At 46.7% G+C, this 135,879-nt stretch overlaps 2 protein-coding genes across 3 annotated transcripts; both read left to right on the forward strand.

Moving 5' to 3' along the window:
* Positions 1-6,213: 6,213 nt before the first annotated feature.
* LOC119951658 (lysosome-associated membrane glycoprotein 2-like) lies at positions 6,214-22,004 on the forward strand. Of its 2 annotated transcripts, none has more exons than XM_038774842.1 (9): positions 6,214-6,406; positions 9,270-9,385; positions 11,082-11,295; positions 13,109-13,270; positions 14,119-14,318; positions 14,392-14,505; positions 14,969-15,032; positions 15,730-15,900; positions 21,479-22,004. In XM_038774842.1, the coding sequence occupies exons 1-9, from the start codon at positions 6,361-6,363 to the stop codon at positions 21,619-21,621; spliced, it is 1,230 nt and encodes a 409-aa protein (XP_038630770.1). In that variant the 5' UTR covers positions 6,214-6,360; the 3' UTR covers positions 21,622-22,004. The 2 variants fall into 2 exon arrangements, with proteins under 2 accessions (XP_038630770.1, XP_038630773.1); XM_038774845.1 differs by lacking the exon at positions 21,479-22,004 and adding an exon at positions 16,393-17,274.
* Positions 22,005-49,605: 27,601 nt separating this feature from the next.
* On the forward strand, positions 49,606-106,681 carry LOC119952018 (heat shock factor protein 1-like). Its single transcript, XM_038775484.1, has 13 exons — positions 49,606-49,876; positions 61,445-61,553; positions 65,500-65,624; positions 73,116-73,240; positions 81,754-81,829; positions 83,448-83,509; positions 92,788-92,877; positions 94,483-94,620; positions 95,694-95,843; positions 99,095-99,200; positions 101,187-101,252; positions 103,163-103,232; positions 104,274-106,681. Exons 1-13 carry the CDS (start codon positions 49,784-49,786, stop codon positions 104,462-104,464), a joined length of 1,401 nt encoding a protein of 466 aa, XP_038631412.1. The 5' UTR covers positions 49,606-49,783; the 3' UTR covers positions 104,465-106,681.
* The last annotated feature ends 29,198 nt before the right edge of the window (positions 106,682-135,879 follow it).

A 135,879-nucleotide genomic window follows, 5' to 3' on the forward strand; every position in this document is an offset into this window, starting at 1 on the left:
GTGCCTGAAACGCACGCCCAGAGGATGTGGTGGAAGCAGGCACATTTGTAATATTTAAGGGACATCTGGATGGATACATGGCACAGGCTTGGAGGGCCAAAGGGTCTGTTCCTGTGCTGTGCTTTTCTTTGTTCTTAAATGCAAAAATGTTAAAATTTGAATAAGAATACCATATAAAATAGAAGCAGGAGGAGGCCATTTGGTCCTTCAAGCCAACTCCGCCATTTTTTATGATCATGTCTGATCATCACCCTCACTGGTGTTTGTCATGATATGCAGGCACACACACACACACATAATGACATACAGACAAGCAGCTAATGGACACAGAGAACAGGACATGACCAATAAGTAGGCAGGATACTCAGGGGTGGGATCTAACTATAAAAGACACGAGGCACTCACACTCCGCCTCTTTCCACTGATGAACATCTAGAGAGTCAGTCAAGGGTGTTGTTACAATCTCACACCTCCACCATGTGGCTAAGAGCTTGTCTGGTTCAGTCAGACAGAGTAACCACACTTAAGTTAGCAGAGAGTCGAACTAACAGAGAACTGTGCTAACTTTGCTATTAGTTCAAAAAACCTGATTGAACTAACTTCACGGTCTGGAGTATCTTTCTGATCTAAGCTGCATCCAGTTGCAGCCAGTGTTAGACCAGTGTACCTAACACAACATGATACTGTACCAGAGGACTACTAATTTAAGGTGGCTTACCTCAGTCCGTTCTGTGACGACCAGCAAATGTATCCCGGCACCATGGAGAAGATTCAGGCTCCTCACCAGCTCAGGACCTCCGGTAATCTCAGTGCCAACTGGCAGATATTCATGCAAAAGTTTCTGCTGTACATCGAAGCCTCAGACCTTGAGGGTGCGCCTGATGCTAGAAAGATCATGCTTCTCCTATCAACAGCGGATGATCAAGTCATCGAACTCTTCAACTCGTTTAACTTCACCGAAGGCCAGGACAAGACAAAGTTTCAGACCATCCTGGACAAGTTCGATAGTCACTGTGAAGTGAACCCCAATGAAATCTTCAAACGCTACATATTCAAACAACGTCTTCAAGGTAAAGATGAATCTTTCAATGCCTTCTTAACTAGCCTCCACCTGCTAGCGCTGTCCTGCAATTTTGGTGATATTGCTGACTCCATGTTCAGAGACCAAATTGTGTTTGGAGTTTACTCTGATCCCCTGAGAGAGCAGCTCTTAAAAATCAAGCATATGACCCTGCCAGTTACGATTGAAACATGTACGGGTGCATGAGCACGCAAAAAATCGGTGTGCCCAATACAAATCGACTGAAAATGAGAAACCTGCCTCCCACGAGGCAGAGAGTGTGCAGGCCATCTCACGGATGCAGTGCCTCAGCATTGAAGACAATGGCCATCTTGCGTGCTTTTCCCAGAGCCCCACACATGCTCGATGCGAACGGGATAACAAAGCGGCCGACACCCACACTGTACAGGTGCAGACGTCCGCCGACCGCACTGCGCATGTGCGACAACGTATACCGCTTCACGACGCCGACGTCATGACATGCTCGAACTATGGCAATGCCCACTTAAAGGGGCACTGCCCTGCAAGAGGCAGGCGATGTTTAAACTGCGGGAAGCCTGGACACTATGTAGCCTTGTGCAGGTCTGCACCACCAGTCAGAGGCCAGCGCTCCCAATTCCGACGACGTCCAGAATGTGCAACGACGATTACAGGATTCTGATCCTGGCAGTACAACGGATCCAGAGGACGAGTGCCTGGAGTCTGCCTACCGAGTGGGCATCATTACCACACGTGAACATGCCACACCTAACCCATCTCGCATTCAGTCCATCCTCGCTGTGGATTCGGAGGACGAATGGCATGAGGTGATGCAGGTCAACCACTGCTCCATCCCGTTCAAGCTGGACACAGGTGCTTCTGCTAACCTCCTCACACAGGCAGACTTCAAACGCATCAAGAAGCCCCTCCAAGGTCCTTCCAGCAGCCTGCCAGCTCCTGGACTATAACAGTAATGCCATCACGGCACTGGGGTCCTGCCATCTACCCGTCTCCAACTGGAGTACCCATGCACGGCTAAGGTTTGAAATTGTCAAGCCAGACACGGCATCCCTACTGGGTGCGCATACCTGCAAAAAGCTAAACCTGGTGCAGCGGATTTATTCAACGACATCCTCCAACTTGGATCTTCAAGCTGACATTGTCGACATCCTCGCTCAGTATCCAGATGTGTTTGACGGGATGGGCACTTTGCCATATCGGTACAAGATCCTACTGTGACCTGATGCCAAGCCAGTGGTCCATGCACCACGCCGGGTCCCGGCACTGCTGAAGGAGCGCCAGAAGGAATAGCTCAAGGAGCTGCAGCAGCAGGGGATCATTTCCAGGGTAACCAAACCAACTGATTGGGTCAGCTCGATGGTGGTGGTTACAAAACCCTCTGGAGACCTGCGCATCTGCATTGATCCCAAGGATCTCAACCAGAATATAATGCGTGAACACTACCCCATCCCGAAGCGGGAGGAGCTCACCAGTGAGATGGCACACACCCGGTTTTTCATGAAGTTAGATGCGTCACATGGATTCTGGCAAATCCAGCTGGATGAGTCCAGCAGAAGGCTCTGCACCTTCAACGCACCGTTTGGCAGGTACTGCTATAACCGTATGCTGTTCGACATCATTTCGGCATCGGAGATATTTCATCGCATCATGGAGCAGATGATGGAGGGCATTGAAGGGGTTCATGTGTACATGGACAACGTCATCATATGGTCCACGACCCCTGAGGAGCATGTTGTCCATCTCCAGCAGGTATTCCACCATGTCCACGCCAATGGCCTGAAGCTGAACAGGGCCAAATGTTGCTTTGGCATGTCAACACTCAAGTTCCTAGGTGACCAGATTTCTCAGCAGGGCCTGTGCCCCGACACAGACAAGGTCAAGGCCATCGCAGCCATGTAGGTCCCGGAAGACAAGAAGGCGGTATTGCGCTTCCTGGGCATGGTCAATTTTCTGTGCAAGTTCATCCCAAACATGGCCTCACACACCAAGGCCCTATGAAACCTTGTGAAGAAGTCCACTGACTTCGAATGGAAGGCGGCCCATCAGGCTGAGTGGTTGGAGCTGAAAGCCAAGCTCACCACTGCACCCGTATTGGTATTTTTCAACCTAGTCAGGGAAATGAAAATCTTGACTGATGCGAGCCAGGGTGGCATCGGTGCGGTCCTGCTGCAACGCGATGACACTTCATCCTGGGCACCGGTTGCCTACGAATGAAGGGCAATGACACCCACTGAACAAATGTATGCACAAATCGAGAAGGAATGCCTGGGCCTTCTCACTGGCATTCTCAAGTTTCACGACTATGTCCACGGCCTGCCGACATTCACAGTCAAGACAGATCGCTGGCCCCTGGTCCACATTATCCACAAGGATCTTAATGACATGACGCCTCGGTTGCAGCGCATCCTCCTCAAACTCAGCAGGTACGACTTTGACCTGGTCTACACGCCTAGCAAGGAGCTCATCATTGCCGGTACACTGTCGCACTCCATCACCGTGCCTTGTGAACCACCGAATGTCATCCGGCAAATTGAGTCACAGGTTGAGGCACAGGTGCAGCTGTGTGCTTGCACCCTCCCGGCAACTGATGAGAAGGTGATTCGTATCCGTGAGGAGACAGCCAAAGATCCCCTCTTGCAGCGTGTTATGCAACACCTAGCCAATGGCTGGCAAAAAGGGCAGTGCCCTCAATTTTTCAATGTAAAGGACGACCTGACCGTGGTTGATGGTATCCTCCTCAAATTGGACCAGCTTGTAATTCCACACAGTCTCCAGAGTTTGGTGCTCCGTCAAATCCATGAGGGCTACCTGGGTGTGGAAAGGTGCAGAGGCAGAGCCAGGCAGGCTGTCTACTGACCCGGGATCAACCAGGACATCACGAACATGGTCCTCAACTGTGCGACCTGTCAACGCTTCCAGCCAGCGCAAAGGAGACACTTCACCAGCATTAAATCGAAACCTCTCCATTGTGTAAGGTTGGCATCGACCTCTTTCATGCAAATGGTCGTGATTGTGTGTTAATCATTGATTACTTTTCCAATTACCCTGAAGTCATGAAGCTCTCAGACCTCAAATCTCGGACCGTCATCAAGGCCTGTAAGGAGACTTTCTCCAGGTATGGTAAGCCACTCACTGTCATGAGTGACAATGGCCCGTGCTTCAGTAGCCATGAATGGTCTCTGTTGCTCAGTCATATCAGTTCAAACACGTCACTTCCAGCCCACGCTATCTGCAGTCAAATGGAAAAGTTGAGAAAGGGGTGCACTTAGTAAAGCAGCTCATGTGCAAGGCCGCGGATTCTGTGTCTGACATTCACCTTGCGCTGCTTGCGTAAAGGGCGACCCCACTGTCCACTGGCATGTCGCCGGCTCAACTCCTGATGAACATGGACCTGCAAACAACACTTTGAGCCATACACTTGCCCAACCCAGGTCACATCCCGGTGCTGCAGAAGGTGCAGCAAATCCGAGGCCGGCAAAAACAGGGCTATGATGCTCATGCCACCGAGTTGCCCGTGTTATCCCCGTCAGACACTGTTCGGGTCAAGGTCCCTGATGGAGGTTGGTCAGCTCCAGCTGTCCTTGTTCAACAGTCTGCCCCCGCTCGTATGTTGTGCATCTGGCTGATGGTTCTGTTGTGCAATGAAACAGATGGGCACAGCGCAAATTTTCCTGCCCACAACCACATTCCTCTCCATTTCCTTCTGTTGTTTTGCCACCTCCTGATACCTCGACTCATGAGGCCACCAGTCAGGCTTCAATCCCGCCCATCAAGGCGCTGTTGTCCCCACCACCACCTCTCCGACGGTCGACCAGGATCAGACGCAAGCCACAGAGACTGGACTTATGAACATTTGTTCTGTTTGCTACGTTCTGTATTCTTGTATTAGACAGCTGTTTTCACATGTACATATGTTCACATCCACTGCATGTATATATGTTAATATTGGCCTATTCTTGTACATGCGCTCATATATGTCATCCAAACATAAAAAGGAGATGTCATGATATACAGGCACACACACACACACATAATGCTATACAGACAAGCAGCTAATGGACACCAAGAACAGGACATGGCCAATAAGCAGGCAGGAGACTCAGGGGTGAGATCTGACTATAAAAGACACGAGGCACTCACAGTCCGCCTCTTTCCACTGATGAACATCTAGAGAGTCAGTCAAGGGTGTTGTTACAATCTCACACCTCCACCACGTGGCTAAGAACTAGTCTGGTTCAGTCAGAGTAACCACACTTATGTTAGCAGAGAGTTGAACTCACAGAGAACTGTGCTAACTTTGCTTTTAGTTCAATAAACCTGATTGACCTAACTTCAAGGTCTGGAGTATCTTTTTGATCTAAACTGCATCTAGTTGCAGCCAGTTAGACCAATGTACCTAACACGACACTATTGAACACTGAAAATTGGTTTGAGGGTTTGGAGGATTCCTGCAATTTGTTTTTAATAAGATGAATCAATATCTCAAATGTCAGCTGCTGTTTAACATTTTATGTTTCGATAGATCCACTGTGAGCAGATCTGCACTTTTATTCAAAATTTAAAAGTAAAATAATTAAATGGACCTAACATCAAACTTATCTTCTCACAAGTGTTACATTTTTTTCGCCCAGGGTAGGAAGCTGCAGTCAACTATTTTAACAACGACATCACATGGCATCCCCCAAATGATTCAATGGCCTAACTCGTGATCAGGCTGGCATCACCATCACAGCAGGTGACAGACTGCCTGAGTCCAACGTGTCAATGTCACAAGGGAAACAACCCCATTACATTTCTCCCTGTTTGTTAAAGGTTAAAAACAACTGCCATTGTTCTGCAGTGATAAGGAGTGCCAGTAACTGTGGTTTGTCTGCAGAGTTGGCAGCAGGAGCTGGGGTGTTGCATGGGAAGGAATCCCTGCTCACCATCAGCTTGTTGGAAATACCTGTCTCCCATTAGTTTAATAGGCAATGGCCTGATTGGCTAATGGGGCGGAACACCCGTGTGCAATTGGCTAGATGCCACTCCAATGGGAACGTCTTTCCTTTCCCATTGGTCAGTCGGACCCCGCTCGCAGGGCGTATCCACAGACGGTTGGTCGTTCCGCCGTGCAGCCAGTTGATTGGTCGGCGGGGTGCGGCGAGGCGGCAGCTGATTGGCGGAGGGCTGTAGATGAGGGCACGGATCACGTGCGGCTTTGTCGAGCTTTAACCGAGGGTCGAGTCGGGGAGTGTTTGTTGTGAGGGAGCTGACATCGTCCACCTTTCATACTCCGCCGTACTCTTCTCATCTCCGCGGCCATGCAGCATCCCGGCGGTGTCCGCCTCGCCCTTCTGCTCCTCGCAGGTATGCGTGCGGTCTTTGAACAGGGCAGCTGTGCGGGTGCCCGCTGGCCTAGTGAAGGCCTGCTTGGGTGGGGAGAGTGCTGACTGTCTGCCCGCCCGCTGGGCCTGACCTGGCAGGCTTCCTGACAGCTTGTTCCCCCCCCCCCCCCCCCCCCCCAGTGTTTTCCAGTTGCCTAAGAAGGGCTCGGAGCCGCTGTAAATGCGAAAGCAGCGACTGAGAAAGGCCGTGGGTTTGCACTTTGCCCCCTTTCCAGTGAAATGCTTGCAATTGATGTTTCGGCTCACTTAACCCGAGTTAACCCGTTATATACATGGACACGAACGTGGAGCCTGAAATAAACAACAAATCTGACCTCCGGGGAGGACCCAGCTCTTGAGTGTTCCGACTGCAGGCACCTTTTTTCCACTTTCGCTTCTTACTATTGCTCAGCCTTTGCTTTCATTTTGGGGGTTTATGTATTTTTTTTTCCTTTAGTCCTTTTATTTCCAATTTTCTTACACGGCTTTGGGGCAGCAGGGTAGCATGGTGGTTAGCATAAATGCTTCACAGCTCCAGGGTCCCAGGTTCGATTCCCGGCTGGGTCACTGTCTGTGTGGAGTCTGCACGTCCTCCCCCTGTGTGTGTGGGTTTCCTCCGGGTGCTCCGGTTTCCTCCCACAGTCCAAAGATGTGCAGGTTAGGTGGATTGGCCATGTTAAATTGCCCGTAGTGTCCTTAAAAAAAAAAGTAAGGTTAATTGGGGGGGGGGGGTTTGTTGTTGGGTTACGGGTATAGGGTGGATACGTGGGTTTGAGTAGGGTGATCATGGCTCGGCACAACATCGAGGGCCGAAGGGCCTGTTCTGTGCTGTACTGTTCTATGTTCTATGGAGCTAATTTTGGTAATATACTCCTTGTGGGGCAAACTAGATATAGGTTAAGAGGTGGTAGATTTATAACTGAGATGTGGAGGTGCTATTTCTCGCAGAGGAACTTGCTGCCCTGGAGTCTGAATCATTTAAATGGTTTCAAGGAGATATTTTTCTGACTTTTTAATGGGCTAGAGTGATAGGCGCATAGGTAGGGAGGTGGATTTGAGATCTGCCATGATCTGATTGAATGGAGCAGGCTTGTAGGGCTGTATTGCTGCCTTCTCCTAATTTCTATGTTTTAATTTTCAACAAAGGCAAGTTGATTAAACTTCCCAATTCCAAACCTGTTGGAGAATATTCCAAGCTTTGCATAGGCTTCACCCACCTATACTATAAACTTCAGCTGAGGGTTGGCTTGTTAACTGCTACAAGAGTCATTTCTGCTCCTTGACCATTAGCTAATGGCCTATTCTGGTGACTGGTTTGGCAGCATAGTGTCTGCTGTTTTCTCCAATGTGATTGAATATAACCCTTTGAGACACCAGTTGTATGTAGCCTTGAGTGTTATTTGAGTTGCATGAATATTGATTTTTCCAATTTCTTGATGTGTTTACCCACTTCTGTAATTATCGGCCAAGGTTGTCTCCTTTTATAACCATATGATGGCTGAGTTCTTGTGAAAATTCTTCTGTGCTGCTTTATGTTTAAGCTGCCACTTTAACTAAACCATTTGGTGCAGAAAGTGTACTTTAAACCCTAGGAATCATTGCATAGTGCTTCACTATCTGCTGTACAGTGTTTTGTGAAATTTCCTTGGTATTTTAATGAATGTTGATGGTGTCACAAAATTAAGCCACTTCCCCACCCAATCCCAAAAACTCCTTAACCTAACTACACAGCCCTGGACACTTTAAGGGGCAAGTGATCATGGCCAATCCACCGTTAAAAAAAATTTAGAGTACCCAATTTTTTGTCAAAGGGCAATTTGGTGTGGCCAATCCACCTAACCTGCACATATTTGGGTTATGGTGGTGAGGCCCACAAAGATGCTGGGAGAATGTGCAAACTCCACACAGTGGGCTGAGATTGAACCTGGGTCCTCAGTACCATAGGCAGCAGTGCTAACCACTGTGCTGCCCTGGCCAATTCATCTAACCTGAACAGCTTTAGACTGGGATGAAACTGGAGCAGCCAGATGAAACCCCCAGACATGGGGAGAATGTGTTCAGTCACCTGAGGTTAGATTTGAACCTAGATCCTGGTGCTGAGACAGCAGTGCTAACTACTGTCACTGTGCTGCCCTTGCATCTGAAGGGAAGTTGTGATCTTGATTTGTGCTGCTATGGCAGTTCAGACATTTCATCTGTTCCTTTTTACAAGGGTAATGTATTGTGTACTTGGCAAGTGAGTAAGACTAGATTAAATATCAAGCATTTTGTAGCACAAAAGCAAAACTCTGTGGATGATGAGTCCTGGGAGAAAACCCCTGGAGTTGGCAACATCTGTGGAGTGATGAGAAACTGAATGAAATATGACTCCGAAGCATTTCATATAGATGGACTCTATCTGGTTTGGGCACCATCTTGCTTGATATCACTACCAAGGAAAAGTCAAAGAAATTAAATTCTGAAAATGCCTTTAATTCTATTGTCTGTCACCCCACACATTGTATGAATTCTGAAGAAGGAGCGTTCATACCTGGCTTTAGTATATTCACTATTGGCTATGCTTTAGAATGCTGGTCCATTTTGTCAAATGACTTGATTCTGTTTCTGACCCCCTCTTGTTGTGAGCGTTCTTTGTATTGTAATTATAACTGTACAAACCTGACTGCCCTCGGTAAGTGATGCTTTTGTGGATGTGGTTTAACCCAAGTGTAGTCCCATCCAGCAATTACTTCTGTTGAGCAGGATTCCAAACGTAATCTCTACCAGTCATGATCTCCTAGCTGAATTTATGCAAATTGGCTGAAGTGTCTATGGCTGTTCTTGAGCACTTTTCAAATATTTTTCAGGACTTTCACTCACTGAAGCAGTAGAGGTTGAAGTCCGTGGCAAGGATAACAAAACCTGTATATATGCTGTACTGTCGGTCAACTTCACCATCCTTTATGAAGGAAATGTGACAATGGTAGGTATGCAGTTGATTTACTGTGCACATCATACAGACGAGGAAGTTCACCGGTTTATTCTCACCTGTGCAAGTTCAGCTGCTGCCATGTGGTCTTGACATCCTGGCTTAGTGTAAATTTTAACCAGGTTTTGGGTCCTGGTTACACTCCAGAGATGCATTGTGAATGTTTGATTTTTATCAGCTGTACTGGTCTGTTAGTCAACTGCTTTAGACTGGCAATCATTGGTCACTTGACTATTGAGCCCTGAAACCTTATCCCTCTTTTGGGGGGAAAGACAAAGGGAAGGATATCGTCACTTGGTACTGTGTACAATATGACCATTAATAAAATAATTGTGGTCCCTGTGGTCAGTATTGAGGAAAACAAGGTGCAAGTAGCTTTGTTAGCCTGAGTAACTACCTGCAAGGTGTCATATGGAAAGATGCAGTCATGTCTTTGTTAATGCAAGTAGTAAGGTGATGTGCAGATTGTGTTCTGCCTGCCAGGAAAGATAAAGCTCCTGAATTGCTGGCAAAAATGTTAAATCCTTTTTTTTTGATAGGGTTCAAACAATTTTGATAAATAGTCCTATTTCAGATGTGATTGACATGAGTACAGTAAATAGGAATGATTGAACTGGGGAGTATATAAACTAAAATAATATTGTGCATACTGTCTTCAATTTAGATATCCAAGATGGTTTTCTTAAATTTGAAACTTCAAAGTTAGGAGAAATAACAGATATACTATGTTATGCTAGAATTGAGCACATCGTTGCTTGCTGAGTCAGCACTACCAATTGGAACTTTCAGTCATAGGTTGTAAACAACATAGATTTCTTCAATCCTGGCAGAAGCTTTGTCTTTAATGCAGCATCTCCTTTCAACATGTAATAAAATACCATCTTTCCCCCATGATGTGTTAACAGTGCCCCTTTCACAAACTACTTTAGAGCATGAGAGAGTAGCAGAAGTGTAGATTAGAGTTTCAGTGATGGGCTGGAGAGGCTATGATCCTCAACATTTGAATGGTTAATATTTAAACGACCCTTAAGCTATACTGATCCCTCATGTTTTACGTGTCTAAGCCCAGATTCTGATTCAATGTTGAGCAGTACTTTTGCTAGTTATGAAAGATCTGTTTGTAAACCATGCCCATGTTTTTCATCTGTGACTAAGCTGCATCCAAGTGGAAGGCAGGTGCTAATGGGAAAAACAGCAAGTGCCTGTTAATATGACTGGTTTTTCGTTCCGTGATCCATTTGTGACTGACAAACTAGCAACTTTAGCTGAGCGGAAGCTCTACTCTGATGCTGACTTTGCTATAGACTGGCCTGAACTGTGCCTGGGATATTACACAACAGCTGCAGGCCATTTAGGCAACTATGTTCTGGCTTCAAACAAGAATATGGCTATTTCAGCATTATCTACATATACCAATATTCAGAATGAATAGTGGCTATGCTTTGTTTAGTTCTGACTGAATTGAAGTTGAAAATCATGTATTGATCAAAACCTCAACCTCAAGTTAACCACTTGGTGTATTCTAGTTATTTTTAATGAGAATTTGCAGCTTTTATGCTATCGCGAACCAATGGTGTTAATACATCCTTTGGAAGGGGATGCAGTCTAGCTAGAGTTTTATTTTTTGCATTTGTCACTGGATATCTAAATTAAATTTAACCCATTTCATTTTCCTCATTTCTTTATCCAGGAAAATGCAACTTTTCCATTACCAAATTCAGTATCATCTAATGGAAGCATATGTGGTGGCAACAATTCAACTCCTTTGTTGAAAATGGGCTTTGGAACTGGTCACTCCTTGAGCTTAAACTTCTCTCATTCTACTGGAAAATTTAGAGGAGATGTACTGATTTTCACTTACAACACCAGTGATGCAAAACGTTTTCCTGGAGCAAAAAACAAGAGTATGGATTTATTATCTTGTTTGTATAGATTAAGGCGATCATGGCAGTAACACGTGGCTATGTTTTAAGATAACCAGGGGAAATGGTTCAGCTGTATATTGCTGAGCTATGTAGTTCAAAATAATCCGAGTCAGCTAGTCTGAACTACATGTCTAAAACGGAGTTTATGTGTTCGTCTGTCAATTGGGGCTCCTTTCCTGTTCAGTCATCTTTGCACTTGAGGCAGGTGTGGGGCACTAAAGCATTAATGTGCTTCACAATCTATTAATCAACATAGGCAAAGGTGCAGTTATGTCTTGTTAATGCAGGTACTAAGCTTATCATTGTTTAGCAATGTCAGCCAAATTAGATTTGGTAGCTCAGCTCGCCAGAATAGAGTTGTAGGTTGAAGCCTGACTTGAGATTTGAATATGTTCTAGCATGCACCCAAGTTAAATGCAGAATTTTAGGTGACATGAGAATTGTCATCCCAAACAAAGATCATCTGCCAGTTTGTCACCTCAATTGCATGGCATTATTGGAACAATGAATTGCCGGCTATCCAATGCTGCAAACAAAGCTCTGCCATGTTTTTTTGTTTCCCCCCACCCCTTATAATTTTGCACACAGGTGACATTTGAAATGCTTGTCCAGAATTTATCTAATTAGGCTTTCTGCTTCCATTATCCTTTTTCAGGCAGTGTTCAGACTTCTTTCATGCTCTGGTTGAAAACATTTCCCCTTGAATCACTCTCTAGACATAGAACATACAGTGCAGAAGGAGGCCATTTGGCCTATCGAGTGTGCACCAACCCACTTAAACCCTCACTTCCACCCTATCCCCGTAACCCAATAACCCCTCCTAACTTTTTGGTCACCAATGGCAATTTATCATGGCCAATCCACCTGGAGCACCCGGTGGAAACCCATGCAGACATGGGGAGAACACATATCTTGCCTGACATAGAACATGGAACAGTACAGCACAGAACAGGCCCTTCGGCCCTCGATGTTGTGCCGAGCCATGATCACCTATGCCTCTTTAAGGGCATTTGGGCTCCCTTGCCTTCTCTATCTAGACTACACTCTACACTTCAATGGAGTATCCTCTGCCTGCCTGCATGTGCATTGAGAAACACAATTTTTGGTTTGGGCAGCATACGTTTTCGATTGATGTACCTTTTTTCAAATTGAGCAACCACTTACTTAACCATATTCTCATTGGGTTATATATGCTTTCAGATTTATGCCATTTTATACTGCACAAGACTAATGTTATGGAATAGCCAGGCTCTCTACATTCTTTCAATTGCCACTTAATTGGACTTGTAATAAAATTGCGATTACATGTTTCATGAATTCAATGTGGTGGCATTGTTCTTGGGGCCTATCTCTCTCTGGATTGGCTTCCTGGCACATTCCAACAAAATTGGGAGAGCTGGGAACAGCTTTGGTGAATGTAAGATGCACTTGATAAACATTTGGCAAGTTTCTTTTTTTCCTTGATATAAGAGAATTTGAGTGGCACTGGCTTTACAGCACCAGGGTCCCAAGTTCGATTCATGGCTTGGGTCACTGCGGAGTCTGCACGTTCTCCGTGTCTGCGTGGGTTCCCTCCCATAAATCCCGAAAGACGTGCGTGTTAGGTGAATTGGACATTCTGAATTCTCAGTGTACCTGAACAGGTGCCAGAATGTGGCGATTAGGAGCTTTTCACAGTAACTTCATTGCAGTGTTAATGTAAGCCTACTTGTGACAATAAAAGATTATTACTATTTGACATTTCAATGTACTTACTAGTGACTGATATTATCTGTTCTACCTTTTCTTGTAGGTGTAAAACATGTGGCTGTGAATTCTCTAATGGATTCCACACCACTGAACACTATTTACACATGTAGAAGTGTTGAAGCTATAGCAAGTGAAGCAGTTGTCATGACTTTTTGGAATGTTAGCATTCAGGCCTTTGTGGAAAATGGAACAATTGGCAAAAATGGTAGGAAAATATTCCATTGTTTTTAATTATCTTTGCTATTCAGCTGGACCCAAACTAGGTCATGCTAATATGTTAGATTCCTGTGTTTATAAACCAGGGGCTGGTTTAGCTCACTCAGCTAAATCGCTGGCTTTTAAAGCAGACCAAGCAGCCAGCAGCACGGTTCGATTCCCGTACCAGCCTACCTGGACAGGTGCTGAAATGTGGCAACTAGGGGCTTTTCACAGTTTACTTCATTGAAGCCTACTCGTGACAAAGCGATTTTCATTTTCATTATTATAATGGTCCTGACACCACTCTTGAGCTTTACAAAAATTGTAATTGATTAATTAAATGGAGTTTTGTCTTGTACATAAAACAATTTGTGCTGCAAACTTAAGCCATACATTAATTATATAGCTGGCTGATTATGGATTGGATTCCCACTTTGTTCACCCCTGCCCCATAGCCACAACACTGGGGTCCCTGGACAGTCTCAAAACTATACTGCAAAAAGCTGTGTCCCCAAACTTTTTGTTCTCTCCCTCTACATTGCTCCTAGTTCCAAATCCATTTATTGTCTGGTATGGCTACTCTCTCGCCAGTGATTTTCTCATGATTGTATTGGGTACTTCCTCTCCTATTGCTTGTTGCCGATGGCACACTGGTGTTCAGTTCTTAAAGTCTCATTGTGTTTAAACCGTATAAACTTAACAGAAGCATTCATTGAAATGAAAGCTACCCTTTGCAGGCAAGCTTGCATAACTGGATGTTTGAAGATGCTCAGCCAGTACTAACTGACTAGTAACTAATCTTGGTGTTTGAACTGGTAAACAATGAACAAACTGACCTATTAATTTTTTTTCAAGAATCCGTCTGTAGGGCAGATTTGCCCACCACAGTAGCACCTATAACAACACGGACAACCCCAATTGTGCCAACCCCTGTCCCAACTAAACCTCCACCAGAACTACCAGCAGTGGGCAACTATACCATTAAGAATGGCAGTGATCCTTGTCTCCTTGCCAGTATGGGACTGCAGCTAAATATTACCTATACCGAGAACAAGGTATTTATTTTTCCCTACATTCTATCCCAGTTTGCATTACCAATCAATTGCTAACAACTTTTTTCTCCCTCAGACACATTTGGTTAATATTGATTCCAATTCTACTGCAAGTGGATACTGTGGGGATAAAGATGCAACCCTGGTTCTAGAAGATATGGACACAACTATTCAGTTTAATTTCATTGTGGTAAGTGTTGGATAGTACTTTCAATGCAACATGTAATTTTATTTTCTAAAGCAACATTTTGGGCTATTAACTTTGAAAATTTGAGCTGGATATCGATTTTAAAAGTAGGATGAGGTAATAAATGGAATGATTGCCAATCTGAGGGGTTAATTTGGAGGGCTGAAAGTCAATTTTAACTTTGGAGTGTGTTTCTGATCTGGGTTTAGTATTTGTGGGTCTAGAACCACATGTCAACGGTGTCTTTGTACAGATTTTGGGTACGCTAATGATCTAGGACAGTGTTTATTGACCAGCTTTCTCCTAGCTTGGGGGCATGATCTATTAATGTCCACAGCTGTTATTTGATATTTGGGGACAGACTCCAATTGAAATTGACCACCTTGGTCTGTACGTCTTTATCTCGTGAATTTTCTGGGTTATTCCTTTTTATATTGTGCCAGAATAATGCTTATCTTTGTTTTAGGACCAATCAAAATTCTTCTTGAAGGAGGTGAAGGCTAACGTAAGCTTGGTTATAAATGGTTCCAGTAAGTATTGGCTGTTGGTAACTAGAAGATTTTTGCTGCCTTCAATCTATTGATCTTTCCATCTAAAGTGTATTTTCTCATGGACTGAGTTGAATTGAACCTTTACTCTAGGGTAGTGACTATACTTTTTTAAAGCTATTTGCTCATTTCTGATCCTCCTGTGTAAATCCTGTACATCTCTTCTTGGAATAGAACTCTGTTTTAATAATTGCACCCATTTCAGTGTGTTTTCCAAGTTGCCAAATACACGTGGATAAAATCCATTTTTCTAGCTAAATGGCTTTGCTAGTGTTAGTTTTTTTTTTAAGAACTAAAAAACTGGCTCCTTTGATAATGAATGCAGTAACTAGCTTTCATACACTTGATCCATGTGAAGTAGTGGATCATCTGTCTTCCACAACCATTCTAAAACACTTAACTGTAATTGTGATCCTAAAGAGTTTTGCATGTGGTCTGGCTTGGGTCCAAGTTGAGATATTTGGTCTAATAGAGCCAATTTGAATCCCTCATTTCATAATTTCTGAGCTCTAGTTGGTATATAGCGGTTACCAGAAATTGTGCAGATAGGGTGTGGCTTTTACTTTTTGTATAATCACACTAAAATTGAATGTCCCAGTTAACGATGGATGAAGATTTTTGACTTTCATTTTTTCCTTTGAATTGGCTGTCAAGTGACATTACTTTTTTTTTGTTGCAGGAACTGCACTTAACAGCAACAATAGCAATCTGAGGTTTTGGCAGGCATTTGTTGGAAGCTCATACATGTGTCACAAGGAGCAGAGCATAGTGGTCACTGACCAATTGGTTATTAATGCCTTTAATGTATGGGTCCAACCATTTCAGGTGAAGAATGGAACTTTCTCCAGAGGTAAATAACTTTGTTAAATAATTCTAGCTCCATATCTCGATGGTACCATCCTTTTTTGTTCAGTAACTACTGCTCTAAAACTGGTCATAACATCTTGCAACATTTTCAATTCCAGTTGGATCAGGAAAAGTAAACTTTATGACCGGAAACCAAGAAATCTGCTTTTTGCTCTGTTCAATCTATAACTGTTTGCTACCCCTTAGTAACCCTGACATTTGTTTTTGTCATCTATCATTGGGTGTGTCTGTAGAAATAGTTTTTATTGGAAAATCTGGCAAGGGCAACTAAGCCATTTACTACTCCTTGCTTAATGTTGAAACTAACATGATTATTCTGTAATGGGATTAGTCACATAATTAACAAAGGGCTACTTGGCCAGAGGCATCCAGTGATATAACTTTCAGGAAAAATTAACTACACAACTTTTATTGTAGTGTGTATGCTTTTCTATTTGAGCCATGATTGGTGATTTATCTGTTTTTTTATTCACAGCTGAAGAGTGTTCTCTGGATGATGACAGCATTCTTATCCCTGTTGTAGTTGGTGCAGCTCTGGCTGGCTTAATTGTGATTGTTGTGATTGCTTATATGATTGGTAGAAGAAAAAGCTACGCTGGATACCAAACACTATAAATTGTTTTTTTTGATTCTCCCAGTGCATAGTGATATGATTAAATTGCTGTTCATTGTTGCGGGTGCAAGTGCTTGCCTCTGCATTTCTCCTCTTCAATTGCACTAGGCTCTTGCCAAGTCTCTTGGAGGCAGTGGACTTGCACCCACACTTGATACAGATGAAATGTTGGTATGTATTGCTGGCATTGAGAATTTGTCGGAAATGTCATTGCTGCCAGTGTCCCTTCAGAGGTAACTTTTTAAATTGGCAAGTTGGTTGTTAACTACTCCTTGAAACTAATACTAAATCACTAATTTGCCAGCACTACCAACATTTCTACCAATAACTTAATGAATATGAAATCTAAAATGGAACGTGTATTTGCAAAGATCTCATGTAGCTTGTTTGGCTGTATTGTGGAAACTGTGTATAAATGTTAATAGTTTGTGTACATAAGAGTTAGCAAATACTATGCTGCATAGAGAACTTTTCAGTTGGGTGCCTTGGATTGTGGAAAGAATTCTCAAATTGTGTGTTCTAATTGGCATGTGCAAAAGTATCTAATGTTGACCACTAATTTTCTAATTTGGGGGATCTGGAGTTTTTCACACTGCACTCTGACACTGTGAAATTTTGAAAGTTGACTTTTATCTTTGAAATTAAAGCGTGGGGAGGTTTCTCCTAAGTTTCTTTTATTCTTGTGCCTCATTTGTATGTAAAGTTTAACTCCACTTGGCTTTATAATAAAAAAACTTCCTGTAAGCTCATGTAGCATTTATTTGGGGCTGAGGAATGTAAAAGGTTGCATTTTGTAACCGTAAATTTCCCATTAATCTCCACATGGTTGAACATTTTTGAACATATAGATAATGCATTTATTGCCCATTCTCAGTACAGTAGTGGTGTAGTACAAGTCAACCACACTGAGCCTCATACTAGCTTTATTTCCAGGTATAATAGATTTCATGCTGGTGATCTCGATTGCTAGTCCTGTGACATCTCTACTTTTTTTCACTTCGTGGTGACACCTGCTTGTGACTTCACAAATCTCTTGTTCCTGCAATTGTTCCAATTAGTTTTTAAAGTGACCAGGGCCCTTTGTGCCTTTGCTTATTGAAAAGCAGGAAACACTAAACTACACATCCCTCACTACTTTCACTTTTCATTCAGCTAAGTTGCTACAATTAATTAACTTGGAAACTGCATGTTATGAGGCTGAGACAGCTAAAACCAGCAAGGCAGGAAGGTATTTGTGGAAATCTTCAGGCAACTTTTAATTCTTTGAAAATGTAATTTTAGTTTGGACACCTTGAGCTTATCCAACTTCCAGACCACAAGTCTGCAAAACTATATTTTGGAATGTAAATGCTAGAATCTTGCTTGGTTTGCCAATCCATGATGTATGAAATTTTGCTTCTTGGTCACTATGCAGCTGTAACTCAGTGATGTGGTATTGATGGTTTGGTATAGGTTTTTATTTATTTGTTCAAGAATATGGGTGTTGCTGGCTGGCATTGATCACCTGTCCCTAATTGCCCATCAACTTTACCAAGAAATTGATCACTTGCCATTGAGCTTCATGTAGCTTGTACTAGCTTGTCACAGAACAGTACAAAGAACATTACAGCACAGAACAGGCCCTTTGGCCCTTGATGTTGTGCCGAGCATTGTCCGAAACCAAGATCAAACTATCCCACTTCCTTTCATTCTGGTGTGCTCCATGTGCCTATCCAATAACCGCTTGAAAGTTCCTAAAGTGTCCGACACCACTATCACAGCAGGCAGTCCATTCCACACCCTAACCACTGAGATAAGAACCTACCTCGGATCTCCCACCCTGAACCTTATAGTTATGCCCCCTTGTAACAGCTACATCCACCTGAGGAAATAGTCTCTGAACATCCACTCGATCTATCCCCGTCATCATCTTTTAAACCTCTATTAAGTCGCCTCTCATCCTCCTCCGCTCCAAAGAGGAAAGCCCTAGCTCCCTCAACCTTTCCTCATAAGACCTATCCTGCAAACCAGGCAGCATCCTGGTAAATCTCCTTTGCACCCTTTCCACTGCTTCCACATTCTTCCTATAATGAGGTGACCAGAACTGCACACAATACTCCAAATGTGGTCTCACCAGGGTCATGTATAGTTGCAGCATAACCCCCGCAGCTCTTAAACTCGAGCCCCCTGTTAAACGCTAACACACAAGCCTTCTTCACGCTCTATCCACTTGAGTGGCAACCTTCAGAGATCTGTGGACATGAACCCCAAGATCTCTCTCTTCCTCCACATTCCTCGTATTTTGATAGTTTTGAAACGCGCATCTGAAAAGTGCATAAATTTGAACAAATCCTGACACCCATTGAAATAGAAACTGATTATTCTGTAATTACAGGCTTTTGCATGCACCAGATGAATTGTGATCAGTTGCATTCAAATCTTCTAACTGCATTGTTGCTTAAAGTTCAATTTTGGCATTTGCTTGCTAACCTACCAATTCCAAAGCACTAAGATGAACTGCACAAATGGGGACAACTATGACTTTTGCATTAAGTGCAGTCAAATTTAGTAATGAGTTTGACTTTTTAAAAATCTAAAACACCTAGTGTGAAGTAGATTTTTTTGCTTGATTTAGTTTTAGATTTTTTTTTGCAAAAGGTGTATTAAACCATGCCTTTTTTTTTTTAAGTATACCAATAAGCTGGCATACTGCATTCCTAACTTACTGCACTTAATGCACTTCAAAGCTCAAGCATTGGGACTAGTTGCCTTTCTGAAAATATTACTTTGAAAATGAGAATTTCTTAGAATCTTGGGTACAGCAAGTTAACGGAACAATTTAAATGGGCTTTCTGGGGCTATGCCTTGTGATTTAAAGGATCTTTGGGGTTTTCCCTTTGCTTTGGTTACTGACATCACCAACTTTTATCTAATTTCTTCAAATTCAGCTGAAGACTGCAAAACAAATGAGAACTACATCGTACCCATTGTAGTCGGAGCAGTATTGGGAGCAATAATTTTGATTGTGCTGGTGATCTACATCATTGGTCGTAGGCAGAATCGCAGTGGTGTATACGAGTAGTTCTAAATTCAGTTCCAGGAATGTTCAACTAAACAAGCTTGCAAATGTAAAGTAAGCTGTAAACAATTCTAAAAATTAAGAGGTATGATGAATGGTATTGTAAAGCCTTGCCATATAAAATTCCGAGCACTTGTAAATTTTGCTACATTTCTGTGATCAATTTTATAGGATGTTAAACAAACCATGGTGCAGCCCTTTTCTCAATCCTTGGAATGATCCATGTTTTGTGATGGCTGGACAAATTTGAGAAACCTATTTTTTTTGGGTTAAGTGAATTTGGGAAAAATTGGGTACAATAGGAATACTGATTGTGTTGATTGCAATTTTCTGTATCCATAAAATAACACTTCCTTTGAGAACTAACACAAAGCATTTCATAATATGGTATAAATTACAGGCATTTATCTTACCATTGGTACTTTGCCTACCTATACAATTGCTAATCAAGTAAGTATTCTGGATCCCATTCTATTAAATTAGACTAATGCCATTGATTCTTGATCAAAAGTTCAACTTGTGAAAGTTACCTAGCTATAATATTTCTTTGCATCTTCAGAGTCTCACTTGTCATGCTTCTGTAAGGTAACCCAAGTACATTGACGGTTTCATCAGATCACAAATGCACAAAGACATCTGTGACTTCTTGCCTACCGTCGGGTTTCTAGTGTCACAATTTTAATTATGGTTCTAGCACCCACTTTATTTCTGAGACATGGGGGTAGCATGGTGGTTAGCATAAATGCTTCACAGCTCTAGGGTCCCAGGTTCGGTTCCCGGCTGGGTCACTGTCTGTGCGGAGTCTGCACGTCCTCCCCGTGTGTGCGTGGGTTTCCTCCGGGTGCTCCGGTTTCCTCCCACAGTCCAAAGATGTGCGGGTTAGGTGGATTGGCCATGCTAAATTGCCCGTAGTGTCCTAAAAAAGTAAGGTTAGGGAGGGGGTTGTTGGGTTATGGGTACAGGGTGGATACGTGGGTTTGAGTAGGGTGATCATTGCTTGGCACAACATCGAGGGCTGAAGGGCCTGTTCTGTGCTGTACTGGTCTGTCTATGTTCTATGTCTTGTTTTGAATGCTTTGTCACCTAACAAAACAGCTTTGCTTCTTAGTAATGACCATATTGTGTACGAATTGGACTTGTGTTGAAATTCTCAATTGCCTACATAACGCCCAAAACAGTATAAAATGAATGAGTGAAATTTCTGTAGTATCACCTTTGGATTTGATGGTAGATGGATTAATGCCTCAGACTTTCAAAGCTGCACTGACACCAACAGAACTGGGGTATGGTCACTGAGAACAGTTAGCTTCTTGGCATTTTGGAATGAGTAGGAGTCAATTTTATGCATTTGGATTGGCACCCTTCTGCTGGCTGGTTTGTAAAATTTTTGAAGGTGAATAAACTTGTATCAAGTGACTTTGTACTGCCTACTCCAGGTTTTTGGCAAACTTGTGTAGATCGATGAAACTTGAGCAGATCTTTCATGAGGTAGGGCTTGTAAAGGGTAAGCTTCAGTAAACACAGTGGTGTAACAATTTATGTTGGGCTAAAGTCAGTGTACATCTGTGTGCAGATTTGCTTGACTGCAGTGCTGCACCTCTGGACCATTAACTCTCTCCACATGCAAGATATTTGAATCTGTTTCTAACTTTCATTATTTGAGCCCTAATGCAGCCAGTTTCTGATTATTCGTGATCTAGACCGCAACAAAACGTAAAGGGATACCGAGTGGCCTGATGGACATTGTCTTTGGTTCTTCCTAATTTTAAAGTGCTTTTCCTAATCTGTGTTGCATTAGGCAATATTTGAAATTGTGTTTTTTTTTTGTATAGGCTTCTGCATGTTTCTCAGCTGTCCTCTACTAATGATCTTTTAACTTCTTTGTCGCAGCTGAAGAATGTCTTGCTGATTCTGACCTGGGTTTTCTGGTGCCAATCGCTGTTGGAGCTGCACTTGGCCTATTAATAATTCTTGTCATTGTATCTTATATAATTGGACGAAGAAAGAGCCAGACTGGCTACCAATCTGTCTAATTGTTCTTTTTCTGAATGTTGGTATTTGTCACTCTTGCTGTTTACTGTCTGTGCCATCTCCAGATTTTTTTTGGATGGAATTAAATCCTGACTAACGTTGCACTAAATTTGTTATGCATGATCCTACACTTTAATACCTTCACCATTAATGAAGGTGAGTTGATTTTCTTTCTCCGTTACTTTTTCAAGTAGCATAGAACTTTTCACTCTTGATCCAGGTTCAGGGATGGGCCAAATATATCTGCTAAACTCCATTGTATAGTTAACTCCTCCAGGATGTAAGCTTTTGGCTTTACTTGACTTGAGCTACAAACTCCAATGCAGAAAACTGCTTTTATGTGCAGTAAATTGATAAATGAGCAATAAATGGAAACTTCAGTTGTCACAAGCCCAATGTTTGAATTATTTATGTATCTAGAACATTTGCTTATTAAAATAGCTCCCCTTCAATTTCAAACATCTTTCAGCATCCACAATTTTTATGACCTATAACAAACTAGCAATTTTTGCTTAAGAATACTGACTAGCATAGACATAGACTAGCCTTTCACTTCCTTTCTCCTCTTCTGCCCCCCCCCCCCCCCCCCCCCCCAAAGTCATGAGCCATGATTGTTGTCCAGTTGGCAATACCTGGAAAAAGTGGATATTTGAGGACAAGATAAGTTATTGGGCATTTTGGAGAACTGAGGTGTATAGCTAAACCTTCAACATTTTTGCCAGCAGAGGAAGCAATATAAATTGTAGAATGTCACAATGAAACAAATCTATGCAGATCAAATCCACTGGAGCTTGTTGCATTGTCATTTCTTTTCTGTTTGCCTCCTTTTTGCTCTTCAGTGACATTTTTTAGGTTTATCTTTCCAGCAGGGATATATTGGTCTTTATGCTATGGTATTTATGCTAAGGCTTGGGGAAAATTTTCTAAAACCAGGCATCAGGCAATTCATGGAAATGGTGCAGGCCCTTGCCATTTTCTAAAAGCCAGATTATTGGGTTTACAACACTGGACAATATTTGCTGCTTTTAGGGCTCAGTTAACTAGGAGGGGGTAATAAGAATATGTATACTACTTGGTCTAAATTTAGATTTTATGGGCAATTTGTCATAAATAGTTTAGTGAGGGCTAAACTTGGTTCATGGAACTTTTAGCTAATTTTTGTATAGCTGTTGCACTCATCTCCTTGCTGACTTGATTGGACTTGGAGCATCCCTGACTCCTATCAATCACTAAGACTGCTTACTCCCAGTTTTGAAGGCCTTTATTTCCTCTTTACATAGGCATCTCCAGACTTGATTTCCAGCCTGCTTAAAAACTCTCCTCACTCATATTTTCTGTTTCCTAAAATTTTTATTACATTCATCTTTGAATAACTTCATGACCTTGTGGTACTATTTCTCCAGATGCCTTTGTTTCCTCCTTCAGCATCCTGGTGTTAATGTATCAGGTTCTTCCCTTTTTCAATGTTTATAAGAAATGTTCTTTCAATTGACTGTGCTAAAACATCTTGATGCTGTGTGAAACATTAGACCATAAGACATAGAAGCAGATTTAGGCCACTCTCCCAATGTGTCTGCTCTGCTATTCAATCATGGCTGATTATTTTTCTCATCCCCATTCTCCTGCCTCTCTCTCTTTCTCCTCCCCCCCCCCCCCCCCCCCCCCCCAAACAATAACCCCTGGTCCCCTTATCTACCTCTGTCTTAAAGAGTGATTTGGTCTCCACAGCTTTCTGTGGCAGATTCCACCTCATCTCTATATTTTAAAGGATTGTCCCTTTAGTCTGAGATTGTTACCTCTGGCTTTGGAAGCAGCCTCTCCACATCCACTCTATCCAGGCCTCGCAGTGTCCTGGTAAGTTTCAATAAGGTTCTCCCTCATCCTTCAGACCCAGAGTCTTCAACTGTTCTTCATACGACAAGCTGCTTCATTCCAGGATAATTCTTGTGGACCCTTTCCATACCCAGCACATCTTTCCTTGGATACAGGGCCCAAAACTGCTCGCAATACTCCAATGGGGTCTTGCCAGAGCCTTGTACAGCCTCCGAAGTACATCTCTGGTCTTGTATTCTAGCCCTCCATACCCTTATTTAATTGCAATACCATTACATCTGATTCCAGTTTCTCCCCCTCAAACTGCAGGGTAAATATTGGTCACTGTTCCGTCAGGGTTCCTTCACCTTAAGATCCCTAATCATGTCTGCCTCATTACACATCACCAAACCCAGAAATGCCTGGACCCTTGTGGGCTCTACCACAAGCTGCTCCAAAAAAAAATCTCTTTATTCCACAAATTCCTTTTTTTTTTTCTTGGGACCAACTACCAACCTGATTTTCCCAGTCCACCTGCATATTGAAGTCTCCCCATAATTATTGTGATATTGCCTTTTTTACATGATTTCTTATCTTATTTTCTGCCCAACATCCTGACTACTGCGCGGGGGCCTGTACATAACTCCCATCAGTGTCTTTTTACCCTTGCGATTCATCAACTCTACCCACAGAGATTCTATGCCTTCTGATCTTGAATCACGCATTTGCTATGGATTTCACTTACTACTTAAAATTTTTTTTTAAGAATACCCAATTCATATTTTTTCAATTAAGGGGCAATTTAGCGTGGCCAATCCACCTACCCTCCAAATCTTTGGGTTGTGGAGGTGGAACCCCTGCAAACATGTGGAGAATGTGCAAACTCCACACGGACAGTGGCTCAGAACTGGGATCGCACCTGGGGCCTCGGTGCTGTGCGGCAGCAGTGCTAACCACTGCCACCGTGCTGCCCAACTTCATTCCTTATTAACAATGCAACCCAGACCCCTTTGCCCATCTGCCTGTCCTTTTGATAGGACACATCCTTGTATATTTCAATCCCAACCCTGATCCCCTTGCAGCCACATCTCTGTGATGCCCACTACATTGTACCAGCCAATTTTAATGTGCGCAACCAAGCTCATTTAACTTCTTCCGTGTACTGGATGCATTTAGGTACAACACCCTCAAACCTGCATTGACCATAATCCCTTCTTGCACTTGTCACCTTTTTTTGCTCTGCCTGATGATGATGTTCTCTTTCTTTATTTCCCCTTCCGTTATGACTCCTAAGCTAATACTCTTTCCCACCCCCATCATACTTGTAATTTTCATTGCCAAACAACAATTGAGACTGAGCCACATGTGGGCAGGTGCCCAAAAGCTTGGTCAGTTTTTAAAAAAAAAAAAAAAAAAAAAAATTTTTTTAAATAAAAAATTTAATTCTAGGTTATGGCTTGTGCAGAAGGAATTTCTATTTATTCCACATGTTGAATTAAACTCATGCATGCTCAAGATGTGAGAATTGGAGAAGCACAGATTCCTCATGTGGAGGCTGGAGCAGGTTTGAGATGGGAAGAAGCGGCAGGGGTTTGAAAATCAAATTTAAAATTCTCTTCTGATTAACCAAGAATTCAATTGGTCTGCACATTGAAGCCAGGTTGTAACAGGAGTGAGTTCATAGATTAGCTGAATGAAGAACAGCATTTTGAGTAGGCTGCTGCTCTGTACATAACTAGCACTGCTTGCCCTGCCTTGGTCTCCAGACCAGTGCTCTCCAGCAGATTCTGTTGTGAGATCCTGTCCAATAAGTAAACCGCCTATTTACCTTGCCTTGCATTACCTTTCTGCCCTTTTGATCACTGGGATTAAGACCAGAAATATGGCAGGTTTAGCCAATTTGTCTGAGGTGCTGCAGTCTAATTGAAGAGGAAGATATTTATCCACAGTCTAGACTGGTGTTTTTAAGTGTAGGTCCTGACCAGCTGGTGGATCACAGGCCGGTAGCTTAGCGATTGGTCGTGATGTTCTGGAAGTGGTCCCAATCACAGGAGAACTGCCCCTTGCAAATGGCTGCAGTTCCCTTTTTAAATGGAAATAAATGAGTCTGTATGGAGTCTCCTTTTGCCCCCTCCCCACCCTAGTTGCGGCAGCAGAGAGCAAGTCACAGGCGGAGCATGCGCACTTGACATCCAGATGTGTTTTTGGTGCCAATTCAGAGGTTTCCTAGTTTGTTAAAATCCAGCTTCTATATCTGATGGCTCAGCGTGCTATTTGTGTCTAGAGATTTAGTTCTTACTACCTACCTCCAGGATGGCACTGCTGCCTCACAGCACCTGAGGCCCAGGTTCAATTCCAGCCTTCGGTGATTGCCTGTGTGAAGTTTCCACATTCTCCAGTGGCTGCATGGGTTTCCTCCAGGTGCTCTGGTTCTTCCCACAGTCCAAATATGTGCAGGTTAGCTGGGGTTACAGGGCTAAGGTGGGAGACTGGGCAGAGGTAGGGTGCTCTGTTGGCAAAGGCTAGTGGGTTTGAATGGGTTCTTTCTATGTTCAAATGTGTATATAATCTGATTTTATTATAACAATGGCTATTTGGATTCAAATGTACCAATTATGACAGTGTTGCATAATATGACTTGCAGTAATAATAGCTGGAAAACATTTTTAATCTGAGGCTGAGATCTGATTGAGGTGGCCTCACCACGAGGGCATTTTGAAGAAATCTGAATAACAAAATAATAAAATATTGTTCTAAGGATGTTTCTTGTATGCATTGCTGAATGTGATTTCTAAGCTAAACCAGCTCATCATTTCGATTTCCTAACCATCATCCTGTGACCTTGCTGAGTTAGCTTGAAAAATGCTAACTTGCACAAAATTGTCAATAGTTTTGTGTCGTGGAACAGGCTAATGTGGGATTGATTGACAAGTCTGTTTCACAGAAGACCATTGCAGTTAGTGAAGAAAGGAAAAATGGAGAAAGGACATTTTTTTTTTCTAAGAATTACTGGATACCAAACAAAGTTCTTGAGATGAAAATACATTGTATTGATCAACTGCACCATTCCCTCCTTGTGTATTCACAAGAATAATTTATAGGGCTAATTTCTGTTATCTTTAGTCCTTACCAACATTCTCTTGAGCACAACATGAACACATATATATTTAAAAATTGTGATTCCAGTAATTAAATTTGCTTAAGCAGTAACTGCTTGATGCTATGCAACTCCCTTCTGCTAAATACATATTGTCCCAAACCTCAGCATGTTCATCATGAGCTAAGATGGAATCTGCCTTCCCCATATGTTTAAAATCCATGCGCACAATCTGCAACATTCTGGCTACGTTGATGATCCAGAAGTCCCCTAGAAATCCAAATCAAATGAGGCATTCTGGTCGTGTTCATGATGTGCTGCATAATCTAGTTTTTTTTATTTGTAACATTTCAGCAAACTGGTGTTCATTGTGAAGCAGACTATTCTCAAATCAAATTATATTTTCAGTACCTTGGTATAACCCAGTTTAACAATTAACCCAAAATGGCAATAAATTGCTTACTGCGGAATCTGCAGGCTGCACACCAAACTCTCTCTTGCTTGCAGAAGGTGGAAAAATACCAGACTGGCAGAACTTCCCATTCAGGGTAAATTTATTCCGAACATGTATTTATGGGTAAGGTAATTCACAATCAAAATTGCTCAAAAGATAATAAATGTACAAGATAACAGGCAACAAAAATAATCCAAATTCCTTAAGTTCTTTTCAATAAGTAACATAGACATGGCTGGTGATTTACATTAAATAAACACATGAAATTTTTAATCACACTATTCATAAAGAGTAGGCAAGCAAGAAGCTTGACACCATTTCGGAAAAAGTAGTTTATTTCTTTGTCACTTTATTCACTCGTCTAAATAGCCACCACTGGCAACTGAATGTTGTGTGTACTGTCTCCAGTATTTTCCAATATGAACCCGCTTTAACATTTGAAAATTAAGGCAACCCCAGACACCAACAAAATCAATACAGTAATAAAGCAGCATATTTTTTGTTGTTTCTTTGTGCCCTGCCTACTGGGCATTTTGTCAATTTATATTAGGGTGTTTTATGTTACGCTTCTATCAAAGCATACCTTAATTCCTTTAAAGGGGTAAGAAATGTTGGGATGATAAATTCCTTCTGGTCCCCACCAGCTGCATTTTGGATTTGCATCCAGTTGCAAGCTGTACACTCTGACCCTGGTTGTTTCACAGGGTTAGGGAACATTACCATTTACAGAGCTAATGATGTGCCAGGTTCAATTTGAGGGGTTCTGTGAGAGCCTGCAAGCCACCCTAAGTGATACCAGCGCAGCAAAAAATAAAACCGTTTAAATTCCCCACAAAGTTCCAATTTGTGAAATGTACCTTTTAATTTAAATTCCTTTCTGCCCTCTCTTCTTCCCCTATGGACAGTTAGCTTGGACTTCACAGATTTTCACTAATGTCTCCATTTTGCTCTCCACTTCTTGTGGAATGTTTCTACTTGATACTACTGCTAGACAATGCGCATAGGTCTGGGAGCTCACACTGCTGTGAATCATGGAAGAGAACAGCATTTCTGCACTTGCTTGAAATCTCCCTGTGGTACTTGAGACTACATATCTATTAAAGCGTTCAATGGAGACCGAGAAATATCTCTGCAATCATGTTGCAATCCTGGGGAAACCAAAAATTTGGTTAAGTTCTTATCAACCCACCAAGTTTTTTGGCGTTACTAACAATTATTTCTACATTTTCTAGGGGAGGGGCTCCATTTGCTGTTTGTATGACTCCCAATAGTGTAGCTGAAAATCCCCTTTGCACACAATAACGCCACAAGTTATTGTCAATTTATATTGGGGTGTTTGATATTATGCTTCTATCAAAGCATGCCTTGATTCCTTTAAAGGGGTAAGAAATGTTGGGATGATAAATTCCTTCTGGTCCCCACCAGCTGGCATAGCTGACATAGTCAGTTTATTGATGAAGCTGCTGCTTCTGTACTTCCTGTTAATTGTAGGGCTAGTAGTACTGATTGTTCTTGTGCTTCGGGTTTTACACTTCAGTCAGCAATCTGGAATGTTCCTTTTGATTGAGATAGGTGGCTCGTTAATGAAATACATATCGTCCATTTGCTTCAAAATACCACCCAATCCCTCTTCCAATGATGTTCTTGCAGTTTCACTACCCACAGTTCTCGATCGTTTTGTGTCTCTTCTAATCTGTGTTGGTGTCTGCAAGTCTCACAAGCCAGGCATAGCACTTCTGCTTGGCAGCACCAAGTGTTTTACTTGCTTCCACAGAATATACACTGTGCAGATCGCCTCTGACATCAAGTATCTTTGCGAGGGCTGCTGGGTCTTTTTAGTCAAATATTGCCCAGTTTTGATTGCTCAGGTAACATGTGCAAAGCTTGGCCAACCAAATTTGATTGCGGCTACATCTCTATACACTATCATCTGTAAATTCTTCTCTGGGTCATGCATCATCCTGATTTGGATATTGCTGTTCATTGTCAATAGGTCAAAATTCTGGAATTCCCTAGTTTACAGCATTATGGGATGACAATGATTCAACAATAAGAAGTCTTACAACACCAGGTTAAAGTCCAACAGGTTTGTTTCAAACACGAGCTTTCGGAGCACGGCTCCTTCTTCAGGTTCATTCACCTGAAGAAGGAGCCGTGCTCCGAAAGCTCGTGTTTGAAACAAACCTGTTGGACTTTAACCTGGTGTTGTAAGACTTCTTACTGTGCTCACCCCAGTCCAACGCCGGCATCTCCACATAATGATTCAACAAGGTTGTCGACCACAGTCTTCCAAGATAATTAGGGATGTGCAATAAATGCCAGCCTTGTCATTTCTGAAACTGAAAACAAAGAAGACTGAAGAGGGTCTTGGATTCTGAGTTTTTTTTCCTTTGATGTAAAAGCCATCTGTTTGAAGATTCCTTTAACAGATAGTACCTAATGTGATGGCGTCAGAGGTTCAAACAAATGAAAAGCTTTATTAAGAAGATGTGAACATTACAGCCTGTGATGTTACACTGCCTGTTTCTCTATGCAAACGGCCAAGATGCCGTCATGTGATTGGTCTCTTAAAAGTGCCGCGGTTCCATTGCAAGGCTGCTCATGAGGAAACACGAGAAATGCCATGGATTTGTTTTTAGAAATATTTTTATTAGGGTATTTGCAAGTTTTTATAATAATAATAACAGCGACATAAACATGGTACAATAAACATTTCCAGCCCCACCACAATCTTCACACACCCCAACCATAAAACAACAATCCGGCCCTCTTTCTCCCCCCCCCCCCCCCCCCCACCTTGGAATTCTGCTTCTGCTGACATTTTAGTTTTCCCCAAGGAAAGTCGACGAACGTCTGCCACCTCCGGGTGAACCCAACCATTGACCCTCTTAAGGCAAACCTTATTTTCTCGAGACTGAGAAACCCAGACATGTCACTAACCCAGGTTCTACACTCGGGGGCTTTGAGTCCCTCCACATTAATAAGATCCATCTCCGGGCTACCAGGGAGGCAAAGGCCAAGACGTCCGCCTCTTTCGCTCCCTGAACTCCTGGCTCCTGACACGCCAAAGATCGCCACCTCTGGATTCGGCACCACTCGTGTTTTGAGTACCGTGGACATTGCCTTCGCGAAACCCTGCCAAAACCCTCTAAGCTTCGGGCATGCCCAAAATATGTGGACATGATTTGCTGGGCTTCCCGTGCACCTCGCACACCTGTCCTCTATCCCAAAAAACTTGCTCATCCAGGCCACTGTCATGTATGCCCGGTGGAAAACCTTGAATTATATCAGGCTAAACCTGGCACATGATGAGGATGTATTAACCCTGCTTAGGGCATCCGCCCACAGACTCGCCTCTATCTCTCCTCCTAGCTCATCTTCCCACTTACCCTTAAGCTCCTCCACTGGAGTTTCCTCTGATTCCAAAAGTTCCTGGTAAATATCCAATACCTTCCCCTCTCCCACCCAGGTGCTGGAAACTAACTCTATCCTGTATCCCCCGTGGCAGCAGCAGCGGGAAGGCCGGAACCTGCCTTCTCAAGACGTCTCGCACCTGCAGATACCTAAACCCATTCCCTGCTGGCAATTTAAATTTATCCTCCAAGGATTTCAAACTGGGAAAGCTCCGTCCATAAATAAATCCCCCATCCTCCTAATTCCTGCTTTTTGCCATCTCCGGAACTCACCATCCAACCTACCCGGTACAAACCAATGATTATTATAAATCGGGGTCCAAACCAATGCTCCCTCCACTCTCTTATACCTTCTCCACTGCCCCCAGATTCTCAGAACCGCCACCACCACCGGACTTGTGGGGTATCGGGCCAGCGAGAATTGTTATCGGCGCTCCCAAACTTGTGTCTTTACATGACACCGCCTCCACCACTCCCACACCGACCCATCCCCGACTACCCACTTCCTAATCATGGCTATATTAGCCGCCCAGTAGTAATTGCAGAAGTTCGGCAGCGCCAACCCACCCTCCCCCTGACTACGCTCTAGCAACACTTTCTTCACTCGCGGGGTTTTACCCGCCCACACAAAGCCTGAAATAACCTTATTCACCCGCTTGAAAAAAAACCCTCGGGATGAAGATGGGGAGGCACTGAAAGACAAACAGAAATCTGGGGAGGACCATCATTTTCACAGTCTGTACCCTCCCCGCCAGTGATAGCGGGAGCATGTCCCATCTCTTAAAGTCCTCTTTCATTCGTTCTACGAGCCGGGATAGGTTTAACTTGTGCAGTGCCTCCCATTCCCGGGCCACCTGGATTCCCAGATATCGAAAGCTCCTTCCTACCATTCTAAACGGCAGCTCTCCCAGTCGCTTCTCCTGTCCTCTTGCCTGGATCGCAAACATCTCGCTTTTCGCCATGTTCAATTTATACCCCGAAAAATTACCAAATTCCCCGAGGATCCGCGTAACTTCTCCCATCACCTCCAACGGGTCTGAAATATACAAGACCAGGTAATCTGACCTCTACTCTTTACTCTCCCTATCTCCCTGGCCGCCTCCCTTTTTCTGAGCTGGTGTGCTAACATTCTGCTTGCCTTTTCCCCAAACACATAAATCGTCCCTCTTGCCTTCCTCAGCTGTTCCACTGCTTTCCCTGTAGTCAACAGCCCAAACTCTGCCTGTAACCTCCGCCGCTCCCTCAGTAGCCCCGCAACCAGGGCCTCCGAGTATCTCTTGTCCACCTGGAGTATCTCCTCACCTCACATATCCCTCTCAGCCCGTTTCACCTTTTCTCTGTGGGCCCGTATCGAGATTAATTCCCCTCTGACCACTGCTTTCAAAGCTTCCCAGACCGTTGCTGCAGAGAACTCCCCTGTATCATTTGTTTCCAGGTAGTTTTGGATGGACTTGTTCACCTGCCCACAGATTGCTTCCTCCGCTGACAACCCCACATCCAGCCTCCGTGGCGGGCGTTGGCCTCTCTCCAAACTAACCCGTAGATCCACCCAATGTGGGGCATGATCCGACACTGCGATTGCCGAGTACTCAGTATCCACCACCCCCGGTATTAGAGCCCTGCTCAGAACAAAAAAGGTCGATGCGAGAGTATACCTTGTGGACATGGGAGAAAAAAGCAAACTCCTTTGCCCATGGCCGTGCAAACCTCCATGGGTCTACTCCACCCCCCCCCCCCCCCCCCACCCCCCACCCCCCACCCAACCCCCCCCCATCTGTTCCATAAACCCCTTCAATTCCTTTTGCCGCATCTGGCACCCTCCCTGTCCTGGATTTTGACCAGTCCAATTCCGGATCAAAGACTGTATTAAAATCTCCCCCCATGATCAAGTTATGTGACTCTAAGTCTGGGATCTTACCCGCCTCATAAATTCCACATTGTCCCAATTCAGAGAATATACATTCACGAGTACCACCCGCACTCCATCCAGCTTCCCACTCACCATTATGTACCTACCCCCATGTCTGACATGATTCTCCCTGCCTCGAATGCCACTTGTTTATTTATTTTTTTTAAATATAATTTTTATTGGAATTTTTTACAGAAAATATAAAACATAACGACAAACAATGAAATGCAACAAAATAACCCATAATAACCGTACCACCCCCAGACCGTATCGACGCATGTATCACATCCCCCCACCCCCCCAACCCCAATGAACAACAAAAGAACTTCAAAATAAATTTAAATTAAATAAACAAACATAGTCATCGTCTGCCCCCCCCACCTTTCCCCCCCCCCCCTTCCCCCCCCCCCCCCCCCCCCTGGTTGCTGCTGCTACTGTCCCCATACCCTATCGTTGAGCCAGAAAGTCGAGAAAAGGTTGCCACCGCCTAAAGAACGCTTGTACCGACCTTCTCAGGGCGAATTTGACCTTCTCTAGCTTAATGAAACCCGCCATGTCATTGATCCAGGTCTCCACGCTTGGGGGCCTCGCATCCTTCCATTGCAGCAAGATCCTTCGCCGGGCTACTAGGGATGCAAAGGCCAGCACACCGGCCTCTTTCGCCTCCTGCACTCCCGGCTCCACCCCAACCCCAAAAATCGCGAGTCCCCATCCTGGCTTGACCCTGGATCCCACCACCCTCGACACTCTCCTCGCCACCCCCTTCCAGAACTCCTCCAGCGCCGGGCATGCCCAGAACATATGGGCATGGTTCGCTGGACTCCCCGAGCACCTGACACACCTGTCTTCACCCCCAAAGAACCTACTCATCCTTGTACCAGTCATGTGGGCCCGGTGCAGCACCTTGAATTGGATGAGGCTAAGCCGCGCACACGAGGAGGAAGAATTAACCCTCTCCAGGGCATCAGCCCATGTCCCGTCTTCGATCTGTTCCCCCAGTTCCCCCTCCCACTTAGCTTTCAGCTCCTCTACTGTCGCCTCCTCCGCCTCCTGCATAACCTTGTAGATATCAGATATCTTCCCCTCTCCGACCCAGACCCCCGAAAGCACCCTATCGCTCACCCCCCTCGCGGGAAGCGAAGGGAATCCCTCCACCTGCCGCCTAGCAAATGCCTTTACCTGCAGATACCTGAACATGTTCCCCGGGGGAGCACAAATTTCTCCTCCAACTCCCCCAGGCTCGCAAACCTCCCATCAATAAACAGGTCCCTCAGCTGTCTGATGCCCGCTCTGTACCAACCCTGAAATCCCCCATCAATGTTCCCGGGGACAAACCTATGGTTCCCCCTTAACGGAGCCTCCATCGAGCCCCCCACTTCTCCCCTATGTCGCCTCCACTGCCCCCAAATCTTGAGGGTAGCCGCCACCACCGGACACGTGGTATACCTCGTAGGAGGGAGCGGCGACGGCACCGTTACCAGGGCCCCCAGGCTTGTATCTCCACAGGACGCCCTCTCCATCCGTTTCCATGCTGCCCCCTCCCCCTCCATTACCCACTTGCGCACCATCGACAAAAAGGGGCGCCCAATAATACCCCGAGAGATTAGGTAACACCAGCCCCCCCCATCTCTACCCCGCTCCAAGAAGACCCTCTTCACCCTCGGGGTCCCATGCGCCCAAACAAAGCTCATGATGCTGCTCGTAACCCTTCTGAAAAAGGCCCTAGGGATAAAGATGGGCAAACACTGAAAAAGGAACAAGAACCTCTGGAGAACCGTCATTTTGACGGACTGCACTCTACCCGCCAACGATAGCGGCACCATGTCCCACCTTTTAAATTCCTCTTCCATCTGCTCCACCAGCCTGGTAAAATTAAGCTTATGGACAGTCCCCCAACTCCTGGCCACCTGCACCCCCAGGTATCTGAAACTCTTCACTGCCCTCTTAAATGGGAGTCTCCCAATTCCCCCCTCCTGATCAGCCGGGTGTACTACAAATACCTCACTCTTGCCTAAATTTAACTTATAGCCCGAGAAGCCCCCAAATTCCGCTAACAGCTCCATCACCCCCGGCATTCCCCCTTCTGGATCCGCCACATACAACAGCAGGTCGTCCGCATACAGCGATACATGATGTTCCTCCCCACCCCGCACCAGACCCCTCCATCTCCCTGACTCCCTCAACGCCATAGCCAAAGGTTCAATCGCCAGTGCAAAGAGCAAGGGGGACAGGGGGCACCCCTGCCTGGTCCCACGGTAGAGCCTAAAGTACTCCGATCTCCTTCCATTTGTAACTATACTCGCCATCGGAGCCGCGTAGAGCAGCCTCACCCATTTGATGAATCCCTCCCCGAATCCGAACCGCTCCAGCACCTCCCACAGGTACCCCCACTCAACTCTATCAAACGCTTTCTCCGCATCCAGCGCCACCACTATCTCCGCCTCCCCCTCCACTGCCGGCATCATAATAACATTTAGTAGTCTCCGCACATTCGTGTTGAGCTGCCGTCCCTTGACAAATCCTGTCTGATCCTCATGTATCACCCCTGGCACACAGTCCTCTATCCTGGTGGCCAGGATCTTCGCCAGCAACTTAGCGTCAACATTGAGGAGCGAGATAGGCCTGTATGATCCACACTGCAAGGGGTCCTTATCCCGCTTTAGGATCAGAGAGATCAGTGTCCGCGACATCGTCGGGGGCAAAGCCCCCCCCCTCCCATGCCTCATTGAAAGCTCGCACCAACAGGGGGCCCACCAGATCCGCATACTTTTTATAAAATTCCACCGGGAACCCGTCCGGCCCCGGCGACTTACCTGACTGCATTTGTCCAATCCCCCTGACTAGCTCCTCCAACTCTATCGGCGCCCCCAGCCCCTCTACCAGCTCCTCTTGAACCCTTGGGAACCGTAGCCTGTTCATGAAGCTCTCCATCCCCCCTCTCCCCATCGGAGGTTCTGACCGGTACAGTTCCTCGTAGAAGTCCCTAAAGACCCCATTTACTTCTGTCCCCTTCTGCACTACATTCCCACCCCTATCCGTCACTCCACCAATTTCCCTAGCTGCATCTCGCCTGCGGAGCTGATGCGCCAACATCCTGCTCGCCTTCTCCCCATACTCATATACCGTGCCCTGCGACCTCCTCCACTGTGTCTCCGCCTTTCTGGTGGTCAACAAGTCAAATTTGGCCTACAAACTGCGCCGTTCCCCCAGCAACCCCTCCTCCGGTGCCTCCGCGTATCTCCTGTCCACATCTAGGAGCTCTCCCACCAGTCTCTCCCTCTCCTTCCTCTACCTCCTTTCCCTATGGGCCCGGATGGAGATCAGCTCCCCCCGGATCACTGCTTTCAGAGCCTCCCAGACCATCCCCATCCGGACCTCCCCCGTATCATTGGTGTCAAGATACCCCTCAATACTTCCCCGGACCCTCCTACACACCTCCTCATCAGCCAGCAGCCCCACATCCAGGCGCCAGAGCGGGCGCTGGTCCCGCGCCTCCCCCATCTCCAGATCAACCCAGTGCGGAGCATGGTCTGAGATCACTATGGCCGAATACTCTGCATCCTGCACCTTCGGGATCAATCCCCTGCTCAGGATGAAAAAATCTATTCGGGAATAGACCCTATGGACATGGGAGAAAAAGGAATACTCCCGCGCTTTCGGCCTCCCAAACCTCCAGGGATCCACCCCTCCCATCTGGTCCATGTATCCCCTCAGCACTCTGGCCGCCGCCGGTCTCCTACCCGTCCTTGAACTGGACCGGTCCAGTGGGGGATCCAGCACTGTGTTAAAGTCTCCCCCCATGATCAGGCCCCCTGCCTCCAGGTCCGGAATGCGGCCCAACAAGCGCCTCATGAAGCCGGCATCATCCCAATTCGGGGCATATACATTAACCAGCACCACCTTCTCTCCCTGCAGCCTACCCTTCACCATAATATATCTGCCCTCCTTGTCCGACACCACCTCAGCCGCCTCGAACGCCACCCTCTTCCCCACCAGGATCGCCACTACCCGGTTCTCCGCGTCCAATCCTGAGTGAAAAACCTGCCCCACTCACCCCTTCCTCAGACGAACCTGGTCCGCCACCTTCAAGTGGGTCTCCTGGAGCATAGCCACGTCCGCCTTCAGCCCCTTCAGATGAGAAAATACCCTGGTTCTCTTAACCGGCCCATTCAGCCCCCTCATGTTCCAGGTAATCAGCCGAATCAGAGAGCAACCTTCCCCTCTCCCCCACCGGCTAGCCATAGCTTATCGACTGCTCGCCCCAGGCCAGCTCGCCCCGCCTGACCCGTTCCCCATGGCGAAAACGCCTCTCCTCTACCCCCCCGGCCCACGCCAGCTCCTTCCTGGCCATTCCAGCAGCAACCCGGTATCCCCCCCCACCCCCCCAGGCTAGGACCCCACCTAGCCGCGACGCACCCTCCATAGTACTTCCGTGAGTCAGCTGACTTCTGCTGACCCGGCAGCTCCTGCCAAAACCCATCTCCTCCCGGCATGGGGTCATCCCCCTCTTGCCACACCTCCTTGGCACCGCTTCAGCGCGGGAAAGAAAACCAGTAGAGGCCACGCCCCCACCTCCAGCTCCGCCCCCCCCGCCCCGCAGGGAAAGCCAGAGGAAAGCCCGCGCTTTCACACTGCCACACCCCACCCTTCCGACGCAGCTCCTTGCCACTCGTTTATTGATCAAGATCGCTACCCCCCTGGTCTTTGAGTCCAGCCCTGAGAGGAATACTTGGCCAACCCACCCCTTTCTCAATCTAGTCTGGTCTATAGCCTTTAGGTGTGTCTCTTGTAACGTTGCCACGTCCTCCTTCAGCACCTTCAAATGCGCAAACACGCGAGCCCTCTTGACCTTCCCATTCAACCCTCTACCGTTTCAAGTAATCAGCCTGGTCGGGGGGCTCTCCCCCCCCCCCCCCCCCCCCGTCAACTGGCCATCACCCTTTTTAGGCCAGCCTCCAGCTCGCGCACGCGGCTCCTCGAGCCCCCCCCTCGGGCATTCGCCGTCCCCGACCTCCCATTAGTCCACTAGTAACAGTTCCTCCCCTGTCAGCAAAGTAGCTCCCCCCCCTGCTCCCTCCCCCCTTGGTAACAGCACCAGAAACCCAACCCCCCCCATAACAAGCTCCAGCTTAACACCTGCTCGCCCCCCCACTGTGCTTCCATGAGTCTGCTGACCAAGCTGACTTGATAGCTCCCACCAAACCATCTGTCTCCCCATTGTTCTCTCCCCTCTCCCCCCACCTGGACAAACATATTCAAAGCATCACGTTCCCCAGTGAACAAACATCAGAAAAAAACGATGAAAAAAACACAGAAAAAACAACCACAGAAATCACCCCCCTCCAACCAGCTCCCAGTAAGACAAAGTTAACTTTAGCCATCGAAACAGCCCCTTATTGCACATAACACTACTTATTCAAACCAGCACAAAAGTGATTTTCAACAAATCGCCACTACAATCATCTCCAAGGATTCAGTGTCTTCAGTTCACATCCAGTATTTTTTCCTTGATGAAAGTCAATACATTGTTTGGTGTTTCGAAGTAAAAATTCCGTTCCTCATGTGTGACCCACAGACAGGCTGGGTACAACATCCCAAATTTCACCCCCTTCTTAAAGAGGGCCGTTTTTGCCCGATTCAATGCAGCTCGTCTCTTGGCCAAAACTACGCCCAGGTCTTGATAAATGTGCAGCTCACAATTCTCCCACCTGCTGCTCCATTCTCTCTTGGCCCACTGCAGAACATGTTCCTTGTCCAGGAATCGGTGCCCTCGGCGGGTCGTTTGCTCGGGGCTTCTTCGTGAGGGCTCTGTGCGCCCTATCCACTTCCAGGGGCTGAGGGAATGCCTCAGCCCCCATCAACTTCTCCAGCATGTTCGTCACATAAGCCTTCACATCCCATCCCTCACTGCCTTCAGGGAGGCTGCCGATTCTCAGGTTCTGCCTCCTGGACCTGTTCTCCAGATCCTCCTGCTTCTCCTGCATTCTTTTCTGGCGGTCATTCAGCATCTCCACCTTGGTCTCCAGCATGGTTAGGTAATCCTCATGCTCGGACCCCTGTTTCTCCACCTCCTGAATCGCACATCCGTAGGTTTCTTGATTCTGCACCACCTGATCAATCGAAGCCTTGATTTGGTCCAGTGTGTCCTCTTAAGCTTGACCAAGCAATCTTCAAAAAACTTCACCAGCTGCTCCGTCGACCACTGTGCCACCTCCCCGCTGCCCTGCTTCTCTGCCATGCTTTCCCACGTTGCCAGCTCTGCTCGCGTCTTCCTTGTAGAACTTTGTCTTCTCACACGTCCACTTCTGGTCCTATTCTCCATACACTGGAGGGGGATTTCTCCTCGCTGTCTCACTCTTCACCGATTTATCCAATAAAATATGGAAAAAAACAGGAGCAAAAGGTCCAAAAGTCCGTCACAGGCGGGAGCTATCAAATGTGCAACCTACTCGTCGGCATGGGTGCGCATAGAGGCGGCTTCATGTAAGGGCAGCAGTTTGGGGGCGTTGGTAACTGTGCCTCTGCCGTTCCCGCCGGCATGGTACTCCACCAGTCCAGTGGTGGTGGCGTCCCCGAGAGTTAGGGGCTAGTGGAGACGGCATGTGGGAGCAGCAGGAGCATCGATCTGGGCCCCAATCTTTGATAATCACTGGTTTGCCCCGGGGAGTATGGACGGGGGGAGGTTCCGGTTATGACGGAGAGCGGGGATTGAGAGGATGGGGGATATGTTTATAGAGGGGAGCTTTCCGAGTATGAGAGCATTGGAGGAAAAGTTTGGGTTGGCGAGGGGGAAACAAATTCAGATATCTGCAGGCGCGGGACTTCCTTCGTAAACAGGTGTCAACCTTCCCGCTCCTGCCGTGAAGGGGGATTCAGGACAGGGTAGTTTCCAGAGGGTGGGTTGGAGAAGGGAGCGTATCGGACATTTATATGGAGCTTATGGGGTCGGAGGAGACGCAGACCAAGGAGCTGGGAGGACAGATAGAGGATGGTCTATGGGCGGACGTGTTGAGTAGAGTCAACACGTCCGCAACATGTGCCAGGCTCAGCCTGATACAATTTAAGGTTGTTCACCAGGCTCACATGACAGTGGCCAGGACAAGCAGATTTTTTGAGGTGGAGGACAGGTTCGCAAAATGTGCGGGAGGATCGGCGAACCATGTCCACATGTTTTGGACATGTCCAGAGCTCAGGGGATTTTGGAAGGGGTTTGCGGATGTCATGTCCACGGTGTTAAAAACAAGGGTGGCTCTGAGTCCAGAGGTGGTGATTTTCGGGGTGTCGGAAGACCCAGGAATCCAGGAGGAGAAAGAGGCTGACATTCTGGCCTTTGCTTCCCTGGTAGCTCGGAGATGGATACTATTAGCTTGGAGGGACTTAAAGCCCCCAAAGTCGGAGACCTGGCTATCGGACATGGCTAGCTTTTTCTGTTTGGAGAAAATCAAGTTCGCCTTGAGAAGATCACTGTTAGGGTTCGCCCGGAGGTGGCAACCGTTCGTCGACTTCTTTGCGGGAAATTAATTGTCAGCAGACGGGTGGGAGGGGGGGGGGGGGGAGTAGTTTAGATTAGAGTACGGGGTCAATAAGGGTGAGACCTGTACGAGAGGTAAATGGCTTTTGCATTATGTTTATGGTTTCATGTATATTGTTTATTTTGTTGTTGTTACTAAACCGAAAATACCTCAATAAGATGTTTACTAAAAAAAAATGTGCGACCTACTCCTCCATGGCCGCCACCGGGAGTCGAGAAATGCCATGGATACATAACATTTTCCTCCCCCTTTAAATCAGAGGTCCCAGACACAATAAACAGTACAACATTAACAATTAAATCGCAACATGAACAATCAATCAACAACAAGTCAATACTGCCACAGAATCTCCACACAGCTAAATCCGGCCGGTTCTTACACCGCAACGCTGGCAATATTGGACAAAATGTACGTTAGGCCCATTAACGAGGTTTATGCACGCCACGTGTTTACGACTCGCCGTCAGCGGCCTACAGAAACACTAACCGAGTTTGTAAGGGAATTGAACAAGGGAATATGCCCGCCCACTCTTTAAGGCCACACGATTTCCCCTGTCAGCTGAGGCACGCCAGGCCTTCAGCTGCATCAAGGAGGACATCGCCAAAGCAGCCATGCGGGCGGTGGATGAATCCACTCCCTTTCAAGTTGAGAGCGACGCCTCAGAGGTAGCTCTAGCAGCCACTTTAAATCAGGCAGGGAGGCCCGTTGCATTTTTCTCCCGTACCCTATCCGCTTCAGAACTCCGACACTCCTCAGTCGAGAAGGAATCACAAGCCATCGTGGAGGCTGTTCGTCACTGGAGGCACTACCTCGCAGGTAGGAGGTTCACCCTCATCACCGACCATCGATCGGTTGCCTTTATGTTTGACAACTCGAGGGGCAGCATGGTGGCACAGTGGTTAGCATTGCTGCCTACGGCGCTGAGGACCCGGGTTCAAATCCTGACCCTGGATCATTGTCCGTGTGGAGTTTGCACATTCTCCCCGTGTCTGCGTGGGTTTCACCCCCACAACCCAAAGATGTGCAGGATAGGTAGATTGGCCATGCTAAATTGCCCCTTAATTGGAAAAAATAATTGGGTACTCTAAATTTATAAAAAAAAAAAAAAAAATGTTTGACAACTCGCAAAGGGGCAAAATTAAAAATGATAAAATCCTTCGGTGGAGGATCGAACTTTCCACCTATAGTTACGATATTAAATATCGACTGGGGAAGATCAACGAGCCCTCGGATGCCCTATCCCGCGGGACATGCGCCAGCGCGCAGATCAGCCGTCTGAAAGCCACCCACGTTGATCTCTGCCATCCAGGGGTCACCCGGCTCGCCCACTACATCAGAGCCCGAAACCTGCCTTTCTCCAACGAAGAGGTAAAAGCGGTCACCAGGGACTGCCCTATCTGTGCAGAGTGCAAACCGCACTTCTATAGACCAGACAGGGCCCACCTGGTCAAGGCTTCTAGGCCCTTTGAACGCCTTGCGATCGATTTCAAAGGGCCACTCCCCTCCACTAACAAGAACATTTATTTCCTCAACATCATTGACGAGTTCTCCCGATTCCCTTTTGCCATTCCATGCCCTGATATGACCTCCCACACAGTCATTAGGGCCCTGCATAGTGTCTTCACCCTGTTCGGTTTCCCCAGCTACGTGCACAGCGACCGGGGTTTGTCCTTTATGAGTGACGAGCTGCGTCAGTACCTGCTCGACAAGGGCATCGCCTCGAGCAGGACTACCAGTTACAACCCCAGGGGGAACGGACAGGTGGAGAGGGAGAACGCGACTGTCTGGAAGACCGTCCTACTGACACTCCGGTCTAGAAAACTCCAAGTCTCCCAATGGCAAGACGTCCTCCCAGACGCGCTCCACGCAATCAGATCCCTCCTCTGTACAGTTACAAATCAAACCGCTCACGAGCGACTCTTCATTTTTTCTAGGGGCACTACCACGGGAGTCTCACTTCCGGCGTGGCTGAGGACACCAGGCCCGGTCCTCCTGAGGAAGCACGTCAGGGGGCACAAAACTGACCCCCTTGTTGAAAGGGTGCACCTCCTCCATTCTAACCCCCAGTATGCATTCGTGGAGTTCCCGGACGGTCGCCAGGACACAGTATCCCTTCGGGACCTGGCACCCGCTGGATCCAGCCCCCCCCTACCCCCGCTGAGGAACCCCTTACCCCGTTCCCTATGCTGCCGCCCCCTCGCGCCCCCGATTCCGCAAGCTCACCTCACCGGTTCCACGAGCCAGAACCAGCCCGCCCCCAGTCTCCGGTCGAGCCAGAGGTGTATAAAGTTCGGACGGGACCCGCCCCGGAGTCTGCCATCGTACCCCAGCTCTCAACACCCACCCAGCCACCGCAAGAGGCTGCAACCCCAGTGCTCCGCAGATCGAAAAGAACAATTCATCCACCGGACAGACTAACTCTGTGAGCCACCACCCCCGCTGGACTCGATTTTTTCACAGGGGGTGAATGTGGTGAATGTGATTCACACCGGATTATAATCTGTATATACATGTGTCTGTATTGTAAGTGCAGTTGCACTACCTGTCCTCCAGGGGGAGTAGCTCTGGGAATGCTCGAGTTGTATGGGGCTTCTCCCTTGGTTCTGCCCAGGACTCCTCCCCCGGATGCTCTTGTATAAAAGCTCAGTGCCACATGGTCAGCCGGCCAGTTCACCGAAAGTTCAATGGCTAACCGGCTGCCTCTGTTGTGAGTATATTAAAACTGCTATTCTATTCCTACAAGCACGTGTCCGTAGAATTGTTGGTTCCAACAAATACGTCAGATGCTTCAGAGGCCGTTATTCTTGTGTGGTTGTCGGCAAACCTGGGGCGTCAGCCTTTTAGTGCTTGCTGCAACCTCTGATGTCTTTGGCTTGATTTGGACATTGTCCGTGATGGTCTTAACCGGAGTCAGCGTAGTGTTCTAAAGTTGACCCGTTGTCTGGTTCTCAACTGAGGTACTACCTTCCCCAATTAGGTCCATTAATATCAGGTTCTCGGGAAGGTCCGTGGCACAGCTTGATTTGGACTCTGTTGGTTCTGTCTCCGGCAGATTGGTTCTTGTTGCCAAAGGCTGATCTGTTTGTCTCCTCCATACTATATATCGTCTCGGGTTTGTCTACATTCATTTTTGGGATGTGGGCTTCGCTGGTTAGGCCAGCATTTATTGCCCATCAATAGTTGCCTTTCAGAGGGTGATGGTAAGTTGCCTCCTTGAACCGCTGAGGTTCTTGAGGTGTAGGTAAACCAACTGTGCTGTTCCAGGATTTTGACCCAACGACAGTGAAGGAACGGCGATATATTTCCAAGTCAGGATGGTAGGTGCTGGTTTAGCTCAGTAAGCTAAATCACTGGCTTTTAAAGCAGACCACGGCAGGCCAGCAGCACGGTTCGATTCCTGTACCAGCCTCCCCGGACAGGAGCCGGAATGTGGCGACTAGGGGCTTTTCACAGTAACTTCATTGAAGCCTACTCGTGACAATAAGCGATTTTCAATTTTTTTTTTCAAGTGACTTGGAGGGGAACCTCCAGATGGTGGGCCTCCCAGGTATCTGCTGCTCTTGTCCTTAAAGATGGCAGTGGTTGTGGGTTTGGAAAGTGCTGTCTAAGGAACCTTGGTGAGTTACTGCAGTGCATCTTGGAGATGGTACACACGACTGCCACTGTTTGTCGGTGGCAGAGGGTTTGAATGTTTATGGAAGGGGTAGCAATTAAGTGGGCTGCTTTGTCCTGGATGGTGTTGAGCTTCTTGATCTTGAGTGTTGTTGGAACTGCACTCATCCAGACAAGTGGAGAGTCTTCCATTAAACTCCTGACTTGTGCCTTGTAGATGGTGGACAGGGGTCAGGAGGTGAGTTACTCACTGTAGGATTCCTAGCCTTTGACCTGCCCTGGTAGCCACAGTATTAATATGGCTAGTCCAGTTCAATTTCTGATCAGTGGTAACCCCCAGGATGTTGACTGTGGGGGATTCAGCGATGGTAATGCCATTGAATATAAAGGGGTAGTGGTTAGATCCTCTCTTTTAAGGGATGGTCATTGCCTGGCACTTGTGTGATGCAAATGTAACTTGCCAGTTGTCAGCCCAAGCCTGGATATTGTCCAGGACTTGCTGCATTTGGACATGGACTGCTTCATTATATGAGGAGTCGCAAAATGTGTTGAACGTTGTGCAGTCATTTGCAACATCCCCACTTCTGACCTTATGATGGAAGGGAGGTAATTGGTGAAGCAGCTGAAGATGGTTGGGCTTAAGACACTACCCTGAGGAAAGGTGTAGAAGACTGGTCCTGTCTGTGCTAGAATGGTGGCTGGTGTCCGCTTTTCCCTTTCCAGAACTTCTTGACCCTGTGAAAAATACAATGTTCTGCTTTGTTCTCTCACTGTATTACCCAATCCTGCTGCTTTTTCTCGACAATTTCTTTTGTCGCGGGTGGTTTTAGCAAATCGACTGCTATGCATAGTAGACATTTAACCATAAGCAACGCCAGAGAAGCCTGGATTGTTGAGTTCATGTGAGCAGAAATTGCTTTTAAAAAGTATTTTTACTGGAATTTTAAAGCTTAAAATCAAAATTTACATAACACATAAATTAATAAAACACAAAAAAGAACAACCACATCAATAACACATATGTCACAGGTTGTCACCGTGTCTGTGACCATAGTCTTCATAATCATGTTTCCTTATTTGCAATGGTGTACATAGTTACAAATAGAGCATTTTATTTACGTTTATGGTGACGGGAAGAATCATGTCAAACCGTTGATTTTAGAGGATGAGTAGGATGTTCTGCATCCCCGGTTCTTGACGTGTAGGAGGGGCCTGTCCCCTCCCCCCCCCCCCCCCCCCCCCCAGATATGTAGGGCCGACCTCTCAGTCTCTCCATTGTGTTGTGTGTGTATTTCCCTTCTCCCCAGTGGTTCTCCCCTCCCCTCCCCACCCCCATGCTCTCCCCGCCCTCCCTGCCTGTTGCCACACACCCTGCAATTGCTGGTTATGAACTGGGTCCTCGAAAAGGTTGGTGAAACGTCTCTACGTGTCGTGAAATCTCTCTTCGGATATCCTGATTGAGAATTTTATGTTTTCTAGCTTCAGGAATTGAGCCAGATCTGAGAGCCATTCCGAGGCTCTGCCAACTTCCAACCTAGCAGAAGTCTCCACCGGGCAATCAGGGAGGCAAAGGTCAGGGCATCTAGCCCTTTCCCTGTGAAGAGCTCCGTTTGCTCTGACACCCTGAAGACCACCACAAGTGTGCATGGCTCCATCTTAAGTCCCACACCCCTGGACATAGACTTGAAGAAAGCTATCCAGAACCCATTGAGCCTGGGGCACGACCAGAACATGTGGGTGCGGTTGGCTGGACCCCGCTGACACCGCTCGCACTTCTCCTCCACCTCTGGGAAAAATCTGCTCATCCAAGAATCTGCTCACATTGGTTAGGTGCGCTTGTGCACCACCTTGAGCTGCACCAGGCTTAGCCCTGCGCATGAGGAGGTGGAGTTGATACTGTGCTGCACCTCGATCCAGAATCTACCCCCTATCTTCATGTCCAGTTCCTCCCCCCATTTCTGTCACGTTTTGCGAGTGGGGTTTTTATATGTGTTGTCTGTAAATGTCCCACATTTGTCTCCCCCTTGCCTGTCCAGCCCACTGTGAGCAGAAATTGACTCAAAGGTTTAGAAAATGAAACCATAGGATCCCTACAGTGCAGAAGGAGGCCATTTGGTGCATCGACTGCTGTGCACTGACCCTCTGAAAGAGCACTCTACGTGGTCCCGTTTGCCCGTCCTATCCCCAAAACCCCACGCATTGATCATGGTCGATCCATGTAATGTGAACGTCTTTGGACTGTGGGAGAAAAGCGGAACACCCGGAGGACATCTATGCAGACAGGGTGAGAATGTGCAAACTCAACACAGTCACCCAAGGTTGGATGCCAACCAGGATCCTTGCTGCCCTGAGGCAGCGGTGCTAAACATTGTGCCACAGTTCTGCCCGTTGTTCTTGTTCTCTGTTTACCTTCAATGAATACTTCATTGTCTGTACAAAACGTTCTGCCAGCCCTTTTGTGATTAGGTGATGAGGCGCGGAATTTTCTTCTCCTTCAGGTAGTGTACAAATTCTTGTAAAATGAACTGCGGTCCATTATCGATCACAAGTTGTTCAGGGTAGTTGTTCAGTACCTTATCTGCTGAAGATTTCATCCAATCTCTCAACTGTTTTCTCTGTTATTAAAAAATATTTTATTCCGGCATTTTCATAAAAACAAACCAAAGCAGAATAAAAATCATACCACATTATAAATAACCAGCACCCACTTCACCCCCCCCCCCCCCCACTCCCCATCATTTTAACCTCCTTAACCCCCCTATTTGTCCCTCCCTTTGCTGACCCTCAATCCTCCTTAAAGAAGTCAATGAACGGCTACCACCTCCGAGTGAACCCATCAACTGACCCCCTCAGGACGAACTTGACCTTTTCCAGCCACAGGAATTCTGCCAGGTCACTTACCCACCCCCACATTGGGTGGCTCCGAGATCCTCCATCCAAGCAAGATCCGTCTCTGGGCTAACAGGGAGGCAAAGGCCAAGACATCAGCCTCTCTCGCCTCCTGGACTCCCAGGTCTACCGACAGCCCGAATATCATTACCTCTGAACTCAGGGACACCATCACCCCACAGCACCTGGGACATTACCAATCCACAAACCACTGCCAGGTCCCCTTTAGTTTGGGATGTGCCCAAAACATGTGGATGTGATTCACAGCCTCCGCGCGCACCGCCTATACCTATCCTATACCCCCTCAAACAACCTACTCTTCAGTGCTATCGACATATATGTTCTATGAATTTAGCACTGCTGGCTCACAGCGCTGAGGACCCGGGTTCGATCCCGGTCCCAGGTCACTCTCCGTGTGGAGTTTGCACATTCTTCCTGTGTTTGCCTGGGTTCCACCCCCACAACCCAAAGATGTGCAGGCTCGGTGGATTGGCCATGCTAAATTGCCCCTTAGTTGGATAAAAAAATAATTGGGTACTCTAAATTTAAAAAAAATATATTCTCTATGAATTACCTTAAATTGAATAAGGCTTAGGCTCGCACATGACGAGGACACATTCAACCTCGGCAGGGCCTGAGCCCACACCCTGGCCTCCACTTCTCCTCCCAGCTCCTCTCTCACTTATGCTTTATGTCCCCCACCAGGACCCCTTCCCAATCCATCAGCTTCTTGTAGACCTTGGACACCTTCCCCTCCACTATCTCCTCCTTTGACAGTACCTTATCCTGCAACCCCAGGGGCGGTAGCCCAGAAAAGGACGGCACTCTGCCCTCACAAAATCCTGAACCTGCAGGTACCTAAAACTATTCCCCTTGGGCAACACATACTCTTGCTCTAGGTCCTCCAACTTCATGAATCTGCCCCCTATAAACAGGTCACCGAATCGCTCAATATCTGCCGCCACCCCCAAAACCTTGTATCCAAGCACCCCCCCCCCCCCCCCCCCAACACCCCCACCAGTGCAAACTTATGGTTGTCAAAAGTCGGTGCCCTCACCAAGGCACCCTCCAGTCTCAAATGCTGCCTCCACTGTCCCCACACCCTCAAGGCCGACGCCACCACTGGGCTCATGGAGTCTGGCCGGCGAGAATGGCAGAGGCGCTGCTAACAACGCCCTTAAGCTTGTTCCCTTACAAGAGGCCACCACACTGACCCTTCCCCCACTACCCATTTCCTAACCATAGCGTTGTTTGTCGCCCAGTAGTACTTTTTAAAAAATAAATTAAAAGTACCCAATTCAATTTTTTGCCAATTGAGGGGCAATTTAGTGTGGCCAATTCACCTACCCTGCACATCTTTGGGCTGTGGGGGTAAAACCAAGCAGACACGGAGAGAATGTGCAAAATTCATAAGGACAGTGATCCGGGGCCAGGATCGAACCCGGATCCTCGGTGCCATGAGGTAGCAGTGCTAACCACTGCGCCAATGTGCCGCCTCTCCCCATTTCGCCCCTGCTCCAAAAAAGCCCTCCTGACCCGTGGGTCTTCGCCGCGCACACAAACCCAGAAATCAACGCATTGACCTTTTTGAAGAACGCCTTTGGGATAAAGATTGGGAGGTTCTGAAACATGAACAGAAATCTTGGCAGCACCGTCATTTGTATTGTCTGCAACCGTCCCGTCAGCGACATTGGCAGCACGTCCCACCTCTTAAAGTCCGCCTTCATCTGCTCCATCAACTGCGTCAAGTTCAACTTGTGCAACTGCTCCCAACCCCGCGTCACCTGAATGCCCAAATATCTAAAACTCGCCCATACTACCGTAAACGGCATCTCCCCATATCTCCTCTCCTGCCCTCTTGCCTCAATCGGGAACACCCTTGGCAGCTCTCCCCCCTTGCGGCCTCCTCATCAGTGCCCTGTGCACTCCGTCGACCTCCAGGAGCCGGTCAAAGGCCCCCTCCCCCATCAACTGTTCCAATATTTTGGCCACGTACATGCCAGCCTCCGCTCCTTTGGGCATCCCCATAATCCTCAGCTTCTGTCTTCTGGAGCGGTTCTCCAAATCCTCCGCCTTCTCCTTCAGCCTCTTCTGGGTCTCCCGCATCGCCACCACCTCGACCATCAACGAGGCCAATTGTCTCTCGTGCTCCCCCACCGCCTCCTCTTTCTGGATCGCCCGTCCCTGGGACTCCAGCATCTGCTCCACTCTCTCTATCCCTGCTTTAATCATCTCCACCACTTTGGCCAGGTCTTCCAGAGCAGCTCCCTTGCCCTCCTACATTTTAACAAATGGCACACCACGAAGACTCTCCTGCTCCAACAGCTCTTTTCTTCTCACGTCACTCATAGTTTGTGGATCCATCCACCAATCACACCAGAGGAGTAACACTTTCTACAGCTACTCCTGCCATCAAAAACGTTGCTGTTTAGTCGAGGAAAAGACCAAAAAATATTGCCTTGAGTGGGAGCCACCAAATGTGCGACCGCTCACCCCATGGCCGCCACTGAAGTCAACATTTTTCTCGGTTGACATTGTCTTCATGATGGCATCTTCAGGCAATTTTGAGTGAGCATCAACTAGAGTGATAAACATTGACCTTTAAACGTTCTGGCATAATCAACATTTATCCCTTGCCAGGCCTCTTCTGATCACTCCCATGGGGGTAATGATGGCAGTTTCCACACTTTAGTACAAGACAAACCCATTCCCGCTTTCTTCTCGATTTCAGCATCTAGCCCTGGCCACCAAAAATAGTTCCTGATTATCTCCTTACCACAGTGGCCTTTGTGTAATTGATTTAATACACATTTTCTTACACTAGTTGAATGTTGACACACAAAAGATTGGAAGACACTGAAGCACAAACAGTAATCTCGGGAGGACTGTAATTTTCACTGTCTGTGCCCTCCCCGCCAATGACAGCCGCAGCATGTCCCACCTGCGGAAGTCCCCTTTCCTTTGCTCCATCACCCTGCCCAAATTTAGTTTGTGAAGCTGACCCCAGTCCCTTTACATGTGTCCAACTTAAAACCACTCATCCCCCACATGCGGGACAGCCCATAATCAGCCGACTTGCGCATGCGCAGCTCCATCCCTGCCAAGTGACAGCTCACGGATCAGCGCTAGCCCCACCCCTCTCCTTTTCGATTGGCCAAGATAGCTGTCTCTCAAAGCCAAGGTCCCTTTCTGATTGGTCGGAGAGCCTGGTATGTGCCGGCCCTCTGTGGGACTGACAGCGGCAGCAAGTGGTCCCGCCCACAGGTTGAGTCGAGCATGGACTTCAGCAACAAACGCTATTCAACAACCGGGAATTCAGCGAGTGGGAAGTAAACAACCGCAGTCATCAGAGCAGATTTCCCTCAGTGGGAAAAGGAGCGTACTGGGGGAGGGTGGGAGAAGTGCACTGGGAACTTTGTTTTTGCAAAAATTAAAATTTTTGAGAGATGAAGCAAAATTGCAACGTGCCTGCGTTTTTGACCAAGTTATGGACCTTGGTGGAAGATCCAGGGACAGATGACCTAATCTCCTGGAGTCGAGTGAGTAATACTGAAACATGTTAATATTGTCTTTAGTACGGATCAGGTTACGTTTTATCAGCTCCCCATAATATCTGGATGAATTCGCACATTCATTGTTGCTTTCGAAATCGATGCAGAATATATATATATATATATATGTATAATATGTATTATATATTGGGGGCGGGGGGAAAGCAAAATATTTAATTTTTCATCAAAGTTACCCTGTGCTGGAATGCAATTAAATGCCAGCTGAATTAGACATTGAAGGAGGGACGGGCTCCAGACTGAGTGCGTATGTTGCTTCTGCTTATTTAATGTCTGCATTCATAACATTAACCTTTTTGGTACAGATCAATATTTAACTTGCATTCTTAATGACCACCAACAGTATGTCCGGGGGGGGGGGGAAGGAGGAGGAAAGAGAGTAGAAAGTGTTTTTTAAAATTGGGAAGTGGAGATGAGAACGTTTCTTCTCGATGGTAGCAGAATGTGATAATAAATCGGAATTATTTTTTCCAGGTTTTGAAAACGAAAACCTACTTTCTCTCTTTATTTGGGATGTCTATTTTCCCCAGATGTTCTTTTAAACGCAGCAGCTTTATTTAAAAAAATCTATATCCACCAAACCCCATGGGAATAATCATTGCAAACAGAAGGAACGATCTTTGGCGTTCAGTATTCACGAATATTTATTTAGTTTCTGATTAATATTGTATGTGGGGCGGGGGAGGGGGGCACTCGTTCCACTCCAGGCCTTGAGTGGCTCCCAAACCTGTGTCGCACTTGTTAAAGAAGAGAAAGCTCATTGCAGTGCAAGTTGTACAGAGGCAGTAGAAAATGCAGCAGGCAGGGCAGCATTTTGGAGCAGTCGGATATTCCGAGCTCCAGTATTGCCTTCTTATTTACTCATTGATTGTTCGTCTGCATTAGGGAGGGGGTGCTACCTGGACCGGGAGAAAGCGGACGGGATAGAGTGAAGGTCGCCTCCCCCCACCCACGTGGGCCCTCGGCCAGCGCCGCGCCCCTCTTGTCTGATTGGCCCGCGCCGTGGATGCTGCCCCGCGCCGATTGGGCGGCTGGTTATTTTAGAACGCGCTCCCCGGGCGTCGCCGCTGATTGGCTGGAGCCCAAGTATTTGTTGATACAAAAGTGATGCACGTGCGTAGCGCGCGCGCATCTGAAGGAAGCCGGCAAGGGAGACAAGAGAGGGGAGCAGCTCCAGCGTAGGAAGGGGGAAAAATATATCCACCCAGGAAAAATGCAACCCAGTCAGTGCAAGACCGGTTCAACCCAGGAATGGGAACGGAGTGCAATTAAATAGAAGGAATCATGTCGGTACGGATGGAAAGGAGACATGACAAATATGCAAGATCCAGCGATTGTATGACTAGGCCACGAGCATTACTTTAAAAAAAATGCATGTAAACATTCTCCCTGTGAATCGTGCGTTTTGCCCCCACAACCGAAAGATATGCAGGTTAGGTGGATTGGCCATGCTCAATTGCCCCCTAATTGGAAAACAATTGGGTACTCTAAATTAAAAACAAAACCAAAAAAGAAGAATGTTAAAGCAGAAAATTCTGGAATTACTCAGTAGGCTGTATCTGTGGAGAGAGAGAGAGATAGAGCGAATATGCTAGATTTTCAAAAGCCCCTAAGGGAAGGGCAGGCACACTTTGAAATTTGTGATCTTGAATGGTGTCACTAGATCCTTATCTCCATAAGCAATGTTGGTGGGGTTGGAGAGAGCTGACAACCTGCATGCCTCCAATTTAGAGATTATTGAGCTTGCTGCCGCCTGGCCACACTTTGACCACAAGGCTGTGCTCCTGCTCCCGGTTTATAAGCAAAAACTGAAGCGGAAGAATCCATCAAAGAAAGTCGTGCATTGTTGGTCTGAGGAATCTGATGATCTCCTACGAGACTGCTTCGAGTCAGCGGACTGGTCAGTAATTAAAAACTCTGCGACCAGCCTTAATGAGGAAGCCACTACAGTAACTGACTTCATTAGTAAGTGTGTAGAAGACTGTGACAAAGAAGCAAATCTGCATGTTTCCCAACTGGAAACCCTGGATGAACAGGAGTATCCATTGCTTGCTGAAGTCTAGGTCTGAAGTCTACCTCTACAAGAAAGCCAGATATGATCCAAATAAATCCATCAAAGATACCAAAAGACAGTACCGGACCAAGCTCGAGTCCCAGGCTAGCTGCACGGATCCCCGCCATCTATGGCAAGGTCTACAAGACATAACGGGCTACAAGATGAAGGCATGTAAAAGCGTCGGTTCCCTGATCTCAATGCATTCTATGCCCGCTTTGAGCAAGAGGTTAGCGAGAGCGAGCCCTCCACCCCAGAAGCCGTGGATGAACTTGTATCTGAGATCACCACTGCAGACGTCAGAGCAGCCTTCTCGAAGGTCAACCCACGGAAAGCCATTGGCCCGGATAGGGTACCCTGACGAGCACTCGGGTCTTGCGTGGATCAGCTGGTGGGGGTATTCGCAGACATCTTCAATCTCTCTTTACAACAATCTGAGGTCCCTATCTGCTTCAAGAAGACGACCATCATCCCTGTGCCAAAAAAAGTCAAGCAGCGTGCCTTAATGACCATCGTCCAGTGGCTCTACCATCTATCATCATGAAGTGCTTCGAAAGGTTAGTCATGGCACGAATCAACTCCAGCCTCCCAGATTGCCTTGATCCACTACAGTTCGCCTACCACAGGTCCATAGCAGATGCTATCTCCATGGCCCTGCACTCTACCCTGGAACACCTAGATAAAAAGACACCTATGTCAAACTCCTATTTATCAACTACAGCTCAGCCTTCAACACCATAATTCCTACAAAACGCATCTCCAAACTCCGTGGCCTCGGCTCCTCCCTCTGCGTCTGGATCCTGAACTTTCTAACCCACAGACCACAATCAGTAAAGATAGGCAACAACACCTCATCCACGATCATCATCCTCAACACCGGTGCCCCACAAGGCTGTGTCCTCAGCCCCCTACTATACTCTTTATACACCTATGACTGTGTGGCCAAATTCCCCTCCAACTCGATTTTCAAATTTGCTGATGACACCACCATAGTGGGTCGTATTTCAAACAATGACGAGACAGAGTATAGGAATGAGACAGAGAATCTGGTGAACTGGTGCGATGACAATAATCTCTCCTTCAATGTCAACAAAACGAAGGAGATTGTCATTGACTTCAGGAAGCGTAGTGGAGAACATGCCCCTGTCTACATCAATGGGAACGAAGGAGAAAGGGTCGAGAGCTTCAAGTTTTTAGATGTGCAGATCACCAACAGCCTGTCCTGGTCCCCCCTTGTTGACACTATAGTTAAGAAAGCCCACCAACGACTCTACTTTCTCAGAAGACTAAGGACATTAGGGGGCAGCAGGGTAGCATGGTGGTTAGCATAAATGCTTCACAGCTCCAGGGTCCCAGGTTCGATTCCCGGCTGGGTCACTGTCTGTGTGGAGTCTGCACGTCCTCCCCCTGTGTGCGTGGGTTTCCTCCGGGTGCTCCGGTTTCCTCCCACAGTCCAAAGATGTGCGGGTTAGGTGGATTGGCCATGCTAAATTGCCCGTAGTGTCCTAATAAAAGTAAGGTTAAGGGGGGGGTTGTTGGGTTACGGGTATAGGGTGGATACGTGGGTTTGAGTAGGGTGATCATGGCTCGGCACAACATTGAGGGCCGAAGGGCCTGTTCTGTGCTGTACTGTTATATGTTCTATTTGGCATGTCAGCTACGACCCTCACCAACCTCTACAGATGCCTCGTAGAAAGCATTTTCTCTGGTTGGATCACAGCTTGGTATGGAGCCTGCTCTGCCCAAGACCGCAGGAAACTACAAAAGGTTGTGAATGTAGCCCATTCCATCACGCAAACCAGCCTCCCATCCATTGACTCTATCTATAATTCCTGATGCCTCAGAAAGGCAGCCAGCATAATTAAGGACCCCACGCACCCCGGACATACTCTCTTCCATCTCCTTCCATCAGGAAAAAGATACCAAAGTTTAAGGTCACGTACCAACCGACTCGAGAACAGCTTCTTCTCTACTGCCTTCAGACTTTTGAATGGACCTACCTTGTATTAATTGATCTTTTCTCTACACCTTACTATAACTGTAACATTATATATCTGCAGTCTCTCCTTCCCTATGCACGGTATGCATTGTTTGTGCAGCATGCAAGAAACAATACTTTTCACTGTATACTAATGCATGTGACAATAATAAATCAAATCAAATCATGGCACTTGCAGCCATCAGAGCAACACAGATTTCAGAGGCATGGAAAATGGAAGGTCAGTGACACATTGAGATGTCACTGTTTGGAACACCGGGAGGAACCATGAGGGCTAGGTGGTTATGCGACATGAATGATAAACTCAGCTGCTTAACCAATTAAACAGAGTCGTTTGTCATTGGTAGTGCTGAAGATTGTGTTTTTGAACAATGAGCAGTTGGACTCTTTGAGAGGGATGTGACACTGCTGGCATCGTTGGGCATTGGAGTTGGAAAAAGCTCTGGTGACCAATGAGCAGCAGATGAAAGTTTGCGTTGGAACAGGCTATTTTGATATTGAATAAAGTAGTAAGGAGAGGCTTCAGCTGATGCATCTTCCTGGTCAGAGGGAGACGAGAGGAGCACAGTGGGAGGCTACAAGAGGAACAAGTTGCTACCTGAGACATTGGGTGTACCGGTCAAAAGTTACCTACCTGCAAGTGATGGAGCGCCTGTGCCACAGATGATTTGCACTCATGTCTGCAATGATCTGATGTCTCGTGGCTTCATAGCAGCCGTACATGCAACTGCCAAGATCACTGGAGCTGATACTGCAAATATGAAGTTTGTAAGATTGTTATGTGTTGGGACTGTCTCTTTAATTTAGGGTTAAATTGTGAAATCACGGGGTCATGTGATCTGTTCTGAATTCTACCTGACAGCAAGCTTGGAAGGCTTGGTTGTTAAATATTAAAGGAGGGTCTGAGTTGTTTTACCAGGAAGAAGGTGCAAAATATTCATATCTTTTGCTGAATGGCAAGGGTTGCTAATCCCTTAAGTGATGCAACTGCCTACTTGATCCGACAGCGTTAAGGAGAACTCCGTCTGCTTAGCTTGTGTGTATGCTGATTTAGATAGAGTGACAGGCTTGTCACAGCTGTCATTTTCCATTCTCCTTTCCAGACCGTATCAAATCATTGAAGTGTATTTTGCACTGCAGCCACATCCTCTTGTGACTCCTGGACTGCTGACCTCCGTAGCCACTTGCATCCATGCCATCTTGGGGGATTTCTTCAGAACAGAGAAAACAACACATTCTCCTCTTGGAGATTCCATCTGTCAAAACCTCAAGGGTGGCTACAGAAAAGTATGGGGCCCCCTAGGATGCCTGTCCAGGCCACCACTGAACCACAGCTCCGTACCTTCAAGCAATGGAAAGCCAAGTAATGGCTTCTGTTTGCTCTTTAAAATCATCATCCATTTTGTGGTTTTGCCTCCAGGCCACTCCTTATTCCTAATTGGATGCTGAGCTTGTCTCCAGGCCAATCAGGGGCTTTGCATGTGGGGTTGGGGCCGAGCAATGATCTGGGTGTCAGGTTCCTGACCCCGGATTGAAACTCCAGCCCAACGTTTTAGGTTGGTGACCTTTCAGCAATGCCTATGTGATCTGGCCAGTCTCTCTCATTCTGTAAACTTGAGGGTATCCAAAATCCAGCCGCACGGTCTTCACTTGCACCAAGTACTGTTCACCTATCGTTCCTGTGCTCGCTGACCTACATTTGGCTCCCAGTTAAGCAATACCTCGATCGTAAAGTTCAGGTCCATGCTTTCAAGTTCCTCCACAGCCTTGCCTCTCCTTATCTCTGTAATCCCCTTTCGCCCCACAACCCTCAGATATTTGTGTTTTGCTAATTGTGGCCTCTTCAAAATCCCTGATTCAAAATCCAAAATTCCTTCATTGCTGGATGTATCTTCAGCTGCCAAGGCCATAGAATCTGGATGCCCTCCTTACCCCCCTCCCACTATCTACCTATCTTCCTTTAAACCCCATTTTGGCCAAGCTTTTGGTCAGCTACCCTGTTCCTCTTTTTGTAGCTCTTGGTCAAATTGTGTTTGCCACTCCCACTGAGCACCTTGGGATGCTTTGTCAGATGAAAGGCAAATTGTTGATCAAAGTAAGTACCCAGACACATGAAAAGATTATGTATGGTAACAGTCAACTTGATTATTATTGCAATAAATACATGATATAGCAGGTAAAAAACAATGCCACAAATTGTTGGAAATATTGAATAAAAACAAAGTGTTGGAAACAGTCTGCAGGTCAGGCATTTGTGGAGCGAAGAAAGTAGGCTTAATGTTTCCGGTCTTAACCCAACATTATCTTCTCCACAGAGGCTGACTGACCTGATTGCTTCCAGAATTTGAATCTGAAGTGTTTTACAGTGGCAATATTGCTAGTATATGTATTCATTTGTCCCATGTAGAACCTGTCCCACATAAGAATTGTGATGGGTTTTTTTTCTCCCTGCATGCCATACAATTTACATTGGATTGTTTTACATAGGTCTGTGTCTCAGAAGCAGTGAACAACAATGGCGCCGAGAATATCATTCTTATTCGTGATCTTTAAATTGTCGATACACTTCATAAAACATTATAGTGTGAAGATCAACAATGGAGAATAACAATGATCACAAAGAAGTGGGCAGTGTCTAAATAACCCCAAATGACCAGTTTAAAAAAAAATAAATCTAATATTGCAGTATAATCTTCTGCAGCATTGGAAAGAAGGCCTTGTGGTTCCATGATAGCGTTCCTGCCACCGCAAGTACCATCTTGGGTCTTGAGGGTCACGCTGGTTGATTATCATCCTGTAAATCCTTCCAATACATCTGAGGCAGGCCGGAAGAGTGGGACAGTTTCCTGGTCAGTCATACCACAGAAGACAATGGCAAACCACTGCAGTACTTCGCAAAATCATGGAAATCCATGGTCACCAATGCCTCCTTGAGGCTTGGTACCTGAAGGTGAAGGAGGAGGTTGCTTGTTAATGAGGGGTCCAGACCAAATGTTGTAATTAGTTCAAGTGAAGTTAGAGGGCATAGGGACAACTGGGGCCCAGTCTGTGGAAGGAGATACTTCAGCAGACAGGAAGGTCAGAAAAAGTCAAATTAGTCTATTCTGGCTTGAGGATTGGGGGGAGGGAGGGTGTAGGGTAGGACAGTTAGGGTGTAGGGTAGGAGAGTAAAGGGCAAACTTCTATGTGAGAGCAAAGAGAGGGGGAAGGTAATGACAACATTTTTTAAAGTGTGGGAAGGGTAAACGTAGATGAGGGGGTGGTGCAGATTGTACCTGAATGTTCACTCTAGAGAAGAGATATAACCCATTGGGGAAGGGCCATCTGAGAGGTTAGTGAGTAAGGAAAGGTATGTTGTAGATTTGTTTTTCATATATTTGGTGGGGCGTAGGGGCAGGATTGCAAAGAGTTTTCTGCATGAAACTATGTAAGTGGGAGGGGCCAAAATGTATGTGGGCTCCAGAGTCCAAGAAGTAGAAAATTGGAGGAATATAAGGTGATGCTGAGGTGAGTTGGGATAGGGTGGGGTACGGAGGGGACCGGAAATCCCAACTTTGCTGGGGCCACCCCAACAGTTTCTCCAAATTACTCAAATTGTCTGGGTTTTCACCTAATGGTGTCTCTTCACACTTTTTCTTCCCTTGAGTCCCCTCATCTTTACCTGACCACTAAAATGTGTCCCCTGCACTGTGTAAAAAGCTCAGTTTCAAGGATTAATGCTTGCCATTTAAGCAGACTTTCCCCCCCCCCATCTCCTTTCTTGGGTGCCGGCTTCTTTTAAGCTTGCAATATCAAAGCGATGGGGCTGTTTTACAGTGTAGACAATTTGATTGAAGAAAACAAGAAATGCTTTAACTGCACCCACCCACTCCTCGTCTGCAACAACAGTCGCCCTGAGGTGCCTATGCTGAATGGGGGAAAACAGTGAATGAGTTCCTTCAGGCTAGAAGTCAATGATTCAAGGAAGCGCACTTTAACATTGTTTGAATGTTCGTTTTAGAACCATGCACTTTCCACCGATCTAGTAATTCGGAACCAATAATTTCTAGTGTGTTGTAGCATTCGGGCACAATTTAATATTCCTTTCATTTAATGTGAAATTCTCCTTTTTAAAAGGCATAGCAAGAATCTATTCTAACAGTGTAAAGACTGACAATGCTTAAATTTATTATAAATCATAGTTTTACCATTGTTCTAAGTTTATTCATGGGTTGACAAAGCATTTCTCTCCCATTCCCTCTGGAACGTGTTTATAGTACAGGATGGTACAGCCTACAGACTGAAACCTGTTTTGTATGTAAGTTTCAACATGAAGAGTGAAGAATGTTATGTACAGTGTATAATAGCACAATAAATAATGGTGTTTTGCAAACCGAATTGCACAGTTTGTTGTGTACTGCATAGGGAATAATCCGCATTAGTGCCTATATATGTATGTTCGCTGCCTGAAGACAGGTCTGATACACAGTGTGCCATAACCTCCATCATGGGTTGGACAAGGAGACAGTAAGGGGTATTGTACACTGCTGTTGGCACCAATCTGATTCACACTGGCCATCCAGGACTCCACTCCAATTTCTTTTCATCACATGACTGACCAGGAATCTCCCCACTCTTGCTGTCTGCCATTGGCGTGTGTCAAAGGATTTACAAGTTGATACTAGACTAATTTGACCACATTATGAATGCACCCTCCTTGCCCATTGAGTCTTGTTGTGGAATTTGAACCTGGAGCACATGTACACATGGACAGACTACTACAGTAGGGGCTGATTGTGTGGCTCATGAACAGGGGTCACTTCCTCTTAAATGTGAGAAGAGAAAATAAGGACAATTAAATGAATTTAAAAGGTAATTTATTAACTTCATGCATTGCATCTACACAGCAGATATTTTCTTAAAGCTCTATGTAAGGAATCAATAAATGACATTATTCAAAATTTCCTCTGCACATTCAGATCTATTTTTTGATTTTGTTGCCCTGATGCACGCTGGAACCTCTTTTATAAAGCCAAGTTGGTGCAGCTTTCCACGACACCATGCTTTCATGGAGAGGGGCGAATTGTTGAGTGCCAGGGCATCTCTGGAAAACCACACTTGAGTGGGCTGATGGAGGGAGACGATCATTTTTCGTAAGGTTGCCAACTCTGACTGGACATAAAATCATAGAATCCCTACAGTGCAGAAGGAGGCCATTAGGCCCATCAGGACTGCACTGACCCCTCGAGCAGCCGACCTAGGTCAACTCACCCGTCCACCCTGCCCTATCACCTTAACCCCATAACCTAACCTATACATCCCTGGGAACCAAGGGGAAATTCAGCATGGCGAATCCACCTAACCCGCACATCTTTGGACTGGGGGAGGAAACCCACGCAGACATGGGGGGAATGTACAAACGCTACATATTCAAGGGTATTTTGTCATTTGCCTTCAATTGCCCCTCTTCTAGATTCCTGACTTTGGTCAACAAGTATATGTGTCTTTGTGGACTTAGTTTTTCTTGAAACCCTTCAGTGTGTCCCAGTTTTGACTTTTGAAAATATGGTCACCCTAGTTGGAGGTGAGAATGAATTGGGGAATAGTTTGTACAGGGTCCCAACAACCAACTAATAAATCGTTAGGAAATGGGGGGGGGGGGGGGGGGGGGGGGGAGGAGGGGGGGAGCTGCATGAAGAAACAGTTACCTCGAGGTATGGCATGATAGAATTAGTTTACAGTCGGCCGCTGATTCCTCCACCTTGGGATCAGCATTGGTCGTGAAAGCCTGCAAATGTTTCTTTGTATTGCCACCTAGTGGTTTGTAGTAGAGTTGCACACAAACTAATGCTGACTTGAGTGTGAAATACAGTGCAGGAATGTGACAGGATAACATGCAAGTTACCAAACATAGCGCCGTCTACACATGGATCTGGTACTGCAGGGATGCCTTGTCACTTAAAACTGCTTTTTCCTTTCACAAAGCTAGAGGTGAGAGATTATTTTATCGTACTTTGAAAATGTCTGTCCAGCTCTGGTCTCTTATTTTGTATCAAATATAGAATCTTGGCATTCTGGAAGAATGTTGAGGAAACAGCACACAGTACCTTTTGGTCATACTCTATGATCCACTGGCAGGAGATGTGGCATGCTAACGAAAACAATTAACCAGACATCTCAAACTAGGCCTGGCGCCCAACCCTCAAACTCCCATAGTGTCACACCTGGTAAATGGGAAAACCTCTGGATTGTCTGTCCACCCCACAGAAATGAAGATGAAGATCCTGTGGAGCATAGCCTGTGAGAAAATAATCTACTTGGAGGTTGCACCGATAAATCGTTATGACATCTGACATTCTGTAAGGGAAGGCATCCCTCTAGTTTTACTTTCTATACAGCCCGTTTCTGGCTCTGCGTGGTACATACGAGATTGCTGTGTGCAATTCTGACAAAGAGCCAAAAGACTTGAAATGCTAACTCTGCTTTCTCTACTCGCCGATGCTGCCAAACCTGATGAGTTTTACCCACATCCCATGTTCTTGTTTTTGATTCCAGCGTTTGGTTATTTTAGAGGGAGTGTGGGCAGCACGGTGGCACAGTGGTTAGCATTGCTGCCTACGGCGCTGAGGACCCGGGTTCGAATCCCGGCCCTGGGTCACTGTCCGTGTGGAGTTTGCACGTTCTCCCCGTGTCTGCGTGGGTTTCACCCCACAACCCAAAGATGTGCAGGGTAGGTGGATTGGCCATGTTAAATTGCCCCTTAATTGGAAAAAATAATTGGGTACTCTAAAATTTAAAAAGAAAAAAAAACAAACAAAACATTTTTTAGAGGGAGTGTTATTTGGCTTGATCCTTGCCTGCAGCACCACAAGTGGTATGCTCAGAACTCTCAAATAGTGTGGGCATTAACCATACTTGCCAGGCACTGACACACAGGCATGCATGGCAGTGTGCACTAATTCCACTGTCTTGATCCAAAAAATAATTTCCAGTGTTGTTCATGCACACCATAGAAGTCAATTAACTGTAGCAATCCACCCATGGACAGTTGATGTGTCCAAATATGTTGCCTTCTTGGGAATATCACGGACCACAGAAAGTTTCTTGACTCAACCAGCAAATATCAACAGATATTTGTTATTTATCCATCCAATGAAGTAGTAGCACCAGGGCCAGGTTTTCAATCACTCTGGTCTACCAGTTTTAAACAGGACAAACTAGTGTATATAATACTTTTGCATATAGACCAAGTTGTACATGTTTCATAGACAAACCAAAATGGGGGGGAAAATGCATTTTATGAACCTTATGGGTTGCGTTTCCATATTCCTGTGGAATTTACCAAGCGTGTGAGACACAGCAGCGTGGGAAATTTAAACTTCCATTTCAATTCTCTGAATTGGTGTGTCTCCCATCTGTTAGCTGATTTTTGTGTTTGTAAATGACCAGTTTATCGATTTTTGAGCTGTGCGAGTGTTGACAGGTTACTGTTTTTATCCTTTTGCAGAATGGCACCTGTTTTCAGGTGTCCAATGAGAGGCGTTTTGCTAAGGAAATCCTCCCCATGTACTTCAAACACAACAATATGGCCAGCTTTGTCAGGCAACTCAACATGTGTAAGTACATTTGGAGTGCTGAATTGCATTTGTTTTGGAAGAGGTATAAAACAACGTTAGTTAAGGATTTGCAGTTGTTAGTTTGTTAAATAGAACCATAGAACACAATCTCAAGTCTAGAAATCTTGTGTAATTAAAAAAAAAAATTAATTTGATCTGTTATTGTAAAACGATGGCTCTGATGGTGATTCTTGATAGATTCATGTGTGTTGACCATTTGTGTTGTGCTGGCCACCAAGTGATTATTTGTGTTGTGTTTGTCAACGTAGCGATTGAGGAAATGAACCACTGTTAGAGCAGCCAGAGCTCTCTGCTCTAGAATAGGTCTCATTTAGCAAAAGGAAATATAGAGTAATGTTTAGCTACAGACAGTTTTTAAATATTTAATCTTGAAGAAAATAAAATTTGACTAAAGGAAGCTATTGGTTGGAATGGTATCATAAGGAGATATTTCAATAACTGGATGGGGAGGTGCAGCTAACCGGAGGCAAAGATAATGGAAAAAGTAAGGAAGCAAGTGGCTTAAGAGCTCAGAACTTCATGTGCTTGCAGTTTCAGTTATTGATACTTTGAAGGGTCTGGATGATTGACCAGTTTATAAAGCTGTGGTGAAAGGAGTTTTATTCTGTTTGAAGCTATAGCGCACACACGCTATTTTAGGGTTTATTGTTTCTGCAGAGTATGGTGGGTGAATGGGCATGAAAGTGCTGTAGTTGGCATGGAGGGTATGAAGGGTTGTGGTGAGTGGAGGTGCATGAGTTGGCATGGATGCCAAGTATGAGGAGTGTGTAGGGTTGAGGGCCAGAATGCTGTTCTTTGTTTTTGCAGTTGTTATTAGAACTTGGATAAAGTCCAGGAACACGGAAGAGAGTGTCTAATAAACAGACCACCATGGCACTCAGCAGCCCCTGTTGTTGCCTCTCTACTCTTTGAGGTTGATGGACCTGAATATAGCAACCACACCCTCTGGGAAATTTTCCAACTCTACTACCTGAAGATGAAAATCCAGCCCATGCGTGGAAAAGGTTTTGATCAGAAGAGAAAGTGAAGAGGGAATAGCAGCATAACCAGGGCAGTAAGGAAAAGCCGGTGCAGACATGGTGGACTGAATGGTCTCCTTCTGCACTGTGGCAATTCTGCGATTCTGTGAAAATGAAGCATGGGAGGGAATGCCGGGAACAAAACTAAGGACAAGAAAATAAGAGCTCGAGAGAGAAATGGCAGCTATGAGGCCTTGGTTGGCTTAAGAAACCTATTTGAAGTTTATGGTGAGTGGCACAGAGCCAACAGAAGGAGGGTTAATCCTCCTTGTTTGGTTTTGCACCTTTTTTGTCAGTTGCATACAAATTGGGATCTGGCTAGGAAATGTGTAACACAGATCATTAAGGTCAAAGTGCTCGGGTCGCAGAGAAACCTAGGGTTGTGTGAAGGCAACTGAGAAGAAAGGCAGCCCTGACAGATGTCTAGCAGAGAAGGGTGCGTTGAAAATGGCTGGAGAGAACAGCAAGATAGGCACAGCAAGACCCAGGGGATTGGTCTGAATAGCCTTTCCATACTTGTTTGTTTCTTGGATAGTTGAACAAAATGCCTTGCCATGGGTTAGTCTAGGCCTGGAACAAAAGGGCTAGAGAATGCTGACCTGTTTTTAATGTAATGAAACTTGCAATTTAATGGATGGAGAACCTGGACTTGGGATAAGATGAGCCAAACCTCTTTATGGGCTGTCCATTTTGTATTAAAACCTGATAGAGCAGCAAATCACCCCTAGGTCTTGAAAGAAGTGACTAATGAGATAGTTGATGCATTTGCAAAATTCCCTAGATTTGGGGAAGATTCCATTAAATTGGAAGATAGCAAATGTAACTCCTTCATTCAAAATGGGAGGGGGACAGAAATCAGGAAACTATAGGCCAGTTAGCCTAACACCATCATAGGGAAAATGTTATCCATTATTTATTTATTTTTAGTTAAAAACATTTTTTTTAAGAGTACCAAATTCTTTTTTCCCCCCAATTAAGTAACAATTTAGTGTGGCCAATCTACCTACCCTGCACATCTTTGGGTTGTGGGGGTGAGACCCACACAGACCCGGGGAGAATGTGCAAACACCACACGGACAGTGACCCGGGGCCGGGATCGAAGCCGGGTCCTTGGAGCGATGAGGCAGCATTGCTAACCACTGTGCCACCATGCCACCCCAATGTGAGCCATTATTAAAGATCTTATAGCAGGGCACTTGGAAAAATTCAAGGCAATCAAGCAGAGTGAGTATGGTTTTGTGAAAGGAAAATCATGTTTAACCAATTTTTGGAGTTCTTTGAAGGAGTCACATGTGTAGGGTGTAATATATTGGCATGGATTAAAGATCGACCAGCTAACAGGAAACAGAATAGGTATTAATGGGTCTTTTTCTGGTTGGCAGATGTGATGAACGGTGTGCCATAGGGGTCAATGCTGGGCTTCCACTTTTTCCAATCTATATAAATGATTTGGACGAAGGGACTGAAGGTATGGTTGCTAAATTTGCTGACAACACAAAGATGGATGGAAAGTAAATTGTGCAGAGGATGTAAGGAGGCTACAAAAGGATATATGTTATGAGTGAGCAAAAATCTGGCAAATGGGAGTATTATGTGGGCACATGTGAAATGGTCCATTTTGTCAGGAAGAATAAAAAAAAAATGATTATCTAACTGGAGAGAGATTGCAGTGCTCTTGAGGTACAGAGGGATCTAGGTGTCCCACTGCATGCATCACAAAAGGCTGGTATACAAGTACAGCAAGTAATTAGGAAAGCCAATAGAATATGATCACTTATTGTGAGGAGACGTGATTACAAAAGTAGGGTTATGCTTCAGTTGTATAGGGCATTGGTGAGATCACAGCTTGAGTATTGTCTACAGCAGGGGTGGGCAAACTACGGCCCGCGGGCCGCATGCGGCCCGCCAAAGGTATTTCTGCGGCCCTCCAAGTCATTAAAAAAAAAAAATTTTTTTTAATTTTTTTTTAATTTAAAAAAAAAAATTTTTTTTTTTTAAGGTTAATGGGGGGGGGGGCTGTTGGGTTACTTACTGGTATAGGGTGGATACGTTGACTTGAGTAGGATGATCATTGCTCGGCACAACGTCGAGGGCCGAAGGGCCTGTTCTGTGCTGTACTGTTCTATGTTCTATATGAGGCGCCCAGAATCATAACCGGGTGAAGTAATTATTTTACTTAATATACTATGCGGCCCTTTGTGAATTGTGAATTTCTGAATGTGGCCCTTGCACGGAAAAGTTTGCCCACCCCTGGTCTACAGTATTGGTCTCCTTATTTAAAGAAAGCTGTAAATGTATTAGAAGTAGTTTAGAGAGGGTTTACTCCTGGATTAATTCCAGGAAGCTGTAAATGTATTAGAAGTAGTTTAGAGAGGGTTTACTCCTGGTTTGATTCCAGGAATGAGTGGATTGCCTTATGAGGAAAGGTTGGAGAGGTTAGGTTTGTATCCACTAGAGGTGCAGAAGAGTAAGAGGTGACTTGATCAAAACCTGTAAGGTCCTGAGGAGTATTGACAGGGTGGATGTGGCGATGATGTTTCCACTTGTCAGAGAATCTAGAAGCAGGAGTCTAAGATGGAGATGAGGAGAATTGATGTATCTTTGAGGGCCGTGAGAATCTGGAGCTCCTCCTCAAAAGGAAGTGGAAGTAGAGTCTTTGAATATTTTTAAGGCAGAGCTAAATAGACTCTTGATTTGATTAATGAAAGGTTATCGGTGGTAGGCAGGAATGTGGAGTTGAAGTTACAATCAGGTCAGCCATGATATTTAATGGCAGAGCAGACTCGAGGGGCTGAATGGCCTACTCCTCCTGATTTGTGTGTTCGTATGTAAAATAAAGTTCCATTCTACTTTTATCGATGATGTCCCTACCTCTAACTCTTTCTTGACTTTATATTCTATTACAGATGGCTTTCATAAGGTGGTTCACATAGGTGTAGGTCTGCCCCGAGATTTGGATGATATAATTGAGTTTCAGCACCCACGCTTCAGACAAGGAGAACCTCAGTTACTGGACCACATCAAGAGGAAGGCAAGTGTTACTCATTTGTGGGTTGTGGTTGATTTTAAGCCTTTTTCATGAATCAGTGTACAAACAAATCACAGTGCCTGGCGGTCAAAGCTGGTGGATTTATGGCTGAATGATTCAGTACAAATCAGACATTGTTGAAGTATTTGAGACAGAGATTTTGATTGTCACTTGAGATTGGGGTTGAGACTTGGAGCACAGCTAAGAGGTTTAATCTATTGAACACTGGCTGCGTTGTGGCGCAGTGTGTAATTTCCCTGCGCCTCAGTCTGAAGCACCAGATTCGTGCCCCACCCCAGGACCTCATGGCCAAGGAGTTTACGTTCGCAATGCTGCCAAACGGGTTGAATATCAACCTGTAAATCCTTCCACCACACACTAATGTCAGGCGGTAGGAGGAGATTCATGTGATGGAAAGTAAGTTGGACTCTCTACCATCACGTTCCATAGCTCCAGTCGAGAGCATGCACATGAAAATGAAGGTTGTCACTTGGATTCCGTGAGTGAACTGTAACATGAATGGACAGTATTGTGGAAGGTTTATCCTATGGGCGGGATTTAACTCATTGGGAACAAAGTCCCATAGCGAGCGCGTTTAGCTATGCGTTTCCTGGCACTCAGTGCCAAGAAACACAACACTATAAAATGCCACCCGGGTTAGATAGGGGGGCCTCAGCGGGAAACGAGCGGCCAATGCCGCACATAACCCCGTTTTGTACACTGAGGAGCTCCGCTTGCTGGAACTCCCCAGTATAGTAAGAGAGTGGTGTCCAGACCTCTGGAGCCCCAAAGTGATCACCCAACCCCTAATGCACTATGGGGGGGATCCCTGCTGAGCATCCACCTGCAGCTTCCAAAAGGTGATCCCATCCACAATGGGCAGGATTTAAATTGCAACATCTCGCAAAATCGCATTAGATCTTGAGGCGTTGTAAGCCGGGTAGATCCCAGGAGCGGGGGTTTCCAGAATTCTAACGGCCATGCTGTGCCACAGCGAGCTGCTTTTAGGGGGCAGCGTGGCCGTTCGATCACCCCTATATCTTTTTTTTTCTTTCTTTTTGAAAAATAATTTATTGTGCCCAATTTATTTTTTCCAATTAAGGGGCAGTTTAGTGTGGCCGGTCCTCCTACCGTGCACATTTTTTGGTTGTGGGGGTGAAACTCACGCAAACATGGGGAGAATGTGCAAACTCCACACGGGCAGTAACCCAAAGCTGGGGTCGAACCTAGTGCCTCAGCGCCGTGAGGCAGCAGTGCTAACCACTGTGCCACCTTGCCCTACACCTGACACATTTTTTAATTTTTCTAGGATGTGACTAGGTGTGTAGATGAGGTCAGTGCATTTGATGTCATCAACATGGACTTGATTCAGGCTTTTGACAAGGTCCTGCATGGGAGACTGATCACGAAGATAAGAGCCCATGGGATCCAGGGCACTTTGGCAAATTGAATCCAAAATTAGCTCAGTGGCAAGAGGCAGAAGGTGTTGGTAGAACGTTGTTTTTATGACTGGAGGCCTGTGTCTGGTGGTGTACATGTAGTGTAGTGTACATTAATGATCTGAACGTTAATGTGGGACGTATGATCAGTAAGTGTGCAGGCGACAGGAAAATTGGTGGTGTGGTAAAATAGCGAGGTGGAAAGCTTTAGATTACAGGACGATGGAGGTGGGCTGATCAGATGGGCAGAACAGTGGCAAATGAACTTTAACCCTGAAAAGTGAGGTTGGGAGTTTTAACAAGGCCAGGGAATACACAATGAACGGTAGGACCCTATGAAGTTCAGAGGATAATGGGAATATTTGGGCTGCATGTCTAAAAATATCTGAAGGCAAGAAGACTGGTTGATAAGGGGTGTAAGAAGGCATATGGGATACTTGCTTTTATTGGCTGAGGCATAGACTATGGTTATGATGGTGTTGTATAAAATACTCATTAGGCCACAGCTAGAGTACTGTGTGCAGTTTTGTTTGCCACGCTATAGGAAGGATGTGATTGCACTAGAAAGTGTGCAGAGAAGATTTCCAGGTTTCTAGCAAAGCCTTTGATTATGGTGTAAGGTCTTATTCACATTACAGTTTGGGTTGCCTGGGCTGGTGTGTTTCGGAGATGAAGGGAGGCTGGTCAGGTGGTAGACCTGATTGAGATACAGAATTATGTAAATAGTCAGAAACTTTCCCTTTGTAGAGGGACCAAGCACCTGAGGGCATGATAGGTAAATGGCCCGAAAGTGTGGTAGAGCTGGGAACCCTCAACATTTAAGAAGCTCTTGAAGGCCAAAGAAAATCAGATTTGAATAAATATTCAGAAACATTTGAGAGTCAGCCATATTGCTGTGCATCCTGAGTCGCATACAGACTGGACCAGGGAAGGACGTCTGAGCCAGATGGGTATTTATGACAATCAACAATGATTTAAAAAAAAATTGAATTCAAATTTCGCTATTCTACCATGGCAAGATTTGAACCTGGGTTCCCAGATCTTGCTCTGGATTACTGGCCCAGTGACGCAACTTCTGCGCCACTGCTTCCTCTATTGGATGCTGGATCTTGTAAGTTTCTGCTATCTTTTGGAAGGTGGAATGCTGACAATTACTTTAATGGTGCCAGTTCTAAACCAACAATTGGGATTATTCTACATGTAGTCTGTTAGCTATCGATATTTTTGCAAATGTTAATTCATTTCTTATCACTTTTTGGAACGTGAAAAATAACAAACTCAACATTTGTTGATGAGCTGTATTCACCTCACGGGCAAGTTTCTGAAACTAGCGAGCATTATTATTTCTATGCCTCACCTAGTGTTTATCTCTTCCTGTAAGCTGTCTTCATGGCTGGAAAGAAAGCGAGACTCCTCTCCTCCTTCGCTGTTTGTACATTTCAAACTTAGAATTGCTCCAGATTCTCCTGCAACATGAGACCCTCAACCTGAGTTCTTGGTGTCAAGGATTAGCCCATCATGCTATCAATAAAAATTGCCACTTCAATTGGGATTTATTCCACCATTCTGTTCAACTAAATCAGGTGCTGGGCTGGTTGATTGCAATTTATTTATTTACTTTTATAATAAATTTAGATTACCCCAATTATTTTGTTCCAATTGGGGGCAATTCAGCATGGCCAATCCACCTACCCTGCATATCTTTGGGTTGTGGGGGTGAGACCCACGCAGACACTGGGAGAATGTGCAAACCCCACACGGACAGCGACCCGGGGCCGGATCGAACCTGGGTCATCAGCACCGTGAGGTAGCAGTGCTAACCACAGTGCCACCATGCCACCCTGAATGATTGCAATTAATCCAATGTTACAAATTCAGATATCCCTTCGAGGTCTGGGCATCTAGCAAAGCCTTTGAATATGGTGCAAGGTCTTATTCACATTACAGTTTGGGTGGGAGGAGGAGGAGGAGCATGTACAATATTAATTTGAAGTTTCAAATGAAAATTTCAAGTTCAGTGTCACAGTGACCATGGCTGTATTTGTGTTTTGTCAGCATATGCAAAGATGGTTGTTACGGAGAGAGCAGGGGATTGGAGCAGAGAAAAGGATTTATCTATCCGATAATTTAGGTAATTTTCTTATATCCTGTCCTAAGAGTGAAAGAGAAGTGCAAAGAAGACCCTCCAAAATTTTGAGCCGTATTCAACTCTTTGAGAAATTGGGACTTTGTGCAGAGTTGTGCTCTTATTGCCTTTTAAGGGGAAATGAATTGAGGAAACAGAGGGACAAAGCTTTCCATTGTGATCAAAGTTTTGGGGCTGGAGGTGGCCCCAGCTTGGCTAGCAGCACACCTGGGGAGGCACATTTCTCAGGCCATCCAAGTGGTGACCAATTAAGTGGTTGCTATTGGGGCTGGCATCCCACTTAAAGATTGCGATCTGCCCCCAAGTGTTGCTGGTCCAATCAGAGGGCTGGCAGCGCAGCAATGCCATTGTTCCCAATCTCGGAATGGAGGGATTGTTTAGCACATGTGGCGGGCGTCGTTGTGTGGAGGGGTGCAGTCGTTACTCTCACGGGACGCTCGCTCTGGTCTTTGGAGTGTCCAAAAAGGCACCACCGGAGCCACTGCAAAGCTACCAGCTTTCAATGTGTGGTCTCCTCGCACGATGGCGAGCTCTCTTTGTGCAGGCAAAATGTCTGCCGAGTTGGGAAAAGGCCCTCGATTGACCACTTCATCAGCTCAATTAGAATTCTGCTGGGTAGCATGTCTGCAATGTTCCTACTGCAGACCAAATTGGCAAGGGATTTGGGGCAGCAGGAAGACATCAGGCTCACCACCCCCGCAAGGCCTTCCCATTTATATTTTGCAAGCCGTCCAGCTTCTCAGCCCATTGCCAATGGCCTGGTAAAATTCTGGCTAGAGGTTTTTACAGTAATTTCAATAGTGAAGGAGGTGTGGGAATTACATTTGAAATCTACGGAAGTAGCGAGGCCAAGAAATTGAAGGACTGCATTGGTGCATTGATTCAAAATAGGTGGTAACTGCTGACTGGTTTGTGAGCTGTGAAGAAATAGTTTCTTTGTATTAATTATAAGTCAGACATGGAAGTAATCAAAATTTAGTGAGTCAGCTGTTCTATTGAGTGTTGTATTTTGGGTATTGAGGAAGTACAGCTTGGGAAAGCCTTGAATGTAGGGTTTATTTAGCAAAAATGGACTAATTGGGTTGATAAAATAAGTTATTGATGCGAAGGGAGGAAAGGGCTCCAAGGAACCCATAATTTATTGGAAAAAAAGGGCAGCACGGTGGCGCAGTGGGTTAGCCCTGCTGCCTCACGGCGCTGAGGTCCCAGGTTCGATCCCGGCTCTGGGTCACTGTCCGTGTGGAGTTTGCACATTCTCCCCGTGTTTGTGTGGGTTTCGCCTCCACAACCTAAAGATGTGCAGGGTAGGTGGATTGGCCGTGTTAAATTGCCCCTTAATTGGAAAAAATTAATTGGGTACTCTAAATTTATAAAAAAAAGAAAAAAAAATTTATTGGAAAAAGAGTCCAAAGATGTGCAGGTTTGATGGATTGGCCATGCTAAATTGCCCCTTAGGGTCCAGGGATGTGTGCGTTAAGTGTGGTTATGGTGTTGCAGGGATAGGGTGGGAGCCTGGTCAGGGTGCTCTTTTAGAGGACCAGTGCAGGCTTGATGAGCCAAATGGCTTCCTTCTGCACTATAGGGATTCCATTCTATGAAGTGCCAGTTATAGCTTGTATGAGGCAATTTGAAAGCATTCTGGGTGGTCATGAAGACAGGTTGTTGCTGTTAAAGTAAGGTGGATTCCAGATGTTCTTTCTAAGCATAAAGCTCTATCCCTCTGTAGACAAGTTCACCTCTGGTTCTGGCCCCATTTACCAGGGAGATGTCAGGCAGCCTTCCTGCCTCTGGACCAATTGAGGCCCTTTCACTGGGCAAATATTAACAACTTAAGGCCTCATTCTTCCGCCACTACTATTTAACCAGGAGAGGCCCAAGCCAAATGTCTAGCCCAATGGGTGGAGCTTTTCTGAGCCCTCTGGGCCCATTGGAGTAACTCCCCACCTCTCAATTTTGCCATTCACACCCCCAGTTCCCCTCCCACCATTGGCCTGTCATACCCAAATGTGAAGCCCAACCTCTTCACCCTCTTGCCATGGGCTGGACGTTGGGTACCTGGCAAAGCCCTATACGCTTACCCAGACCCTCTGATTGGCTAAGACTGAGGGGTGGAAATCCCGCCTCCAGCCTTTTTAGCTAGATGGGGAGGGGGCCAGTTGGGGGCGGTCTGGCATCTCGTAAAATTAAGCCCTCTGTTAAGTAAACTGGAATGGCAGGCTACATAATTATCCTTCTATTGATTAAGTACACTCCAGGAATAATATTTTAAACTTCTAATTGCTAACATTGACTGATACACTAATAGATATATATCTTGAGTTGTAAACTAGAAATTAGGGTTATTTAAGCAAATCAGCAAACAAAAGATTTTACAAACAGTTTGCAACCTTTGCATCTCTCAGGAAATGCAGACTAATTGATCTCCAGGACCAAACGTAGCCATACAGTTGCATGGGTTGGAGGGCAAGGACTTAATGTGGGTCTAAATCAGTTCTCATTCTGAAGACGTACGTTCCATCTTTATAATATTTTAGTTCTGTTCCATTGTTTATAATTTAATTGCAAAGCATGATTTTGGGAAGTAGGATATGTGCTGAGGAGCCGGGAGCTTCAAAACTGAGGTACCGCCATTGGCAGGAGGATCCAGTTTCGTACAGTAGAACATAGGTTTATGGAGCAAATTCCATTCTAACTGGAAACCCTTGACAGTTATATAAGATTTTGTAGACCAGGTGCATGCAGACAGAAGATTTTTAAAATTATATCCTAGTAATTTCTGATTTGAAAACCAGCCATTGATGGGTACTGTGTGTTCATTTTGGGAGTGGATAGTAGGTATATTTTATAAATTATATTGCTTTTCCTTTAATGTGAAAATGCATTTATTCACTTTCAGCTGTAATCACAAGCAAATTGGGAAACAAATTAAATCTGCAAAAGTAGCAATGAACATTGTAGTTTTATATTCTTCCCAACAAATTGCATGTTGTTCAATTCACATCTGAAATGTGGTAATTTTGTATTTTGGCAACCTATTGGCTAAAGCCTACTTATTGTAATTTGGTCTAAGTAGTGCTGGAATAGTATAAAACATTGAAAATATGTTATTCTTTGTGTTACATTATCTTATTCTGGAGAACAACTGAGTGGGATATTTGATGTGTATATGTACACTGCCCTGACCATAAAGAGACATTCTCCAGGGTTCTTGCTACTGATTTCTGATTAGTGTCTCTGATTATAAAGATGTCAGGTAAGGATACAATTGGACTTTGCTGTGGTACCTCCAAAATAGACAAATAATCTACATGCACTTAATGAGCAGGTTTTCATATTTGAGTGCCCATTTGAACAAGGTACCACCATCCAGCTCCTAATGCTGTCAACCATATTGAATCAATCATCATGTCTTTATTAGAGGGACAGGGCTGATGGTGGGGGACTGGTGTGTGTAAACCTTAATTAAAGGGGGCAAGAAAATGCAACTGCTCTGAAAAAGACTAAAATTTTGAATGAGCAGAATGAACATGTAACCTGCAAAATCATAATGTGATAACCTTGATCCATAAGTGCATTCTTTGGAATTTAGGATGAGTTGAGTGTATGAGTGGTTTCGCTCAGTTGGTTGGACAGCTGGTTTGTGATGCAGAGCAAGGCCAACAGTGTGGGTTCAATTCCCATACCAGCTGAAGTTATTCATGAAGGTCCACGTTCTCAACCTTGCCCCTTGCCTGAGGCATGGTGAACCTCGGGTTAAATCACCACCACTCCGCTCTCCCCCTCAAAGGGGAAAACAGCCTATGGTCACCTGGGACTATGGCGACTTTACTTCCTTACTTTACTATGAGTGTACAGCTAGAGCCTTATAAATAATTTCCTGAGGTATGATTTATTTTTTTTCAATTGAAGGTTTCTGTGACCCGAGTGGATGACCTTAAACTGAGGCAGCAAGATGTGTTGAAACTCTTATCAGATATTCGTCAGATGAAGGGAAAACATGACCTGGCTGACAGCACGATCCTGACTATTAAAAGGTTGTGATATTTTTAAAAATGCCGATATTGTCAAACAGAAAGCAGAAATGCTTGTTTTTAAGAAACTGAAGTTGAGGAATCTTTCCTTCTGGTTTCAGAGCCATGCTGACAGGTATCTAATAAGTTATATTTCTAATAAAGGTGGGGGGGGGGGGGTTAACCCTCTGTGGTTTTGTCCGTGTCACTTGTATTGCATAAGAATATACAGCACAGCAACAGGCTGTTAGTCACAACCAGACCATGACAGCATTTATGCTTCGCTCAAACCACCTCCTTCCTCAACTAATTCTCTTATCATCTCCTACGCTTATTTCACCTCCACTTTAATGAATCCATGCTATTGACCTGAACAAGATTTTTCTGGTAGTGAGTTTGATATGCCCACCACTCTGGGTAAAGGAGTTGCTTCTGAATTTTGCCAACTATCTCCTATCGCTCACCTCCAATTTTGCTTTTTCCTACAAGTAGAAGCACTTTCTTTATTAAAACTGTTCATGCTTTCAAAGACCTCTTTAGGTCACCCTTGGCCTTCTCTCTTTTTGGCCTTCTCTCTTAAGATAAGAGACTTGGCCTGTTCATCCCTTCTGATGGGTATGACGCTCTGCAAATTGTTTTTGCAGCCTCTTCACTACCTGTGGTCAATCTGAAGTTCAATACAATTTCACACAATTTCTCTACTTCTCAATTCTGTCCCTCTAGAAATAAACCTTGGTGCTTGATAATGCTTTTTCTATGTGGCTTTATTAACTTGCATCATTACTTTTAGTGATTTGTCTATTTGTACACTCTGATCTCTTTGCTGTACCCGATTTTGATTCTTGTTTTCCAAGTAATATGTGACCGCGTTATTTTTCTGACCAAAATATGATTCATCACATTTATCTGTGTTGAAGTTCTTTGGCTAATTATGTATCAATCATGCAAGTTCATTGATGTTACAGTCCTTCTCCGTCTTGACTATCCCACAATTTCGTGTCACCTGAAAAATTAGGAATTATGTTTTTATTTTAAAATAATTTTTATTGAGATTTTCCAAAACATATCAAAAACAGAAAATAACAAAATAACAACAAGAAACCAGTATTAACACCAACCAAAAGAAAAACACTAACCCCCAAAACCAAACCCCCCCCCCCCCCCCCCCTCCAGTAACTACAAAAAGAAGAAATAGATAAACCCCCGGCATATTCAATAAACACATATACACATTTCTCTCCCCCCCCGGGTTGCTGCTGCTGCCAGCCTATTTTCCTACCGTTCTGCCAGGAAGTCCAGGAAAGGCTGCCACCGCCTAAAGAACCCCTGTACTGATCCCCTCAGGGCAAATTTCACCTTCTCCAACTTGATGAACCCCGCCATATCATTGATCCAGGCCTCCACGCTTGAGGGCCTCGCATCCTTCTATTGAAGCAAGATCCTCCGCCGGCATACTAGGGACGCAAAGGCCAGAACACCGGCCTCTTTCGCCTCCTGCACTCCCGGCTCCACTGCAACCCCAAAAATTGCGAGTCCCCAGCCTGGCTTGACCCTGGATCCTACCCTCGACACCGTCCTTGCTACCCCCTTCCAAAACTCCCCCAGCGCTGGGCATGCCCAGAACATATGGGTGTGGTTCGTGGGCTCCCTGAGCACCTAGCACACCTGTCTTCGCCCCCGAAAAACCGACTCATCCTCGTCCCGGTCATGTGGGCCCTATGCAGCACCTTGAACTGTATGTAAGCCTCGCACAGGAAGAGGAGGAATTCACTCTTTCCAGGGCATCTGCCCACGTCCCCTCCTCAATCTCCTCACCCAGCTCCTCTTCCCATTTACCCTTCAGCTCCTCCACCGAGGCCTCATCCACCTCCTGCATGACGTTGTACATGTCCGAAATCCTCCCCCCTCCAACCCACACCCCCGAAAGCACCCTGTCCCGTACCCCACGTAGGGGCAGCAGAGGCAACCCCTCCACCTGCCGCCTGGCAAACGCCCTCACCTGCATGTACCTAAACATGTTCCGCGGGGGGAGCCCAAACTTCCCCTCTAACTCACCCAGGCTTGCAAAGCTCCCATCCACAAACAGGTCCCTCAACCTCCTAATACCTACCCTGTGCCAGCCAAGAAACCCGCCATCGATGCTCCCTGGTACAAACCGGTGGTTTCCCGTATCGGGGACTTCATCGAGATCCCCACCTCTCCCCTATGCCGTCTCCATTGCCCCCAAATTTTGAGGGTAGCCGCCACCACCGGGCTCGTGGTATACCTCGTTGGAGGGAGCGGCAACGGCGCCGTTACCAGCGCCTCCAGGCTCGTGTCCATGCTGGATGCCATCTCCATCCTCTTCCATGCTGCCCCTTCCCCGTCCATTACCCACTTACGCACCATCGCTATGTTGGCAGCCCAGTAGTACCCACAGAGGTTGGGCAGCGCCAGCCCCCCCCTATCCCTGCCCCGCTCCAAAGACACCCTTCTCACCCTCGGAGTCCCATGCGCTCATACAAATCCCGTAATACACCTGTTGACCCTCCTAAAAAAGGCCTTCGGGATAAGGATGGGGAGGCACTGGAACAGAAACAAAAACCTTGGGAGCACCGTCATCTTAACGGACTGCACCCTCCCCGCCAGTGACAGCGACAACATATCCCATCTTTTAAACTCCTCCTCCATTTGCTCCACCAGCCTAGTGAGGTTAAGCTTGTGCAGGGCCCCCCAGCTCCTAGCCACCTGGACTCCCAGGTACCGAAAGCTCCTCTCCGCCCTTTTCAGCGGGAGCCTATCAATCCCCGCCTCTTGAGCCCCCGGGTGCACGACGAACAGCTCACTCTTACCCAGGTTGACCTTGTACCCAGAAAAGCCCCCAAATTCCCTCAGGATCTGCATCACCTCCGGCATTCCCCCTACTGGGTCCGCCACATAAAGCAACAAGTCATCTGCATATAATGAGACTCGGTGCTCCTCCCCACCCCACACCAGACCCCTCCAATTCCTCGACTCCCTCAACGCCATGGCCAGTGGCTCAATTGCCAACGCAATTGGCAAAGAGCAAAGGGGGCAGGGGACACCCCTGCCTCGTCCCCCGGTACAACCGAAAGTACTCCGATCTCCTCCTATTCGTGGCTACGCTCGCCATCGGGGCCTCATATAACACCCTCACCCACCTGACAAACCCCTCCCCGAACCCAAACCTTTCCAGCACCTCCCACAGGTACCCCCACTCAACCCTATCAAAGGCCTTCTCCACGTCTAATGCTACCACTATCTCCGCCTCCCCTTCTACCGCCGGCATCATTATAACATTCAGAAGCCTACGTATATTGGAGGAATTATGTTTTTGATTCCAAAGCCACACTCAATAACTGAATGACCCTTTACCTCATTTCTGTCTGTCTTGCAGCCAGCTAGCAATCCATTCTGCTACTTATTCCTGGATTAGCAGTACCCAACTTTATTCATTAGCGTATTTTTTTAACACTGTTTAAAAGACCTTTTAGAAATCCAAATAAATTACATTCATGACATTACTCTTATCTAGTGTTTCTGTTAGCTTTTCAAAGGATCCGATGAAGTTGGTCTTGCGAAACCTTCCCTTTATTGCTATTTATTATGACATTTTTAATTTTGCTCTTGAGTCGAGATTTCATTTTACCTACTACCGTTGTTAAGTTGACTGACCATGTTAGAACGGTTACACCACCAAAGGAGACCATTTGGTCTGTCAAGCCATGCCAGCTCTCTGCAAGAGCAATTTTTAGCTAGTCCAATTTCCTGTCTCATGAAAAACCCAGTTAAATTAGTTAGGTGTGATTTGACTTTTAACAAATCAGTGCTGGCTTTCTTTAATAAATCTACACTTATCCATGTGACTGTTAATTTTTTCCTGGATTATTATCTCTGAAAGCTTTCTTGCAGCTGAGGTTAAACTGACCAGTATTAGTTGCTGGGTTAATCTTTACACCATTTTTAAAAAAGGGTGTAACATTTGCAATTCTCCAGTCCTCCGAAACCACCACACTTGCATCTAAGGAGGATTTGAAAATACGGATGATTATGTCTGAGCTCCCTTTTTAAATCTACTTGTACCGTTAGCTATCTGTCGATCGAGTTTCGGTGATGGTGATATGCTGAGACGGCGCACATCAGGTGGCTCTCCTCCAGAATACGATCAAATAGGCACTTTTGGATGAATTTAGCCCAAACATTCAGACTTATTTCACCAACAAGTAAGAAAGGGAGAGAATAGGTACAACATGCCAGCGGATGGGAACTCAAGAGGCCCCGGAGAGTACCCCCGGGAGATGGATGGAAGACGTTCCTGACGAAGAAATTGATGGTGATGAGAGAGGTGATAAAAGTGGAGATCCAGGTGGCAGTGATGGAGGCCTTGGTCGCTATGCAGACCGTGATAGATGATATGGGGAAGAAACTGGAAGCTCAAGGGAAGACAAGGGAAGACAATTCTAGAGCCGGAAAAGGTGTCGACGGCCCAGAGCGACTGGATTATTCCTCTGGAGGCCAAAATAAAAAGTTTGGTGGCAACCCATGGGAGCCTGAAGGGGAAGGGAGAGGACCTGGAGAATCGGTCTCGATGCCAAAGGATCTGGACCGTGGGCCTGCCAGACGGGATTGAGGGCAAGGACCTAGTGGACGATGTGGCGGGTCTGCCAGACGGGATCGAAGGCAGGGACCAGGTGGACTATGTGGCCAAGATGCCGGGTAACCTAGTTTGGAGGGAGCTTCCCCAAGCTGCCGGAGATCGACAGGGCACACAGAACGCTCCTACCAAAGCCCAAGGCGGAGAAATAGCCAAGAGCAATAATTGCCAAATTACATACATACAGGATTGGAAGAAGATCCTGCGGTGGGCAAGGCAGACGAAAGACATAGGATATGAGTTTACCAGGACATTGGGGCAGATCTGGCCAAGCGTAGGGCTGAGTTCAACCAGGCGAAATCAGCCCTATACAAAAGTGGAGTGAAATTTGGAATGCTATTCCCAGCCAGGCTCTGGGTTGCATTCCAAAACGAGCAATGTTATTTCAACATCCTGGCACAGTGGGACGAATGGCCTGGACAAGGCAGTGTTGAGGATGAAACAGAGGAGGAAAAGAGAAAAGTACTGTGACGCACTTATACAATGTTTACGTGGGACAGTACTGCCTCACTTTGAGCAGCAATATCAGATAACAGGGAAGGGCATAGGCAGCGGAACGCAGGTGAGGGTGAAGAGGAGACAGAAGGAACAGCTAACTAGCGGGCAGAGGAAAGGGGTAAGATCAGCCCCCAGGAAGGGAGCCACCACATTAGCAGGAAAAGCTAGCACTAGAAAGCACGAAAGCAACGGCAAGCGGGGCTGCGACGTACCTCACCGCAGGGAGGGAGCATTTAGCGGGGGGGGAACCACAAGGGCAGGGATGGGAGATTTGAGGGGGTGGGGGAGGGTAGAAGGTGGGGACAGAGAGGGGAAGGGGGTACACAAGGACAAGAGAAAGATGGGGTTCAAATTGGTTTCAGGTAAGGTGCAGGTTGAAGGAACAAGATGGCGCAGCAAGCAGCCACTTTGGAGGGTCCCTAAACAAAGGGAATCCCCGGAGTGCAGGGGCGCACCCACGTGGTGGACGCACAGTTGACACTCATGTTGGGTGCCCCCTGGACAAAGGGAAACCTGGGCACAGGGACTCGGCCTGATGGTGAGAACAGTAACCATGGCCATTTTAGACGGCCCCCTAACAAAGGAAAACTCTGGACTGCAGGGGTGCGTCCACCATGTAAGTATGGTTGATCCTGCAGGAAGTGGTGGTGGGTGGGGGGGACGGTGAGGGAGGGAGGGAGGGGGAGGGGGGGGGGGAACGACGGACGGACCCCCCCACCAGGGTTAACACCTGGAACGTCAGGGGGCATAACGGTCCAGTGAAAAGATCCAGAGTCTTCGCCATTTGAGAAGTTTGAAAGCCGATACAGTCTTCCTTCGAGAGATGTACCTGAGGGAGAAGGACCGGCTGCGGTTAGGGAAGGGCTGGGTGGGACAGACATACCACTCATGTTACGGGATGATGGTCTGAGGGGCAGCTATCCTGATTAGCACGAGGATACTGTTGATGGCGACGAGGATGGTTATGGACCAAGGAGGACATTTCATTATGGTCATCGGTGTCCTGGATGGGGCACCGGTGGTCCTGGTAAATGTGTGCGCATCCAGCCGGGACGACACAGATTTCATAAAGAAGACCATGACGGAAATCCCTTACATCTACACAAACCAATTGATCAGTGGGCGGGGTTTGGAACTGATGGACGGATCAAAGCCCTGCACAGGGAAAATGACCGGCATGGCTAGGGAACGGGATCGTTTATGGAGCAGATGGGCGCAGTGGACCCATGGCTGTCCTTGCAACCAGGTGAGAAGGAACTCTTGTTCGTTTCACCAGTACACAAGGTATATATTTGTGGGACCATACCTCAGCACATCATATGGGGGAAATATGGAAGGGAAAAAGTGTTATGTCACATCATTAATCCTCAGCATATTTTTTCCAGACATTGTTTGAGTTGTATGATTAATAAAGGCAGTACTAACATAAATAGTGTCCATACTGAGCCCACCGCATTCAGAAATTTTAGAGTCAAACCTAGCAAAATGTCTGCTACCAATAGATCTAAAACAGTAGCCAGGCCTGAAATTGGAACTCTTCATTGACTTTTTGAAATTTTATAAAATAGCAGCTGATTTTCTGTCCAACCCATAAGAAAGAGAAAGTGACATCAGAGACTTGCATTACTTTTCCTGTGTTTCTGTGTTTGGCATTTTCCTCTTAAATCACTCTTGCTGCCTCTCTTGTTGCCTCAAAACCTGTCATTGTGTCTATCCCTGCTAGATATGTGCTGTGGGCAGCATGGTGGTTAGCATCAATGCTTCACAGCTCCAGGGTCCCAGGTTCGATTCCCGGCTGGGTCACTGTCTGTGTGGAGTCTGCACGTCCTCCCCGTGTGTGCGTGGGTTTCCTCCGGGTGCTCCGGTTTCCTCCCACAGTCCAAAGATGTGCGGGTTAGGTGGATTGGCCATGCTAAATTGCCCGTAGTGTCCTAATAGTAAGGTTAAGGGGGGGGGGAGTTGTTTGGTTACGGGTATAGGGTGGATTCGTGGGTTTGAGTGGGGTGGTCATTGCTCGGCACAACATCGAGGGCCGAAGGGCCTGTTCTGTGCTGTACTGTTCTAAATATCCAGCATCTGCACCTGTAAAAGGCAGCTTGGGACCTTTGGCTATATCTGGCTATCTAAAAGGTGTACGTAAATTGTTTATCTTGACGCTATTATTCAAGTGAACAGGTGTTACTTAAATACCATTTCCTCCCTATACATTTTTACATTCAAACTCTCTGCCTTTGCATTGTAAAATTTTGTTTAGACTGGATTTGGACCTTTGAGTATCAGTGAATTCTGACTCTGTGCCATTAATCCATTCAGCGTCAAAATATGGAGATAGAGAGTGTGAGAGCAGAAAAACGAATAAAAGTCTGCTTTGCTGCCAACACTGCATGTGTAATTGGAAGTGTAGCCGCCGTCTTTATAGGGAGTAATATGTGGCAGGGTGCTTGTGCGATTATCACCACCTGGAATTGCAAATATTACAGTGCTGGCAGCATCAAGTTAACATCATTTAATAAAGGGAAGCAATTGCACCCTCCCCATAGTTCCTGAACTCCCGTTCTGGAATTTTTTCCCCCCTTAATCCGGGTCTGTCAATGGCAACAAGCTGCAGAGCTGCAAACTGAATAGCAGCCATCACTGGATGGATCAGAAACATCACCAGAAACCGAGGGGAGGCCGCGCTCCACATTGCTCTGAAACTGGGTGAAGGGCTTTACGATCCAATCAGCACTGTCTTCTGCTTATGCACAGACCAATATTGACAGCTACCTTGCACAACCATCTTGAGTTGGTGGGAGACAGGCTCAGATGAGTAGAAAGGCATCGGAAGAGAAAGAAAGCCTTTAGAAGTTGATTTGAGAGGGATGCAAACACTTTCTAGCCCAAATCTGGATGATTGTTGACTCCTTTGGCACGAGTACTTCACTCTGAAATAATTGGCAATCTAGGCCTCGCCAAAGAGTTAATACTTTAATTTCAAGGTGGCAAAATATTGAAGAACTTGGCAATTTTGAATACAATACTCAACTTTGGCAATGTGGAGGGCAGCACGGTGGCACAGTGGGTTAGCCCTGCTGCCTCACGGCGCCGAGGTCCCAGTTTCGATCCCGGCTCTGGGTCAATGTCCGTGTGGATTTTGCACATTCTACCCGTGTCTGCGTGAGTTTCGCTCCCACAACCCAATGATGGGCAGGGTAGGTGGATTGGCCAAGCTAAATTGCCCCTTAATTGGTAAAATTGAATTGGGTACTCTAAATTTTTTTTTAAACTTAAAAAAAAGTTTGGCAGTGTATTGACTGTATTTCACCTTTTGTACATGATGAGAGTTACTTTTGTCAATTGCTGGTAGATTGTTAAATGAGGTTCTCAATGCAGATTTTGTCCGCAGAGAAAATGAGGCACTGTGGAAGGAGATATCATCCCTGAAACAGAAGCAACTACAGCAACACAAAGTTATTCGGAAGGTATGTCATCGAATGTTTTAACTAAATTGAGTTGACCGGCTTCTCTTCAGTCCAAGACGTACAGGAGCAACTTAAGAAAAGTTCAACAAGTGGTCTGAAATGAGTCAGCATATACGTGAATGATGTTTTTTTTCATAATGTAACAAACTTTCAATGTTTTTAATTCTTCATCCTGTTGATCACCATTAACTGGGAGCTGAATTGGATGAGCATAAAAATGCAACTGAAGCAGGTTAGAGGCAGGGTATTCTATCGCAGGTGGCTCACTTGACACCCCAAAACTTGTCTTCTACCCACAAGGTACATGCTAGGAGTGTGATGGAACAACCTTCACGTGCGTGGATAGGTGCAGCTCCAAAACTCAAGCCCAACACAATCCAGGACAAAGCATTCAGCTTGATTGGCACCCCACCCACTGACATTGTGTTTTTCCCACCACTCGTGGTGTAACGTGGCTGGAGTAGGGTGCACTCCCAACTCTCAGAGCCACTTCAGCAGCAACTCCCAAACCTGCAGTCTTTAACCTAAAAGGCAGGATAGCAAATACATGGAAACTGCCCCCCCCCCCCAAATCACACCTTTCAAATTTGAAAATTTATTGCAGTTTCTTCATTGTTCCTGGAAATCCTTATCTCATGGCATTGTGGGATCACCTTCACCATGCAAACTACTTTGGTTCAGGAAGAGGTCACCACTGTCTCAGGTACAACTAGGGTTAGGAAAATGCTGGATTGCCAGCGACCAGATTTAATCATTAGTCTGTGGTGAATTCATCTTGTGTGCTACAATATGCCCCTGTGCCTTTAGGCTGAACAAGGGAAGTTGCTTGTTGAACCTGCTGTCCAGTGCTTGTGTCTTCTCTCCAGGCTGGACAGTGCACCTTGGGTCTGCACAGGATTGAGCTAGACTGCACTACCCACCCTGGTTCAAAGGCTTTCCAGTGCTTGCTTGTTGGGTCTCACAGGTGAAGAATGAAGGGGGCCATGAAGTCATTGTCTGCCCAGCATGTCTCTCTTTTCAGGAAAGGACAGAGAGAAGGGACAAAGCATAGTCAACCTCATAACAAAGGCTGTTTAATAAAGGCAGATGTCCTCCTTCATTTGCAAGATGAAAGCATATTGATCACTGATTAGGCCTCAGCTGGAGCACTGTGTCTAGTTGTGGCTACAACACTTTACATAGAGAAGATTTACCACAATGGTACCACGGATGAGATTGAAGAAGCTGGGATTGTTCTTGGAGCAGTGAATGTTATGGGAGATTAAATTGAGGTGTTCAAAATCATAAAGGGTTTGACAGAATAGATTAGCAGAAACTGCTTGCACTGGCCGGACGGTTGGTAGTCAGTGGAAACATTCGCCGCTTTGAGTCTACTCTGCCATTTAATAAGATCATGGCTGATAGCCTCAAATCTACGTCCCACCTACCCCCAATAATCTATCACCCCTGTGCTTGTCAAGAATCATCTGAAATGCACTGTCTGAATTGGTGGTGGAAACGGATTCAATAGTCACTTTCAAATTTCAAGGCTGTGGAAACAAACGGGAGATAATTAGACACCATTGTGCTGAATGATTCTATGATTTGAAATATATTCACATTCTCTGTGTATCTACAGATCCTCCACTTCATTGCCACTATGGTGCAATCAAACAGTGTGGCTGGAATCAAAAGAAAAATGTGAGTTTTTCCATTTGTGCTGGATTTAAGGGTGGGAGCTGTAAACTTTCTGAAACAAAAATCCCTTTTTAAAAAAAAAAATTTGTTGGGATGTGGGTGTTGCTGACTGCCCATCCCTGAGGGTCAAATATAAGGACGACAGATTAGTGAACCAGATGTGTTTCTGTGACAATCGACGATGGTTTCACACTCATCTTTAGACTTTTAATTCCAGATTTGTATTGAATTCAAATTTCACCATCTGCCGTGGTGGGATTTGAACCTTGGTCCCCAGAGCATTGCCCTGGGTCTCTGGATTACTAGTCCAGCGACAATACCACTCCGCCACCGCCTCCCCAATCCTCATGAGGGTAGAAGAGGAGTGAACAAGGGTTAATAATCCATGGGCTTCTATTTTTGCCTACTTGGCCACCTGTTACCTGTGAGCATATCGCTGTGAACCATTTTGCCACAAGAGCTGTAAGGCCAAGGGGCCTGACACCTATTTTTTTTTTCCCTTTTCGCAAGGCAGATAATCCAAGTGTGGGTTCACAATCTCAGCTGCTCTTGTAGTTCCCCTTAGTAGCTTCTGTTGCATGAGCCCAGATGTTGTATGATGGCAGATTGTTCCACTGTGGATTAGCATCATAGTCATTCCTCATCCAATCCCCCACTTACAACCACACATGTGAGGGGGGGGGGGGGGGGGTCACAGGAACTATCAGCTGTTGGATCCTTGCACTCTTCCTAATCCAGGGACATGGAGTCACACAGAATTTTAGTCTAGATTTATCAACACAAACTCTTTTGCAACGTTTCTCTGATTTAAAATTTCATTGCCAAATCTTTGTTTTCTGCAATCTCAAATGCGTAGCCACAAAATGTTGTTGAACACAAACTTTGGTTGTGTTTTTGGGTCCATATTGGCATCCCTGTTGCACTTGCGTACTTCTGGGTGCAGGTTGCACCAGATGCCATTTTGGGTAGGTTGTTCAAATGGGCAGTATTCGGTAGAAAAATGCTAAGTAGACAGATAATGATGTCGCCCTTATTTAATTCTCTCGCAGTTCCATTTTTGACCTCTGTGCTCCAGCTAATGTCCACTCACAACTTTGCGTAGTTGACCATGAATTCGGCAGGAGGAAGGACACTCCCTCCTTCCCCACCCGTGCTATTTAAAAAGATCATCAACTGCTTCCAGGTTAATTGATGATTCTTTTTTTCTACTGGCTGTCAGTGAGTTGATAGAAATTCATAGTGGTTTGTACTGTTACTTCAAAGTTGGTGAAGTCTACAAGTAAAAGTGTGACGTGTAAAAGCTTTGTTTCTCAAGGGATAGTGTAGTTACTGTTCCGCCTGATTTGTAGCTTGACTGGGAGAATTAGCAGAGGCGGCACAGAAATGGACAGTTTGCTCGAAGAGGGAGCAGCGTGAGTGAGGAAAAGTGCTCTCAGCTGGATGCCATATCCACGCTTCAGGGAATATTTGACTTCAACTCTCAGGGCATGAACTGCCTGCAATGTCCGTTTCACTAACCGTACACTCTCTCTCTTCTCTCTCTTTACGTCCCACCCCATTGTCCTGGCTGCAGGGGGAAGCAAGGCAGCACAGTGGTTAGCACAATTGCTTCACAGCTCCAGGGCCCCAGATTCAATTCCCGGCTTGGATCACTGTCTGTGCGGAGTCTGCACGTTCTCTCCGTGTCTGCGTGGGTTTCCTCCGGGTGCTCCGGTTCCCTCCCACAGCCCAAAGATGTGCAGGTTAGGTGGATTGGCCATGATAAATTGCCCTTAGTGTCCAAAAAAAAGGTGAGGTGGGGTTACGAGGATGGCATGGAGCCTTAGGATTAACGGGGTGCTTTTTCCAAGGGCCGGTGCAGACTCGATGGGCCAAATGGCATCCTTCTGCACTGCAAATTCTATGAAGTCTGTCACTTCACGCAGGCAGACTTGCAGCCTCAGAGCAGGATGAGGGCAGCATTGCCAGTGGCTACAAATGTGGCCATTAACTTCTTTAGTCCGGCTCCTCCGAAGCAGGACCAGGTGACATCTGGAACATACCGCAGTTTGTCATCACTTGTTGCACTGAGGGGTGACTAACTTTTTCTTTGTGTCAAAACAGCCGAATACTCTTTCTTTCCAGCGAGAAATTAGCAGTGCCAATATGTGAGTTTGCCAGAATTCGAGACCTCCCCCCAATGCAGGGTGCCATTGACTGCACAGACGTTGATTTGTGGATGCCACATGTAAATTCAGACTACTCCGTATCCCCTATTTAAGACTGTGCCTCCATGTTCTTCCTTCTAAAATTAATCACCACATTTCTCCGCATTGAACTTCATCTGCCACTTGCCCATCCATTCCACCAATTTGTTTCCTTTTGAAGTTCTATACTATTCTCCTCACACTTCACAACGCTTCCAAATTTCATATCATCTGCAGATTTTGAAATTGTGCACCAAGATCAAAGTCAATATATTAGGATGAGCAAGGGTTCCAACACTGATCCTCGGGGACCTCCACTACACTGAAAAATATCCATTAACCACTATTCCTTGTTTCTTTCCTTCAGCCAATTCCCGAAGAATTAATTTTGCTTTCCCTTTTATTCCATGAGCTGTAAGTTTGCTCACAAGTTGGGTGGCATTGCATCAAATGCCTTTTGGAAGTCCATGTACACTAATCAACTGCATTACCCTCATCAACCCTCACTGTTACTTCTTTAAGAAACTCCAATTTGTTGAACACAATTTTCCCTTTCCTTAATTCCCTTTTTTCTTAATTAACTCACTAACTCACATTTGTCTATGTCTATTAATTTCCCCCGCGTTAATGTTTCTAGACGTGCCACCCTTTTACAATTTAAATGCCTGTAGAGGAATCTATGATTCCCTTTTTAGGTTTATACACACACCCCTATGTGGCAAAATTAATCTCCAACTCCATCTACAAGTTTGCTGATGACATGATCGTAGTAGGTCGGATCTCAAACAACGATGAGTCATAATACAGGAGAGAGGTAGAGAACTTAGTGAAATGGTGCAATGACAAAAATCTCTCCCTCAATGTCAGCAAGACTAAGGAGCTGGTCATCAACTTCAGCAAGCAAAGTATGTTACATGCCCCTGTCTATATCAATGGTGCCGAGGTGGATGTGGTTGACAGCTTCAAATTCCTAGGTATAAACATCACCAACAATCTGTCCTGGTCCACCCACATTGACGCTGCGACCAAGAAAGCACAACAGCGCCTATACTTACTCATAAAATTAAGGAAATTTGGTATGTCCACAATGACCCTTACCAATTTTTATAGATACACCATAAGCATTTTATCTCACTGTATCACAGCTTGGACACGGCAACTGCTCGGCCCAAGACTATAAGAAACTACAGAGTCATGAACACAGCCCAGTCCATCACATGGGCCCGCCTCCCATCCATTGATTCTATCTACACTTCCCACTGCTTTGGGAAATGGGGCAGCATAATCAAAGACCCCTCCTACCTGGGTTTTTCTCTCTTCCAACCTCTTCCATCGGCAGAATCTACAAAAGTTTGAGAACACGCACCAATAGTTTCAAAAACAGCTTCCCTGCTGTTACCAGACTCCTGAATGACCCTCTTATGGACAGAACTGATCTTTCTTTGCATCTTCTCTACAGTTGTAGCACTGTATTCCATATGTTGCACCCGATGTCTATGTTTATGTACTTATATATATTATGTTCTATGTATTCATGGATGGAACGATCTGCCCGAACTGTACGCAGAACAATACTTTTCACTGTACCTCGGTACACATGACTAAATCTAAATCTAGCTGCCACTCTTGTCATACTCTCTCTTTGCTTTTCCTATTTGCTTTTTCAACTTCTTCCCTGAACTTTCTTTATCAGCCTGGTTCTCCATTGTATTATGCACCTGATATCTGTCATAAGCACACTTCATCGTGATCTCTATCTCTTGTGCCATTCAGGGAGCTCATCAATCTATTTTACAACACTGCATTCATGTACATGCACAATAACCCTGATTTAGACTTTATTACTTTATCCCTTACTCTGACCCCACCTGATGCTATTTCCTGTTCTAGTGCTGTCTATCTCCTAGTATTTTGTGTACCTTGGTATTCCTCTATGCTATTACCTCCTGTTTCCCACACCTCTGCCAAGTTAGTTTAAACCCTCCTCAATATCGCAAGCAAATCAACCCACCAGACACTCAGCCCTGGCTCAACTCCTGTACAATTCGTCCAGCGTGTGCAGATCCCATATCCCCGTGAGCTGATCTTAGATGTCCCAAGAATTTAAAGCCCTTCCTCCTGCACCATCTTTCTGACCATGTATTCATCTGCTTGTTTCTCCTGTTTCTCTGCTCACTTGTGAGCAACACTGGGAGTAATCTGGAGATCTGAGGCCCTGCTTACTCATTTCCTAAACTAGCGTCCTAAATTCTGATTTCAGGACCACACCCCCTTTTTCTGTCCTCGTTCTTACCAATTTGGACCATGACTGCTGGCCATTTGCTCCACAACCGCAGAGTGCTCTGCAGCCATTCAGTGACATCCTTGGCACAAGGGACGAGTCCTGGATCACATCTGCAGCTGCAGGAACACCTGCCTATTCTATCACCTATCACTGTTGCTCTTCCAGTCTTCCTTGTGCCTCCCTGCACAACTGAGTCACCTGTGGTGCCATGGACTTGGCTGTGGCTGCACTCTCCAGTTGAATCATTACTCATCGGCATTCAGAGCTGAATGCTGGCTGGAGAGTGGAATGCACTTTTGGGATTCCTGCATTAACTGCTTGTTTCTTCCCGACTCTCTGGTCACGCATTCCTTGCATTCTCTTAGGCTGCAGGGTGACCACATCTCTAAATGTGCTATCCATGAAGCTCTCAACTTCACACACTAACCACAGAAATGCCAGCTTCTTTTCTTTATTCTTTCATGGGATGCGGGCATTGCTGGCAAGGCCAGCATTTGTTTCCCATCCCTAATTGCACTTGAACAAAGTGAAATAAGCTAGCAAGCCAGCAAGGACTGTTAAGAGTCAACCAAATTATAGCAGGTCTGGAGTTGCAGATTTATTTCCCTAAAGGACATTAGTGAACCAGATAGGTTTTTACAACAATCAATTATAGTTTCATTGTCACCATTACTGAGACTAACTTTTCAATTCCAGATTTATTAATTGAATTTCAATTCCACCAGCTGCCATGGTGGGATATGAACCCACATTCCCAGAACATTAGCCTGAGCCTGTGGATTACTAGTCCAGTGATACGACCACACCATCTCCCCTGCTGCTTCTCAACCAAAGCAAAGGCTGCTGCAAATGGTTATCCAACACCTGGAGAGTTCCCACGTAGCACATGACGTGCACTGTAGAGGTCAGAGCAGCTCTGCCTTTCTTCTTATCTATTAGTTAACAACCTTGCTACTCGTAATAATTGTGTCTGCTGCTGATAAACCATACCAATATGAATAAACCCTATTAATTCTTAATGAACTGTCTGGTTTGGTTGCTTGACTGGCAGCAGCAAGAACATAGGCAGAGTGGCAGTGGTGAGAGTTGCCACCATGAGAGAGGACATCAGGTTTGTGCTCCACTGAGCCATCACCTAGGGAAGTACCTCCGCAATCTTAGTGATCTGTTAGAGGGATTGCTGGATTGCTATGAGATTCTGAATGCCCCTTTAGCACTGGCATCTGCAGCTATTGTAACAGCGGTCTGAATGCGTGTGGAACATTGCCCTTGCATGTTGATATGACTGCAGTCTGACCTTCTACTGCAGCACTCTGCTGTTGTGTGGTTTCTATTTGTGCTGCAATGGAGACCCTGACAACAGTCATTAGAGACTATGTCATGTTTGGGCCTGTAAGCGCTCACATGGAGTTGAGTACCACTTGCATTGTGGATAGGATGGACACTCGAGTAGTGTTGAGCGCCTCCATGATCCTGGGCAGTGATTGCAATGCTCTCTGGCAGGTCAGCCAGTGTACAGCATTGCTATCAGCCTTTTCCTGTGTGATTCCTTATCTGAGTCCTCTGCAGAACTTGCATGTCACCTCGCGCTCTGGCAAACTGGCCTCTGTGCTGCCCTTTCCTCCTGCTCTGGCTGCCGGCCACTCTTGTCCAGTATTTCAGCACATGATATTACTTTATAAAATACATTAGCTGTGAGTTTGAGATCAAAGTACCGGTGTTTCTTTCAGTCTCTTTCTCTTGCCACTACTTGTTCCTCGTTAGCTCACTGTCCTTGGGTGAGAGAAAGGAGAAAGACACAAAGTAAGATTACTGTGAGGAGAAGAGGGAAGCAAGAGGAACCGCGAAAGAAAAAAGACTCTGATGAGAGTTATGTACTCCTAGCAGTAGTTGGGATATGGGGCAGAAAATAAATCAAGCGATAGAAAAGGCAAATAAGAAAGGCAATATTACAGTAATCATGGGGATTTCAATATGCAGGTGGACTTGGCAATAAATGCTGACACAACCTGCGACGCACACATCCCAAGAACAAAATAAAAACACAGGTTTGAGTTAATCGGGCATCATTATCTCTGTGCCTATTTTGGAACTGTCTTGAATTTCATGCCTCTGTATTCACGAAGTAGCCAATATTACGATCCCAGATCAGATCCCAACAATGGCTAGGATACTGGACCGAAACCCCAATATTTTAGTTTTATTTTGTAAGACTGCAGGAAGAATACGTCGCTCAGACCAAGGCAGGCCAGCAGCACGGTCCAATTCCCGTACCAGCCTCCCCGAACAGGCGGCGGAATGTGGCGACTAGGGGCTTTTCCACAGTAACTTCATTTGTAGCCTACTTATATTTTTCATTTCATTTTGCATTTCACTTCCAGGAGTGGTTGCACAAATAAATGGGGCTTTGATATTTTAAAGCAAAACTTTTTAAAAAAATGTTTTTATTGGATTTTTAAAATTTCATATCAAAAGTTACAGAGTAAGACAAAACCAATGCATGTATCAACAAAATTACAACAGCTAGTTTTGATTATCATACATAGAGAACTTTACTTACAAGGTGCTTTTATTAAGGCCAAAAGCTATTCGAAAGAGATCCAAAAGAAGAGCAAATTACAGAAACGACAGCTGATTGCTGATGGGCCGGACATACAAGTGCTCAGGTTAAGCCCTCTGGGTCACGTGGGGCCGATAGCTGGCTGTGCTCCCCTGAGGGAGCTTTTATCTAGTTATGTGGGAGGGAGGGGGAAAGAGGCCACCCCCACTTTAATGGTTGCAGGTTACAAACAGGTTTTGAAACAAGTTAGTCAATAGCCTCCATGTTTTGTGGAAGCTTTCCTCTGATGGCGTATTTTATTTTCCTTAGCGTGAGAAATTCTGCCAGATGGGACAGCCAGTCTGCAGCTTTGGGTAGTGCTGCTGATCGTCAGCCGAGCAGCAGTTTCCGTCAGGCGATCAGGGATGCAAAGGCTAGGGCGTCTGCCCCTCTCTCATGAAGTCCCCTCTGGCTGTTCTGATACCCTGAAGACTGCCACTAGTGGGCAAGGCTGCACCCTCACCCCCACAATCCTAGACATGGTCTCATCATCCGGCAAGTCTGGGGCAGGACCAGATCATATGAATGTGGTTGGCGAGGCCTCCCTGGTGCCATTCACAGGTCCTCAAGGAGGCCGCTCATTCTTGTCCTGGTTAGGTGCGACCTGTGCACCACCTTTAGTTGCATTAGGCTCATACCTGCACACATGAAGGAGACGTTTTCCCAGTGCAATGCTTTGCTCCAGTCTTCCCCCTATCTCCCTGCATAGCTCTTCCTCCTATTTCTCCCTTAACCCGACCAGGAGTAAGCGTACCTACTGCAGTATTCGTCAGTACATACCCGTACAGTTCCCATCTCCTGGCCCATTTGTAGCCCATCGTCTTGTCTAAAAGTGAATGGCCTGGTATCTGGGGGAATGCTGTTGTCTCCTTGCGGAGGAAGTTTTTGATTTGATTGTATCTTAGTTTGTTCCCTTTCGGGAGCTGGAACCTTTCCATGAGTTCCCTTCGGATCACTAACCTGCTTCCATGTACATGTCTCTTACTGTTAGGGTCCCTTTGCCCTGTCTCCACCTTTTGAGGGAGATGTCCATTGTCACAGGGTGAACGTGAGATTTTTGCAGTTGGGGGCCCTGGTGTACATCTTGGTCAAGGGGGGGGGGGGGGGGGGGGGTCGGCGGCGAATGCAGTCGTGGCCAGTGGAGAGATGTTCCCGTGCAGGAACTCTCCTTCATTCTGACCCATTCTGCTACCGGCTCCATCAACCATCCTTGTACCCTTTCTGCGGTGACCACCCAGTTGTAGAACCTCTACAGGCAGGTTTAATTTGTGGATACGTGTCCAGTTGTAGGCTATTAGGATACCCAGGTAACGGAATTGGGTCACGGCCAGCTTGAAAGGCAGCCCCCCCCCACTCCCCAGAGGGTTACCGGGAAGATTTTGCTCTTGCTCAGGTTAAGTTTGTAACCTGAGAAGGCACCAAACCCGCTTATGAGGGTCACAGGGTAGAGCACCAGTATATCCACATAGGGTACAAAACTTTATTACTAAACAATATTAACTCTTTAACATCATACCCAAAAATAGCATACAATTACCTGATAAAAGAATACCACTAAATACAGTAATGCAATCCCCTTAATTACCATCTCTGTTCCTAATTAAACACCATTTTCAATCCATCCTATAACCCAATGGCACAGAGTAATATTTGTTTTCCAGAGAATATTTGGCTTTGTTAGAACCTCTGGCTGGATGTCTTCAAAAAGCTGTTTCAACTGGTTTGTTTCAGCTTTCTTCCTTGTCCTCAGACAAGTCTGCACTTCTTTAAATACTAATCATCTTTTTAATTATCCTACTATGAGAGTAAAAGAGCTTACTTGTAGATTCAGTGTTAGCCAGATCAGACCTCATCTCAAAACCTTTTTCAATGTCGTACCTTAGCTCCACCCAGCAATTACATCATTCCTCAGGCTGGAAACAGATTAACTCCCCAGGGACTCCCTAGCCAAACAACAGTGCATTAGTGCAGGCTTTTACCTCTGGCTCCTAAAAGTTTTCTTGTCTTGCAAAACAAGATTCTTTTAAAACACCACCACCTAAGTCAAACACACTGTAACCTAGGCTATTAACCCTTAAATTGCCAATCAATATGTCTAAAATTTTGCATTCATCATACCAAATATGGGTCTTGCCGTTGATTATTCAATTGTGCAAAATTACAAATTGCTTTCTTTAACCTTTAAGTAAATTGTTGCAAATCATTCTTCTAGGCCTCTGATGATTGGCACTTCTGGTATGCCCCATTCCTACTCCAAGTATAGTCGGCCCATCACAATGGACAGTGGTCAGATGGCACAGCTGTACATGCATTCCGGTAAGTTAGAAAGTTGTTTTTTTTGTTTTCTGAGACAGCAGGTGAAGGGTCAGGAGTCACAGTGCAAGACAGAAGCATTCTCAAAGATGTAGGAACAAATTTTAGATAAAAGTCAGAAAGTAGTCATTAGGTGATGAGTTTGGTTTTAAAATCCTGAAGATGTGGAAGAAACTGAGGGAGTTGAAGTAAATTTTGAGCTTCTGGTAAAGAATGGGTTAAGCATCATGGTTTTGAAATCTCACACAGTGGAGGAAGAGCATGCAAGATATGATGTAGCAGATGAGAGAGGATTAACATTGTTAATAAATTGAGAGTTGAGCAATCTTTTATCAGATGACATTGTGCCAGTTATGTGGCTTGCAGCCTCCCTTAGTTCATTAATTTGAAGTTGCACATCCCAGTTTGAATGTAATCCGTTTTCCCAATGGAACTGAGAATTAATCGGTACTACAACCAAGGAAGGAGCAAATGAGAGCCATATCTGACTTGGGAGAATTGAAGGAAAAATCTTTGATTAACTTTTGTGAAAATGTAAAAGTCGCCACAGTCCCAGAAGACCTTAGGCTTCTTTCCCCTTTGAGGGGAGAGCTGACTGGTCGTAATTTAACCTGAGGATCACCACACATCCGGTGAGGGGCAAGGTTGAGACAGCTGGCCTTCATGAATATTTTTGTGTATACGCATTGTGAAAGATCCCTGTAATAGATACAGAAATGTTTTTCAAGCTCCTTCACCCAGCAGCTGCATCACCCACTCTCGGGTGAGATATAACTTATTTTATATACGCAGTAACCCTCCGGCTCTATTTCCTCACATTGCTTATCTTTACATTGTAGTCACCCTATGTGACATTTTGTTCCCTTGCTAGCCACCCACATGGCTAGTACCATTGACCATCTCTGCACTATTTTATCATTGAATCGGCAGAAAACGTACTTCCCTACAAAGATTATCCTGCTGATCATAAATTCCCTTCACACATTGTCCTCTGTTCCTACCTAATGCTGTGAGTCTAGGATGTTTAGTATTGTAGTTTAAACATTTCCAACCTCACAGGAGCTTCACAGGATCAAATATTTCTGCCTATGTTGTGCAGCAATTTGATGGGGGGGGAGGGGGGAGGGGGGGGGGGAGGGGGGAAGGGGGGGGGAGGGGGGAAGGGGGGGGGGAGGGGGAGGGGGGGGAGGGGGGGGAGGGGGGGAGGGGGGAAGGGGGAGGGGAGGGGGAAGGGGGGGAGGAGGGGGGAGGGGAAGGGGGGCGCATCGGCAGTGGTGGGAGGGGGGGCAGATACCACTGTGAAGTCGGGAAGGTGCCAACGTTATTGGGGGAGGGGGGGACAGGAGTGACATCAGAGGCATTGGCTTCAAAAACTAGGAAGGAAAGGTGGATCAAGAATTGGACTTAGTGCCGAAAATTATTGATACATGAAGGTTGCAGTTTCTTGGCAAAGCTGGGCCAATTTTACAATATCTACAACTTTTCAGTGGTTGAGCAAGCTTGAATTTTAGTTAATAGATTTATGGGATCTGGGTTGTGTGCCCGAGCCAAATCAAGGTGAATTAACAGTGAGACCTCCTGTGAAATGCACAAGAATTAATGCCCATTATTTTGTTCATTCCGACAAGAAATGTGAAACCTGTGAGAAAAGCAGTGTTTATCCAGGAGGTGTTATCATCTCTGAAATCACACATCTGTTTGAAAGTCCAGATCAGCCTGCCGAAGAGCACAGGTAAGCATGGGGCAGCACGGTAGTATGGTGGTTAGCATAAATGCTTCACAGCTCCAGGGTCCCAGGTTCGATTCCGGTTTGGGTCACTGTCTGTGCGGAGTCTGCACGTCCTCCCCGTATGTGCGTGGGTTTCCTCCGGGTGCTCCGGTTTCCTCCCACAGTCCAAAGATGTGCGGGTTAGGTGGATTGGCCATGCTAAATTGCCCGTAGTGTCCTAAAAAAAGTAAGGTTGGGGGGTGGGGTTGTTGGGTTACGGGGTATAGGTGGATACGTGGGTTTGAGTAGGGTTATCATTGCTCGGCACAACATCGAGGGCCGAAGGGCCTGTTCTGTGCTGTACTGTTCTATGTTCTATGTAATGGTCTTTGTCTGACTGAACTTATTTTTTCCAAATGTGGTACAAAAATTGAGCTTTTTAGAGTATTTGATGTGGGGCCGACAGCCTCATTCCTGTAACAGTCACCAACGTTTTGAGACCGACCTCTTGGGTAAATAGACTTTCCAGAGCTGACTCCTGGCCATTGTTAACTGTTACAGGAAATAAGTTATATCAATCAGCGTGAATACCCAATCTCTTGTCTTGAATGAGTTAATAACTCTTGTTATCTCAGGCTGGAGTTATATAGATAGCTCCACAAATCTGCTGAAAGTACCTGCGCTCTTCAAACTGTTTCACCCCAAAGCCTCTTACTGCTGTGGGCATTTTATGCCCTTGAACTAAATTTAATTTACTTATAACATTTTGATATAAATCATACCAAGATATCTATCGTAGCAAAATGGCCGTAAGCCTTGAAACATGGCAGTTAATTTGGTGACCTTAAACTTATGCCCTTTTATTACTGTCTCCCTTTGTTCAATGTAAATGATTTCACCGCTTTTATTTTCTTGTCAAAATCTCTCATTTTGGGGACAATTATAGTGGATCGCTTGAGCTCTGTTCTAGTGCCGTCTTCCAATATTGTTTCATAACTGAAGCTGTCAGCCGTAGTATCATAACTTAATTTCAATTCATAGCATTGACTCCGAAGATTGTTAGTTTTTATTCAAACTTGCTATTTCACCCTTTACAGCTTGATGTCTGGAGAAACTCCTTTCAGTGCAGCTACAGACAACCAAGTTGCCACTCCAAGCACAGCATCTTCGCCGTTTGCATCACACAATCTGTATGACGATCTCCTGGATGAAAACTGCCAAATGGCCGCGGAAGAAACCTCTGACCAGTGAGAGTCTACTTAAAAGCTAATCCACAACATTTGGGATTATGTTTTCCTCTTTCCGTGATTGTACGTAGCCTTGGAAGGAGTGGGTTGTTGGGCTGAATTGACCTTTTTCCTTTTATGTACCTGAACAAAGGTCAGGTACTTGGTCTAAAGGACAGGGTTCCTCTTCTGCTGGTAGGTGGAGTGGTGGAATGTTAGTGGAATACAAGAGATAAGGAATGAATGGCGGGCATGAAGATGGATGAATATTCTTAAATCACAGTCTGAGGGCTTCAAGACAAGTCATTGATTGAATTAATTAATTCCATCAAATATTGTTTATGGTGGTGGTACATGCTGTTTGCTCACAGTAAACTATTTGATTCTGTTTTACTTTTTCCACCCACTAAGGATGGCAATGACAACAGCCTGTGTTTGTATAGTGCATTTGATGTCGTAAAACATCCCAAGGACAATATCAGTAGAAATATTTTTGACACTTAAGTTATAGACTGAGGAAAGATGACCCAGGAACTTGATGATCAAAGAGGGAGGTTTTTCGAAGCATTTCAAGGGAGGAAAATGAGTTGGAGAGGGAAAAAGGTATAGGAAAGGAATTCCAGAGTTTGGTGCCTGAACAGCTGAAAGCTTGGCTGTCAGTGTTAGAGCGATTTAAAATGGGGTATGTGCAGGAGGCCAGAATCTGAGGAATATAGAGACGGGAAAGCCTGTAGTGCTGGAGGAGGCTACCCAGACAGAGATGGGAGGAGGTCAGGGAGGGGTTTGAAAACTGGCATGGTAATTTAAAGATTTGGGGTGTTGTCAGATAGGGAGCCAGTGAAGGTCATCAAGCAAAGGGGTGATTTGTTGAATGAAATTTAAACTGAGTTATGATTCTGACAGCGGAACTTTATGTAGGATGGAAGCTTGAGAGGCTGGCCAGAAGAACTTTGGAGTAGTCCAGTTTGGAGGTAACAAAGGGATGGATGATGGTATGTGCAGTAGATGAGCTAAGGGAAAGTTGGTATCTATAGAAATTATGGAAGTAGAAGTAGCCAGTCTTGGTGTGGATCTAAGGTGGAAAATTCAACTTTGGATCGTGCTCAACACCTAACCTGAGAATGATCGCCTGCAGCTTATTACTATCCCAGACCAGACCCTAAAATTGGCTAAGATACTGGACAGAAGCACCAATATTTTATTTTAATTTTGGAAGACGGTGAGGAAAGGATAGGTCTCTCCAGGAGTGATTACACAAAGAAATAGGGATGTGGTATATTAAAGCAAACTTTATTACTAACACAGTATTAAAATCTTTAACATCACACTAGAAAATAACTTAGTAATCCCTTAAACATTACGACTCAATACAGTGAATACAATAACCCTTAATTGCTCTCTTTATTCCCACTTAAGCATCAAGAAAAACATCCATCTCTACTCCCAATCTACTTTAACTACCACTGGCACAGAGGAATACTTGCTTTACAGAGATATTCTTGAAGAAAGAGAGATATTTTGGCACTGTTTTAAAGACAAGATCTGACTCCCGTCAGACTCAGGCAAAAACTCTGTCGTCAGAAGCTATTTCTCAACTTGTTTCAGCTCCCCTTTGTTCTCTGACAAATCCGCGCTGCTTTAGATGACTGTTAATCTCTTAACTGAACTGCAGAGAGCAATCTGCATTACCTGTGTTCACAGCTTCACCCAGAACTGCTCTGACCTGCTCTTCCTACAAAATGCCTGATACCTTAGCTCCACCCAGTAAAAACATCACCATACTAAGCTGAAATCTAATGAACTCCACAGGGAATCTTCTTAATCACAAGAAAATTCCATTAGCCCAAGCTTTTTAACGATGCTTAATTTACACCCCTGGCTTCCAACATAAACTTGCCTTCCAAACTAGGGTTTCTTTTAAAGCTTGATTGGAACAGTCAAACACACTCTAGCTCAGCCTTTTAACTTTACAATACAATACATCTGAAATTCCTACATTCATCACAAACTTAAGACGGTTATCGAGGATGGAAACAGTCGACAGGAAACCTCGTTTTTAAAATTGATTTACGGGATGTGGGTGTTACTGGCTATCCCGAGTTGCTCTTGAATAGATAATGGTGAGCTGCCTTCTTGAGCTGCTGAGGTCGTCCCTGCGGTGTCAGTACATCCATAGTGCTGTTAAGTAGAGGGTTTCCAGGATTTTGACCCAGTGACAAAACGGCGACATATTTCCAAGTCAGGATGGTGAATGACTTGGTGGGAACATCCAGGGTGGTGGTGTTGCTGGGTATATATGCTGCCCTTCTTCTTCCATATGGTAGCGGTCGTAGGCCTGGAAGGTGCCACCTAAGGCTTGGTGAGTTCCTGCAGTCCATCGTGTAGAGTCGGTGGTGGAGGGAATGAATGTTTGCGGAAGGGATCCCAGTTAAGTGGGCTGCTTTGTCTTGGATGGTGTCAAGCTTCTTGAGTGTTGTTGGAGTAGCACTTTCCAGGCAAGTGGAGAGTTTGTGACTTGTGGATGGTGGACAGGCTTTGGGGAATCAGGAGATGAATTACTTGCCATAGGATTCCTAGGGCGCGATTCTCCCATACCCGGCGGGGCGGGGTTCCCGGCGGGGCGGGGTTCCCGGCGGGACGGAGTGGCGTGAACCACTCCGGTGTCGGCCCTCCCCAAAGGGGCTAGGCTGTCGCCGGAGTGGTTTGCACCCCGCCGGCCGGTATGGAAGGCCTTTGGCGCCACGCCAGCCAGGGCCAAAGGGACTCTGCCGGCCGGTGCGGGTCCGCGCATGCGTGGGAGCGTCAGCGGCTGCTGACGTCATCCCCGCGCATGCACGGGGGGGGTTTACCTACGAGTAGGCCATCGCGGAGGCTGACACAGCCGGCGGGTAAGAAAAGAATGCCCCCACGGCACAGCCCGCCCGTGGATCGGTGGGCCCCGCTCGCGGGCCAGGCCACCGTGGGGCACCCCCTGGGGCCAGATCATCCTGCCGGTAAGGGACCTAGTCTAATTTACGCCGGCGGGACTGGCAAAGAACCAGCGGGACTTTGGCCAATCGCGGGCCGGAGAATCGCCGGGGGGGGGGGGGGGGGGCGCGGTGCGCTCTGAGCGGCCGCCGACCGGCGCGATTCCAGCCCCTGCCGAATCTCCGGTGCCTTTCTGTGTCTTTCTGATCTCCAGTCCCAGAGTCCAGAGAAAGGTGGTAATGGCCACAACAAGTTGCATTGAATAGATAATATAGTTTTGTTTTATTCTCATTTTCTCTGCATAGGATTGAAATGATTGATCATTTGGATCTGATTGACAACAGCTTGGCTCAAATACATTCCTCACTCAGCAACACCCGATTAAACACTAATTTGGATTTACTCAAAGATGTGAGTCAAAATTTTATTTTTTGTATCTAAAGATAATGTAATATCTAATTTGTATCTATCCTGGTAATCATGCGTGGGATGTATTTTCTTCCATTTGCAAAAAAAAACTCCTGGCATGTATATTAAATATTCCGCAAGCATGTTTAATGAGTCCTCCAGATAAAGAGAGGTGTTTGCATGGGATAGAATAATGTTATTGGTAAATTTTACAGAAGATGACCAATGTTCTGAATAAAAGCCTCTGATAACTCGGTAGTTCAGATTGTGTACAAGTCAGAACATTCCAAGTACGTTTACCACCTACTCGGTTTGATGGAGTCAATGTGATTAACTGTGTTAGAGAGGGGAACCATTCAACCAGGATTTCTGTTGCTGATCACTATCCATTTCACCTTTGCTGGAAAGTGGATGTGGTTAGGACCAAATCAGACTCTGCTCTGAGTCTCCATTGTAGATTATGCTGCTGGCACTCAACAGGGCAATTCTCAAGATGTCCAATTGTGTTGAATGCCTGATGGATGCCACACCAAGACTCCTTCAGGAGAGGGGGAAGGAAAGGGAAATTGGCAGACAAAATAAGCCAGTGATCGATGGCTTATTGCAACAAAAGTTTCAGGAACAAAAAACAAGAGTACAGCACAGGAACAGGCCCTTCGGCCTTCCAGGCCTGTGCCAACCATGCTGCCCATCTAAACTAAAATATCCTACACTTCCGGGGTCCGTATCCCTCTATTCCCATCCTATTCGTGTATTTGTCAAGATGCCCTTAAACGTCACTATCGTCCCTGCTTCCACCACCACCTCCGGCAGCGAGTTCAAGGCACCCACTACCCTCTGTGTAAAAAAAAAAAAATTGCCTCGTACATCTCCTCTAAACCTTGCCCCTTGCACCTTGAACCTATGCCCCCTAGTAATTGACCCCTCTACCCTGGGAAAAAGTCTCTGACTATCCACGCGGTCTATGCCCCATATAATTTTGTAGACTAAATTTGATAGACTAAATGATTCTCTTTCAATAGGCAGGCTGTTGGAATGACAGTCAAGTGGCAAATATGAATTTCTGTGGAGAAACATGAGGTAAGTTACAAAGAATTAACAAAGGCCAGGGATCAAAACAGAAAATGCTGGAAGTACTCCAATCCAGCAGCATCTGGATTAATTGAGTTCACGGTTCAGGTTGATGACCTTTCCTCAGAACGGCAACACAGCCACGCTTAGCCGAATAGCTTTTGTCGGTTCCACATTCACTTAGTAAAGAGACTATGAATTAAAACCAATGCCACCACCTGTGAGAGTCAAAACGTTATTGATAATTTAACAATTCTCTGGTCATTCACCAAGTTAAAGGAAAATCTTGATGGGGTTGGGTTGAGTGATAATTTTTTTAACGCAAGCTTTTCCATTCAGGCCACATGAGAATTTTAAAAGTTAAGCAAACCTTCCAATTTGTTGCGTAAAGCAACTTTCAGCACTGGGAATTTGAGGAATCATTGCACTCTCTTTTTTTGCCTCGTTTCATGGAAAAAAAGATCCTAACTTCTCTGCAAAATTATCTTGTCATTTTTGTGCTTATAGCTGGTGTTTTCTAGCCGTTGGGATTCTGTTCTCACCGACCAAGCACCCCTGCTCGTGGGTTTCCTGCGGCGTGGGGTGGCTTCAATTGGAAATCCCGTTGACAAGCGGCGGGAGTAGGGAATCCTGCCGCCAGTGAACAGCGCGCGGCCAAGAAACATGTGGCTGGGGGATCAGGGAATCCTGCCCCATATGTAACCGCATCTCAAATAACCTGATATGGACTAAGCAAGTAGACGCATTCAGTTCAGGATAGCCTGCAGCATGCACAAGACTGCCGCAATCTCACTTGTCCACAGCACTCTAGTTATGCGGTCTTTCACATTTGATACGAGCACAGGAGGCATTAGTGAGAGCTGACTATGTCTTTAATAAATCAGATACACCTCTGATTACTTTTTTCCCCCCCCCTAGCTCTTCAACCCCTCAACTGAAGGATTAGTAACGTCATATCCTGAAGTAGGCCTGGACACCAGCAAGGTACTTGGACTGTGGCAAATGATATTTTAAGCAGCTAACATTTCTGCCAACTGGTTTCAGAGAGATGGGAGGAAGCAGATTGTTGTTGGCAGTTAATGAAATGAAATGTAAACCGCTTATTGTCACAAGTAGGCTTCAAATGAAGTTACTGTGAAAAGCTCCTAGTCGGCACATTCCGGCGCCTGTTCGGGGAGGCTGGTACGGGAATTGAACCGTGCTGCTGGACTGCCTTGGTCTGCTTTAAAAGCCAGCGATTTAACCCGGTGCTAAACCAGCCCCTGAGCAGGGACATTGGGGAAAAACGAGTACCATGATCACCAGAAATAAAAACTGAAAATCTTGGAAATACATAGCAGGTTTGTTTCTTTCTGTGGAGAGAGAAACAGAATTGAGGTTTAGGTCAGTGACCTTTTATCAGAACTCCATGATGACCATTTTTGTTTTGTAGTCACAGAGTATCTCTGAACAGTTATGTCCTTGTGCATTTCTGTTGCATGAACATTATCTCGTTTTTTTCTTTTGATTGACCTTGATTCCTAGTTTGAGAGACACCATGGGGTGAAATTGGGCCAGTTGTGGGTGCCATGAGACCTTTTAAACTACCAAAATGGTGTCTGCAGCACATGTGCGTACTTCTAGTGGAAGATGGGTTGCAAGTTATATTTGTAAAGTCCTATTTATTAAGGGGTTTGAATGTATTGGCAGCATGCAATCATTACGTGAGTCTCTATGTAATAGTGATTTTGGCATCAGCGCAGCTGTTGAAGATTCGCGCTTCAGCCTCGGCCCTCGCTTAATCTTAAATTTTTAATCTGTTAAATGGCACATAACTCCTTACCACTCCAGTGGTGCAGTTGGTAGGGCATGATTTGAAGATGCACTCCTGACCTCGACAGCTTGTGAGATTATTAAACTTCTTCCTGAATTGCATTCAGATCTTCAAAGTTGTACTGCTAGCATTGACCCTCCACCACTACTACTTCCCATTGCCATCTGACCATGTGGTCTGGATGGCCTCCAGTTCCTTTCACTAACACCTCCAATGCAGCGCTCAAAAACCTTGAGAGTCCACTCTCTCATGGTCAGCCACTGCTACATTTTCCACAGCACAATGTTCAGAATGATCTTGGCCCAACCAGCAGCCACAATACATCTCTCCCTTAAGTGGCACAGGCTGACTTTATGTAATGTTGGCCATCACAGAGCTGGGCTCCCTTCTGATGCATAGGGAGTGCTTACTGCACTCAAACATGTTGGAAATGCATAGGCAGCATTAAATTGGCATTCTGTGTGCCGCACAATCAAAGGGTACAGGTTAATTGAGTCCCTGTGCCTGTTTTCGGGGCTATCCAATTTTAATACCCCTTGCCATTCTTGAGAAATGGTATTCTGCATTTTCCTTCCTGTTGCATTTTGCCTCCTGATGGTTTTACCAATGAGGAGCATTATTGGGTGCTAAACTTCTTTAAAAGCATGTCACCTGAAAGTGGTAATTCCAGATGGAAAGTGCCGATTAAAGACCTGTGGACTCAAAAAGCATTGGTCGGTACTTTTTTTTTCTGAGCTAGAAAACTGCTGCAATTGGCCTAGGCATTCCTGGATTGGGGGTGGAAATAATGGCCTTAATTCCTGATTGTAATTTACTGGGAGGTGAGTTGTTGGGTGGAAATTGAATGAATCATCTGATGTATCAAAGCCTCTCGGCACTCACTGCCTAGTGTCATATTTGACTGTAAACCACTTACTGGAGGGCTGGCATTCAGCAAGTCAGTGCCTCCAGGATCCGCGGGGAGAAACCGCGTTGAGCTTGTGGTTGATCAGAGTTTCGGAGTTGATTATTTGCTGCATGCCGTTTCTCATCAGTACAGAAGATTTTGGGTTGTAGCCGTTAACTAGGTTTGTTCTTCCAGAAGGAAAATGGACAAAAATGCAGAATTCCTCAAGAGGACCGAGTTTACACGGGATTACAGACTGAACAAGGTCAGCTGCTCTTGGTTATTTTGCAGTAAATCTCTGACTAAATATTCTCACAAAATATAGTGTTGTCTGTAAATTCGACCAGTTTATTACTAATACATTTCACCCAGGCGCCGTTATTTGCGAGATGAACAAAGGACAAAACACAGGTTCACGGTTTAATCCAATTTTATTCACAATTCACTCACTCACACAAAATATGACTGGGACTCACAGCTGAGCTCTAGGTATGACCCGCACTTAGTGAAGGAGACGGGCCAGGCGACGATCACTCAATGTGGATATTTTCTCTGGGCTTCAAAACCCAGGGTCCCTTCTTGTGTTGGCTGTGCCTGGGGGACTTCCAGGTTATCGCTGAAGATCTGTTCCGATGTTCTTTTATACCATTCTGTTAGCACTGAGTCATAGGTATGAGCCCACACCTGGCCTAGTTTCTATTGTCCCATCCGGATTTAAACTCGCTAATGGGAATAAACATGATACTCCTGTTCAGCCAGGGTTATTCAGTCAAGATCCATTGTCCTCCTGAACACACTCTTCTGACCAGCTATCAGCCCATTATGGAGTCTGCCGACCTCTTTGTCCTGCTACAAAGTTAATCACCTGTGTCTGGAAGTCCGTAAGATAATTCATAGCACGGTCTTGTTCTTTTGAGTAAACGTGAGTGGGTAATCATAGTAGTCCAATATAGCAATAATAAGTTTGTATTGACTTGAGTACTCTGGCAGATGGCCAGCATCAATTCCAACCAGGGCCTCATTTGGCAGTTTCTGATCCGGGCCTATGGGCCTTGGTAGCCTGTTTGCAGTACCACACTACAAAGAATTATTTGATTGCAATTGCAGTATTCTAAACTGAGTAAATAGGAAAAGCCCAGCTGGGTTTGGGCTAGAACTTTGGGAAGTGCTTGAGCCCACTAGCATCATTTGTTTGTTTCTCAGGAATTGCCAGTGTAATAAATATGTTGTGTATATCTGGTTAAGTAGACATTATCAATACATTATCAATGTTTCTGTGAACTATTCTTTTGCTTTCTCTTTTTAGGTGAAGTTGAAAGGAGGGATTGCAACAATCTGCCTGTCTCAGAGGAGGATGTGAAGGGGGCAGATGAGACAGATATGTTACCAACCTTGTTGGAACTGGCAGAAGAGGCCAGTGATACCTTTTTCCCCAGTGACATCTCAATTTTTGACAATGACACTTTAAACCAAAGATCCAAGCTGATTTGCAGCTAAATGGCAGCTAACCGTTCACAAACAAGTGTGCAAACCATTGCAATGAGCAACAACAATCTAAGCAGTGTGTTCTTTAGCTTGGGCTTAATGAGTTTAGCATTGTAACGCTTTCCGGCCCTTAAGCAAAATTATTTACAAACCAATAGCCTAAAAGTGGCCTTGCATTTTTTTTTCTTTTTGATGTAACCTAACAGTATGTAAGTAAATAGGCAGTACTTCATTGGATTAAGAAGCAGCCAATTTCTGTAAACATCTCCTTCCTCAAAGTACTTTAATTAATCTGCAGCTCTCGTTGATTGCACTACTGCAATGAAGTACAATGATGATTCAGTGGAGAATTGCTGAGGGTTTGGGAAGAAGATAGGCACTATGTTGGATCGAACGTTACTGGCTATTAACTGTGGTGTCCTTTCAAATGAGGTTGCTGCTTATGAGTGGATGCCATATTTGCTGTTGTTAGCGTACATTGTGTGATGTATGAGTTAGTGAGTGTGTTTAGAGGAGGCAGTGGCGTAGTGGAATTGTTACTGGACTAGTGATCCAGAGACCCAGGGTAATGCTCTGGGTTCCCAGGTTCAAATCCCACCATGGCAGATGGTGAAATTTTCATTCAATAAAAAAATCAGGAATTAAAAGTCAAATGTTGACCATGAAACCATTGCCGATTGTCGTTTTGAAAAAAAAATCCCATCTAGTTCACTGATGTCCTTCAGGCAAGGAAATCTGCCCTCCTTACCCGATCTGCCCGACATGTGACTCCAGACCCACATAGCGTTGTGGTTGACTCTAAACTGCCACTCACTGAGATGGTTTAGCAAGCCACTCCATTCAAGAGATATTAAGGATGGGCAAAAAATGCTGGCCCAGCCAACGACGCCCACATCCCAAGAATGAAAAGAAAACCAATTTTATAAAATTTCATGGTCCTTCAGTATTGAAAACTTGCAAAAACTCTACTTTGCAGCATGACCGTGCTATCATCTGTGATCCCAAACAGCCTAGAACTTTGCTTTCTGCCAGACTGAAATGTGAATATTATTTGGATTTCTGCAGGTTAGCTCAGTGCACAGTAATCCATTTCCTGACCCCCACCCTGTTTATCTATCCATTACTCTTGATAGAACCCATGAGTACAGACAGCATCTCTGTCAAGACTACAGAACAAACAAAAACCCACAACAACCATCTCCGTAAACTGGCCAGTACCTCATGACGATCACAGGGCAAGACCGTAAGGATTTCTGTGCTTGCCACCACATATTCAACTGCCGAATACTGAACACCTATATGGTACAATTTGCCCACACCAAACATATCGATGTGCAACTCAACAATGTGCATCACCACAGGTAACCTTCGACCAACACGACTCCCTGTCCTGAACAACATTGCTCACCCCACACCCACACAACAGGAGAATAATTGAAAAAGGCAAGACCACTGGAGAAAGTCTACCCCAACCCAAGCCCACCTTTATTCTAATGATCTCCTCAACCCACTAACCGTACACCTTCCCCCTCGCCACCCCATATGGTTAAACGCACCACGTTGAGGAGTAACAACTGAGGACCCATGGCAGGAGAAAAGATCCACAACCCCACTGCTTGTCCATCTGGGTTTGATCTCCTGTGGTGACTGTGGGCCCTTCTCAACCATCTCCAGACTGGCCAAGGCTTCTGTGCAGCAACCTGACATTAGTGGTGTTGCCAAGACCATCCAGGCTGCAGCTATGGTGCAGTCCAAACAATGACTCGCCTTGTTGAGGGTGCCCGCTGACTAAACTTGAAATTGGACTTAAAGAACTCCATCTCGCCACTATTGCTTCGCTCTGTGATTATCCACGTGTTAAATAAATATAGGAACCTATACTCACCTGTGCTATCTGCAATTCTGTTCCCAATCAAACATTTATTGAGCTTTTTCCGAAAAGCTTTTCATTCTTATTACTTTTTGACTTTATTTCTTCATTGGATCGTAGTAAGGTGCCTCTTGATATTTGTTTCTATTAAAGGAACATAATCTGCCATAAACAGGATGAATCCTTTGGAATTGTGAACAAAATAGGAGCAAATAATCCAGCAAGTCCATAGACCGTAGAATTTACAGTGCAGAAGGAGGCCATTCGGCCCATCGAGTCTGCACTGGCTCTTGCAAAGAGCACTGTACCCAAGCCCACACCTCCACCCTATCCCAATAACCCAGTAACTCCTCCCAACACTAAGGGCAATTTTGGACACTAAGGGCAATTTTAACCTGCACATCTTTAGACTGTGGGAGGAAACCGGAGCACCCGGAGGAAACCCACGCACACACGGGGAGAACGTGCAGACTCCGCACAGACAGTGACCCAAGTCGAGAATGGAACCTGGGACCCTGGAACTGTGAAGCAATTGTGCTAACCACTATGCTACCGTGCTGCCCAAGTTACTTTGTAAGGAGTGAGGTGCTGTCCTTTCCTGGGCTGCTGGGCAAGATGCTGTCGAAGAACAAAATAGAGGAGTGGAAGGTTCAGATGTTTATAAGGAGTTAATGGAATGGGAGGAAGCCCTGGTGGGGGACATTAAGCGCAAGTAGGAGGAGGAGCTGGGAGGGGAGGTGGCTCAGTATTGGGATCATTGTTCTTCCTGATAATTATATTAATGATTCATACTGTGGTGTTCGGGTCTTGATTTCAAAATTTGTAGATGATGCCAAGATTGGAAACATTGTCAACTGTGATGAGGATAGTCTTGAATTTCAATAGGACAGACACGTTGGTGGATTGGGCAGACAAAGTTCAATGCAGAGAGGTGTGAGGTATTCATTTTGGCCGAAAGAATATGGAGAGACACTACAAAGTAAAGGGAGAAACTCTAAATGAGGTGCAAGATCGCAGGATCTCAATGTACACAAGTCATTGAAGATGCCAGACAAGTTGAGAAAACAGTTACTCAATATCAGACCGTGTATAGTCTTGACACATAACCAGCTGGTCTGTCAATATCTCAGATTATCATTTTTTTTTTAAACTTTAGATTCCTGTCATCTTAAGTGCTATATTTTGAGGTACAGCTCCATGTGTTTCAAATAGGTTTATATTTCTTCCGCCTTTTGTTATCCCAGATCTCACTTTTTATCTTTCTCTCTTAATCATTCTGCCACAAATCATGTTACAGTCCCAGCCTGGAATTTCATCTCCCCATCTTGAATTCTAATTCGTGCAAGTGTTAAGACCAAACTAATAATATAATCTTTATTAGTGTCACAAGTAGGCTTACATTAACACTGCAATGAAGTTATTGTGAAAATCCCCTAGTCGCCACACTACGGCGCCTGTTCGGGTATACGGAGGGAGAATTCAGAATGTGCAATTCACCTTTTGAAAGGGTAACCAAGAAGGTAAATAAGGGCCATGCAGTACGTGAACTTTAGTAAGGCCTTTGACAAGGTACGATGAAAGGCAGGTGGAGTTTAATTTAGATAAATGTGAGGAGATGCATTTTGGGAGATCAAATCGGGGCAGGACCAGTTAATGGTAGGGTGTTGGGAGAGTTATAGAACAAAGAGATCTAGGAAGACAGGTTCGTAGCTCCTTGAAAGTGGAGTCACAGGTTGGCAGGGTGGTGAAGAAGGCAATCGGCATGCATGGTTACATTGGTCAGAACATTGAATACGGGAGTTGGGACGTCTTGTTGAAGGCCACACTTAGAATACTGGGTACAGTTTGGTCACCCTATTATAGAAATGATATAATTAAACTAGAAAGAGTGCAGAAAATATTTACTGAGATGCTACCAGGACTTGATGGCTTGAGTTATAAAGAGAGGCTGGATGGACTGGGACTTTTTTCCAAAACGAAATCCCAAATTCCAAAGAATTGAGTGGTCATTCTTGTTGTCTTTTGGTTCTGTATTACGAAGTACTCAGGCCTCACACTTTATCAAAACCTAGAGACGGTGGAGGTCCAAAAGGACTTTGAATGTCAAGGCACATAGATCATTAAAATGCTGTGAATAGGTGCAGAAAATAATCCAAAAGTCTTTTTTTATTTGTTGGCCAGTGTTTATTGCCCATCCCTAATTTCCCTTGAGAAGATGGGTGTTGAGCTGCCTTCTTGAACTGCTGCAGTCCATGCGGTGTAGGTACACCTATAGTGCCATTAGGGAGGGAATTCCAAGATTTTGATCCAGAGGCAGTGAAGGAACAGTGATATAGTTCCAAGTCAGAATGGAATGTGACTTGGAGGGGAACTTGCAGGTGGTGGTGTTCCCATCCATCTGTTGCCGTTTCCCTTCTAGGAGGTATAAGTCACAAATTTGGAAATTGCTATTAAAAGAACCTTGGTGAGTTGCTGCATTGGATCTTAAAGATTATACACACTGTTGCCACTGTGCAAATGAAATGCTCGCCTTTACATCTAGATAATTACATGCAATGGGATAGGAGTCATGCTTCATCTATACAAAACCCTGATTAGACCACACCTAGAGCACTGAGAATTTCTGGGTACTCTTACTTGAGAATTATATATTGGCATTGGATGAAGTGGAATCAAGTTTACCAGAATGATACCTGGACTCCAAGGGTAAAATTATGAAGCGATATTCCACAAATTAGGCATACATTCTCAGGAATTTGAAGGGTTGCTGTGATTTCGGTCTAGGTTTTAAGCTATTAAAAGGAATAGGTTTGATAGATAAAACAAGTTTTCCTACTGGCATAGTACAGTAGTATGAAACTGGAAAAAAATGAGACCCATACCTTTCAGGAGTGAAGTTAGGAAATGCTTCTTCACATAATTGGTGGTATAACTCTTCCTTAAATGACAATTGATGCTTGAGAAGAGGTTGATAGATTTTTTAAAGGGATATGGCACAGATGGGTATTGCAGATCTGCCTTAATCTCGTTGAATGGTGTGGATCAGGTTGGAGGTATTTAAAAAAAATGTATTTATAGGACATGGGTGTCGATGGCTAGGCCAGCATTTGTTGCCTTGCACTGCTAAATGACCAATTCCTGGTTCAAAATGTCTCTTTTGACTGGAGTTCTTTAATTCTTCTTTTTAAAAAATTGTCAATTTTCTCCTCTCCTCCCAAACAATTTTAAACATTCTTGAATAAACTTTGGGCATGTTAGTAGTTCTCTGGTATGTTTCCAGCAAGAGCCGTTGAATAGTGATCAGGATCAGAAAGCCTGAACATTATTATTTCTTAGCTTAACTTGAGAACCAAATACTGGTGGTTTTGTGTGGCAGCAGTATTTCCTACTGTGCTAGATGGCGGATCCTTTATTCAGCACCTGGGAACAGGCTCAAAGAGCAGAAGCATGAACATCATCAAGCTGTGTCTTCCCAAATCAAATGATGATGTCCCATAGCTTAAAGCGTCCATGTTTAAATCATGGGCAACTGTCTTTTCTGCTGGCAGTGCCACTTGTAATGCATTAAACACATCGACTGTCTCGGACAATTCAGTATGTACTTAGCCATTTAAAGGATTCTGCCGACTTCAGCCAAAATTGGGTCTTCAAGCATCTTGTTATTGCCCTGTACTGTGCATTGCTAAAGAAAATCCTACCAGAGCATCACTGTGGTAAGGACTGATATGATCGTAACAACTAGATAGCTCGAAACAAAGGTGGAGAGCAAAACTTAACCCTCTTACGATGTTTCTGAATGCCTTTGTCAGGTAAATAACACCATCAATAGAGATGGTGCCCGGAAAATTCTCTCCACACTTGAGTGTCTAAACAAAATTAATAGAAATGGTCAAACATTGCTTGAAGGAAGGAAGATGGGGCAAATTCTACCTACTTCCCTATTACAAATGGGGTCATGCTAGGATGTGTCCTTGCAGCATCTAGTTTGCAGCTATGCTTCTTGTGGCATTCAATAAACTGAATAGGACTTAAAATCTGATTTGAAGCTAATGGACAGCTTTTCAGCCCAAGAAGACTAAAAACTTAGAGATGCCAGAAGAGTTTTTATTAATTTGTTGAGGTGGCTGATTTCTCCTCCCCAACCCGGCAGACTGATTTGCAAACAATCATGAACCACCTCACGTCAGGTAGCCTGCAATTCTCCACTTGATGTGTCTTGAGATCCACCATTTTATCTGTAGATACTCATTCCAAGCAAAAATAGATTTTGTCAGTCACCAGAGCATTTATCATTTTATCATACCTTTTTATGTAGTGGAGACATCACTTGCAATATTGTGTACAGTATTGGCCTCCTGAGGGCAGCACGGTGGCATAATGGTTAGCACTGCTGTCTCACGGCGCCAAGGTCCCAGGTTCGATCCCGGCTCTGGGTCACTGTCGGTGTGGAGTTTGCACATTCTCCCCGTGTTTGCGTGGGTTTCACCCCCATAACCCAGAGATGTGCAGGGAAGGTGGATTTTCCACACTAAATTGCCGCTTAATTGGAAAAAATGAATCGGGTACTCTAAATTTATTTTTTAAACGTATTGTCCTTCTTGCCGAAGAAAGGACATACTTGCCATAAAGGGAGTGCATTGAAGATTCACTAGACCGATTCATAGAATGGCGGGACTATCATATAAGGAGAGATTAAGGAGACTGGGCATGTATGCTCTAGAGTTCATTAGAATGAGAAGTGATCTTATTAAAAGGGCTTGACAGAGTAGATTCAGGAAAGCTGTTTCACCTGTGTGGGCAGTTTAGAACCTGAGCACAGTTTCAGAATAAGGGATAGGAAATTTAGAATTGAGATGTGGAGAGACATTTTGTCACTAAGGATGATAAATCTTTTGAAATAGCTTTCCCAGAGGCTGTCATTTATGAGTATGTTCAAAACAGAAATCAATTGAGAGAATGTGGGAAAATGTGGCATTGAGTTAGAAGATTAGCCAGAATCTAGTTGAATGGTGAAGCAGGCTTAAGGGGTCGAATGTCCTTCTGCTGCTCCTATTTAAAACACACCTTGCTATAACTGTAACATTATATTCTGCAGTCTCTCCTTCCTTCCCTATGTACGGTATGCATTGTTTGTGCAGCATGCAAGAAACAATACTTTTAACTGTATACTAATACATGTGACAATAATAAATCAAATCCAATCAAATCAAACCCACAATAATGGTGGGGACCGTATTGGTAAGAAACGTTACTCCCAATAAGTGGCTGTGGTGGACGAATCACTCCAGATTGGTTTTTAAGTTCAAGCTGGTTTATTGTAACACACTTCAGTGCTCTTACATACAAGATGCTCTTCCTCTAAAGTGTTCTATTTCATACACTATAGTACAATTGATGCCACATGTTTAACTAGCAATTCTATTAAGGTAATTGCCACACACTGATTAGTAGTACATTGACAAGGGATGTGCAACTTTGTAACTGGAGAAATTTGAGGTCTCTTGTATAGTATCATATCCCCATGGAAGAAATATGTCGCTGCACATTCACCAAGAGACCTACACATGGATATTCTAATTTCCCATACAGGGTGGAGGTCCTTCCCTGTATTAGCCTGAAAATGAAAATGAATAGTTCACTCCTGAAAATCAGACTTGGAAGTGTGATCCTCAGTTCTTTAAATGTCTGGAACTCTGACACAAAAAGGCTACCTTAGTCTAACTTCGGCCCAGGAGGTTTAAAGGGCCACAGTTGAGCTGTCCTTCACCCACCTCCCCTTTATTAATGGCACATCATGGATTCATCAACTACAGTTAGTAGATGAAATTGACTCTGCACTGCTCCGTAAACACCCCTTACGTAGGTCAGTGTTGGAATAATTTACCATCACTGCAAGTAAAGGTGGAATTTTTTTTAAAAATCCTTCCCTCCTCAATATTTCAGACAGTTTTACTTGATTTCATGGCTACTGGTTAGGGGGAGCAAGAAGACGAAAGGAAAATTGCTAATTTAAACCGACAGCTGTCCATCACGCTCACCTAATGCAAGTTGAAATTCTGTTGGCCTGAACCTGCCATCTTGTAAACGCTGTGTTTTGTGATTCTGTTCAGTTATGTATTTTACGCGTACAATAAGATGTTGACGCTGTTCAAAGTATGCTGCTATTTAATTTCTGCTCTGTGGTTTCCAAATTTCTGTTTTGATGCATGTCCGATTGATTTCCATGTGGTTGGTTTGAATGAATGAATGCCCAACATTAGAAAGCATTCCATTGCAGTTATTTGAGCATCAAGTGCTGCGTGTTATCTTGTTAGCTTTAGTTGTGTTCATGGGTTGTTTTGATTTCAAAGCCAGCTTAAGGGGGAGGCTCACTTTGATGTGGACTTCTGACACTGAGCATTGTCCCACTCTGCTCCCCCTCCTCCCACACACTTCCAGCCTCTCATCCAAAGTACATGTTGGGAAATCTTGGGTGTGTTCCTCAAGTCTGTTGAATGTAATACGTTAGGAAAAATAAAAATAGTAGCTTACAGGCAAGTCTTTGAAGACTGGGTTATGTTGCCCTTTATTATGATGACCTGAACTTGGCTTGAAATGGAACTAAAGGTTTCTGTGCCATTTTGCTCGCTCGGTGAATGCAGCGAGTGGTGTTGCAATTGCCTCTTGTGTATGCTAAAAAGTAAGCTATCCAGTTTAAAATATAATGAGCGACAGGATCCCCTTGACATGAACCGCTTGTGCTTTATCAACCAAATCTTGGTTAATGGTTATGTTACTAAATAAATATTTTCTTGCAAGTATAATGTCCTTTCCATCTATATCTCCGTAATCTTGAAATTGTGATAATTGAAAGGGTGGGAATTAGGCAACAAAAATCTACTGTGGAGCAGAGATTGCAACTTGTATTCCTCAGCTGAAAAGGTAGCACAGAATCATCCCTTCTGTGTTAGGTTAGTAACCAATTACTGAACTGAAGCTACAGTCAGTATCTGAAGATTTCCCTTTTTGTTCAAACAATATTATAGAATACCTTGAAAGGTATTTTGTGGTCTTTTCACTAGTGCATAGGGACTAGTTTATCTTCTGCTTGTCATTCTAGATGTAAATAGGATTTTTCTCCTGAACGTTTTTTAAAAAAGGTATATGGTTTTGTACAGACAAGTCTGAAGAAATGTTTAATGTATCAATTTTGCACACTTAATGCTGTTTATGTGCACTACACTAATAAACTAATGTGTGTACTGGACAGATTTAAATCTATGTTATAAAATGTTTGATAAAGTATATTTCTTACAGTGCCTGTGTATTAATAAATGTGATGTAAAATGCTAGTGGACTGTGGCTTTCTGTGCATGAAATCCTGTTTTTTTTAAAAAACCAACCAAAAATGTCGGTGCAGAAGAATGTTCTATTTGGGCCGTTGTAGGCTATGGGCACTCTTGATAGGTAAGTATACAAACTAAAGCTTCCCATTTTCTCAGGTCAAGCATAACACCTTGTGAAAGTTGCCCTTATTGCATGCAGGATTTAAAATAACTAGAATTAAAATGGAAACCATCCTTCACAAGTTTCAAATGGAGAGTTGCTGGTCTGTCTATGGGTTTTAAAAAAAAACACGTTCATGATTTTTAAAAAATACAATCATGACACTTAAACGGACCTTGGTAGCCTTTCAGGAGCATTTGCTCCTATTCCATAAAGTTGTGACTTGCACAGAGCTGGTTAGGGCCGGCGCAATGGGGCAGCACGGTAGCATTGTGGATAGCACAAATGCTTCACAGCTCCAGGGTCCCAGGTTTGATTCCGGCTTGGGTCACTGTCTGTGCGGAGTCTGTACGTCCTCCCCGTGTGTGCGTGGGTTTCCTCCGGGTCCTCCGGTTTCCTCCCACAGTCCAAAGATGTGCAGGTTAGGTGGAGTGGCCATGATAAATTGCCCTTAGTGTCCAAAATTGCCCTTGGTGTTGGGTGGGGTTACTGGGTTATGGGAATAGGGTGGAGGTGTTGACCTTGGGTAGGGTGCTCTTTCCAAGAGCCGGTGCAGACTCGATGGGCCGAATGGCCTCCTGCACTGTAAATTTTGTAAATAGTCAAAATGGCATCTGTTTGAACTCGGTGCTGAGTTCATGTTTCCCTCCTGCGTGAATCACATCTTGCCCTGCTGACAGTTGGATCTTTTGCAAATGGGGTGGGACTTCTGCATCTGGATGAAAGTCTAGCCCTTTATGTTCACAGAGCAAATCTTTAATGGCTCCATCTATGGGAACAGAGGGTGGTAGTGGATTAGTTTTGTTTAGCTTGAGGGAAGAGCTGGCATGGAACACAAATAATCAGGAATGCAATCCAATGTCATCAGCCAGAGGTCCAAAACATTTTGATGGCAGACCTCATTTAAATTCTATTGGCAAGCTGCCCACCTATTCACAGTGCTGAAGAACTGCTTCTTTAGGTAGTAAGTCTGGTGGACATGATGCACTGAAAATAGGTTTGCCCTATTAAAGGGGAAGTAATTTTTCAGTTGTGGTTTGTGGGAAATACAATTTGTAAACAGTACTCTGACTTCCAGGGCTCTGTATTTTTTATTAATATTGCTGTGAATGCATCGGGAAAGATGCCCTCCTTCCATCTGATAGATGAATGACTAACTAAACCAATTAGCAGGCAGAGCAAGAGGTTGCACAACATATCAATGCCTCATTGCACCCAGGACCTGACTAGCACACTAAGAGCTCAATTTGACTAAGCAAAAAACCTTTGTCTGATTTGAAGGCTTGCAACATGACACTTTTGTCCCAGAACTCCTAATCCTCCCCTCCCCCCCCCCCCCCCCGACACATGCCCCTCCTCCAATAACAACATGACACATACTACAGCTCCTGCTAATGGTTACAGGTGCAACCAACAGCCGCTACTGCCTTCAGAACTAGCACAACTATCATTCTGCTACTAATCAGTTACGTCTGGAATATATTTCAATTACCCAGTCAACTACATTCACACAGTCACTTCCTCTTGTTGCTTTGCTTTGTCAGTATGAAGTTATATCAAAAATTTGCACAGTCATTTGGCACACACCAACTCACTCTCAATTTATGTTGCACTGTTGTGCAGTCTGGACCGGCGATGAGCAACATGACGATGCTGGCAATCATCCTTGGATTGCCAACAACCTCAACTGGGAGTTGCCTGCCTCCAACCACAATGCAGTGGCCAAGTTAGCTCCCATATTACAGAGTAGCCTGCACCTGAATTGGACTCGAAGCAAATTCAAGCAGAAATTGTTGAGAGATTTCCAAGTCAAAAATGTCTATATAAATTAAGCAAGCTTTTTTCCAGATTCCAATGATCCAAATGTTTGAAGTGCAAGGTCCTTTAAAAGCTGATGAAATGGCCAGATTGTAACCTGAATGTTACAATCCAGCACACTGGATGTTGCTCTTACTAAACCACCCAAAATTGGCAGGAAGTGCCTGCTTAGCAAGGACAGGCCCTGGATTTTTTTAGTCTAATCAGACTCCTGCCTGGTCACCACAAGGGCCCAGCCAACTTGGTTGAAGCTGCAATACAAAGTGCTGCACCATTCCACCTGACCAATTTGATGAACAGTGGCCTCCAGTGTGAACATTATGTCGTGCCAGGTTAGGTAGAGGACTCATTCATTCAGCCTGTCAACCTTCGATCATGGCTAATCTGTGTCTTAACTCTATTCAGTTCAGTTGCCTTGGCTTAACAGAAATCTCCCAAACTCTATTTTGAAAAATTCAATTGACCCTCAACCACAATAACTGAGGGCGAGAGCACCAGCTACCCCTGACTGTTTGTGAAAAGAGGTGTTTCCTGACATCACCACTGAACTGCACTAATATCAACATTATATCCTCTTGAACTTTGCTAACAGGGAAAATAATGTATCTACTTTTTCAAATGCTTTAATCAGAATTATTTATTCATCCTTGCGTTGTGGGCGTTACTGACTAGGCCAGCACTTATTGCCCATCCATAATTGCCTCTGAGAATATGGTGAGTTGCTTTCTTGAACCACTGCAGTCCATGTGGTGTAGGTGCACCCACAGTGCTGTTAGGGAGGGGGTTTCTGGATTTTTGACCCAGTGACTGAAGGAATGGCAAAATATTTCCAGGTCAGGATGGGGGGTGGCCTGGAGGAGAACTTCTAGGTGCTGGTGTTCCCATGTGTCTGCTGCCTAGCTGGGAGTGGTCATGATTTTGGAAGGTGCTGTCTGCGCAGCCTTGGTGAGTTCCTGCAGCCCATTTTGTAGATGGTACACACTACAAGAGGGAAAACATACTTGACCTCATCCTTACTGACCTGCCTGCTGCAGATGTATCTGTCCATGACAGTATCGGTAGAAGTGACCACTGCACAGTCATTGTGGAGACAAAGTCCCGTCTTCACATTGAGGATACCCTCCATTGCGTTGTGTGGCACTTGTGGTGAATGTCATTCACACTATTGTATTGTATGATATTGTGTCCTTGTGGGCTCTGTGAGCCGTTGCGCGGCTCTGCCCATAGGGGGAGATGAGGAGCTTGTACAGGGCTCCACCCTCGCCTCTGCCCATGGCCCCTCCCACTACCAGAAGTATAAAGTGTTGCAGCCATGTGAGCCTGCACTCAGTTCTTCTGGTCGCAGGCAGGCTCAGTTGTAAGACTATTAAAACCACAGTTTACTTCCAATCGTGTTCCGAGTGAATTGATGGTCACATCAATTTAATAGTCTTAGAAAACTTGAAGAAAACTACTATGGAATCAGCCCTCAAACCTGATCGACTAGAACTCGACCTGCAGGTTGCAGAGGCAAAGGAAATCTTCCTACACTGGCTTCGGTGTTTCAAGGCCTACCTGGCTGAATCGAGCACCTCCGAGACTACAGAGGAGCAGAAACTCAGCCTACTGCACGCACGGGTGAGCCATCGTATCTCTACGCAACTCAATTGTACCAACTCCTATACTGAGGCCCTTGCTATGCTCGACCGATTGTACGTGCGGCCTGTAAACGAGGTCTACACGCGACACATTTTCATTACCCGCCGCCAGTGCCCCGCAGAGTCGCTAGAGGACTTCCTGCGTGACTTAAAAGCCTTTGCTCGGGACTGCAACTTTCAGGCTGTAACGGCCTCCCAGCATATGGAAGTCTCTGTCCGTGATGTGTACGTTGCGGGGCTCCGGTCTAACTATGTGCACCAGCGACTACTTGAGAAAGGGGCCCAGAATTTGGAGGAAACCCACTCACACACGGGGAGGATGTGCAGACTCCGCACAGACAGTGACCCAAGCCGGAATCGAACCTGGGACCCTGGAGCTGTGAAGCGATTGTGCTATCCACGATGCTACCGTGCTGCCCTACAAACGTTGCAGCGTGTCTGCCGACTCCGCCTCGACGCGACATGTGTGACTCATGGGGGCCGCCATCTTGGCAATCCTCTTCACGCGGCGGGCCATGTGTGAATCATGGGGGCCGCCATCTTGGACGCCATCTTCCTCACTGCCCTCCACGTGCGATCCACGGGGTGGCCATCTTGGACGCCATCTTCTTCATCACCCGCCACGTGCGATCAACGGGGGCCGCCATCTTGGCCATCACCCGATGTTCACCTCAACGACTACGACCTCCGTGGACAGTCATCACAAGGCCACTCCAGCACTGCTGATCGAGCCGCCGACTACCCGTAACTCAACACAGTCACGTTGGACCAGTCGCGTCCGAAGCACCTCCAGAGCTCGATGATGTCCGTTCAAATCAACGGATACAAGATACCGTGCCTTTTCGACTCCGGGAGCACCGAGAGCTTCGTACATCCTGACCTGGTAGGACTCTGTTCGCTCCCTATCTTCCCTGCACGGCAAACTATCTCCCTCGCCTTGGCCTCACACTCGGTCCAAATACAAGGGCGCACCGTCGCGACCCTAACGATTCAGGGCGCCAGCTACTCTAATTTCCAGCTGTACGTACTCCCCGACCTCTGCGCCCCACTCTTACTCGGGCTCGATTTCCAATGTAACCTCAAGAGCCTCACACTCAGCTTCGGCGGACCCCTACCTCCACTCACTATATGCAGCTTAGTGACTCTAAAAATCGAGCCCCCTCCACACTTCACTAACCTAACGGCTAACTAAACCAGTAGCCACTCGCAGCAGGCGGTACAGCCTGCAGGGTAGAGTATTCATCAGAGCCGAAGTCCAGCGGCTCCTATGTGAGGGAGTCTTAGAGGCCAGTAACAGCCCCTGGAGAGCTCAGGTGGTGGTCTTCAAGACCGGGGAAAAGGTCCGAATGGTGGTTGATTATAGCTAAACCATTAACCGGTTCACGCACTTCAATGCGTACCCCCTCCCCAGAATTGCAGACATGGTCAATCAGATCGCCCAGTACCACATATTCTCCACGGTGGATCTGAAGTCTGCTTACCACCAGCTCCCAATCCGCCCGGAGGACCGCCACTACACGGCGTTCGAGGCAGATGGCCGCCTCTTCCATTTCCTCTGGGTCCCCTTTGGCGTCACGAATGGGGTCTCGGTGTTCCAATGAGCAATGGACCGAATGGTGGACCCGTACGGGCTGTGGGCCACGTTTCTGTACTTGGACAATGTCACCATCTGCGGCTATGACCAGCAGGACCATGACGCCAACCTCCACCAATTTCTCCAAACTGCCCAGAAAGTTAATCTCACCTACAATAAGGAGAAATGCGTTTTCCGCACTACCAGACTAGCCATCCTCAGCTATGTTGTGGAAAACGGAGTCCTGGGCCCCGACCCGGACTGTATGCGCCCCGTCTTACAACTCCCTCTCCCTCATTGTCCCAGGGCCCTCAAGAGGTGCCTGGGATTCTTCTCTTATTACGCCCAGTGGGTCCCCCAGTATGCGGACAAAGCCCGCCCACTATTTAAGACCACACTCTTCCCACTGTCAGCTGAGGGCCACCAGGCCTTCAACGGCATCAAGGAGGACATCGCCAAAACCGCCATGCGGGTGGTGGATGAATCTGTCCCCTTTCAGGTGGAGAGCGACGCCTAAGAGGTCGCTCTTGCCGCCACTCTGAACCAGGCAGGGAGACCAGTAGCTTTCTTCTCCCGGACCCTCTCTGCTTCGGAACTTCGACACTCCTCAGTCGAAAAAGAAGCTCAAGCCATTGTGGAAGCCGTACGGCACTGGAGGCACTACCTCGCAGATAGGAGGTTTACCCTCATCACCGACCAAAGATCGGTTGCCTTCATGTTCGACAACTCGCAAAGGGGCAAAATAAAAAACGATGAAATCATGAGGTGGAGGATCGAACTCTCCACCTATAATTATGACATCATATATCGACCGGGCAAGCTCAACGAGCCCCCAGATACCCTGTCCCGCGGCACATGCGCCAGCGCGCAAGACGACCGCCTGAAGGCTATCCACAACGACCTTTGCCACCTGGGGGTCACCCGGCTCGCCCACTACATCAAAGCCCGAAATCTGCCTTTCTCCACCGAGGAGGTAAAAGCCATCACAAGGGATTGCCCGATCTGCGCGGAGTGCAAACCACACTTCTATAGACCAGACAAGGCCCACCTGATAAAGGCATCCCGGCCCTTTGAACGACTGAGCATCGATTTCAAAGGGCCGCTCCCCTCGACCAATCGAAATGTGTATTTCCTCAACGTCGTAGACGAATTCTCCTGTTTCCCCTTTGCCATCCCGTGCCTCAATATGACCTCCCATACAGTCATCAGAGCCCTGCACAGTGTCTTCACCCTGTTCGGTTTCCCCAGCTACGTACACAGCGACAGGGGTTCGTCCTTCATGAGCGACGAGCTGCGTCAGTACCTGCTCGACAAGGGTATCGCCTCGAGCAGGACTACCAGTTACAACCCCAGGGGTAACGGGCAGGTGGAGAGGGAGAATGCGACGGCCTGGAAGACTGTCCTACTGACCCTACGGTCCAGGAATCTCCCGATCTCCCACTGGCAGGAGGTCCTCCCTGACACGCTCCATGCAATTAGGTCTCTCCTATGCACTGCCACCAACCAGACCCCTCACGAACGATTATTTGTTTTCCCTAGGGGCACTAAGACGGGGGCTTCGCTCCCATCTTGGTTGAGGACACCGGGCCCGGTTCTCCTCCGGATGCACGTCCGGACACACAAAACGGACCCACTAGTAGAGAGGGTTCTACTGCTACATTCGAACCCACACTATGCCTTTATTGAATACCCCGACGGCCGTCAGGATACAATTTCCCTCCGGGACCTGGCGCCTGCAGGATCCACCACTACCACCACCACCGCCGAGGTACCCCCCTCACTAGACTCCACCCATCCCCCATGCCCTGCGCCCCCGCGCCTATAGGTTCCCTGCCCACGCCCTGTGCCCCCGCGCCTATAGGTTCCCTGCCCACGCCCTGTGCCCCCGCGCCTATAGGTTCCCTGCCCACGCCCTGCGCCCCCGCGCCTATAGGTTCCCTGCGCCTCCCTTCGCCCGTCACACGGGTCAGGAACGGAGCTCGGAACGAAACACCCCCCGGAGTCCACTCCCATACCCACACCGACCGTCACCACCCAGCCACCCGAAGAGGCTGCAACCCCAGTGCTCCGCCGATCCCAAAGGACGACTCGGCCACCGGACTGGCTCAACCTGTAGACCCGCCACCCCTGCCGGACTTGATTTTTTTTACAGGGGGTGAATGTGGTGAATGTAATTCACACTGTATTGTATTGTGTCCTTGTGGGCTCTGTCTGTGAGCCGTTGCACAGCTCTGCCCATAGGGGGAGATGAGGAGCTTGTACAGGGCTCCACCCTCAGCTCTGCCCATGGCTCCGCCCATGGTCCCTCCCACTACCGGAAGTATAATGTGCTGCAGCCGTGTGAGCCTGCCCTCAGTTCTTCTGGCCGCAGGCAGGCTCAGTTGTAAAACTATTAAAACCACAGTTTACTTCCATATCGTGTTCCGAGTGAATTGATGGTCACATCAGCACTATCACTGTGCTAAATGGGATGGACTTCGAACAGATCTAGCAACTCAAGACTGGGCATCCACGAGGCATTGTGGGCATCAGCAGCAGCAGAATTGTATTCAAACACAATCTGCAATCTCATGGCCTAGCATATCCCCACTATACCATGACCGCCAAGCCAGGGGATCAATCCTGGTTCAAGGAAGAGTGCAGGAGAGCATGCCAGGAGCAGCATCAGGCATACCAAAAAATTAGGAGTCAACTTGGTGAAGCTACAACAGCAGAAGCAGCAAGTGACAGAGCTAAGCGATTCCACAACAAAAGCATCAGATCTGAGCTCTGCAGTCCTACGACATCCAGTGATGAATGCTGGTGGACAATTAAACAACTCACTGGAGGCGGAGGCTCACAGATATCCCCATCCTCAATGATGAAGGAGCCCAGCACATATGTGCAAAAGGCAAGGCTGAGGGATTCGGAACAATCTTCAGCCAGAAGCGCCGAGTGGATGATCTATCTCGGTCTCCTCCCTAAGTCCCCAGCATCACAGATGTCGGTCTTCAGCCAGTACGATCACTCTATGTGATATCAAGAAACAGCTGAAGGCACTGGATACTGCAACGGCTGTGGATCATGATGATATTCCAGCAATAGAACTGAAGACTTGTGGCAATGGCTCTTAAAGGGTCGGCAGAGTGGCGAGGGATTACGAGGGGACGAAGGGAGCATCGGCTGTCGCTAAACGCAGACGACTACCATTGTGTGTTTCCAACCTGCTGGAGAGCATGGAGAGGTTCACAGGCCTGTTGGGGAAGTTTGGGCCATTCTGGGGATACAAATTAAATGTAGGGAAAAGCGAAGTGTTCCCAGTGAATGAGTTGGGTCGGCGAGCTAATCTAGGGGGGATGCCATTTAAGGTGGCCAGAGACAGGTTTAGATACCTGGGGATTCAGGTAGCGAGCGAATGGGCGATGCTACACAAATGGAATTTAACAAAACTGTTGGAGGAGGTTAGGGAGGATCTAAAGAGATGGGACACGCTGCACTTGACTTTGGCTGGGAGGGTCCAAGTGGTGAAGAGGAACATTCTGCCGACGTTCCTGTTCATATTCCAGACAATCCCCAACTTTGGACCAAAGGCCTTTTTTCGGGGTGACGGCGGGCGGGAGGCAGCCGCACACTGGAGGGCTCCCGCTCGGGAATAGAAATTTTGTGGTTTTAACACCCGGTCCCAGGGGCAACGGAGGCGAAAAAGCTGTAAGAAGGCACAGTGAGGAGAAATGTCCAAGTTTGGGGAAAAATGGCCATGAAAAAGGGGGTCAATGAATGTCCGCTGGTGAGTGGAAAAGTCAGCGCAGGAACTGTAAGGAAAGTGGAGGCTGGGGCACAAGAGGAGGCCGCATTGCTCACAGCAAAAGAAATGACCAAGGTGATGGCTGTGGAACGTGAAAAACAGTTCACAAAACACATGGAAGCGATGAAGAAGGAGATGGGGGCGGTATTGAAAGTGCTGGTGGAGGAGGCGATTACCCCGGTGAGGGCAGCGGTATCAAGCGCAGCGGTGGAGGTGCAGGAGCCAGGTGAGACACTGAAGGAAGTGGAAAAGGCATTATTGCAGCACAGTGATCAACTTATCTTGATGGGGAAGGAGTTGCGGAGGGTGATAGAGACCAACAAGGGTCTGCGAGCCAAAATGAAAGACCTGGAAAACAGATCCAGGCGGCAGAATCTGAGGATTGTGGGTCTGCCTGAAGAGGTGGAAGGCCCGAGGCCGACGGAGTATTTTGCCACGATGTTGGCAGAGCTATCGGGGGAGGGGGACGATCCCTCTCAATACCAACTGGATTGGGCTCATTGGTCGTGGAGGCCTATACCAAAGACGAATGAGCCGCCAAGAGTAGTAACTGTGTGTTTCCATAGGTACAGCGTGAAGGAGAAGGTCCTGTGCTGGGCAAAGCAGAAGTGGGTGGTGTAGTGGGCTGGAGCTGATATACGGATATACCAGGATTTTACGACCGAGCTGGCGAGGAGGCGGGCGGCCTTCAGCCGGGTGAAGAAGGCACTGTACATCAGCAAGGTGCCGTACGGCATAGTATATCCAGCTAAGTTTTTTTTTAAAGTTGTGGGTGACCTACAAATCCAAGGACCTTTATTTTAGGACGTCGGAAGCGGCGGAGGAGTTTGCAAAGGCAGATGGACTGTGGCAGAATTGAGAAATGGGACTGAGAGCGGGTCGTGTACCGATGTAGCCTTGTAACTTTATTTTTTCACTGCGCGTTGGTGTATTTACCAAATGAGTCGACGCTGTATATTTCGACAAGGGAGGAGTTGGGACTTTCCTTTGCAATTATGGTTCTTTGGGGCTTGGGTGTGTATGCTGGGGTTGTGTGCTAAAGGGGATTTTTTGGTTTTCCTGGGACCGGGCAAGGCGGAAGGAGACCCGGGCGGGGGCCTCCACACTGGCCAGTTTAAGACGGCCAGTGAACGGGAGTGAGGTGGGGGAGGGGCTGCAGCCATCGGAGCCTGGTAGAACAGGTTTCGGTGAGCCTAGCCGGGGCATAAAGTTGTGGGAAGGAACCAAAGTTGAGGGGAGGAGTCTGGGAGGGGGGTGAGGGGGGGTTCTACAGTTCATGGGTGTCATTCATGTATTCTTTCGGGGATTGGATGGCGTTGAATATTAGGGGGGGATTGGGGATGGTGGTTGGTGGGGTGGACTACATATGTCAATGGTGACCATGACGATTCCTGATTACTTTTTCTTTTTTCCTTTTGTCCTTGGGAGGTTTCGCTTTATTTGATGCTTATATTGTCAGGTGGGCCGTTATTTGGGGGGTGGTGGGAGGATGGGATCGTTGTTGTTGGTAGGGGGATTGACATTGTATTCGTTACTGTTTACTATTTGTTGGTGGGGTGTAAATTTTGAAGAAAATGTGAAACTGGAGGATAAAAATATTTTTTTAAAAAAGGCCTTCTTCCGAAAACTAGATCCGGTTATTTCAGATTTTTTTATGGGCAGGGAAGGTGCCAAGAGTTACAGAGGCAAAGACAGAAGGGAGGGTTGGTGGTGCTGAACCTGCTACATTACTACTGGGCAGCCAATGTGGAGAAGGTGAGACGGTGGTGGGTAGGCAGAGGGGTAAAATGGGTTACAATGGAGGAAGAACCCTGTAGGGGGTCCAGCTTGAGGGCTATGGTGATGGTGGCATTGCCAATGATGCCAAGGAAACATTTGGAAAGCCCTGTAGTGCAGTCCATGGTGAAGGTCAGGAACCAGCTGAGGAGGCACTTTAGGATAGAGAGGATGGCGGTGTTAACGCTGTTGTGAAAAACTATGTTTCGAACCGGGGGGATAGATGGCATGTATAGGAAATGGAGAGAAGTGGGGCTGGTTAAGGTGAGGGATTTGTACCTGATAGAAGGGTTTGCCAGTACAGAGAAACTGAAGGAGTGGTAGAGCTCCAGAGAGGAAGTGAGTCTAGGTACCTGCAGGTAAGGGACTTCACGTAGAAGGTTTGGAAAGAGTTCCTCAGGTTGGCTAGATAAATGCTGTTGCTGCTTCCAGATGTGGAAGGGGAGGGCAGGATCGGAGACATATACTAGTGGCTGGGAGAGCAGGGAGGTAAGCAGGGGGTGAAGATTAAGGAGAAGTGGGAGAGGGAGGTGGGAGGGGGGAATAAACTGGAGAGTATGGAGTGAGGCGCTACAGAGGGTAAATGCGACCTTCTCATGCGCAAGGATAAGCCCCATAGAGTTCAGGGTGGTGACGCGGGCAAGAATGAGTGGGTTCTTCCAGGGAGTGACAGATGAGTATGAGAAGTATGGGCGGGGACCAGCAAAGCAGGTTCATATGTTCTGGGGCTAAAGCAGCATTGTGGCGCAATGGTTATCACTGCTGCGTCATGGCGCCGAGGTTCTACGTTCGATCCTGGCACTGGGTCACTGTCTGTGTGGCGTTTCCACATTCTCCCTGTGTTTGCGTGGTATTCGCCCCCACAACCCAAAGATGTGCAGGGTAGGTGGATTGGCCACGCTAAATTGACCCTTAATTGGAAAAATGAATTTGGTACTCTAAACTTTTAACAAACAAAAATGTTCTGGGAAAAGTTGGGGAGATGGTGGGACATATAAATGGTCAGGAAGGCAATCTTCTAGCAGCAGACACACATAGCTGCAGTATTAAATGAATACTTTGGCTTAGCTAAACAAGAAGGTTCTAAAGGAGGAGGTGGTAGAGATGATGGTTTTGGTAAAAAAATAGATAGAAGCTGTATTTAAATAGTCAGCACTCATCACCCAAACCTGATCGGACACATCTTAGGTGGCTGAGGGAGCTAAAGGTGGAGATAGCAGAGGCATTGACCATGATCTTCAAGTCTCCTTAAGATTTGAGATGTGGAGAGAGATGGGTGTGTACAAAATCATGAAGGGTGTTGATAAGAATAAATTGTTTTGAATGGCAGAAGGATCAATGACCCCCAAAAGACACATTGAGTAAGTTGGCAAAATAACGAGGTAAGATTAGGATTTTTTTTTAAAAAGCAGTGGGTTGTTATGAGTGGAAATGCACTGTGTCAAAGGATGTAGAAGCAGATACAATAATTTTTTTTGTTTGGAAAATCTTTTTATTGGCGTTTCTCATATTTATAAACAGTTATTACTTATATACATGAAAATTTTCTCCCCCCCCCCCCCCCCCCCCCCCCCCGCGGGTTGCGCAGTCCTTTGGTTCTTCATCTTTTTTTTACCCCGGCTTACTCCTCGTTGCTGGCCTCAAACAGGTTTTGGAACAGGCCAACAAACTGCCCCCAACTGTGGTGAATTCATACTGTATTGTAATTCACACTGTATTGTATTATATGATATTGTGTCCTTGTGGGCTCTGTCTGTGAGCCGTTGCGCGGCTCTGCCCATAGGGAGAGATGAGGAGCTTGTACAGGGCTCCACCCGTGGCTCCGCCCATGGCCCCTCCCACTACCAGAAGTATAAAGTGTTGCAGCCGTGTGAGCCTGCCCTCAGTTCTTCTGGTCGCAGGCAGGCTCAGTTGTAAGACTATTAAAACCACAGTTTACTTCCAATCGTGTTCCGAGTGAATTGATGGTCACATCACCAAGTATCCAGGAAGCCTTCTTCTGACCCTCGGATGGCGTACTTCATCTTCTCCAGATGGAGAAATTCCGACAGGTCAGCGAGCCAGTCTGCAGCTTTGGGCGGTGCTGCCGATCGCCAGCCGAACAGGAATCTCTGGCATACGATTAGAGAAGTGAAAGCAATGGCGTTGGCCCTCTTCCCCATGTTGGATTGGATTTGTTTATTGTCACGTGTACCGAGGTACAGTGAAAAGTATTTTTCTGCGAGCAGCTCAACAGATCATTACGTACATGGGAAGAAAAGGGAATAAAAGAAAATACATAATAGGCAACACAAGATATACAATGTAAATACATAGACACTGGCTTTGGCTGAAGCATACAGGATGTAGTATTAATCAGGTCAGTCCATAAGTGGACCATTTAGGAGTCTGGTAACAGTGGGGAAGAAGCTGTTTTTGAGTCTGTTCGTGCGTGTTCTCAGACTTTTGTATCCCCTGCCCGATGGAAGAAGTTGGAAGAGTGAGTAAGCCAGGTGGGAGGGATCTTTGATAATGCTGCCTGCTTTCCCCCGGCAGCGGGAGGTGTAGATGGAGTCAATGGATGGGAGGCAGGTTCGTGTGATGGACTGGGTGGTATTCACGACTCTCTGAAGTTTCTTGCGGTCCTGGGCCGAGCATGTGTAGCTCTGGCTGCGCCGATACCCCGAAGATTGGGCATGGCTTCACCCTCACCCCCACAACCTTGGACATTGCCTCGGAGAAGGCTGCCCAGAACCCAGCAAGCTTGGGGCAAGCCCAAAACATGTGGGTGTGGTAGGCCGGGCCCCTCTGGCATTCACGTTTATCCTCCAGCTCCAGGAAGAACCTGCTCATTCGGGTTCTGTTCAGGTGGGCTCTGTGCACCACTTTGAGCTGCATTAGGCTTAGCTTTGCGCAGGAGGAGGTGGAGCTCACCCCGCTCAGTGCTTCGCTCCAGAGTCCCCATCCCACCTCTGTCCCCAGTTCATCCTCCCATTTTTGTCTGGTCCAGTCCAGTAGAGTCCGGGCTCTGTCCAGTAGCTGTCCATATATTTTCCCACGTAGCCCCCCCTTCTCGCTGCTTGTTCCTATCAGGTCCTCTAATAGTGCGCTTTCTGGGGCCCTACTGTCTCTTTGCAGAGGAAATGCTTTATTTGGAGGTGTCTCAATTCCTGTCACTTGATAATTTACACTTCCTCGCCAGTCTACGCCCTACGTAGAAGTCCCCGACCACCAGTGTGCCCCTGTCCCTCCTCCATTTTTTGAAGGTGGTATCTAGCATGGCTGGGGGAATCTGTGATTGCCGCAGATCGGGGCCATAGGGGACATTTTGGTTATCCCGAAGTGTTGTCTCAACTGGGTCCACGTTCTCAGCGTGGCCGCTATCACTGGGCTCGTTGTGTACCTTGTTGAGGAGGATGGGAGTGCTGCTGTGGCCAGGGCCCGGAGGGTCGTTCCTTTACAGGATGCCTCCTCCATTTGTACTCAATTTGTGTCAGGTTCTAGTACCCATCCCCTCACTTTTTCTGCCATTGCTGCCCGGTGGTAGTATTGTAGGTTCGGTAGAGCCAGGCCCCCTCTGACTTTCCCTCTTTGAGGTAGCAGATTCAATAATAACTTTCAAAAATGATTTGGATAAATTTTGATGAGAAATAATTTCCAGGACTATGGGGAAGGGTTGGATCTTTTGAAGAGCTGGCACAGACATGACATAGTCTCTTTGCCATGCTGACTCACTCTATGGTTCTAACAGGAACATGTTAACTGATGCCTGGACATTTGTTGTTCTAGTTACTTTACACGCTGGATGAAGATTTTATTCATAAGTATATACTTTCTCATGGAGGTTAAAAAGATATGGAGAGGAACTGACTATTCACAATTATTATACATATATGACACCGTAAAGCGCTTCTTGTGATTTCCTTGGGGGCTGTTAGTAGGACCAACCCTCACATATCTAAACTCGAGTGCACAGCTGAGTCACCAGGTGAAAAAGGGAGTGGTCGTACTTAAATTATTTTATCTATGTTCGTTTCAAGTGAGTCATGTTTGGTTTCCTGATTAAGAAAAGGTTCCAGGTGCCGCCTGCCACAGTTTCAACTAAACCTCAGGTATGGGTTCTCTATGTAATAATCAAGATATGAGTCACTCAGATACTCGTTGAGCTGAATCTATTGCTGGATCTCGACAAAGAACTAAGGGCGGGATTCTCCGTCCATTGACGCCGGAATGGTGAAATGCGATTGGGTGGAGAATCACGCGTTGAGCCGAAAATTGCGGCCAGCGCCAGGCACCCGACAAGCCGTGCTCCGTTGCCTCGACAGCGGCGTCAACACATTCCACTCTGCACATAGAGTAAATGCAATTGGCATATCATTAACAGGCTTCACCCGGTATTCTCCGGGCTCCTGTGATGCTCCGCCTCCGCCAGGATGAATTACTGACGGTGAGGTTCACTTGCTTTAAAAATTGGCAAACAGGCTCCATGGCTGCTGAAGGAGAGAGGCACAACCGTGGGCTACTGGTCCTACTGCTGGCAGGGCTGGCTGGGGGGATGGCATCTGCCAGGGCTGGGGTGGCAACCTGAGGGTGGGGGGGGGGCAACCTGGGGATGGGCTGTGGTGTCGGGGTGACCCCCTTGGGACTGGGGTGTCCAGGCACAGACTGCCCTTTCTGAGGCCTGCAAGGCAGCCACCTTGCTGCCCACCCCACTGACCGCCCACTGTGGCCTGTGGTCATGCAGAGTGATACCAGCCATATGGGTACTCCCATCCCACCACCCATGTACTCCAAACTCCCTCCCCCCCTCCCCCAAACAACTGGTTGCGATCCACCCGGTGGGGATCTTATGGCCCACCCAAGGACTGCCCACAGTAGCCCCTACAGGATAGCACCGGACGGGGGCCGCAGAGCGTATGTCTGGCATGGGTAGGGCCAGCAACCGTTACCCCTGATGGTAGGGACGGGTGACAGGGCAAGGGGCCCTTGGGGTGCCAGGCACTGACGGGGCCAGGGGTACGGTGCTGAGGGCAGAGTGCCGGTGGGTGTGGGGATCGGGGAGGGGGACATACGGAGGCAGGGCTGCAGTGCTGGCCAGGGCCACCATGTAGTCTGTTGGTGAGTGGTTGGCTCTTGGACAACAATGGTCATCCGCTGCGGTCGTGGCTGATGATGCCTATCTGGAGGCCACAGACTGATGAGGAGACCCGCTACCATGATGCCCATGCAGCAATCGGGCGTGATCGAGCAGTGTATCGGCATCCTGAAGATGCGGTTTAGGTGCCTGGAGTGCTCTGGAGGGGTCATTGAGTAGAGCACTGGGACAGTCTCCCACATCATGGTGGCCTGCTCCATCTTCCACAACATCGCTCAGAAGAAGCGCATCGTGCTGAAGGAGCGGGTTGGACACCGGTCTTCGTCCGATGAGGATGCGGGGAGGGCCAGGATGGGCGGGGCATGGCACCCAGGCAGGCACAGGAGGCCGCACAACATGTGCGCCTGGGACGGCAGGCACGGGACGCTCCAATCGCCTCCGGGTTCACCGACTAGGGAGCCTGGCCAATGGCAGGAACAACACCCCCCACCCCCCACCCCCCACCAACCACCACCACCATGACCACCCTCCATGCAATCCGCTCCGTGATTCCTGCTTGTTGGTATGGGCCCTGGGTTGGCAGTAACCGCTAGTCTGTGAGATGGAGGATGATGACGATCCGCCCTGCGATGAGCTCTGGTGTTCTGTGTCATTTGACAACGTCTGCCATGGTAGCACTTTCCACCATTCACCTGGGTGATCCCTGCATGCGAGCTAGCCAGTCCACCACAAGGTCCCGCTGAATCCTTGGGGTGGCGCAGGTGGGGATGGGGTGCGGGAGGGGGGTTGGGGTTGAGAGGGAGGGGGAGGGACGCGGTAATGGGGCGATATGTGGTATCCAACCTCAGAGCCCTAGCCTGTGCCCACCTCCAACGTTCGTCCATCTGCCGCCTGCCCCCCACCTCCCTGCAGCCAGCGTAGCCCGTCTCTCACACCCTTCTGAAAGAACAGCAAGGCTGATTGGAACTTTTGAGCACAGGTGTTTATTTTGAACAAAACAGTAAACATCACAAAATACATTTGTGCCCTAGCCCCTAACGCCATCCTCTGTCCTGCACTCGTGCCAACTTAACTGGTGTCTACCTTTCTGGCCCTAAAGCTACGTTTAGGTGGATCATCAGGTGGGACATCAGGAGGAGGTGGCCTACTGTGATTCCCACCCTGTGACTGGGGTCCCGTTTGACGGTCGCCTCTGGAACGACTGGGCCGGATGAGCACGGCAATCGTTCAGGTGTCTCAGGTGGCGTGGTGCCACTGGATTCTGCCCACCAGATGCGCCAAGAACAGGAGTGGGGATGGGGGTGATTCCGAGGCACTGTGGTGTTCCAGCACCTCCCCTGCGGGAGTCATCAGGATGGACTCCATCACCTCCTCCTCCCTTGGGGTGCCCGGTGGCGCCCCTGTGACGGGGGTGAACTCCTGGTGCTCCCCCACCAGCTGGCACTGCCTGTCCCGGAGGCCGGCTCTCGTCTTGACCAGGGTCTCCATGCTTGAGGCGTGGAGTGCAGGGACTAGGCCACCTCCCTCTGGGACTGGCTCAGGTCAGCCAGCGCCCGGTCAATACCGCCAATGTCCGCAGCCAAAACCTGTTGTAACTCGGCCAAGCTCTGGAGCACCGCTGCAATATCCTGGTGACCCAGGTACATAGCTGCCTGTGAAAAGGCAGCCCTGTCCTGTGCTTTTACTACCGCTAGCACAGAATGCCCCAGGCCTTGGACATCCTGATTCATTGCCGATACCTTTGCCCCCAAGGCCCCCCATGCAGATGCCATCTATGCAGTGGTGGCCTGGGTGGCACACATGGTCGGCATCGCCTCCTGCCCCTTGCAGGTGTTGGACTCCTCCAACTGCACCTGCAGGCACTGAATGGTTGCTGACAGCCCCTCATGTAGTCACTGGTTCTGTATCTGCATCTCCATTATCGATGGGACCGCCCTTTCCAGAAGCCTGAGACCTGTCTGGACGGCAGTGTGGAGGTATGATTAACATAGCTGCCTGCCATTGGTGCAGAACACCGGTTTACCATTGGCCCTGGTCGGTCATGTGCCTCTCGACCGATTGGTTGAGACCAGTCATGTGACGGCTCCCCGATTGGTCGAGAGGCTGAGTTAGCCCCGCCTTCAGATCGAGGTATAAATAGCCAGCACGCCTGGCGGTCGGCCATTTACTGTAGTTGACCGCAGGGCTAACATCTAGCTGATTAAAGCCTACTTTTGTACAGCAACCCGTCTCGCGTTCAATTGATGGTTCATCAATTTAATAAGCAAGAATTTTGAAGGTGGAGCTCCGGATCAAGCCCGAATGCCTCCGCATCAGCCCGCAAACTCAGAACGCTTCAGAAATCTTTAAACATTGGCTGGCATGTTTCGATGGATACCTGGTGTCCGCAAACAGCCCTCCCCACCATGGCACAGAAGCTTCATATCCTCCACTCCAGCGTGGCCATGGCGGCCTACGCGATGATTGCGGAGGAAAAAGATTACGACGCGGCCATGGATAAGCTGAAAGGACAGTTTCTTAAACCGGTAAACAGAGTATTTGCCCGACATCTGCTGGCTACCAGACAACAGCTCCCCGGTGAGTCATTAGACGATTTTTACCAGGCCCTCGCTGTCCTGGGGAGGAATTGCTCCTGCCTCCAAGTTTCAGCCACGGAGCACATGGAACTTCTGATTAGAGATGCTTACGTGGCTGGGATGCAGTCTGCCACTATCCGCCAGCGGATGCTGGAGAAAGATGACCTCAGCCTAACTGAGGCACGGACTCTCTCCACCACCCTGGATGTCGCCGATTTAAACGCCCGCGCCTATGTCCCCAGCCGCGCTGCAGCAGCCTGGGCCTCCTGGCCGCTTCCCCACCGCCATCCGCCGCTCCCGACCTCCCTCAGGCCTGCGCCGCGGGACGCCCCGACAAGTCCGCGGGGCCCCGCTGCTATTTCTGTGGGTTCGCTAAACACCCTCGCCCACGCTGCCCGGCCCGCTCCGCCCTCTGTAAGAGCTGCGGGAAGAAGGGCCACTTCTCGACGGTCTGCCAGGCCAAATTGGTCGCTACTGTACCGCGCAGCAACCGGGGATCCCCCCCTCCGGGCCCTTGCGGGCCCTTCCTTCCAGCACACCACGCCAATCTCTCCCCCCCCCGCCCCCGGGCCCCTCCGCCCGGACTGCTTGCCTCCCCCTCTCCTCCGGGCCCTTCCGGGCCCTTCCAGCGCACTGCGCAACACTCTCCTCACCGTCCCCGGGCCCCTGCGCCTGGCCTGCACGCCTCTCTGCCCCCGCTCTCTGCTGCTCCGTTGATCCCGCTGGCACCGCTAACCCCGCCCCCAGCGACCACGAGGGCTCTGCGGGCGCCGCCATCTTGGGCCCCAGACGCCACGTGCGGTTCCTGGGCGCCGCCATCTTGGGGCCCCGACTCCACGTGCGGATCCTGGGCACCACCATCTGGGACTGGCACGCAAGGTTCTGCCAGCACCTACTCGGCCGACGACGACCACGACGATGGTTCTTCTCCACGGCTCGCGGCCATTCAACTCGACCAGTCACGGCCACGCACGCTCGCCAAAACAATGACGCTGATCCACCTCAACGGCCACGAGACGGGCTGCCTGCTGGACTCCGGGAGCACGGAAAGCTTCGTTCATCCTGCCACGGTAAGACGCTGCGCACTCCCTGTCCATCCTGTAAAACACAAAATCGGGTTAGCCTCAGGTTCGCACTCCGTCCGCATCACCGGGCGCTGCATCGCGGACCTCACGGTCCAAGGGAAGGTTTTTAAAAATTACAAACTCCTGTCCTCCCTGACCTTGGCGCACCGGCACTCCTAGGGCTGGACTTCCAGTGCAACCTGCAGAGTGTGACCTTCCAATTCGGCGGCCCTATTCCCCCCCTCACTGTCTGCAGCCTCGCGTCCCTCAAAATGGACCCCCCCTCCTTGTTTGCTAATCTCACCCCCGATTGCAAACCCGTCGCGACACGGAGCAGACGGTACAGCACCCAGGACCGGACCTTCATCAGGTCCGAGGTCCAGAGGCTGCTGACGGAAGGGGTCATCGAGGCCAGCAACAGTCCCCGGCGAGCCCAAGTGCTGGTGGTCCGGACAGGGGAGAAAAACCGGATGGTCATTGACTACAGCCAGACCACCAACCGGTTTACGCAACTGGACGCGTATCCTCTCCCCCGTATTTCCGCCATGGTAAACGATATCGCGAAATACAAAGTCTTCTCCACTGTGGACCTCAAGTCCGCCTATCACCAGCTCCCCATCCGCGCGAGTAACCACAAGTACACCACATTCAAGGCTGATGGGCGCCTCTACCACTTTCTTAGGGTTCCGTTCGGTGTCACAAATGGGGTCTCGGTCTTCCAACGGGAGATGGACCGAATGGTCGACAAGTACAGATTACGGGCTGCCTTCCCGTATCTTGATAATGTCACCATCTGCGGCCACGACCAGCAGGACCATGACACCAACCTCCGGAAATTTTTCCAAACCGCAAAACTCCTTAACCTCACATACAATAAGGATAAGTGCGTGTTTAGCACCGACCGCCTAGCCATCCTCGGCTACGTTGTGCGTAACGGAGTGATAGGCCCCGACCCTGAACGCATGCGCCCCCTGATGGAACTCCCTCTCCCCAATACCCTCAAATCCCTCAAACGCTGCCTGGGTTTCTTCGCTTACTACGCCCAATGGGTTCCCAATTACGCCGACAAGGTCCGTCCCCTCATTCAGACCACGACCTTCCCGCCGTCGACAGAGGCCTGCCAGGCCTTTAGCCGCATCAAAGCGGACATCGCAAAGGCCACGGTGCGCGCCATCGACGACTCCCTCCCCTTCCAGGTCGAGAGCGGCGCATCAGAAGTAGCTCTGGCGGCCACCCTGAACCAAGCGGGCAGACCCGTGGACTTCTTCTCCAGAACCCTCCAGGCTTCCGAACTCCGCCACTCCTCAGTGGAAAAGGAAGCCCAGGCCATAGTCGAAGCTGTGCGACGTTGGAGGCACTATTTGGCCGACAGGAAGTTTACCCTCCTCACAGACCAACGGTCAGTGGCCTTCATGTTTGATAATGCACAAAGGGGCAAGATTAAGAATGACAAGATCTTACGGTGGCGGATCGAGTTGTCCACGTACAATTATGAGATCTTGTATCATCCTGGGAAGCTCAATGAGCCTCCTGATGCCCTGTCCCGCGGTACCTGCGCCAGCGCGCAGATAGACCGCCTCCGCTCCCTCTACGCGGACCTCTGCCATCCAGGGGTGACCCGCTTCTATCATTTCATAAAGGCCCGCAACCTGCCCTTCTCCATCGAGGAAGTCAGGACAGTAACCCGTGACTGCCACATCTGCGCGGAGTGCAAACCGCACTTTTACCGGCCCGAGCGCGCACATCTGATCAAAGCATCCCGCCCCTTCGAACGTCTCAGCATTGACTTCAAGGGGCCCCTTCCCTCTAGCAACCGCAACATTTACTTCCTGGCGGTAATCGACGAATACTCCCGTGTCCCCTTCGCCATTCCCTGCCCCGACATGACCACATCGACCGTCATTAAGGCCCTCCTATCCATCTTCTCCCTGTTTGGCTACCCCGCATACATACATAGCGATCGGGGGTCCTCATTTATGAGCGACGAGCTGCGTCAATTCCTGCTCAGCAGGGGCATCGCCTCTAGCAGGACGACCAGCTATAACCCTCGGGGTAACGGACAGGTCGAGCGGGAGAATGGTACCATCTGGAAGACCATACTACTGGCCCTCCGGTCCAGAGATCTCCCAATTTCCCGATGGCAAGAGGTTATCCCCGATGCCCTACATTCTATCTGCTCCCTCCTCTGTACCACAACAAATCAGACACCTCATGAACGTCTTCTTGTTTTCCCCAGGAAGTCGTCCTCCGGATCCCCTCTCCCGACGTGGCTGGCCACCCCCGGACCCATCTTGCTCCGGAAGCATGTGCGGGTGCACAAGTCCGACCCGTTGGTGGAACAAGTCCAGTTACTCCACGCTAACCCGCAGTATGCGTATGTGGAGTACCCCGACGGTCGGCAGGACACGGTCTCCCTCCGGGACCTGGCACCCGCCGGCGTGCGGCTTTCCCCCCCATTCACCACAGACCCCCCCCCCCTGTTTTTTTCCCCCAGCGCCCCACCCAGGCCACCCCTTCCCCATCCATGGTGTCTCCACCACCAGCCCGGGTGACGGAGACAGTTCAAGGACCATCGCTCCCGGACTCCAGGACATCAGCGGAACCACCACCATGGGCTGAACCGACATCACCTACTCCACTGCGGCGGTCTGCCAGAACGTCACAGGCAACGAAAAGGCTGATCGAGTCTATTTAATTTTCAACAACACCGTGGACCTTGTATGGACAATATGTACTATTGTTAAATGTCTGGGCCAGTGGGAAGCCAAAC

The sequence above is a fragment of the Scyliorhinus canicula genome, chromosome 17, assembly GCF_902713615.1.
Source record: "Scyliorhinus canicula chromosome 17, sScyCan1.1, whole genome shotgun sequence".
Taxonomy (NCBI): Eukaryota; Metazoa; Chordata; class Chondrichthyes; order Carcharhiniformes; family Scyliorhinidae; genus Scyliorhinus; species Scyliorhinus canicula.

Coding starts and splice junctions, on each gene's coding strand:
- LOC119951658 (XM_038774842.1), top strand. CDS start 6,361: ATGCAGCATCCCGGCGGTGTCCGCCTCGCCCTTCTGCTCCTCGCAG. Junction 15,033..15,729: donor CTTGGTTATAAATGGTTCCA/GTAAGTATTGGC, acceptor TTTTTGTTGCAG/GAACTGCACTTAACAGCAAC. Junction 15,901..21,478: donor GAATGGAACTTTCTCCAGAG/GTAAATAACTTT, acceptor TCTTTGTCGCAG/CTGAAGAATGTCTTGCTGAT.
- LOC119952018 (XM_038775484.1), top strand. CDS start 49,784: ATGAAGCAAAATTGCAACGTGCCTGCGTTTTTGACCAAGTTATGGACC. Junction 81,830..83,447: donor AACACAAAGTTATTCGGAAG/GTATGTCATCGA, acceptor GTGTATCTACAG/ATCCTCCACTTCATTGCCAC. Junction 103,233..104,273: donor GGGATTACAGACTGAACAAG/GTCAGCTGCTCT, acceptor TTCTCTTTTTAG/GTGAAGTTGAAAGGAGGGAT.